The sequence below is a fragment of the Podarcis filfolensis genome, assembly GCF_964270895.1.
Source record: "Podarcis filfolensis genome assembly, chromosome: 17".
Lineage (NCBI taxonomy): Eukaryota > Metazoa > Chordata > Lepidosauria > Squamata > Lacertidae > Podarcis > Podarcis filfolensis.
In genome coordinates this window covers 19056332-19183631 of record NC_139621.1, presented here as the reverse complement: position 1 = coordinate 19183631, position 127300 = coordinate 19056332, and the positions used below count along the sequence as shown (strand labels likewise).

General features: G+C 44.3%; 1 protein-coding gene across 1 annotated transcript; it reads right to left on the bottom strand.

Annotated features, from left to right (window-relative positions):
- Positions 1-5741: 5741 nt before the first annotated feature.
- Positions 5742-103929, bottom strand: LOC310752344 (atrial natriuretic peptide receptor 1-like; the record flags this gene model as incomplete). Its single annotated transcript, XM_083592453.1, has 23 exons — positions 5742-7341; positions 9431-9522; positions 11264-11362; positions 13117-13269; positions 15661-15800; positions 17211-17298; positions 20022-20115; positions 21759-21878; positions 25180-25284; positions 27416-27464; positions 30961-31102; positions 34986-35107; positions 39506-39649; positions 41623-41709; positions 42470-42617; positions 45565-45637; positions 47481-47626; positions 48422-48524; positions 50524-50628; positions 55087-55210; positions 57195-57327; positions 58297-58393; positions 103843-103929. 23 exons carry the CDS (start codon positions 103927-103929, stop codon positions 7207-7209), a joined length of 2586 nt encoding a protein of 861 aa, XP_083448579.1. The 3' UTR covers positions 5742-7206.
- Positions 103930-127300: the final 23371 nt, after the last annotated feature.

Here is a 127300-nt window from a genome sequence, read left to right as displayed (position 1 = left end):
TCCTTTCCCTTCCACCCCCCCCCCAACAAACACTCTGTGAGGTGAGTGAGGCTGAGAGACTTCAGAGAAGTGTGACTGGCCCAAGGTCACCCAGCAGCTGCATGTGGAGGAGCGGAGACGCGAACCAAGTTCACCAGATTACAAGTCTACCGCTCTTAACCACTACACCACACTGGCTCTCAGAAGTGACTGTTCTGTTTGTGAACTATTTTTTGAAGCCAAATTTCTGATGGGACTTTGGTTTCTGAATGTTTTGGAAGTCAAACAGATGAGGTATTATTCAGATGGATGAGGTATTATTATTATTAGTAGTAGTAGTAGTAGAAGAAGAAGAAGAAGAAGAAGAAGAAGAAGAAGAAGGAATAGGACATCCCTATTTTCATCAGAGTAATGTTGGAGGGCGTGGAACACATCTCCTTCACCTCAGAAGACCCCAAACCACCCCAAGCCTGTCCAATCCAGTATTTTCCATTCCAGTTTTTTTCTTCTCACTCTCTTGTCTCTTGCTCCTTCCTTGAATAGAATGAAGGTACAGATGCCCACATTTTAAAAATGCATCCATTACTGCAACACATATGAAGGGTACACACCTATAAAAAGCTCCACCATGGAAACTTGTTGAAGGGTGCTTATAAACCCCCAAAATAACAAACAATTGCAAATTTAAAAATAACAATTTTGTGTTTTAAGATGCATGCAAGCAGAGGCCCAGTCCTTTCCTATTCACTGCTCACAAATATTTTGGACGCATGTTGCACGCTTTCTCTGTCAACTCAGTGTATCAGATAATGTGTATGTTTGGTTATCCAGTACTGGCACCCAAGCATAGCCTACAGAGCAACCCTTTTACCGAGTTTATTAATAAGGTTTAATTCCACATTAACATCAGTAAAAAAAGAACATTTAATATTAATAAGGTTTGGGCTCTCCCTTTATTCTCTCTTTTTCATGTCCCTGGTATGTTCTGGCAGGGTGGGCAGGAGGTTGGGACCATCCAAATCTAGTCCCCTATCCCTCACTGTTGGAAATAGCCAGTCTAGGAAGGTGGCAATTAGCTTTAATTTACAAACTGGGAGCTGATCTGGTCGTGCAAAAATCTATGTATGGGAGTCAGCATTGCCTGTTACAATGAAGAAGAAAGTCATGACAGGCACATTATCTCTCTCTGTGTGTTGCCTGCTGCTTCATCCAGAACAGATCGTTGGAATGGGATGAGCGTTGTTCAAACACGTTGGCTCTTTAATTGGGGAACCCGATGTTACTGAGGATGGCAGGAGCTACAGCCCAAGAACATCGGGTTCCCGAATTAAACACTCTTTGTGTTGGCTGTGGTGTTTCTATGGGTCATTCTGTTCCTAAATGCTTCTGAGGGCAGCCAAGCTACCACTTCAAACAGCAGCAAGTGCATATGCTGTTGTAAGCTAGGGGACTCGTCTAGGTGTCACCTGAGGGGTCCTTCAAAGCCTTGGGACTACTGCAATATGCTCTACGTGGTTCTACCTTTGAAGGTGACCCAGAAACTACAACTAATCCAGAATGTGGCAGCTAGACTGGTGACTGGGAGTGGCCGGAAAGACCATATAACACCGGTCCTGAAAGATCTACATTGGCTCTCCGAGCACAATTCAGAGTGTTGGTGCTTTAAAGCCCTCGGCCCTGTATACCTGAAGGAGTGTCTCCACCCCTATCGTTCAGCCCGGACACTGAGGTCCAGCTCTGAGGGCCTTCTGGTGGTTCCCTCACTGTGAGAAGTGAGGTTACAGGGAACCACGCAGAGGGCCTTCTCGGTAGTGGCGCCTGCCCGGTGGAACGCCCTCCCAGCAGATGGCAAGGAAATAAACAACTATCTGACTTTTAGAAGACATCTGAAGGCAGCTCTGTTTAGGGAAGTTTTTAATGTTTGATGTTTTATCGTGTTTTAATATTCTGTTGGGAGCCACCCAGAGTGACTGGGGAGGCCCGGCCAGATGGGCAGGGTATAAATAATATATTATTATTAATATTATTATTGGTTGAAAAGTGGAGGTTTGGTCGAGAGAGCCTTAATGGACAAATCAGAACTGCCATTACTTCTATGGTCCTGGCAGAGTGGTCATCAAATGTTCTTTAAGGAGCTGTCTTGGTGGATGGGCAATTATGAAAAGAAAGACCCTTTTGGGAATCAAAGCTCAGATTTCCTCCCTACTCCCCAGGCTCAGGATCAGTATGAAGGAAGAATAGCTAGTCTCATCTTGAATTGGCTTGAGAAGAGATGGATGCTTTTGACTTGCTCGTTGGGCTGAACCCAAAGATACGGCTTTGTGGGATGGGCCCTCGAATCCGAATAGGAGACCAAGATCTGTTAAAAGTGACAATTCTGTGAGCAATTGTTAGGGGCTGTGCCACAGCTTGCTCTACTCACCAACCCAGGGGTGGAGAAAGGAGGGTGCAGTGGGGGCGGGCTGCCCTGGGTGTCACCACTGAGGGGGGTAACAAAATACTATACGATCTTTATTGTCATTGTCCCATACAGAACAACGAAATTGAAAAATCTACACCAGACATTCAAAAACCAACAAGCCTGCTATCCCAGCTATCCCAACCTGGTTAGCCCCCTAAAAACTCTGATACCCCATAATTGAAAACAATATCCCACATAGAGACTACCTTACACTACATTTAAAACCAAAATCGCATTTGGATAGATACTGTTTCTCAGGCGGCTAGTCCTAGTCTTTATAACCCTGTACTTTCTTCCAGAAGGCAGAAGCTGAAAAAGATCATTTCCGGGGTGTGCACTATCCTGCGCTATCTCTGCAGCTTTCTAATAATGGCACCTGGAAGCGTAGATTTGATCCAAGGTGGGAAGAGTGCACCCAATCATTCTCTCCTCAGTCTTTACAACCTTGGACAGCATTGTTTTCCCCCTGACCGTGCAGCTCCCAAACCACACACACAGACCATAAGTTAATACACTCTCCACAGCACAATGGTAAAATGCCATCAACAGGTCCTTTGAGAGATGATTTTTCTGGAGGATTCTCAGAAAATATAACCTCTGCTGTGCTCTCTTCATCAGGTCTTTGCCAGGCGGCACTCACCATGGGGCCTGCAGCGCGCCTGAGCCACACGTCTCGCCTGGGAGTGACGCAGTGGCTTGGGTGCCCGCAGGCTCTGTGCTGCCCCAAACGGTCCACCCACTGCCTCCCCCTCAGCTGTAGGGCGTCTGAGTGGGAGGAGGCAGGCAGACTCCTCGGAGGTCCCGCAGAGTGTCTGCCCCGGCTTGCCCCGCTGACCCAGCCCCTAGGCGCAGGGCACACACACCACCCCAAACGCCCTATCGGCTTGCTTTGCCGTTGCAGCAACCCTCTGCCACTTTCCCTTGGTAACCCCCTAGAGCTCCCCCTTCCCACCTCATGCAACCGATAAACTCCCCTTTCACGGTCCCAGCCTAACCATACCCAAGCTGCTAGCTGCATGCCAGTCAGAATCTTGCAGTCTGCCAGTCCCAATTGTTGTCACACTGCTGCTCGCAGGGCTAGCGCCATACGTTGGCAGCCAGGCAAACTGCAAAGTGGCGACATCAATATAGGAATAAATAAAGCCATATATCACAAACACATCACAGTCCAGCCATCATTCTAAGGAGACCAACTCTGGCACCCCCCAAAATCTTAAATCACTCAGAGATTGGGATAATAATAAGTGATGATGATGATGATGATTTTAAAGGCAACACACACACACCTAAAAATTCCTTTAAAAATTCACCCACCCCCTACGAGAAACATTTTTGTTAGGGATTGTAGGACAAGACCTGCCAAGGAAAACAAAGAATTTATTTATATATGCAACAACAGCGGCAAGAGTCTTGATAGCACAAGGATGGAAGAATGAAGAAACCCCAACAAAAGAACAGTGGCAAGAGAAATTGATGAACTACGCAGAATTGGCTAAATTGACATACAAACTGCGAGATAAGGACAACTGTGACTTTAAAGAAGAATGGGAACTTTTCACACATTACTTAAAAAGACAACAAAATGAATTGGACTCCTTGGCAGATTTTGAATAAACGTACACAAATTTATTGATTATATGGTAGACAGATAATGTAAGGATTTGTATAATTTTATAACATGCAGAGAATAATATGTGCTGAGAAATCAGAGAGAGGAGCTGAGGGAAGTCTCTGGGGGAGGGTGGGTTTGAGGGGTGGGGTGGGAGGAAAAGGAAAAAAATTCACCCACTCCCTGAGAATTAATCTGATCTTTTGGGGAAGGATTTTTTGCCCCACCCCAAAATTTACAAAAATTACTGTGACAAACTATTTATTTATTACATTTGTATACTGCCCTTCATCTTAAGATCTCAGGGCCGTTCGCAACATAAAAATACAAAATGAAAACGCAAAATACATAATAAAGCAAAAGAAATCGATAACCTCCCCTCCCACAGATTATTTAAAAGGCCATAGAGTGTTAATCAGTCAAACATTTCAGCTTAAAAGTGCTGCCAATGTCAAATTCTTATTCTTATTTATATTTATTAGTCACCTCACAAAATAATTTCTCTAGCTCAATACACTTCAAATATAAAACAAGGTTAAAATGCAAAAGAAAATAATATTGTCAATTACATGTGAAATAAAAAAAGCAGCAGAAAAATAAATAAAACAAAGACTAGCTATAGCAACAAAACATTTAATACAGAAAAACAGAGATTGCAAAGAAACAACTTATGTAACATGCTCTGAGCTGCATGGGGACTACAGCATAACAGGCAATGGCGTTGTTGTTAATCCTTTCCCTGTGTCTTTTCCTCACTGAAAACCCCCCTCCAAAGTTGCTGTTTGTCCCCAAAGGGAAGCTGCAATGTATCCCCATGGCAGCTTTTCTTTCTGGGCAAATAATAGCTTTGAGATGGTTTTGGATAGAAGGGCCTGGAGAGCCACATGCAGCCCCTGAGTCTGAGATCTCCCACCCACCGCATGGCTTGAAGAATTCATAGATTATTTTTGTATATAAGGAAAAGATTTGTGATGTGGCTGTTGGTCACCAAAGAGGACATTGTGCTATGCATACAGAGGCAGAATACCTCTGAGTATTGAATGAGGAGAGGACCATGTTGGGAAATAGATTGAGGATTAAACCTGTAGATTTAGATCTAAACTTCCTATCCCACATGTGTGGAAGAAATACAAAACAATATGACTGTGGAGCCTTTTTAGCAGATTAAAATACTTTTTAGTTTGGCAGCTTATTAAAGTTTAGTAATAAGGCAGCTATATCTTTTTATCGCCTTCTGTTTGTGGTCTGTTGACCAACTCCTTTTCACCCCTGTTGCAAAGAATGAGCCACGTGTTTTTAGTAAGATCAATGGGGAAAGGGTTTACTTACATTTCAGTGCAAGCAGCAAATAGAGCAAAGTAGCTTGCAGAAAAATACTTCTAAGTTGCAGTGAAATAAAAGTTGGGAGTCGTTGCTAACATGGCTGAAGGCAGGAGTTTTAGTCATGCATGTCTGGTCAGCTTGGAAACATCGTGAAAAGAGAGTTTTCTTACAGGAAGAAGGAAATATAAAGGATTGTCTCCTTTGTTAGAGAGTTCCTGCCCAGAGGAGGCAAAGGAAGTGACCACACACAGAGGGTCTTCTCTAGGATGTTCAAGAACTCTCTATGTACTAGCTCTGTGTTTGTCTAGCAAAACATGCTTTTGTAATTTGGCTGCAAACCCCACAGGCCAGCAGGAGAGAGTTGTCGGGCTCATGTCCCTTACTGGCTTACAACTATTACAAAAAAGAAGTCTCCAAGCAACTTATAAGAGCCAAAACACACAAAACGATACATTTCAATAATAAAACCACTCCAATAACACACAGACATTTTGTGGGGCAGGTATTTGAAACAAAATGCTAGGCTTAAAGGTCAGGTCCAAAAGGACTCTTATCGCCTTGATGTGAGAGAAGGGGAGAGAAATTTACCAGGGCAGGAACTTGAATAAGATCCCAAGGCAGGATTGAATCCATGACAGTTCTGTAACATGAGAGATTATCCAGCATTACAAGCACTTATGAACGGAAGCAAAACAAAACAAAAACTCAGCAACTATGTATGAACGAAAGAGTGCTTGTGGAAAGAAGCCCCACTTTACTTCAGAGACACCACAGCCAGTGTCCTAAATTCCGCGATGAGTCAGAGTGCTTGAGGTTCTCACTAAAAAGAAAACGAAAAGCATTGTGTTCCAAAAAGGGACCCAGCATCACAGAGGTGCTTCTAACAGGCACAGCAAAACAAAGAATGCTGATGGGCACCTAGACAAATGAGACAGCACAGGCTTCCTATTCCCACCCCCATCTATTTTCTCAGTATCCACCTGGCTTACCGTGTTTACACATATCGCTGTAGCAGAGGGTGGACAATGAAAAGCTTATTTCAAACTTGCAAACCTTTCAATCCCCCCTAGAAGGTTCTCGACTCAAGAGCACTGAAGATTATACCATATGTGATTCCTCTCTGAACCATTTCTTAAACAGTGTCAGTAAGAGACATCAAGAATAGTGCCTTGCCGGTTTCTAAGCAAAATGCTGTTTTTCTGCATCATCTCCTGTTTCCACTTTTTGGAAGGGGAATTTTCTCCTTCACTAGATCCCTGTTTGCGTGCTCACATGTGATTACAATCACGTGGAATGGGTGGGTGAGGCTGGCTGACAGCCATGGGTCAGAAGGGTGATCTGAAGAGGGGGACCTGCTCCAGGCACACAATGGTCAAACCATGGTTTTAAACCATTTCCTACCCCCAATTCACTACCATTTGTGCCATCCAAAGAGTGCAGCCCCCTCATTAGGTGACGCAGTGATCCTAATTGTGGTTCGGCAGAGGTCTCTGAATTTAGTAACAACAACAAATAACACTTAGCACAAAGTTTGCTTTGCAGAAAAGATTCAAGCAGGGTTTCCGACCCTGGTTTGTTGGCCCTGAATAAACCATGGTTTGGGGGCAGGCGAAACAAACCATAATTTCACCTAATGTCTGAAAACAGCCAGAGTCAGGGTTTGCAAGCCTACAACGATGTCTATTTTCTTCATATCACTAATGAGGACCTCCCTTTTGGAGAAGAGAACTTAGATGCTTCTTGCTTACAGTTTCATTTGGGGTGTATAAAGACTGTGACCATGGAGAAAGTACCTGGTGGGGTTTTTGTATGGCAGGGTTGAAAGCAGGTCATTTTATATAACACCTGGGATGATACTGCAAGTACTTTGGTTAAGAGTCTGAGAGGTTGTGGAAGGGCTTAGCGTCTTCTTTTGAGTTGCACTAGACTTCTTTCCTTCCAGCCAATATGTTATCATGTCACCTTTCCCCTAGAAAGAAACGTAATAGTACAACTTATCAATGGTGTCAGCAATACTTTTCACCTGAGAGCAAATACCAGCACTAAAATAAAGGCATGGCTAGCCCCCCCCCCCCCGTTGCTTTATTTAAATTGCACTAGAGCAGGGATGTCCAACAGGTCGATCGCAATCTACTGGTAGACCCTGTGAGGTTTTGGTAGATCACGGTCGATCGCTGGGCCCCTTTCCTTACCGCCCCTTGCCCCGCCCTCTATTGTCGCACAATCTACAGAACAGAAGATGGAGTTTACTCAGTGAGGCTGTTTGTCTCCCCAGCAATTTGTTGGTGTGTGGCTGTTCCTCTTTCTCCCCCCAAACCCTTAAAAATTGGGCTTTCCTCCTCCTTAAGAAAGGCTCAACGTCTTTGACCTGAACCCCCCCCCCCCAAAACAGGGCTTTCCTTCCCCAGGAAAGGTTAACAACTTTGACCTGTACTCCATTTTTGATGAGCAGGGCTGCAATTCAAGATCTGTTCTCAAAGTGGGCCAAAATGCCATCCTTTTCAATGGACACCATTGTGTTTTGCTCAGTTTGGAATGGAACCACCCCTCCCCCCCTTTTTAAATTTTGTGTGCTGAAACCAAGTGTTTCTGTTTTGAGGGTACTGTTTTGAGGTTTCTAATTTGGGTGAATACATGCAGTGGTGTAGCATGGCGGGGCGGGGGGAGGCACAGGGTGGTTGCCCCAAGAGAAAAAATTCAGCACCCAATGCTGCCCCAATACAGCTGTGCACTTCCTTCACTGGGCACCATTAAAAATGGCTTCTCCATGTGAACCAGGAAGTGACCTCTCCAAACAACGGAACAACTCTTCTTTTATTATCTCTGCAGCTACAATGTCCTGGGTGACGCAGATGCTATTATGTAGTTGAATGCGCATGCGCATCTCTCCATCCATTTCCCTCCCTCCCCCCGGGACCGCAGATGCTGGCAACCCACGCTATGCCACTGTCCTTCTGTCTAATAATGGCCTGGTTCATGCAAAGCACTAAACTAAAGTATGGCATAGCATGGACCAGGGATGTAAGAATGCATCTTTTTTTCCGTTCCACCTCGTATCCATCTCATACAGAACTGTTTCTGTTCCACTGCAGTTTATCTTCTGTCAAAAGCAACTTCATTCATCTTGCTGTCTGCTATGATGAAATCATGTAACCGAAGGTCATCGCTTGTCTCACCTAAGCAAACCACCAGCCAAAACCCGACATTGATTTCAGCTTGTGGTTTGTCTGGAATGGCATAATGCTAATCCAAACCATGGCTTAGTTCCCATTACAGTTTTCCCACAGTGTGTCAGCACAAACCATAGTTCAGCCTAGCGTTACATGCAAACCAGGCCCATAAGTGGCAGCTTTTGTTTACTAAATGGACTGTTACCTTATACCAGGCATAGGCAAACTCGGTCCTCCAGATGTCTTGGGACTACAACTCCCATGATTCCTAGCTAACAGGACCAGTGGCCAGGGATGATAGGAATCGTAGTCCCAAAACATCTGGAGGGCCGAGTTTGCCTATGCCTGCCTTATACTTTCTTCAGTACCTCAGAAACACAGAACCTCAGAAATGTATATGTACACTTAATCAAACTGCAAAAAGGCCAGTGGTTAATTACTAAAAATGCAAAGCTGGAGGCGCTCCTAACAGAAATATGTTTGCACTTTCCATCTGCACTGGAATAAGCATAGATGTTCTAGTTACCCACTGTTGAGGTGAAACTCTGCTCAAACCCACTTTCCTCTATGTTACAGCTTTGCATCTTCTGGGACTTCAAGTCTTCAGGATAAAAATAGGTCCTGGAGAACTTAGGCAGAAATTAGGCCCTAGGCTGGTAACTTTCAATATCACGGCTGTTCCCAGGGTTTCTTGGGAGAGGCATTAAGACTTGAGTCACTTTACACAGTGCAAATGTGCCCTAAGGAGCAGACCAGAAACGAATGATGCTCAAGATTCAGAGCAGACTCGAGGCCAGCCAATCCAAAGGGGTTAAAGGAAAAGCTTTCCAAAGGACTGCCACTCATTTCCCCTTTGGGAAAGCCTGAACACAAACGTTTCCTATTTACCTTGACTTGCAAATTCCCCCGGCACACCAATATGTACTCTCCAATCTGTTCCAACAGCTGGTATGTATTTGAACTGCACTGTATTTTGAGAGCTAGAAGGAAAAGAGACATTCAGCTACACCACTGTTATCAGCCCTGCTTCCCTTTTCAAAGAAAAACTCGCTGTAGAAACTGAGCAATGGCCTCTTAGACGTAGATATCTCTCCCCCAATCTCGTTTCTGCCATTTGCTGCTACAGTCCTGCCAGTGGACTCACAGGGGAACCCTGAGGTCTGTGGCTTCTGCCTGAGGCATTTGGGAATGTGTCCATGACTGTGTCAACTAAGAATTAATGATAGTATTTCCCATCTCCTTATAGCTGTTGACAAGTTCAGACTCTCCAAGTATCCCTATTTTTCAAGTACAGTCCGTTGACAAGTAGAGAAGTTGTCCCTATTTCTGATGGGATCCCTGGAATGTCCTGCTTTTCCTTAGGATGTGCCTATTTTCATCGGAGAAATGTTGGAGAGTATGAAATACCCCCCCCCCCCCGGGCTTTTTTTCCAGCCAGAACTTACTGGAATTCAGTTCTGGCACCTCTCAGGTGGGCATCATTCTAAGAGAACAAGGGAGGTGCCAGAGGTGAGTTCTGGCCAGTGCTGGATTTATGTATAAGCTAAACAAGCTCTAGCTTAGGGACCCACTCTCTTGGGGCTGCCAAAAAAAATTAAATAAAAAACACCTGGATGTACATTTCCAAAATATAAGATAAAAAACAAATAAAATAAAAACTACTAACAACAACAGTGTTTTGTGTTGTGTAGGCTCCTATTTGTCATGTGCAAGCGGCTTTAGATACCTATTAGGTCCATAAATTACCATATAGCATATATTTAACACAAAAAACAGCGGCAATTTGTTGTTGACAAAGGACAGCTGGACATCAAAAGGGCCCCATTATCTTCAGTAGCTTAGGGCCTCATCAAACCTAAATCCGGCCCTGGTTCCGGCACCTCTTTTTCTAGAAAAAATAGCACTGGGCATCCCTATTTTCACTGGAGAAATGTTGGAAGAACTTGACCCTTCTACTCCACAAAGACAATTCCATGCAATCTTGGTTAGGAGAGTGACAAAGATGGTCAGTGCTAGAAAGAACTAGGCAGAAAGATTGGATGAACTTGGTATGTTTAGGCTGGAGAACAGAAAGGCGAGGGGCTATCATATTGAAGAGGGCAAAGGCTTGGGTTGAGTACACACCATGCCTGTAAACTCCACCCCAAGGAATCTTGAGAAGTGTTTAAAAAAAGAGGGAGAGGGAAAGGAGTGGCAGAAAGAGGGGAAACTAATCCACCTGTTTTGGTCTCACCCACCCAACCCCAATCAACACAAAAACATAAGTATCTCTACAGTAGTAAAGGTAAAGGGACCCCTGACCATTAGGTCCAGTCGCGGACGACTCTGGGGTTGCGGCGCTCATCTCGTTTTACTGGCCGAGGGAGCCGGCGTACAGCTTCCGGGTCATGTGGCCAGCATGACTAAGCCACTTCTGGCAGAACCAGAGCAGCACACAGAAACGCCGTTTACCTTCCAGCCGGAGCGGTACCTATTTATCTACTTGCACTTTGACGTGCTTTCGAACTGCTAGGTTGGCAGGAGCTGGGACAGAGCAACGGGAGCTCACCCCATCGCGGAGATTCGAACCGCCGGCTTTCTGATCGTCAAGTCCTAGGCTCTGTGGTTTAACCCACAGCGCCATCTGTGTCCTAGATCTCTGCAGTGGCCCACCTGAAATGTCATCAGCTCATCTTTCATTCATTCTCACAGAGATTTGCCGGTTGCTGATGTTTTAGCTACCTTCACTGGTGGACTCCATCCTGGAGGCTGTGTTGACGGTGTCCCCAAATAAGCAGTACCGGGGCATTTTTGTTCCCACAACTCCTGCCACAACTGGCCCTAGAGAAAGGGGAAAAACAACAACCCCAAACCAATCCAAGGATCCTTTCTGACTTGAGTTTATTTGCAGTTCACCCCAGTATCAGAGATAACAGTCAGGGCTTACCGTTTCTGTGTGGGTTCACTCTATTAAAATATAAAAGCAGTACAACATTTGCAAAAAAAGAACAAGGAACAGCACAGGGAGGAAAGTGGCAGGGATGTGCATTTGGTACGGAGGAAAGTCTTCTGTGTGAAGAAAGGCAATGTTGGTCACATCAACACCATATATCTGAAGCACTCTTATGTCACTCAGGGAGAAGCTGAGGAGCTGTTGTTTGTTAAGGGTTCTGGGAATTACAGGTCTTGCAGGGTCAGCAGCCTAGCAAACTACAGTATCCAGGATTCTTTTGGGGAAACTCTAGCTGTCAAAGTGACATACGAGTGCTTTAAATGTCTGATGTGACTTGGAGATGAAGTGGGGAGGAGCTTAGCTGATGGAGCTGCAGATAGCTGCCATTGAGATTTGTAGGCTATCATAATGAGAGGCTTCTTCCACAGAAGTGCATTTGTTCATGATGGCGGCTCTAAGTTAAGAGCACGAGATACGTGCAAATCGTTCTGTTATGTACTGAGTTGAATAGGGTCCAAAATGCAGCAGGATGATTGGTCCTAGAACAATAGGATTCAGAATGCAGCAGTCTGACTGGTCCTAGAACAATGCAGCAGTATGATTGGTCCGCAGGAGCCACCCAATCCAGCTCCAGGTGGAAGTGAATCCACAACCTGATTGGCCCAAAGGAGAATCCCGGAATTAGCCAATCACGTGCAGCCCATTGTGTAAATAATGTATATAAAACTTCCATTCCTCCTCACCACTATGAGCTGAATAAAGAGCATGAAATCCACTCTCGACTCTGAGTATATTTCACGTTCCTTCATTCCCGGGAAGAGGGAGGACCAATTGCTGTTCGCACATCCATTTCAACTGGTTATTGACCGAAATAAATAAATATATACCGTACTTTTCCGTCTATAAGACGCCCCCTATTTTGGGGGACTGAAATTTCAGAAAATAGGGGGAGATGCCAAAAAGTTGTTGAGTTTTTTTGGGGAGGATTGGGGAGGATTGCCCAGAGTTGTTGAGCTTTTATGGGGGTGGATTACTGAGGATTGTTGAGCTTTTTTTAGGGGGGGGGTGATGCCGAAAATCGCTCACCCACATGCATTGCAAAATCCGCCTTCCCATCTCTCCCCTCACCTGCCAATCGCCCGCCCTATTGCCACAGCATCAGCCAATCAACAACACCCATTCCCATTGATGCAGCAACCAATAACACGCACGATAGCCACTGACAGCCACAGCAGCAATCAATCAGACGTATACGCTATGCACATCCCATGTATAAGATGACCCCCACTTTTTTGCATTATTTTAAAGGGGAAAAAAACTAGTCTTATACATGGAAAAGTACGGTATATTTCCATCAATTACTTCTACCCTGTTTAGATTAGCTCAGAAAGTGAGTCAGAACTACCACTTCAAAAAGCAGTCTCCTTCCCACAATGGGATGTAGTTCTGCACTCCTTTCTAGTCTGTCTCCATCACAACCTGGCCATAGCCAACAAGAGCCATGAGTGGACACAGCCCTAAGAGGGCAAGTTTCACACCTTCCCCGGTCCTGAATGAGGGAAACCTACTTTAATTCTCCCTTATACCCACATCCCACTGTTGCAGAGTCGACATTTCTCTGTGGCACAGTGCACCCTCATACCTGAGTGGATCCCTGCTCGAATCTTTAGCTGGGTGTTGGGCTTGTGTGGGATCCTAAATGTTTTGCACACCGAGACCAGGTCCAGAGCCATACTCGCAATCTCGCTGGCGTGGCAAATGCCATTCTCTCTGGGCACTCCTGACACCACCATGTCTAGGAAAAAAATAAATGGGAATATTCACCGAGGTCGGCATAGGCTCAATATCGCTATTACCAATGCTCGTGTAGGAACTTTGGAAGAAGAAACGGCAACAGCTCACCTGAAGATGGTTGAACTGGAATGGCTGGGCCACATGTACATGCCATGCTAAGCCAAGCCATGGCTTAATGCAAATGTGCAAACATGCCGAGCCTCAAGCAGATGATCACAGCTATTTTACTTTTCCCTAGGCTGTTTAGAGCCGAGGCATTGACCTCTCATATATGAGAGTCTTTGCCTGGCTGGATTTTGTATTATTTTGTGTTCTGTTTACAAATTCCCGAGTTACACCTGTTCCTATCTTCTGCATCGCTTGACCTTTTGGCTTCAATTTGTAAAAGAAAAATCTACTTCTCTCTACACCAAGCTGTCTAGGTTTCCAATTTGTGCACCTGATGAGGTAGGTTCTCACCCACAAAAGCTTCTGTCACAGATTCTGAAAAATAAAGGTTTCATTTTTAAAGTGCCACAAATCTTTCTTGTTTTTGTTCTTTAATGGTGGGGGAGGGGACTTGCAGAAAGTAAACGTGGCACAGCATCTTCTTCTCCTACCCCCCCCTGAAGATACCCCTTCACCCACCAAATCTGCTCTGGAGGCTGAGAAGAAACCCATAACAGATTTGGGAGATGTCCCATTGCAAGTCTACACACTAACAGGACAACTTCCTTGGGGCACAGGAAATAATTTATGGGAAACCTATTCATGAAGGGATATTTTAGTGCAGGAAAAATAACCACAAACTTTTATTAAATGTTTAAAGCACTCTGCATACATTACTTCAGCAAGTGTTACAGCATCTCTGTAAGGTTGGCCATGACGATCAACTCTTATTATGCAGATATGGGCAAATGTAAAGAAACATTGCTTTTCCTGGTGAGCTTGGGCTGAGGTCAAATTTGGACTGAGAACAGGCACTTTTTTCCATATGTGGTGGAACTGCAAATTGATTAAGAAGTATTGGGATACGATTTATAATGAAGTTAAGAAAATGTTTAAATTGACTTTTATTAAAAGACCAGAAGCTTTTTTTAAAGGCATTATGGGTCAAAATTTACCAAGAGAACAGAAGAAACTATGTATGCTACAACTGCGGCCAGGATGTTATTATCCCAAAGATGGAAAAGTAAAGAAATACCAACCAAGGAAGAATGGCTACAAAAATTGATGGAATATGCAGAAATGGCGAAGCTAACAGAAAGACTCAGAGGCAAAGACAATAGATAATTTAAGAAAGATTGGGAACTATTTATGTTGTATTTACAGAAACAATGTAAAGATCTAAACTCACCAGCAGGGTTTGAGTAAACATTTACAATTAACAACAGAGATAATAACTATCAATATGGAGATAACATGTAAAATATTTGAAAGCAGGCAGGGGTTAATTTGGGGGAGAAAAACCAGAAAAGGAAGATTATGGGATAATGCACACAGTGACTTGCGATCTCGATCACACGCAGTCTGTAGTCCGCTGGCAGTAGGAGTACAACATGGGCATGTCTTTAAGTTAACATCTTACATTAAAAACCTGACAGTACCAAACTATCGAAGACTTTTCACCAAAACCAGACTAAACGTCTTTCCTTCTGCAGTGTTGGATGGCAGGTTGAGAGGAGTTCCCTACCAGGACAGACTTTGCTCGTGTGCTCAAGACATCGATTCCATAAAACATATTTTGTTGCACTGTGCAAAATATGAGCAAGCCAGGTCTGAACTGATATTACCCTTGCTGGTACCTTTCCCGGGAAATCAGAGGCTCACTATGTCAGGTTCCTATTGGAAGACCGGACAAACGCTAGAACATTAGCAGTGGCAAAGTTTTTATCGGTGGTTGCAAGAACCAATGATCCCTATATTCTGAACAAAATGCTTGTTTAACCTGGAGGTAAGGTAAAGGTAAAGGGACCCCTGACCATTAGGTCCAGTCGTGGCCGACTCTGGGGTTGCGGCGCTCATCTCGCTTTATTGGCTTTATTATACAGCTTCTGGGTCATGTCGCCAGCATGACTAAGCCGCTTCTGGCAAACCAGAGCAGCACACGGAAACGACGTTTACCTTCCCGCCACAGCGGTACCTATTTATCTACTTGCACTTTGACATGCTTTCGAACTGCTAGGTTGGCAGGAGCAGGAACCGAGCAACGGGAGCTCACCCCATCGCGGGGATTCGAACCGCCGACCTTCTGATCGGCAAGCCCTAGGCTCTGTGGTTTAGGCCACAGTGCCACCCATGTCCCTTAACCTGCAGGTAGGCTGTATGAATTGTGTATTGCTTTGTAACGATTTCTTGGCTCTCTGGACCATAATAAAGATTGATGATGACAATGTTGTTTTGAAGCACTCACAGGCATCTCCGATAGTTTCCACCTTGTAGACGTCGTAATTGTCTATGATTTCGTCAAAGGTCGTGTAGAGCTTGTTTAGGAAGTCAACCACTTGGTAAGGCGTGCTGGTGCTGGAGAGCTGAGTGAAGCCAACGATGTCGCTGGCAAGGAAGAACAAGCCTTAAATGTGAGTCGAAGGATTTTGGAAAACATTTTGATGCTGACACATTTTGATGGCACATTACATTTTGAATTCTGCATATTTGAGCAGCGCTCTCCTCCTCCACCTTCTCTACTCTGCTGATTCCCTACAATAATTATTTTTGCAGTTTTCAATTGCACCATGTCAATTTAGCAGGTTGGGGGAGTGGAAGATAGCATTCCTTTATAAAGCGCTGGTGGAAAAAATATTTGAATTATGTTTCCCCAGTCTGCTGCAGCTGAAAGGGCTTCATATGGGCCTCCCCTGCCAATAAGACCTTCCCATTAATTTTAATGGTCGAAGCAATAATCATTTACTGGACTTGCAATTGGGGAGGGGAATCCATGCAAGGATCTTGATATTTCTTTAAAGTATATTCATTGGGACCAAAGAGCTGCCTCATACCCTCACAAAATCTGCTCTGATACCAATCAAACTTCATTTACAAGAGGAGTACATAATCTCTTATCTATACGTTAGAGTTACATCTGTTGGGCAAATAAATCTCTGTGTTGTCCATCCTGTCGTGTATAAATCTTGTCCATCTGCAGACAAGCAGATGTAAGCATAAATCAGTAGACATTAATCTGCAGAATTTTAATGGGCTCGCTTGCTGAATGCTTGAAGCATTTCAGGCAAATCCTAAACGATGATGACTCTCTCAAAGGCAGAAAGAAAAAAAGAGGAACAAAAATTCTTTCATAAAAAGCAGTGTACAGGTTATTAGTTCTCTAGCATAATTAGAGCAACTTTCCCTGCACTGCTAACATGGCACTAAACTCTTGATACGGCAACAATAGCTTTATCAACACACGTGTAATGGGAAGGGAAGTTTTGCTACCAAGTGGGGGGCAAGTTCCTTATTGCAGCCACTTCTCCTAGATTCAAAAAACACAATGCAGTGTTGACATTGCTTAGAAGAGATGACATGAATGTTTACGTCTAGCTAATTTAATTCCTAAATGCATCTACAATTTATTTTTTAAAAAATCTTTTCAGAGGCCTACACAGAATGCATATGTGAATGAATCAATCATCATCATGAATATGGTCATGTAAATAAATCATCATCATATCAGATACGCGCTAAATGTTAGAGATGGGGAAGGAGTGTGTTGCTCTTCACAAGCACCCATGGCAGTCACACCAAAATGCACATGTCTTTTGCAGAACAGCTGCAGGCTGTGCTCCCTGAGAGTTTCACCTTTCCTCAACACTCAGCTTCGATATATCTGCAGAGACAGTTGTGGAAGGACACAAAGAATAAAAACGTATCTCTCCATGGTATCGACCGCACCTTGACGTCTCTGAAAAAGCTATTCACACAAAGGCTAAGTAACGGTTTGCTGCTGGGTTCAGTCCTACTTACCTGAAAAATACAGTGGAGTTTATGTAACTTTGGGCCTGTGATGCCTTTCCTTGTCTTAAATCATCAGCTACCTGTTTTGGCAACATGCCTGTTTCGTATAACAAACAAAAGCCATTATTACTAACGCAAAGTACCCACTAAAACTCAACCTGTATTAATAAATACAAAGTGATTTCACAGTGGAATCCTATACCTGGCCAATACATGCATTTGCAGTAACTGCAAGATAAAATGCATCCACTGACCAGAAAGCAGCGGATATATATTGACATCAGGCTCTTTGAACTGGTCTTCTCAATTTAGTTTGATTCCACTGGTATGAAATCTCCCACAGTAAGCAGATACCTAACCAAACTCTCAGTTGATTCAGGGCACAGAAATGTAATGTCCCTATTCAGACATTCACATCATTCCTCTTCCCACCCCAACCTGGTTCTTTTCTATGTATTTCTTTGGCTCTTACTTATGTATTTTATTTAGATTTTTATTTTTAACAGTGCACTTCATCGGGTTCTCTCTATCTTTATCTTTTCCTTCATACTATCCACTCTCATCTGTTGGGATTCTTTTCTCAAAATCCTCTGCTTTTAAAACTGTGGTCAAATGGGTAGCCTGAGGTCCCCGGAACCACTCTGAAAAGAATCATGGCAGGGGGAAATGCTCTACTGCTTTGAGCGGTGGTTGCCAAACTCTCCCCACCCTCCCAATGGGACCACTTGAAAAATGCTAATAGTCTTAGCGGATCACTTAATTGTTATTTTTCGGTCTGGTGTAGCAATTGTAGCAATTGTTGTTCCCTGCCCTTGGTGTGGTACGGTTTTCTATTATATTTCTATTGCTGCTTTAATTCCTTACATTGTATTTTGTTGCATTGCGATTTGAATTCCATATAGAATATATAAGAGATACAAGAAACACTAGGTAAAGGGACCCCTGACCATTAGGTCCAGTTACGGCTGACTCTGGGGTTGCGGTGCTCATCTAGCTTTACTGGCCAACGGAGCCGGCATACAGCTTCCGGGTCATGTGGCCAGCATGACTAAGCTTCTTCTGGCGAACCAGAGCAGTGCACGGAAACGCCATTTACCTTCCCACCGGAGCGGTACCTATTTATCTACTTGCACTTTGAGGTGCCTTTGAACTGCTAGGTTGGCAGGAGTAGGGACCGAAAAACGGGAGCTCACCCTGTCGCGGGGATTCGAACCGCCGACCTTCTGATCGGCAAGTCCTAGGCTCTGTGGTTTAGACCACAGCACCACCCGTGTCCTTACACTAAAAGACTGTTGAAAACCAACATGTAATTTAATATGAAAGTTTCACGGACCACCTGAGTGAAGCTTGTAGATCACTTGTGCTCCCCACTCCTCAGTTTGGGATCTACTGCACTAGAGGTTTCCTTGATGTGCTCATCACACGCTGAAGATGCAACCCAATTTTCGTTTTGACACTTGCACATTGCGAGCAGCTGAAGCGGAATTGTAAGAGAACCACAACATCTTTCCTTGTATGTACACTTGGCTTTGGGAGATGTGGCCACCAGCACTTAAATTTGAGTTCGGAAGCCTTTTTAGGCACCACCCCACAACTGGAGCTATATGTGAGGGATGGGGAACCTGTGGCCTTCCAGATTTTGTGGACTCCACTTCCCATCAGCCCCAGCCAACATGGTCAACGGCCAAGGATGATGGAGTCCAGCAGCATCTGGAGATCCACAGGTTCCCCATTTCTGCTATTGGGTGAGGAAATATGGAAATGATCCCCAATGAACAAGCACATTTGAAGAAGGGTCCACAATACCACAAAGTCTAAGAGCCACTTAATGCATACTGAATGTCATGACCTGCAACCTGGGGGCTGTGCACCATCAGATGGAGGAACAAGAGGAAGACCAGGCTCCATCTCCATCCTTGGGAGAAGAACTGCCAAGTACCCAGCACCACACAAGCCAAAGACTGGGAAAATAGGGAGAAGACCCTTTTAACAATCAGCCAGCATCTCTGTGGAGGTGGGATTTACTATCCTATAGGACCAATGAACATATATAAGCCCACACATAGTGCCTGGAGAGAGACAGCTGGCAGGTGCCAATGAATGAGTCCCACTAGCAGAAGCTCTGGGCTGGCTTCCCCCTGCCGCCTGTCACCAACCACTTGCTCCTCCCAGAAGGTATCCCCCAAAATTGGCTCTGAGGAGGAGAGGAAGGGTTGTTCTCTCTGACAAGCTGAAATGCTTGTGGCAATGTTGAATTCCTCCTTATAGCTTGCATAGCTTCCTCAGCCAGACCGTTGGAGCTCTCCAAGGTCCTGAAGGTACTTTGAGTGCCTTGGACCTCTGCCCTGGATTTTTGCCTTGAATTCCTTACTCGGGCTATTGACAGGACCATGATGGGAGCACTCACAAAACTGAAGTCCCTTTAGCAAAGCCATATATCAGAATATGGGACGCAGGTGGCGCTGTGGTCTAAACCACAGAGCCTAGGGCTTGCCGATTGGAAGGTCGGCGGTTCGAATCCCTACAACGGGGTGAGCTCCTGCCAACCTAGCAGTTCGAAAGCACGTCAGAGTGCAAGTAGATAAATAGGTACCGCTTCGGCGGGAAGGTAAATAGCGTTTCCATGCACTGCTCTGGTTTGCCAGAAGCAGCTTAGTCATGCTGGCCACATGACCTGGAAGCTGTACACTGGCTCCCTCGGCCAATAGAGCAAGATGAGTGCCACAACCCCAGAGTTGTCCGCGACTGGACCTAACGGTCAGGGGTCCCTTTACCTTTATATCAGAATAAGCTGTATTCCCACTGGTGCGAATCACTCACTGTACAACAAGCGGTCCGTCTTCTGCTTCTCATGTGTCAAGTCCTGAGTCCTTTCTGCTACTAACACCTCCAGGTGTTTGCTGTATTTCTCCATCTAGGTAGGCAGAACAAAAATGTATTCAACACAAGCAACCCCGTCAGACATTCTGTGTTAGATAATGGACTCTGTATTTACCAGCCACTGATGTTACTACCAGACTTCTGCACAAAGGCCTGTGAGTCAACCTTGGATAGCTAGGCCCACAAGCCGTCAGCAATAAAACAGAACGAACTTGGAGTTATCCTAATGTCACGATTCAAAGACGCCTGAGAGCATTTGCAAATTGAAAGCCAATAAATTGCTTTTAGACACAACCACCCCGTGCACACCAGTGTTTCCCCAGCTGTACATGTAATGTGAAGGGACGGTTACTGATTTTATTTATATTTCACATGTTTATGTTAGCTCATTTTCAATGTATGCTTTTACTAGCATTTTTAAAATAAATATTTTAATTAATATTTGTAAACCACACAGAAGTCTTCCGTGGAGTATACAGTTAACTCGATCTATCCAGGATCTACCCCATAGGAAATGTCTTTAAATTCCTTTACTATTTCTAATAAATGTAATCTATGATTGAGTGGTAGCCAATAGCATTTACGATAAAATTACTGTTTCTTGCAGCAGAATTAACCTATTTTACAAGGAACTGTTTTGGATCTCAGACATTTACATTTGTAAATCTATTTTAAATGTCTGTGCATGTGTGTATAATTCCATGGGCTTTTTCTGTATTAAAACTAATAATAAGAAAACACCATTGTTGTAGTATTATCATATCATGACTGATCACCAGATTTTCACCAGACAATTAATTCCCTTAAATCAGAAAACCACAGTTATCCAGAAACCTCCGAAACTGAGCCTACAGGAATGATGAAAAAAAAGGAAATTTTAAAATAAAGAGGTATAATCCTCCTTTACTTATCAGATTCCCCTTCCCCCCCATGTATCTGTAACCAATGCTCACTCTTTCTTTGAGAAATGCATGCCCCTAAGCATGTTTGCTGAATGTAGGTCCATTTCCTGAAGAGGACCAGCAAACAGGAGAGAGGAATGCTGAACCTCTCCAATGCTTAGCAGTTATCTCCCACAAATGCAACCTCCACCAGTCTGCCAGAGGTAGACTTACTTCCAGTTCACAGACAAGCAGGGATGGAGTGGGGAACTATTAAAATAGCCCGGAATTAATAATAATAATAATAATAATAATAATAATAATAATAATAATAATAATAATTTATTTGTACCCCGCCCATCTGGCTGGGTTTCCCCAGCAACTCTGGGTGGCTCACAACAGAATGATTAAAAACATGATAAGACATCAAACATTAAAAACTCCCCTAAACATATATAGAGGAGTATCAGTGGGTAGAGAAATGGTTAAGCAACCTCTTTCCTGTCCATTGGATCCCCCTTGCAAGAAGTAGCCGCCCTTCACATCCTCATTAGTTTTATGAGCATAATGCTTCTGCACAATGTCTGTTGTACAGAGATAACGATGAGGAACTATGCCTTGGTATTGGCAGGTGTGAATCTTTGCTAATTCATAAAATCATATGCCCTCTTTCCTTACTGCCACCTTACTGTCTTCAAACAAGTGACACAGAATACGAATTCCTAAATAACGTTTTCATGTGCTTCAAGCACATCCAAGAGTTGTCCTCTCTGGTCCAACTAAGAACGATTCTTACCAAAGTCATCATCATGTCAACTGGGCTAACTTTGTTTGGGTTCATCTTCTGCAGCAACTTCCTGACTTGCTCAAAGGTAAGCCTTTGCACTGGATTGCTCTTCCTACACCTCCTGATCAGCTGCAAGAAGGAAAGAAGATTTAGGACATAACATAGAAGGGGATGCATGGGAAAAGCTGAAATGGAAAGCTGATATGAAAGCTAATGCTCGCTATATTTTGAAAGAAAATTATATGGCAATGATATATAGATGGTATCTAACGCCTAACAAATTGCCTAATGTGTATAAGAAAGTTTCTAATGATTTCTGGAAGTGTAAACAGGTAGCTGAATCTTTTTTCATATGTAGTGGACTTGTAAGAAAGCAAGGGTATTTTGGGAAATGATATATGATGAGATAAAAAAGATGTTCAAAGTGATTATAACAAAAAACAAAAACAACCCTGAAGCTTTTCTCTTAGGGATTCTGGGGACAGAAGTTCCAAAAAAGATGTTTAAGCTGTTTATGTATGCAGTGCTTTTTTCTAAAAAAAATATGTTTAGGGGTACTCTCATTTTCCTACTTATATTGAAATACTATCCCTCAATGAGGCCAAACTTAGATTCACAAAATGCGCACCCCTGCGTACCCCCCAGAAAAAAAGCACTGTATGTATGTAACAGCAGCAGCTAGGATTTTTTTATGCACAAAAAATGGAAGAAATAAGTTCCCACCAAACATGAATAGATAAGTAAGAAAATGGACAATGCAGAACTGGCGAAGCTAACAGTTAAATAAGAGAACGTAATGATGATTGCTTTATGGAAGAACGGAAGACTTTTTCGGACTATTTAAAGAACTATTATAGTATGAACTCGCAAGCAGGGTTTGCACTATGAGCAACAGAAGGAATTAGAGATTATAGTATTGTTGTTATGATATAAGAGATAGAAAGTAGGGTTCAGCAGAGGGGAAGAAATAAAAGGGGGTGGGAAGTTGACAAAAGAAAAGAAAAATTTACTACGTATTGAAGTGCATATGTGAAACTTTGGAAATTTGATAAAATATAATTTAGAAAAAGAAAAAGATACAGGATAGTATGTCACTCCTTCCAGTTCAAATGAGGTTCTGGCTTCCGGCAGTCAGCATCTCTTAATCACCGCCAGTTGCCAGAATAGGCTCAACACTTTATCAAAATGTATTATTACTGTTTATTAATTTATATACCACTTGTATGTCCAAGTGGCTCCCAAGTGGTCTTGCAGCTATAAAATCAATACATAATTAAAATGCACAGCAACAGGTCCATGGGGACATTAAAACAGCCTTAATTCAAATATACAGTAATGACCGCTCCCCACATCAAATGGGGGCGCATTTTGCGTGGTCACGCGCAGCCCCCCCCCCCCCGGATCCCAGTGCGGCTCCTGGTAGTTTGGGTTGCCTTCATCCTCCCCAGGCTGGAAACCTGGAGGTCTCCACCTACCTCAGCCAATCGCCCAATCCCGCCTGGGGAGGCGTTGCCAGGGGATCGGCCAGGTAAGGGGAGGGACCGTCCTGCCCACACAACAGAAGGTGAATCCTACCTGCGAAGCGTCAGTCGGCTCCAGAGCTTCTCCCACCCTCCCCTCCCTCAGTTAAGTCTTCTTTTGCAGGTTAACCTCTTCTCCACAGGTACGCAGGCGCTGTTACATCAAGGTTGCTGTTGAAGGGCCGGAAAGGAATTTTCCTGCATTGACAGGTTTTGCTTTTCCCATAGCAAAACATCACAACTTTGGCGGTTTCAGGCCTTGGGCGGAATCCTTTAGGTCAATCTTCCTAAATGGGGGGGCGTGAAGTGGTGACCCCCCCCTTGGGGCGGTGATCTCAGGGTTCCCCTTAAAGGGGTCTTGGGGGGAGGCATTGGCCATACGCTGAGAGGTTGTCATTGCTCTCTCCTTCAACGGCAGCGAAACGGGGGCGGGGGGGGCGGGGCCCTCTCTGCTTGAATATATGTTCTCCAGAGCCAGCCCAGTCCCCACACGTTCTGGATAGCCCTGAAGTCTCCCAGATCCCTGGCTGGGGACTGGGAAAGATAAACACCCAATGCATGAGCCAAGGTCTCCCTGCATCTGAAACTTAATAAAGTTGTGGATAATTTTAATCCCATAGCACGTTGTCTTGAGTCATTATTCCGCTCAGGGGTCGCTTGGGGTTGGGGGGGACTCCTGTCCATGCAAAACAAACCATTCAAAAGTGCAACAATGAAAATGACAGAATCAGAAGTTAAGTTCAGGGGAATGCTTGTCTTCAGAATGCCAACACTGACGGCGTCGCTCTTACTTTAGCAGGGAGGGCATCCCACAACCCTGGCACCACCAGATGAAAAAGCCCACCTCTGTGTTGCCACAAGCCAATAATCATCAAACTTTGGGGGAAAAAAGTGAGTTCAATTAGCTAGTTGTTGTGCCCTCTATAGGAGAAGATATACAGATACAATGTAGCTAGATCTTTCAAAGTCATTACTCTAGAGCAGGATTCCCCAAACTTGGGTCTCCAGCTGTTTTTGGACTGCAACTCTCAGCATTCCTAGCTAGCAGGACCAGTGGCCAAGGATGATGGGAATTGTAGTCTTAAACAGCTAAAAAAAGTCTTAAAAAGTTGGAGACCCTGCTCTAGAGTAATCTGAAGGAAACAAGGAAGAGGGGGAAGTGGTCCTGGCTTTCCCGAATCTATTTTTTCCCAGGCAGACAAACTAAAATGACAAGGTGACGCTTGAATTCTTTTAAACTAGACAGACTTTCCCCCCTCCAGACACATATTTTGGCTCATTGACAGCCACCTTTCAAATGTAGAAGCTAGATCATAACGACGATTAAATACGATCATGGATCTGACAGTTTATAACCACAGGAAGTCATAAAACTCCAGTAGCTGCATATTAAAAGCATCATTTACTGCATTCTGTTTTTGTGAGACAAGCTGACATTTCAGTTTGTCAGAATAATACTATTTTTAAGGAATATTAAAGCCACACATTGTCTTGGAGGAGGAATTGGAAACTTCCCTCTTTCTCCTCCTCTCCTCCTCTCCTCCTCCTCCTCCTCCTCCTCCTCCTCCTCCTCCTTCTTCTTCTTCCATCTGTGTGTTTTGTTTTTAAGCGAAAAAGAAACCTTCCCTTTCTTTCAAGGGCAACATGGATCGTGGATCGTGTCTGCTACAATTGCCAAACATTTCACAGACCCCTTGTACTTTTCCCAGCAGCCTGATCCACTAATAGTAGCAGATGATAGTGCTCATCTCTTCATCACAGAACACTTCACCTGCTGGTTTCTGCAGATCAAGCTGCTATTAAATGGATAAGCAGCAGGCCAAGGCAGTTCCCAGCTGGCAATTTCAGTCCACTTCTGCAACAATAATTCCACCATAAAGAAGACAGGAGTATATTAGCATTCGGTTTACCTCTACATATTCTGTAGGGCAGGGACAGGCATGCTCAGATTTTTCTGATATTAATTCTGTCAAAGCGGGGCACAAAGAATATTCCTCTGACTGTGTATCATCTTTCTGGAAAACACAAATAGTGCCTTTATTTATTTATTTATTTATTTTCAAGGCGATTATAATCATAGAACAGAAATCAGCAAGAGTCACATGCTCTACAGACATCAGCTTTCGAATCACATGCTTTGGGGCAAGCCAGTCTGATTGGTGTCATAATAAATTATTATTATTATTATTATTATTATTATTATTATTATTATTATTATATAATACATTTTATGCTGTGAACAGCCCTGACATCTACAGATGAAGGGCAGTCAACAAATTAAACAAATAAAAGGATAGCAGTAATAATATTTTAGAATCGCCAGTTTTGTCATTGGTGCCATTCATTCACAGCAAAATTCCACATATTGCCCCTTTTTGTTCAAGAAAGTGTGTGTGTGTGTGTGTGTGTGTGTGTTGCTTTAAGGCAGGCACATCCAACAGGTAGATCACTGGAACTCTGTGGCAGATCACCGGTAGATCACTGGTTCCCCCCAAAGAAGCTCAACAACTTTGACCTTAACCCCCAAAAAGGGGGTTAGATCACTGCCAGTTTTTAACTCTGAGGAGATCTCAGTCTTTTGGGAGCAGGCCACCCTAAGACATCTATAATCTGCTTTTCAATGAATTCCTACAACCCGTTCTAGCACTTCTCACGACCTTGCAAAAACCCTCACCTCAAATTCAACATAGTTTGAGGTTCTGTTATAGGATCCAGGAGGGCATCCCAAGTTCAGACAAAAGAAGATTCGTTCAACAGCTCTTGACTTGAATGCTGTTCGTTTCAAGGTAAGTGAGCATGTAAACGATTAACACTGTGATGGCCTGGGATTCGGACTCGGAGGCTGAACCTGAGGAAGCCCAGCCTGCACAGGATTCCCGCCTCCAGAACCAGCTGAGCCGGGGCTGGGGCCTGAGCCTGAAGGGTCCTCACCTGTGCTGGCACCAGTTGAGTCTGCTCTGGCTCCTGAGGTGATGGAGGACCCATTGCCTGCAGGTGCTCCACTCTCAGCCCTGTCAGGGGAAGGTGAGGTGGCCTCTGGGTCCGGTAACCCTCCAGCCTCTCCTGAGCTGCAGAGGCTCAGGGCAGAGAGGCGGAGGGAACTAAGTTCCCGCAGGAGGAGTCCTTGCCTCCAGGCCAGGAGAGGCGAGTCACCTGTGGACCGGGGCCACCCTATGCCTTGGGGCAGATAAAAGCCAGTCAGCCCCAGTCCCAGGTTGCGGGAGCAACATTGTTGGTAGCCTGTTCCTGCCTGCACCTTGTCCTGCTCTTCTGTCAGAGTTCCTGACCTCGCCCGACTCCCTGCCTTGGACCCAGCTTCAGCTCTGACGGACAGCCTCCATACTGCACCCTTGACCTCGGATTGGACTTGGACCTCGCCGCACGGTTAACCCTCGGGACCAGCACAAACATGATTGCCTTACCTCGCTGGTAAGGTTTACAGGTCAATAGAGAAGCACTAATCTGTGAGTACAGTGGTACCTTGGTTTAAGAACAGCTTAGTTTACAAACAACTTGGATTAAGAACGCTGCAAACCCGGAAGTAGGTGTTTTGGTTTGTGAACTTTGCTTTGGAAGCGGAACATCTTCCGCTTCCTGTTGAGTGTAAATTGAGTCCTCCGCTGCTATGGGAAAGCATGCTTTGGTTTAAGAATGCTTTGGTTTAAGAACAGACTTCCGGAATGGATTAAGTTCATAAAGCAAGGTACCACTGTATTCTAAAATGACCCAAGCAAGGGTGTGTGACTCAAACATTCTGGCCTTCTCAGCATAACAAAACCAAGATAACACTCTAATTCTCAAGTATTTAAAAGCAGATATTTAATTACCCGAAGAACCAGTCAAGTTAATTTGGAAATTATGCAAGATTTTGCACAAAATATATAAAAATCTAACATTTTTTTGGGGGGGGGACTTGAGGACTCAGTAATAATTAACTGCTTATCTCTGCCCATTTCCCCCAAAAGCAGTCTCCCACAATCCCAACTCCCCCCAAACACCCTGGAATTATTGATTTCTAAGATTTATAAGGTTACAACAATAAAGTATACAATTATAAAAACAAACAAAACCCCTACAATTTTTAAACACACAAAATCATTCCCAAATGGAGCAGAACAGTCAAGTAGCAGACATCATAGATCTTACCAGAGTGGGGTCACTTCTTGTTGCTATTTCTATTAAAATGATGGCATAGCTGCAAAATTGGAGATAAGTCATTGCCAGTGGCAGAACATTGGAAACAGAATGATTAGTTTAGTTTATAAATGCAGGAGCCAATTTTCAAGAGAAAACACTCAACAAAGCAGCATGCGAAGACGAAATTAAGCAACTGTCATGAAATGCAAAACTTATCTAAAAATTTCTAAAACACCCGGAATTCGTAATAATCTTAAAAGCCAGCACAAATCCTCCAGGCTAAACCTGAAGACACAGTAAACTAAGAATAAAAGCTCAGTTTAGATCAGTCTTGAAAAGTGGAAGCAGTTGACCTTCAGAGCCCATTCAAACAATTGACAGGTGGAGCTTGCCTAATCTCAAGCAAAATTTAATTCCACAGATGTGGGGCCACTACCAAGAAGAGGCGACAACTTTGAAAAAGCTCTCATCTGGCTAAACTCAGCCATGATGATTAAGCCCCATTAAAAGCAACAATACTTTGGCTTACAATTGCTTAATTTCAATGGAACTTAAGGCACAACTATATGTATATCAGGGACGCAGGTGGCGCTGTGGGTAAAACCTCAGCGCCCAGGACTTGCCGATCGCATGGTCGGCGGTTCGAATCCCCGCAGCGGGGTGCGCTCCCATTGTTCGGTCCCAGCGCCTGCCAACCTAGCAGTTCGAAAGCACCCCCGGGTGCAAGTAGATAAATAGGGACCGCTTACCAGCGGGAAGGTAAACGGCGTTCCGTGTGCTGCGCTGGCTCGCCAGATGCAGCTTGTCACGCTGGCCACGTGACCCAGAAGTGTCTGCGGACAGTGCTGGCTCCCGGCCTATAGAGTGAGATGAGCGCACAACCCTAGAGTCTGGCAAGACTGGCCCGTACGGGCAGGGGTACCTTTACCTTTATATGTATATCTACCTAGAAATAAGTCCCCCTCTGTTCAGTAGGGCTTACTCCTATGAAAGTATGCACAGGGTTGTAGCTTTAGTAACAGCCAACTTTCAGGTGGATTGGGGCTAGTATCTTTAAATAAGTCATGAAGGAACAGATTAATGAAAGCCAATTATTTAGCATAGTGAGGTGGTTCTGTCTACTTCAGATAGTGTGCCATCTTCCCGCTCAATGAACTCAACCAAGTACAGGTCCCATTCCTTATAAATAACATTGTTATGCCCTATGGCTAATGAAATAAAGTTCCCTTTAACCCCAGTACATTGGTACCTTGGTTCTCAAACTTAATCAGTTCTGGAAGTCCGTTCCAAAACCAAAGCGTTCCAAAACCAAGGCGTGTTTTCCCATTAAAAGTAATGCAAAATGGATTAATCTGTTCCAGACTTTTAAAAACAACCCCTAAAACAGCAATTTAACATGATTTTTACTATCTAATGAGACCATTGATCCATTAAATGAAAGCATTAAACAATGTACTACAGTCACACAATCAATCAATCAATCAATCAATCCTTCAGTTGCTGAACTGGTTTTCACACCATCACAAAAACAAACAAAAAAGAGCCGCAAAAACAAAAATGCAAAATAAATAGCAAAAACAGACAGAGCTCAGTGTAACACTCAAATCAGAAGTGTAACACTCAGAACAGAAGTGTGGCACTCAAAACGGAGCATGTTCAGCTCCTGAAAAAAGTTCTCAAACCGGAACACTTTCTTCCAGGGATGCACTGTTTGGGTTCCAAGTTGTTTGAGTACCAAGGCATTTGAGAACCAAGGTACCACTGTATAAATGTAAAACAAAGCACCACATGCTAGAACTGCCTCCAGGAACCTTCAGAAATTGCCCAGTGGATGTACTCTCCAGCTGACAATCAGAAGACTGATTACTGTCATCACCATGCAGGTGAAAAAAGGACTGCACTTCTAACAGTCATGCATAAGAGGGGATTTTAGTTTGTCATGCAATTTACACCATTAAAGGTGCAGGAGCCCATGTCCTCTTTTGCATCTGGTGACATTAGATCTAAGAAGATGAAACATCTGCGAAACCCCTTTGAAACTTGCTAAATGGGAATTAAGCTTGATGTATTGCTAAAAGAGGATCAAACATTAGAGGACTTGATCCATTACACTCATTTTCACACTTCCAAAGAGGCCAGTCTGATGATATGCTGAAGAAACACATATCAGGCTGTGGTGCAAAACATGCAACAGATGACACCGAGCGCAGGTGTTTTTGTTAAGTTTAAACTCTTCCTCCCCAAAATGGCCTCAGAGGGTTGAAGAACTGCCTGGCATAATGGGGACAAATTATTCATGCTGCCAAGTGATCCCAGATTGTGCCACTTCAGTCTACGTCGTTTAGTTCTTTGAAAAATGAGTATGCTGCTCCTGGGACGATGAATAGCTATTCATAATATTAACAATAAATAAAACAGAACAATAAAAAAACACAGAAGGAGACTCAACGGAATAATAAAAGCAGACCAAGCAGAGAACCCATAAGACTGCTAGTTAAAAACAGCTCGGATACCATGCTTGAAGGCTTAGATGTAAGCTTTTATCTTACAACTTCTAACCCCCTCAACTACAGTCAAATCCTAGGATCTCAAACACCTTGGCCCCTGAACAAATCGGCTCCCCAAAGATCGAAACCCAGAAGTGAGTATTCCGGTTTTTGAACAATTTTCAGAATCTGAACGTCTGGCATGGCTTCTGATTGGTTGCAGGAGCTTCCTGCAATCAGGAATTGGCTTTCTGCAGCCATTCAGAATCCGCGCATTGGTTTCTGAACGTTTTGGAAGTCGAACATACTTCCAGAACAGATTCCATTCGACTTCCAAGGTACGGCTGTATTGGCCATACTGGCTAGAACTGATGGTACTTGATCAGTAACATCATCTGGGGGAAACAGAGTTAGAGAAGGCCTCAAAAACTTGGAAAAGCTCTGCTGTGTGGCCTCGTGAAGTTCTGATGGGGGCACAGAAGTAATGCTTTGAATGAGAGAAAGAGAATGGGACAGTGTGATTATGAAAGAATAATCTGTCATACAGGAGTACAGTAAAGGTAAAGGGACCTCTGACCATTAGGTCCAGTCACGGACGATTCTGGGGTTGTGGTGTTCATCTCGCTTTACCGGCTGAGGGAGCCAGTATACAGCTTCCGGGTCATGTGGCCAGCATGACTAAGCCGCTTCTGGCGAACCAGAGCAGCGCATGGAAACGCCGTTTACCTTCCTGCTGGAGCAGTACCTATTTATCTACTTGCACTTTAATGTGCTTTTGAAATGCTAGGTGGGCAGGAGCAGGGACCGAGCAACGGGAGCTCACCCCTTCATGGGGATTCAAACCACCAACCTTCCGATCAGCAAGCCCTAGGCTCAGTGGTTTAGACCACAGCACCACCCACGTCCCAAAACAGGAGTACAGTAGTCACAGATTATTTGCAAAACAGCGAATAATTCCAGCAACAAAAAAGCAACCCCCCATGTTTGTCCCGTCATATAGTAACACAGTTTACTTCGATTATACATGAAAAAGGGGTGTGGGGGAGATCCATTTATGATCCTCATTACCTGAACACGTCTGCAACTGGAGTTGGTTCAAAGTTTGGTGTGGCGTGAGCCTCAGGTGCCAGATATATTTGTGTGAAGTGCTTATGAGGAACACTGGACTCCATTAAATAATCTTCTTTTCTATAGAACTGCAAGCCATAGTCTGACACAAGGAGAAGCAAAGGAGGGGAAGGGGGGAAAAAAAGGATCAGAAATTTCCCCTGGTTGTTTTGCATTATTTTGAACTGAGTGCCACAGGAGATGTTCATTTCAACACTCTCAGTTGGGAAATGGGCTGATTCAGTTTAGAGCTGAAATGAATTCTCCTCAGCAAATTCCGGACATGAGGATGAGAGCAAATTCCCTGGATGTCAGAATATTAGTCACATTTTAAATATTCAGCATCAGCATTTCACATTCAGAGTTCTCTCAGTAGCAGCCAGCCCTTTCCCGCATCCGACAGCTGTCACTCAGTAAGGATGAACATCTGACTGTCTCGCTTCGCAATGGGCTGTACAGGACAGCTAACATGCTGTCATTCTGAACTAGCTTGGTTTGCCTTCTTGGCTGGTGTCACATAGTTAAATCTGATTGGCTGTCACCGTGGCTAAAAGAAAGGAGGGCTATTCTCCAAACATAACCAAGGGCCCAAATAGATTAAGCTGCAAATGCTGCTATCTGAATTCCGGGTATGGGGAGGCAGAATGAGATTCATCTCCCTGCCTGAATCTCTCTGGGAATGGAGCCAGGGAAGTCTCCCTGGAAAAGCCCTAGCTCATTCCCTTGGAATGCATAACATATAAGGGTCTAATCTATGACAAGGTAAAAGGTAAAGGACCCCTGGACAGTTATGAGCGACTATGGGGTTGTGGCGCTCATCTCGCTTTCAGGCCGAGGGAGCCGGCGTTTGTCCACAGACAGCTTTCCAGGTCATGTGGCCAGAATGACTAAACCACTTGTGGCGCATGGAGCATCGTGACGAAAACCAAAGTGCACGGAAACGCCATTTACCATTCCACCACAGCGGCACTTACTTATCTACTTGCACTGGCGTGCTTTCGAACTGCTAGGTTGGCAGAAGCTGGGACAGAGCAATGGGAGCTCACCCCATTGTGGGGATTTGAACCACCAACCTTCTTGGTACAAATGCACAACATCTAAGGGTCTAATCTATGACAGATCCTACTGAGCAGATCTTAACAGCTGGGGAGCATCACTCGGGGAGCAGAGCTAGTCCTGACGTGATATTTTAATTAATTAATTAGTTTCTTAAGTGCCACTCATTAATTAGCCAAGGGTACATGTGACTAAAGTGGTAAATCAAATGATGTACATGACATGCTGCATACAGCCCAAGGGCTACTGTAATATAGTGGCTAAGCTACAATCCTAAACACACTCACTAGGGAGTAAGATGTATTTGGAATCTGTGCGTCAGGCTGAATGAGAAGGAGCGGCAAACCTGACAGTCCCTGGTTCCAAACCTGTCTGTATCACAAGCTCAGTAGGCAGACGTTAAAACAGGCCAATTGGTGCCAAAGAAGGACAGAACTTTTTTTATGTACGCTACAACAGCAGCAAGAATACTTATTGCAAAGTATTGGAAGACACAAGATTTACCCACTTTGGAAGAATGGCAGATGAAGGTGATGGACTATATGGTATTGGCAGAAATGACTGGCAGAATCCAAGACCAGGGAGAAGAGTCGGTGGAAGAAGATTGGAAGAAATTTAAAGATTATCTATTCGTTAAAGATTATCTATTCTAATATTCATTAATATTGTAAAATTAACGAATGTTAGAATGATGTTGGATAGAAATTAAGTGGTTTCCAGCTGTAATGCTTTAAGAGAATATGAAAAAAGGGTTATAAATAGGTAAAAACATAATGGTAAGGATTTGCTGAACCAACAATTTGAGGTGGAATACAAAAAAGGGAGGTATGAGGAGGTTTGGGAAACAGGCTAAAGGAAAATAAGCAATGGAAAATTTGTGTGTTTTTAATTATTTTTATTTTGTATTTTTGTTATTGGTTTTTTTTTCATTTTATTGTAATACTTTAAAAAATCTTAATAAATATCTTTAAAAAAAATTTTAAAACAGGCTACTGTCTCCCTGCATCAGCCCCCCACATCTGCAATACACAGATAATAGTTCTGATCATCTACCCTATAGCAGTCTTGCAAGGATTATTCGTATATGTGAAGCACTTTGAACATTATTATCTACGCGCATAGTATCTGCCAGTCTGTTCCTTCAGCTCCCTTTGAGTTTGATCTGCCAAACATTTGGGGTTTTGTTTTTTTGTTTTTTTCCGTTATCCAGTGAGTGTTCACAATACGGCTGTGAGAAACAGCAAAGAGAACCTCCTATACAACATGATTGTTGTTTAGTCGTTTAGTCGTGTCCGACTCTTCGTGACCCCATGGACCAGAGCACGCCAGGCACTCCTGTCTTCCACTGCCTCCCGCAGTTTGGTCAGACTCATGTTCGTAGCTTCGAGAACACTGTCTAACCATCTCATCCTCTGTCGTCCCCTTCTCCTTGTGCCCTCCATCTTTCCCAACATCAGGGTCTTTTCCAGGGAGTCTTCTCTTCTCATGAGGTGGCCAAAGTATTGGAGCCTCAGCTTCAGGATCTGTCCTTCCAGTGAGCACTCAGGGCTGATTTCCTTAAGAATGGATACATTTGATCTTCTTGCAGTCCATGGGACTCTCAAGAGTCTCCTCCAGCACCTTAATTCAAAAGCATCAATTCTTCGGCGATCAGCCTTCTTTATGGTCCAGCTCTCGCTTCCATACATCACTACTGGGAAAACCATGGCTTTTACAATACGGACCTTTGTTGGCAAGGTGATGTCTCTGCTTTTTAAGATGTTGTCTAGGTTTGCCATCGCCTTTCTCCCAAGGAGCAGGCGTCTTTTAATTTCGTGGCTGCTGTCACCATCTGCAGTGATCATGGAGCCCAAGAAAGTAAAATCTCTCACTGCCTCCATTTCTTCCCCTTCTATTTGCCAGGAGGTGATGGGACCAGTGGCCATGATCTTCGTTTTTTTGATGTTGAGCTTCAGACCATATTTTGCGCTCTCCTCTTTCACCCTCATTAAAAGGTTCTTTAATTCCTCCTCACTTTCTGCCATCAAGGTTGTGTCATCTGCATATCTGAGGTTGTTGATATTTCTTCCAGCGATCTTAATTCCGGCTTGGGATTCATCCAACCCAGCCTTTCGCATGATGAATTCTGCATATAAGTTAAATAAGCAGGGAGACAATATACAGCCTTGCCGTACTCCTTTCCCAATTTTGAACCAATCAGTTGTTCCATATCCAGTTCTAACTGTAGCTTCTTGTCCCACATAGAGATTTCTCAGGAGACAGATGAGGTGATCAGGCACTCCCATTTCTTTAAGAACTTGCCATAGTTTGCTGTGGTCGACACAGTCAAAGGCTTTTGCATAGTCAATGAAGCAGAAGTAGATGTCTTTCTGGAACTCTCTAGCTTTCTCCATAATCCAGCGCATGTTTGCAATTTGGTCTCTGGTTCCTCTGCCCCTTCGAAATCCAGCTTGCACTTCTGGGAGTTCTCGGTCCACATACTGCTTAAGCCTGCCTTGTAGAATTTTAAGCATAACCTTGCTAGCGTGTGAAATGAGTGCAATTGTGCGGTAGTTGGAGCATTCTTTGGCACTGCCCTTCTTTGGGATTGGGATGTAGACTGATCTTCTCCAATCCTCTGGCCACTGCTGAGTTTTCCAAATTTGCTGGCATATTGAGTGTAGCACTTAAGGTGCTACACTCAATATGATAAACATTACGTGCATTATAAAACAACAACCCCTCTCTATAATCACCCTGAAGACATGTTTGTTGCTAGTGGGTCTAAGTTGAGCCATTTGACATTTGCAATGTAACGTCACATAGATTCGTCGTTTTCAGGAGATGTGGGGATGGCGACCGCGAGGACATCAGCAGCACTATCCTATAATAAGGCAATAGCCACTCGTACTTTTCCATAGCACAGAGAGAACTGCTCCTGTTATGCTTACCTGAAATCTTACAAACCCAGCGGTCATCAATGACGCAGTTGGTGGACTTTAATCGCCCATGATAGATCCTGTGCTGATGAAGATACGCCATTCCCTGAGCAATGTCTGTGGCGAAAGAAAGCCTAAGGTGGTGGAGATAATAATCGGTGTTAATATGGCCTACTAAACCACAGGGCTAGACTTACACTTCAAGAGCTCCGTGAAACAAATGGGCAAAGATTGCAGTGATGTTTTGACTTGCATCTGTTGTAAACAAAAATTGCCCTTTTCCCTTATGGGGTATCCAAGAGCCCATATAGAGTCCTTACATAGGTTCCCTATTGGTAGGAGAGAATAACAGAGGCCAACCAGAGAATATTGAGAAGCAAAGCAACTAGTAAGCTTGATCTTTATTGATCTGTTGCAACAGGGTGCTCCCCTCACCCGCAGGAGAGAGGAGGGACCCAGAAAAATGGCATGCAAGGCTTTATAAAGACTTTTGAAATTGCCACCCTGTAGATCAAGACCACCCCCAGAAACATCATACATACATCACAGAAGAGGCGGTCTTAAAACAGAAATTTGAATGTTGTTTTTCTCCTGTCATTGTTTATCTCCTGTCTGGCAGGTTACTTGATTGGATTGCCTGGGGAGCCTGGCCAGTCTTTTGTAATGATAAATACTTAGTTCCTGGGCCAGGTCACAGGCTCACACCCTATTCAAACACAGACATACCCTTAAGACAGGATTTGTGAAGGAAAAGACAATGGGGAGGCTTTTCCATTTTCCTTTGACCTTGCAGAGAAAACATTTGGTCAGTTTGGGACAGTTTGGGAATCAAAATGGTTCCAGGTCGGTCTTGCTGTGCTGATCTATGTATGTGCTTGGTTGGTACACTTATGAACATTTAATATATATCTAAGACCTCAAAATTCCTATCGCATATCCAATAGGGCCTGCCAGTATGGCTTCCACGAAACATCTCAATAATTATGCCCCCTCAAATCCACAGATGGTTTGCTCTTCTTGTTCACTTCCTGCTTGCACCAGGTCAGCCCCTTCTTACATTTCGGGGATCGTTTCTATGGTGCCAAACTAGAAAAGTGTACTTGAAAATGATCCCTTACACATGCCTCCTGATAACTTAGGCTTGCATTGTTCCATGTGCAATGCTATCTGGAGGAGTAATCTAGAGTATTTGTGGGGGACCGATCTGTCGGGTCAGCTGGGGGCATGGACGACCCCCAGGCAAACAACAGGAACGTTTCCAGCCTGTTCCTCCCATCAGCGTACAGCTCTAGGGAGTTCCGACAGCCTTCCCCGACGATTTATAGTGACTCACGCCTTGGACACACTGAGCACACATCCAGAGTCCAGCAGAGATGAAACGCAGTCAGAGCTAGGCTGGGTTGTAAGCACTAAGCTACATTATTAAGCATAAAGGTAAAGGGACCCCTGACTGTTAGGTCCAGTTGTGGCTGACTCTGGGGTTGCGGCGCTCATCTCGCTTTATTGGCCGCGGGAGCCGGCGTACAGCTTCCAGGTCATGTGGCTAGCATGACTAAGCTGCTTCTGGCGAACCAGAGCAGTGCACAGAAACGCCATTTACCTTCCCGCCGGAGTGGTACCCATTTATCTACTTGCACTTTGACATGCTTTCAAACTGCTAGGTTGGCAGGAGCAGGGACTGAGCCACAGGAGCTCACCCCGTCGCGAGGATTCGAACCGCCGACCTTCCGATCGGCAAATCCTAGGCTCTGTGGTTTAACCCACAGTGCCACCTGCGTCCCTTTGTTAAGCATAAGGCAGAGCAAAAGAAAACATGTCTCCTCTCTCTGGTCTTCCTCGGAGGGAAGTCAGAAGTGAAAGCAAAAACAAACAGAAACAGAGTACAGTAAACATCTGCTTCCATGATTCCAGCAGTCGGTGCTGGAATGCATAACACCGACATGTGATGAACCAATCCTACACAATATGTGCACAGTGAGAGGAATAGAAACCCAACTCTCATCAGCCCCCACAAGATTTTCTTTGCCGTTCTTTGCCCCTCACAAGCCGTAGACAAAGAAGTAGTGAGAGAATACCAAGGGGGGTGGCATCATTGGCCTTTCTCAACCTGTGGGTCCCCAGATGTTGTTGAACTACAACTCCCATCACCCCTAGCTAGCAAGGCCAGAGCTCAGGGATGATGGAAGTTGTAGTCCAACAACATCTGGGGATCCACAGGTTGAGAACTGCTGGACTAGACGGTCCTCAGGGTCCCTTCCTACTCTACAATTCTATGATTTCTGTGAGTTCTTATGATCATACCATGCATCTTCTTTCACTAGACATTACTGTTGAGATGCAGAGAAGAAAAGACATTAGCTGATGGCACCTCTTGGAACTTGTGGCTGGAGCCTTTAGTCCCTAAACCAGGGGTTGTCCACCTGTCCCTATCACCCACTAGTGGGCATTTCAGGATTCTAGGTGGGCGGTAGGGGGTTCTACGGCACAAGCTGAATCCTCCTTCCATCAAGCACTGGTGGGTGGTAAGGAAATTTTACCATCAAGAAAGATACATTAGTGGGCGGTAGGTATAAAAAGGTTGACTACCCCTGCCCTAAACAACGCACAGCAGTTGTTGTTTTTTTGTTGTTGTTTTGAAAAAAAGTTGTACTATGGCCCTAAGGTAAAGGTAAAGGGGCCCCTGACCATTAGGTCCAGTCGTGACCGACTCTGGGGTTGCGGAGCTCATCTCGCTTTATTGGCCAAGGAAGCCAGTGTACAGCTTCTGGGTAATGTGGCCAGCATGACTAAGCCACTTCTGGCAAACCAGAGCAGCGCACGGAAACACCATTTACCTTCCCGCCAGAGCAGTACCTATTTATCTACTTGCACTTTGAAGTGCTTTCGAACTGCTAGGTTGGCAGGAGCAGGGACTGAGCAACGGGAGCTCACCCCGTCACGGGGATTCGAACCGCTAACCTTCTGATCGGCAAGTCCTAGGCTCTGTGGTTTAACCCACAGCGCCACCCGCGTCCCTATGGCCCTACCCACACGCAAAAAATCTAATCAGCAATTTGATCCCAAAGTAAGGTTCTCTCTGTCAGTCACTCTTAAAAGATCACTTCAGGCTCAGCATCACACTGGCATCTTATCTACCTAATGATGCCTCGCTGTAATTAAAATCCCATATTCTATCAAAAACACCATCTGGTGAAATGATTACACATACCTTCTTATCAGTCTGAAAGTCAGTGAGGGCTTTGTTGTTATTTCATCTATATATAATCTTATCTCATATCAATATAGCAGCTACATTTTTTTTCTTGTCGAGAATTTGTCCATGAAGGGAATGATGCAAATCACACCAGCAAGACAACCTCTGCCCCGCCAAATACTGTCTTCTGTTATTAACACTTTAATATAATGGATTCTAAAAATATATAAAAAACTCTCATTCTATAAATGCTGTTGTAATACATTATAGCTTCTCTTTTCCCTCATGCGATATAAAGAACTGATTTGAATTGGAGAGAGAAAGAGAGGAAGGAAGGAAGGAAGGAAGGAAGGAAGGAAGGAAGGAAGGAAGGAAGGAAGAAATTTTGCTGTGAGTACTGCAAGACCTGCTCCCTGTTTTGCTCACCTATTTCTACCTGCCTTGGGATGCAGGAACTCTGATGGATTCTTTTCTCCTTTTTTAATCTACAAAAGCTGATGCTACTTCTGTTGGGAACAGAAACCATCTTACTGTTAGCCTATAAAGACCAGCCACTCAGGATGCTGAGAGAATATTGGGGTGAGGTATGACATGGTTTGCATTTTTTTGGTACCGACTCTCTTCTGCGGCACTGGAAGTTGCTTCTGCACCTACCCAGATGCTGAAAATTTCTTCTGCACAGGTGTGATTTTGGGCATCTGGGCATGCGCAGAAGCAATTTCCGGCGCCACAGACATGCACATATGCGATTGCTGCTGTCGCGCTGCACTGGCCTGGCCCATGGAGGATCTCTGCGGGAGTGATCCGGCCCATGCCCGGCAAGCCTTGCTGACCCCTGATATATATCAACAGGATGGCCGGTGGGTCGCCAGGTGATTCTTCCTCAGTACTGTTCCCTCGTGCACACGCCCCTCTCTCCAGGTATTCTGAACATGCCGGCTTTGGCCCTTTCAATGGGTGGGGTGTCCCCAGTTCTCCTTCATACAACTTTGGCTCAACAACCTTGGTTAAAAAAAAGCTCCACAATTTAGGTGACTTCCTTAAAAGAGCTCACCAATTTTGGGGGTGTCAGGAACGCAAACCCTTACAAGGCAGCTTCCACAATAAACAATCACATATCAGAATAAATTTGGACTAAAATGTGGGTGAACTTCCATGAGAATTAAAACAAACAAACAAATAAACTGAGGTGCAGAACTAAATTTAAGATGGAGGGGGTAGAGAGAGAGAGAGAGAGAGAGAGAAGGAGAACCCAAAATTGACAGATTTCACTCATCCCAAGTAGTAACTGTGAGGAAAATGCCAGCATTGACATCCACCTTTGTCACCTTTCTCTCACCTGAAACCCCAGTTTAAAGGGATGTCTTCATTGAGCAGCACATCAGTCAAACTTCCTTTAGGGCAGTATTCCGTGATTATGGCAATATCTGGCGCTTCAATACAGCCTCCAATGAATTTGCAGAGGTTTGGGTGGTCCAGTTCTCTGTGAGAAGCAGGCAGGAATTGGGTTGTGCCATATACTTTCTAAGAACACAACATTGCATTTTGAACACTTTCCCTTGCAGGAGAAGCCTCTCCTTGAGAAGGGACTTTGGGCTTGAGCCCCAGAACAACTCCATAGCCACTGTGAAGTAGTCGCTTTGGGAGTCGAAACCATATGTAAGCCTGTAACCCACTTACTGGGAGTAAGTTCCATTGGACTCAGCAGGACTTACTTTTGAGTAGATATGCATAGGATTGGTCTGTAAATTTGTGTGTGTGTGTGTCCTAGCTCCCAAAAGCTGCTATAGATGGACACAGTGCTTTTTTTCTGGGGGGACGCAGGGGTACACATATTTTTCACTCCATAAAACGCACCTGACCATAAGACACACCTAGTTTTTAGAGGAGGAAAGCAAGAAAAAAGCTCCCCGTCTCAATTTGACAGAGCGTGTGAGGGAGAAAGATCCCCCTCTGAGCTGGCTCCTGGCTGCTCTCATGCAAGTCACAGAGCCCCTCAGATGGAGGGAACTCTAAAGAGTGTTCTAAAGCCCTCTTTCCCCGCCTCGCCTCTCCCCACCCCCTCGCGCGGGTGCCACCATTAGGATGCTCACACGGGCGATGTGCCACACCCCCGCCGCTCCGGTAACCAAAGTCCTCAGCTCCGCCACTGCCAGGGACAACACATTCGCTCCATAAGATGCACAGACATTTCCCCTTACTTTTTAGGAGGAAAAAAGTGTGTCTTATGGAGCGAAAAATACGGTAAGTTTGGCCCCATTGAGGGGCAGTATTTCAATATGAGTAGGAAAATGAGAGTACCCCTAAACATTTTTTTTTTAAAAGCACTGGACACAGGTGCAGCCAACGTGAGGTCCCCCAGAAGCTTCTGGACTGCAGCTTCCATCAACGCCAGCCAACGTTGCCAACGGTAATGGATGATAGGAGTTGTAGTCTAACATCATCAAGAGAGAACCATGTTGGCCACTCCTGGATCATTAGAGGGCCCACAGAACTTCTGAGCAGTTGTGACTGAGCAGCAGAGAGAGGAATGGGATATGTGAGGAGTGAGAGAGATAGAGATGGAGACAAAAAGAATTGAGCCAAAATGGGAAACCGATTGTGGGAGGTTCCACTGGTAGTGAAGTCTTTCCTTTTTCTCATTTATTAGAAGGGACTCTTATTTGACCACATGGCTCAAGATCACGCCATGGACTCTTGGCTTCTGTCACATGGGTTCATTTCCTGAGAATTTAAGTATTTATTTTTGTCTCTCCCCCGCTCCCCGCTCCATAAAAAAGGCCCACATTTCTATACCTGAAGGAGCGTCTCCACCCCCATTGTTCAGCCCAGACATGGAGGTCCAGCACCGAGGGCCTTCTGGCGGTTCCCTCACTGCGAGAAGTGAAGCTACAGGGAACCAGGCACAGGGCCTTCTCGGTAGCAGCACCTGCCCTGTGGAACGCCCTCCCATCAGATGCCAAGGAAATAAACAACTATCTGACTTTTAGAAGACATCTGAAGGCAGCCCTGTTTAGGGAAGTTTTTAAGGTTTGATGTTTTATCATGTTTTTAATATTCTGTTGGGAGGCACCCAGAGTGGCTGGGGAAATAAATTCCTCAAACCCAGATTAAGCTGGTGCTGTGAGGGGTGGGGAAAGGGTGTCAAATGGCCTCAATGGGGCAGCATATTACCAAGGTCCACCCCTGTTTCTCTCAGCCATTCAGAGACTGCTGCTGGCTTTGAAACAATAAGGGATGTGGGAAGGACTTCTTAGCATGCCTTCAGCACATACAAGATATCATAGGACAGGTTGTCTAGTTGATCCTGAAACACACAGTTAAACATGCCAGTAAAGGCAATATAGGTCTCAGTTCACTTTTTGAAACAAGTGGATAGTGAATTCAAATTTAAGGAGCGCACACTTGTGTGCATTATCTATAAAGGCACCCATAACGCTTTTAAAAGTAGCTTACCTTACTTGTTTGACTTCTTTACGGATGGTCCTAGTGAGAGTAAACGTCTTGTTCATTATTTTCTTGATGGCCACTGTTCTACCATCACTGGAAGAAGGCAAAGACAGTTGTTTAGCAACCAGAAGTAAATAAAAAACCCACAACCCCTCCGTATATTTATCTATTACAGTTATATTATCTGTGGTGCAAAAAAACCCACACAATACATTGTTCTTCTCCTTTTCCCTTTTATCCTCACAAGAGCCCTGTGAGGTAGGCTGAGAGGTGGCAACAAGCCATAGTTCACCTAGGGTGGATCGACACAGAGGAAAAAAACCACTATAAGTAAGTTAGGAAAAAAAAACGCTATGGAAAATCGCATAGAATTTTTTTTTTACTCTCCAGTGACATCTGGTGTTGCATGTTTATAATGCATTCAAAACACCGTTTTTTGACTAATGTAGTTGAGTCACTAGTGAGCTTAACGGCGGCTGGCCAAACCACGTTGGACATCATGTGCCTTTGTATTTAATATGCAAATAGCAGCAGCTGTGGGGGAACAAAAATTACCAGGGTCACTGCAGCGGGGAGAATTTGATGCTTTCCTCCCCTGAGGAAAATCCCATTGCTGGAAGCATTATTTGCATTGGGAGGAGATCTCCCATTGGCACCAGGGAGAAATTATGAACTTCTCATGACAGCAATTGCTCGGCCACTGTGGGAAACAGGAAGCTGAACTGGGGAGGCCTTTGGTCTGACGCAGCAGCCTCATTATGGAGCTTGACGGAGCCTAGGCTTGACTCAGCATAAGACAGTTTCCCATGTTGCAGTAATAGAATAGAGCGAAAGGACTGCAAAATACACCTACTAGATCCCCGTCTGCGTAAAATAGTTCATCTTGGAAGCGTTGGCAGCTGCTGTACAGGAGCTCAGTGTCGTGAGGCAGCTGGTACTGGAGGCGCTGGGTCGAAGTGGCACACTCAGGTTGCTCCCCATTGCAGTCCTTGCCATGTATTCTGATGAAACAGGAAATTAGATGTAGGTTGGTTGAATGCACATTGGTGAGAATACTTGAACATTATTATGATCCCAGGATTAAATCTGCAAATTGTTTGCTCTGCTGGTACCTTTCTAGTACCATTTGAGGAGAGGTCAACAAAAGTGGTTCAAAGACTCTCTCAAGGCAAATCACAAAAGATCACCAGTGTCGAAGCAATGGTTCTTCAACATCAACTTTATTGAATTGGTCATGTTGTTTGGATGTCTGATCATCTTCCAAAGCAACTACTCTGTTCCCAACTTAAGGATGGAAGGTGTAATGCCAGTGGACAACAAAAGAGGTTTAAAGATACTCTCAAGGCAAACCTTAAAAACTGTAGCATAAACACTGACTACTGGGAAATTCTGACCTGCGAGTGCTCCAACTGGAGAACAGCCTTTACCAAAGGTGCCATGGGTTTTGAAGACGCTCGAACTCAGGACGCAAGGGAGAAACGCGCTAAGAGGAAGGCATATTTGGCAAACCCTCACCGTGATCAACTCCCACCTGGAAACCTATGTCCCCACTGTGCAAGGACATGTGGATCCAGAATTGGCCTGCACAGTCACTTACGGACTCACGTTTGAGACTGTGATTATGGAAGACAATCTTACTCGGCTACGAGTGATCGCCAAGGAAGAGTACCATTTGAGTGTTTGTTCACTGCTAGCAGTGTGCCGAAGATTGATGGTGAGCTGACCCATCGTATAGAAGGGTTTGCATAGTTTTCTGAAACTTTTAAAAGGTTGGCTTACATACACAGTTAACATTCTGAATCATTTGGCTGTCATGCTTTTAATACAGTGAAGATAAGGTATCAGAATTTATTTTATTGCAGCCATCTGGGTTATTTGACACACACACTTTTCAGACTCAATATAATGATGAAACACTTGGCTTTGCATAATTATTTTTTTATAAAAGCCAAGATTAGCTTCCTAATTTCTTTACTGTTTCATCTTTTCGTCTTTCTGCACAGCTCTGTCCGTCGCTACTTCTTCCCTGTCAGATTTGCATATTTATGTCTACGTTTCCAGATATTTTAATTAACAGTGTTATCATCTCTTTTGCCTGTTTATCCTTTCTGAATGCTAAATTTATGCCTCCCAATTTGGGGTGTTTTTTTTTGCTAGATCCATGCTGACAGTAGCACTAACAGTTTTGTCTGGTCTTGTTAGCTTTCAGCAGAACAAGTTCGTTAGCTGGGTCTCTGATGTGTGGAGGGCAGCAAAGTCTCATCAAAACCAAAAAACAAATCCACAAATAATTGAAAAAAGAGGAATCAAATCACGAACGGAAAGTGCTGTTAATATATTACATTAAAACCATAAACTCTTGTATGAAGTACTCATACTCAAAATGATATATTATGTTTAAAGTTGACATCCCCCCCCCCTCCATCAACTTAAGAAAGGCAGGCTACATAGTGGGTTTCAGAGGGCTTCCCAGATGGTATCGAATGCCACTTCTGGCTTAATAAACTAGCAGCTGCTGAAATTTCTTCTCCTGCAAAGGTTTAGGAGCAGGTGATAACTGAAAGCCATCCAAACAGGGGCAGACCTTGGTAATATTTGATGCTCCCCACAGCCCAAAGCTGTTAAGTATAGTAATTTAATTCACCGAAATTGTAAATGCTTGCATGCTTTACTATGTATTTAAATTTGATTGGTTGGTAACTGAATTCTAGAGAGTTCTGAAGTAGCTCTCGTGTGATTGGCTAGCGTTGGTCACATGGAGGTATCTAGTGAAAGAGAAACTCCATTTTATGTAAAACAAGATGAATGTGTTATAGAATCCACTGTGGACACTGCTAAGTTAAATGGAGTATTGGAGTGCTTCTCCTCTGCTTGAAGGAAAGAGAGCAAAGCTGCAGGAGAAGGTAAAAGTGGAAATCTCCCATAGGAGCTGCAAGGTATGGCCTAACTGAGATGCAGATGGCTGAGTGCTGAGCTCTGGAAAGGGAGGAAAATACAGTTGTTTGGAAGGTAAAAGAAAAGACTGTAAGCCCATGCTTGGAGAAGCATGCAACTATAAATATTATGTTTTAATTCATCTATAAGTTACTGCAAGTAAAGTTGAAGTGTGGACATTGGTTTAATTTCCAAAGAAGGGTGTCAGTCATATATATGATTTGAGCTTCTTAGCTGAGATTTCGCTACCCTCACTTCAGTAAAAGCCACCTTCCCAAAACCGGGTAAGGGAGACACCAGGCTTTGGGAAAGAGGCCTGAGGCTCTGGCACGTTCCTAGAGCCCACCAGCCTCCTTCCCAAAGTTGGGCAAGTGCTAACAAGGCTTTGGGAAGGAGGAAGGAGGGCTCCAGGACCTGTCAGATCCCTCACACCTCCTTCCTGAAGCCCAGCACTTACTAGGCTTGGAAAGGAGGCCCCTGTGCCCTGTGCGAGGGAATGGGCCCTTTGTCTGATCTCGTAGGGCTTTTCCCTATGTCATTTTCTTACAGTATAGGGTTAAATTTTACACACTCCATTTCAGTTTGCATTTCTTAGCGCAGAAAGTATTGCTCTCATGTGTAAAGATCTTTCCTATTCTAATTAATACAAGAAACTATTAGGTTTTTATTCATAGCACCATATTTTTCCGTGTAAAAGATGCCTCCATGTATAAGATGCCTCCTATTTTTTTGGTGGGGGGGCTAAATTTAAAGAAAATGAGGGGAGATGGCCCAATGTTGTTGAGCTTCCTAGAGCGCATGCCTACCACAGCTTTCCCCCCACCCACTATTCATGTATAGGACGACCCCAGTTTTTTGACATGATTTTTGAGTCAAAAAACCTCTTCTAATGCATGGAAAAATACAGTATTTATTGTAACTGGCTTTAGTATTTCTGCTGTGTGTGTTTAAGTTGCTTTGAGTCATTTCTATGAGATGATAATGATGATACTAATGATATTAATACTTACAGACCTTGTTTGATGCAGCTGAAGTCTATGATCCAGCTTTCATCCCAAAACATTTTTTGCTTTTGGTACTGGAACCACTAAAGAAAGCATGAAAGGGCAAATTCATCCCTAGGCTCTTCATCATAAGATCTTCATCATATGATCTCAGGGCGGTTCACAGAATAAAATACAGGATAAAAACATGAAAACAGCAAAACAACCCCCCTCCACCTTCCCACAGACACATTTAAAAGGCTGTACAATATTAATCAGCCCAAGACCTGGTTGAAGAGGAATGTTTTCACCTGGCGACTAAAGATGTGTAATGAAGGCGCCAGGTGAACCTCCCTGGGGAGAGCATTCAGAAAAAGGGGGGCCACCACAGAAAAGGCCCATTCTCATGTTGACACCCTTTGGACCTCACATGAAGGAGGAACACAAAGAAGGGCCTCAGAGCATGAAGGCAGAGTCTGTGACAGTTTACTGTTGGGAAACTGTGTATGTGCAGCTACTCACACAGAGTCAATTAAGGTTTGGCAGACAGCCAGAAGGCAATCTGAAGGAGTAAGTCTGCCTGGTGATAACAGAGGCATGGAGACAGCTCCCTGATTGGTCAAGCGCTCTCAAGGGAGTGACAATTAATGGTCTACTAACTGGAATGTGTTAGTTCAGAGTTCAGAGTTTCAGAGTTCTGTGTGTCAGTGTAGGAGTTGTGAGTCGTGTATGAGAGAGCAAGCTAAAGATCCATGTTCTGTTCCTGTAAATAGTCCACTGTATATAATTAACACCTAACTACAAGTTCCTGGTTCCTGCTTCGTCTATCCTGTCTGCAGCCAAGTCGCCAATTGCTTCCGTGGATTCTGCGTTTACTCTGCTAGGTCTGGCTAAGGTCCTGCAACTAGTCAGAAAGTTGTGAAACACCAAATAGGTTTTACCAATATTTACATGGGGAGAGGCGGTCCTTAATGGCTTGAAGGATACCTGAAGGAGCGTCTCCACCCATATCGTTCAGCCCAGACACTGAGTTCCAGCTCCGAGGGACTTCTGGTGGTTCCCTCCCTGCGGTAAGTGAAGCTACAGGGAACCAGGCAGTGGGCCTTCTTGGTAGTGGCACCCGCCCTGTGGAACGCCCTCGCATCAGATGTCAAGGAAATAAACAACTATCTGACATCTGAAGGCAGCCCTGTTTAGGGAAGTTTTTAATGCTTGGTGTTTTATCGTGTTTTTAATATTCTGTTGGGAGCTGCCCAGAGTGGCTGAGGAAACCCAGCCAGATGGGCGAGGTATAACTAAATAAGTTGCTGCTGTTGTTGTTGTTGTACATACTACTTAATGTTTCAGAAATCTATAAGCAGAGATTTAGACTGGTTTCTCTTGAATTCCTGACACTGGTAAAATTCACATGACAGGTTATTGCACCATCGGTGCTTCACATAATCATCATCATCATCATCATTTTGAGTGGGGGGCAAAAGAAACATTTACTTTTTCTCCCCCCCCCCAATAGTGTTTATCTGAAAGACTGAGAGTCAGATTTCTTCAGTTATCTCCTACCAGCTAGAAAAAAATGCCTACAGACAGAATCTGAGGCAAACATTATCCATTGCCGAGTCCCCTTCTGCAACTTCACAAAGCAGAGAGACAGTTTGCGTTGCAAACACAACAGAGAAGGAAGTGTCCTCAGCTGTCAGACAATCTCCTAGGAGGCACACTCAAGAGGTAACAACTGCCTATTTTGGAATGCGTCTCCCCCGGTGAGGCAGAGCCAGCGATGGCTGCTTCTCATCCAGGTACACCCAAGAGGGCAGCAAAGAAGTAGAACTTGTGTTTATGCTGCGTTGCATTATAAAATGAAGATTAAGTAAGAGGGACCAGACGAGGAAAGGGGGAAAGCATGGAGGAGAGCAGTTGAGCGACGGTGAAGTTCTACTTAACACGTACCACGACTGTCAGAATAAAGCCGGTGCAGACCAGACATATTGGTAAGGCAATTGCGATCCTGATGTCTGTTGCCAACGGACATTCACCACAGTCAGCCGGGCACGTGGAGCAGCCCTCGTCATCCTCACAGATGTCATCCCCACAGACTGAGCACAAAGAGAAAGAGATTTCGGAATTAATAATACATTAGCACGGCACCAGGATATTCCTTTGTGGCTGAGCCTGATCAAAGGGAAGAGGGTCCCTCCTCGGCCCAGTATACCTGAAGGAGCGTCTCCACCCACATCGTTCAGCCTGGACTCTGAGGTCCAGCTCCAAGGGCCTTCTGGGGGTTCCCTCACTGCGAGAAGTGAAGCTACAGGGAACTAGGCAGAGGGTCTTCTCTGTAGTGGCGCCTGCCTTGTGGAACGCCCTCCCATCAGATGTCAAGGAAATAAACAACTATCTGACTTTTAGAAGACATCTGAAGGCAGCCCTGTTTAGGGAAGTTTTTTTAATGTTTGATGTTTTATAGTGGTTTTAATATTCTGTTGGGAGCTGCCTAGAGTGGCTGGGAAAACCCAGCCAGATGGGTGGGGTATAAATAATAAATTATTCTTTATTACCCTCCTTAAAAACAGGACTTCTATCAAAATATGTCTTTACTGACAGATGTCCGAGGCTCTTCAGTCAAGAGGGGAAGTTGACATCCCAACACCCAGCATGACTTGCGCTGCCTGAAACCAATGGTTCTGGCATTGGCGATCAAGCCCATGACACAATGAATCTTTTGTACAATTGTCATTCTTTGCACAAGCAAGGACAAAGAAGATTCCCAGTGATGTGGGAAATGATACATTAAGTTCTAATGAATCTTCAGGTCCCTCCGGTCTTCCTAGCAGCAGAAGCGCAAGCATTCTCTGAACGCTTTCACTCACCACCTCCACTGTTTTGTAGCATACCTACTGCCGGGAGGACCATGGTTTGGGCTTCCAAAGCAGCCTGCATTCTCCCAACCCTGATGTGTGCAATGAGAGAGGTCATGCCCACATGCACCAGGACTACCTGCAAGACAAGCAAGATGGAGCAAGAGAAAGAGAAGAACGGCAACCCAATGAGATCAGCGAGAACCATTCTAGTCCAGATTGCCATTGGCCACCCAGATGCCTCTGCAGTCTCCCGAGGAGGGCTGTGGAGATGGTCACCTTCCCCCTGTTAGTCCCCAGCATTTGTTATCTGCAGGGATAGCGTTTCACTCATAGAATCAAAGAATTGTAGGGTTGGAAGGGACCATATGGGTTATCGAGTCCAACCCCTGGCAATACAGGGATCTCAGCTAAAGCATCCATTACAGATGGCTATCCAACCTCTGCTTCAAAACATTGACTCTTCTTTCTTGGAGGTTTTTAAGAGAGGTTGGGTGGCCACAACCTCTCAAGAGAGACTGTTCGCTGTCAAACAGCTCCTACTGTCAGACAGTCCTTCCTGATGTTTAGTCGGAATCTCCTTTCTGGAAACTTGAAGCCGTTGTGACAAACTCCATGTGACAACCCTTTAGATATTTGAAGATGACTATCATATCTCATGGGCCGTGGGTGGCACTGTGGGTTAAACCACAGAGCCTAGGACTTGCCGATCAGAAGGTCGGCGGTTCGAATCCCTGTGACAGGGTGAGCTCCCATTGTTCGGTCCCTGTTCCTGCCAACCTAGCAGTTTGAAAGCACATCAAAGTGCAAGTAGATAAATAGGTACCGCTCCATTGGGAAGGTAAATGGCGTTTCTGTGCGCTGCTCTGGTTCGCCAGAAGCGGCTTAGTCATGTTGGCCACATGACCTGGAAGCTGTACATCAGCTTCCTCGGCCAATAAAGGCGAGATGAGTGCCGCAACCCCAGAGTCGGTCACAACTGGACCTAATGCTCAGGGGTCCCTTTACCTTTACCTATCATATCTCATCTCATCTCAGTCTCTCTTTTCCAGGCTAAACATACCAAACTTCTTCAACTTATGTTCCTCATAAGGCTTGGTTTCCAGAACCTTGATCATCTCCTTCTGCACACAACCAGCTTATCAATTTCCTTCCTAAATTGCAGCACCCAGAACTGGACACAGTATTCCAGACACACTATGTAGATTCGACTGATCTATCATAGCTAATAGCCTACTCTCTTTGAATTTGTCGAATTTCCTTTTAAGCTAGAGGCTATCACCACATCTTGAGTCGTGTATTCTGAATGCTGTGTGAAGAAATATTGAATAACTAAATGAACCTGGATCTAGCTAAGTGAAAGGGGGAGCCCTTTTCTTGAACATTTTCAGCAACATCACAGTGCCCTATTCCACTGTGCGTTTTAATAATTCCTGTGAAAGGACTTTAAAGAGTTTGCTAATTCAGAAAGCCAGTGCCCACATTAAGTCAAGCTGCCCTAATAGCTGCATGATGTACACTGAGGATGGGGAATTTGTGACCCTACAGATGTTTTTGGACTCCATATCCCATCATACCAAACCACTGACCGTGCTAACTAGAGATGATGGGATTTGGAGTCCAACAACATCTGGAAATCTTCAGGTTCTCCATTATATATATATATATATATATATATATATATATATATATATATATAAATTGCTACATCAAACCCAGAGTCAACTTAGGTGGGGGGTTTTTAACCCCATGTTGTTCCATAATCACAATACTAGGCTGATACTTGGCCATTTTTACTTTAGATGTAATGAATATTCATTCAATGCAACAATTGCTTAAAGGTAGCCTGGAGCTCTTGAGACATAAATGTGGTCAGTTCTTCTTGGTGCAACGATTAAAAAACAGAGGGTATAATGTCCCGAGCAGCTGCTAAGCTAGCCAAATTCCCACTGTGGCCTACCGAGGCCAGATGTTTTTGACTACAACTTCCATCAGCTGCAACCAGCACAGGAGTTGTAGTCCAAGCTATCTGGAGGGCACCAGGCTGGCAAAGGGGAATAATAGATAATTCAGGCTTTTGCCCAGCAGTCCAAAAGAGAGTGAAACAGAGTCCGTGAGGAGGATTAAACCTTATTTACCTTGGCAGTCCAGTTTCTCTGTGTCATTTTGCCCGCAGTAGACTTGGTGTGGGTGAATATTTGGCCATCGTCTGGGATCCATGGTCCACAAATGCCACCTTTCCCCTTTTGTCAAGCAGATTAAATTAAACAATACAGCTTCAGAGTCATGTAAATATTCTTTTAGAAGTTCATGTAACAGTAAACTTTAGTTGGAAACGAATTTAAATGTCACATTCTCTGCTTAAGAAAGGGGAATATATAATCAGCCTTAGTGCAATTCTGGATAACGCCCCGATAACTTAAAGTGAATTATGCAGTTAGGCTTCATTTTTTCAGCCCTTTTGGGTACATTTAGTATTCTTGCATGTCAGATGAAATGTTTTAAGTACCTGCCATTTTTATTTGTAATTTCCTGTGATTTCCAATTTTGCATCTCACTTAACCTCCAGGACCATGAGTTTCAGTGCTCTTGAAAGCTTAAATTATTTTAGTTTTAGTATTGCCAGTTGATGTATATCTCAACTTTACAGAATGCAGAAAGCTGTTTACAAAATACGAAAACATCATACCAAGACATAAGAATACTTCATAAGAGGAGTAGCCAAGGGGTATTCTCCAGATGTTTTGGACTACAATTCCCATCATCCCCTGTCAGTATGGCCAATGGACAGAGATGATGGGAGCTGTTGTCCTCAATATCTCTAGAGGGTACCATATTGGCTATCCCTGATTTAAAACACAGTACAATAATATCAAACATCAACTAGCCCCATAGCCCTCTAGAATAAAAACACTTCAGCTAGCCTCCTGAAGGATAAAGGAGAAGAGACATAGCAAGCTTCCCTTAGGAGAAGTTCTAGACAGTGGGTACCACTACACAGAAAGTCCTTCTCCTCAAAACCACCAGCCTAAGTTTGGATAAGCCATGGCAATGTCTCCCAGCATGAGCAAATCATATGGAAAAGGTGGCAAATAGGGATCTACTGTACAGTTGTTATTACAAAGGCTATCCTACACCCAGGTCATTTTGGGCTTTAAAGGTTACTGAAGTTAGACCACATGGTTGCAAAATCAAGTTATCGTAGAATTCCCCATTCAAATTGCCCATGAATATTTCAAAGTTTCAAATTCAAAATCCAACCCCCCCCCCCTGCGGATGGCTCAATGGAAAAGTTAAAATGTCATGGTCAGAACTAAATTTTTGGTAAGCTTCTGTTCCGCCCTGACATTTTAAACATGACATTGACATTTTAGCTCAATGGTGAGAGACCCTTTTATCCCCCAGAAAGCTCTCTATGGGTCATCCGTTGACAGCCTTAGATTGTTTTGCTTGCAGAACTGCAACTCCATCAGCCCCAATGGCTAGGGATCATGGGAGTTGTAGTTCAGAAACATCTGGATGGCCAAAGTTTTCCCACCCCTGCTCTGTTTGTAGGGCTGCCTGGTCCAAATCTACAGGGGTGGACCTTGGCAATATGCCACCCTGTGGAAGGCCATTTGATGCCCTCTCCTCAGCCCTCGTGGCTCCAGCTTAAGCCAGGCTTTGGGAAGGTGAAAGGCTCTGGCAGAATCCTAGAGCCCTCCTCCCAAAGTCCAGTAAACACTTGGCCAGCTTTGGGAAGGAGGCAGAAAGACTCTATCACACTGTCAGAGCCCTCACACCTCCTTCCTGAAGCTGAGCAAGTGCTTTGAGAAGGCATCCTCCTTGGCTGTGCACCTGGTGCAACCACACCACTTGCACTGCCTTAAATCTGCCCCTGAAGTCTAATTTAAACATACAGAACCAGAAGAAGAAAGAACAGGGACTTGGACAGCAGACTAAGCAGTTACAGAGGCCACCTCATCTCAGTCTTCATCAATACGATAAGCTGCATTGTATTTTTAAATAATATGCAGTGATTATTTCTGAATTTGCCTCTGCACCTACAAATTAATTTAGCAGATGAAAAATCCATGCAAATCTGCGTTACCCTTTGTTCTCTTTTTTGGTGATGTGTAAATGGCCATCTTTGCGGTGGTAGCTCCTCTAGATTTCCTTCAGTAAAAGGCGTATAAGAAGGGAATTTTGCCCATATACTTCCTTTACAGAGGATTCTCTGCAGCTTATTTTCTTTGATGTTTAACATGTTCTGACAGCTCTTCCACAGATTTTTGTGTGGGGCGGGGACAAAGTCTATTTTGAGTAAGTATTTTCAAAGATTCTCATTTCCCAGCCAGCTGTAACCAACAAGGATTATGTTCACTATATTGTGCTAAAATATACAATACAAAAGACTTAAGGTTTTAGCGGAGGTGGGGGTAGGGGAAGGATGGCTTATTTCTGGTGGCTAATGTCAGCTAGCCCCATGTACTTCTCTCCATTTGTGTTATACCAAAATGCAGATGGCTCCTGCAAGCAAAGGTAAAAGTATGAAAGGAAAGAATCGTGCAAAAGACACCAGGGTGTATAAATAGCTCGTACTTAGCCGAACAGAGTTATCTCAGTATAAGAGTGTTCTGTATCACAAAGCCACATTCCTCTTAGCCTTCATATTCAGTTCCATCTAAGCAGGGAAGCATAAAATATCTGCACCAAAATGAAACTTTAATAACCGATGGCTAGAACGGTGTCCTTTTGGTTAACTCGCAAAAAAACTTCCCATCCTCAGAACGAAAAGCAGGGAGAGCCAGAAAAGCCTGTTCACAAAGAATAACTTCCCCCCTTTTCTTTCTAAAGAAGACGGAGAAAAGGGCTTTGCATTTATATAGCACATTTCAAGTGCTCAAAGTAGCCAGGGATCAGAAGAGTGCAGTGGATCCTCATATTACCATTTCCCTATTGCAGGGAGTAGTCTAGCGTGGAGAGCGTAGTGGGGACATCCCTCAGATCAGCTAGCTGTAAGATCACAAGAACATGAGATGAGTCTGCTATATCTAGTCCAGCACCCTGTTCACAGTGGCCAATAAGATGCTCTTGTGAAGCCCACTGCCAGGGATTGGACTCAAGAAGGTGAGATTGGAGGAGGAATGGTGGGGGTCACCCTCCCCTTCTCCTGATGCTGCAGGAGAAGAGGAATGCAGCCTTGATTTATAGCAGGAGTTTGAGGAAGGTCACAGCTCAGAGATAGATGAACAGAAAAGTTGGGCAGTGTTAGAAGGAGGAGGCGAAGGAGGAGACAGAAGCAGGGCAGCCAGCGGACACGTCATCACTGGAGAGTATTTCTGACCCCCCTTCTCCCAGAACACGGTGCTCATTAAGAGTGCAGGAACAAAGGAATCAGAGACATTTGACCACAAGCGGCCACTGTTAGGGCAGACGCTGTTGCTAGGAAGGAGGGAGGAGGGACTCAGTTGGAGTGACACCATTGTTAGGGCTTGTCGCGTTCTCTTGTCTCTCACTGTTATGATTGAATAAAACTCATTAAAAGAACTCTACCTTGTTTCTCTGCTCTTGCTGCAACTGGGGGAGGAATAGCTTTCCCGAAGCCTTGACACCCGCAAGCAGGACATGAGTGCAACAGCACTCTCTGCACCTGTGATTCCCAGAAACTGGTGTTCAGGGGCACACTGAACTGACAGCGGAGGCAGAACATAGCCATTGTGGTTAGTAACTGTTAGAATTCCTGCTCTATGATTGCAGTCATAAGATTGTTATCTTTCACATGACGGTATATTTTTTGACTCCACAGAGTGGGATGTGATGGAGACAGGATGTTTGTGTTACTGTGTTCCGTGAAATGGGATTATTGTCCTTTGTTCATTTTCTCTTTGCTGTCTGATGCTAGAGAGAGAGGGAGCCGTGTTGCAGTGCTCCGTGTGTGTTTATATGTAAATAAAGTAGATTAGCCAAAAAGCTGAGTTGCTGGGGTTCTGTCACGCAAGCTGCAAAGATTCTGCGAATCCCTAAGTGTGCCGATGTCTGTTGGCATTGGTCGCTGTGATGTTCGGGATGAAGAAAGCTTTTGAAGCTCCCGAACGATCAACCAGCAGGGAGGAACATGCCAGTCGGGCATGTGTCTCTGCCAGGGTCCTACTCGAGTGTAGGCTGAACTCCTGACAGTAACCACTGATGGCATTGCCTGCCATGAATAGGTCCAATCATAGGTGCCAACTCCTAGAGGCCGATGTCCTTTCAGCGCTCCCCCCCAATAAAATATTTGAGGAGGCAAAGGCCCCAAAGTTGATGGGCATTGCCAGTCAAATGGTGTGTCTTGTGATTGATTATATGGGCAGGGCTTACCTTGTGTCCCCCCCATTTTTTATTATTCAAGTTGGCACCCCTGTGTCCAATCTTCTTTTAAAGCCATCCCAGTTGGTGGTCATCACTGCTTCCATAGCTGAGCTGAGATTTGAATTGAGGGGCTTCCTGGCTTACAGCTCCCACTTTTATGACACAGTGCTAGGCATGTTCTCCTCGTTAGAGATGCATGTTCCTGGTGCCTCTCAGCCATAGCCCACAGAGGGGAAAGGAAAGAACCACTGAGCAAATTTCTAGCCCTGCTCTATGCCTCCATTAAACGGTGTTTCCCGGGACCTAATGCCTATCAGTTTCCCCAGGCTAGGCAATGCGGCCATGTCAAAAGCCTTGCCATTTGTACTAACCATGAAGGCCAACGGGCAAGAGTGAATGTTTGCATGATGGACGCAGCAGTTCTCTCCATTTGCATCTTTCCAGTTGGAAGGGCACTCCTGTTCCTCACAGAATGTTTTGGCAGCCATTGCATCACTTAAACAAAAAGAAAAAAAAGAATCCAGAGACAAAACTTACTTTGAAATCAATTTCGATACGATGCGATACGATATGATATGATACGATACGATAATCTTTATTGTCATTGTCCCATACAGAACAACGAAATTGAAAAAATCTACATCAAACATTCAAAAACCAACAAGCCTGCTATCCCAGCTATCCCCACCTGGTTAGCCCCCTAAAAACTCTGATACCCCATTTTTAAATACAATATACTCCCATACAGACTCCTTACAATGCGTTTAAAACCAAAATCGCATTTGGGTAGAAACTGTTTCTCAGGCGGCTAGTCCTAGTCTTTATAACCCTGTACCTTCTTCCAGAAGGAAGAAGCTGAAAGAGATCATTTCCGGGGTGCACACTATCCTGCGCTATCTCTGCAGCTTTCTTATGACACCTGGAAGCGTAGATTTGATCCAAGGTGGGAAGAGTGCACCCAATTTCTCTCCGCAGTCTTTACAACCCTGGACAGCATTGTTTTTCCCCTGACCGTGCAGCTCCCAAACCACACACACAGACCATAAGTTAATACACTCTCAACAGTACAATGGTAAAATGCCATCAACAGGTCCTTTGAGAGATTGTTTTTCCGGAGGATTCGACATGTAGACATCTTGGTAGGGCCGGCCCACTCAGGAGGCAAGGGGAGGAGGTCGCCTCAGGTGGCGGCCTCCCATGCCACAACTCACCACTGTGGCTGCCTCCTCCACACCCGCCCACACCCTTTGCCATCGCCTGCAATTTCCTCCTTTGTGCCCACTGCGAAGGAGGCGGTGGGTGGTGGAAGAGGAAGTGGGCAGGTAGTGAGTTGTGGCAGGGGGCAGCTGCAGAGGCAGAAGTGGGCAGAGGCAGCCAGGCAGGGTGGCAGGCATTTTTGGTTTTGCCCGAAGCAGTACAACGTCCTGGGCCGGCCCTGCATCTTGGTGTTAGTATAGTAAGGAGGACCATAATTTCCAAATCCCCCTAAAGACTAGCAAATCCAGAGCAGTCAAATCTGGTCTCTGTCACTTTCACACAGCTTCACCCACAAACCTGCCGTTTCTGCATCAATCCTGTGATTTCTTGGGGGAATCTGTGCCAAAAAAATCTGCATATTATTTAAAGACCATTTAAAATATATTCTCTCTCCAAATCCACATTCCTATAGGATTTTGATATTTAATTATTTCGTGCTGAGAACTGTAGTGGAATATTCAGGAGGTGTGAAAGCCAGTGGCTACCTGAGACCTCGGCCCCTTGTCTCTTGTCTCGGCCCTGACTTACGAGCCAAAAGAGGGAAGAAGCATGCTAGGAAGTAATATCAACCAGATGTTCTTTAAGGGATAAGAAGGATGCCTACCTATCACGGTGAAAGGAGATTAAGACAATATTTCTTTGATCATAACAGGGAAGAGTCTCCCCAATTTTAATCAAGTTAAAAACAACAACTGTGATTTAAGTATTAAATTTTGGGGGAAATGTCATTCCAATCTAATTCACACCAGATTGCGATATTGCCCAATCCTTTATTTGGAGGTGAAAAAAATAATTCAATAACTTCTGTTTTTATATATCTTGGGGGGGGGGACGACTCCTGAATTAATCTGAGGGGAGCTTCTCTTTCTAGCACCTGCTATGGCAGAATATTGGAGAAAAGCTTACTAGTACTTGTGTTCAGCTACAGGTGAAGTTCAAGAAGATAAATTTTCAGAGGTGTGCTTTTGTCCCCTCATGTATGTGAACTATAATGAAAGCATACTGTGTCCCCCAGTGACCCAGATGTCTCACTGGGTGGTTGCATTTACAAAAAGTGCAGATGTTAACAGTTTTCTGGTATAGTCTGCAACAATTTTAGGTTGCTGTGCTTGTATGAAAGAACTGCAGGTGTGTCAAGGCTGCTTTGTTGTATAGGTTTATCAATGTTTGTCAAACCTTGAAGAGGAGTACAGCTAGGACCACTTTGCATTCAATGACTCACCTGTGGGAAAGGATCCCATTTTCCACAGAATAGTGGTAAAAGTTGTCGGAAGCAATGACTGCGTAGATTACATCAAAGGATTCCCCGCTTATGACCTTTTCTGGGGGCCTCTGAACCCAAGCCATCTCCAGGCCTGAAGAAATAAAACCCAGCTCAACACTTCACAGCCAAAGCCAACCAACCAACCAAACAGCACTATGCAAATGATATTGGCCTAAACAGGTTATTTTGTGCATGTAACTAATAAAGCAGGATTTGAAGGTCTGTCACATAGATGATGGAGCATTTTTTTAAATCTGTTGCTCCAGAGCTCGGATACAGAACCAATGGTCTTCCAGAATTTTCCGGCCAAACTCCCATCATCCCTGATCAGTGGCTGTACTGGTTGGGGCTTCTGGGAGTTGGCACGGAGCTGGTCTGATTTTGTCCAATGGCTTCAAGACAAAAGGCATTTCACATGCAAGCTCCTGTACATTTAGTTACACATAATAAATAGATCATAACCATGCTGTAAATCAGGGGTCACCAACCTACGGCCTGGGGGCCAGATAAGGCCCAGGGGACTTGTTTATCCGGCCTGCGGTGATCCCCGCTGCCTCTTACTGGCCACTCTTACTGGCTCAGCACAGCACGGGGACCCACTTCCAGGTTGGAGGCGCACCGGAAATAGCTTGTGTGCATGCGCACAGGCTCCTCCGACCCGGATGTGCACTGGAAATCGCATGTGCATGCGCATACGGGTGGGTGTTCCCCTGCCCTCCGGCCTGCCATGCAATCATTGCTTGAGACACCGGCCCGAGGCAAGGGAAACTTGGAGACCCCTGCTGTAAATCTTTTCTTTGTGTTCGGATCACCCTGGCTGAATTTTCCTCGGAATACTTGAACTCCAGGCAAACATTTTCCCCCCTGACGTTCTTGTGAGCGTGCTGGTTACTGTCCTCCATTTAAATTGCCTGGAAATAGATGTTAGTGCTGACTCATGGATTTGCAGTCAGGTACAAGTTTGGAGATGCATTAGGAATCCTCTTGATTACTTCCATTTCTTTCCAGTCTACTGCATTACCAAGAGGCTGTATCCTGCGAAAACAAGAGGTGAACTCACCGCCACAATCCAGCATGTTATACTCATCTGGTTTCTCCAGGGGCCAACAGTCATAATCAGTGTTATCCAAATCATGCCACCCAGCCACAAAAACAACCTGCCACAGAAAAAGACAGAAAGCCACACATAAAGACATGGGACTTCTTTCAATTTCCTATTTGCTGTTTTGGGAAATGAATCCACTAAAGACACAGATAATCAGCTGTCTTTAGAGAATCAGTGTCAGGATGCTGTCAGTGGCTCCTGGCTGGTTGCCCAGGAAAGTATAAAGACAAGGAAAAGTTTCTTACCGTCTTTTTTTATTTCAATATTTACAAAGAGAGGCTATAGAACCCAGCCTCTTGGATAAAGGCATTGTCCCGAGTCAATCTTCACCCCCTGTCTTTCTCACTTCTTCTTTCATCATTCTCATCATCTCTTCTACGGGTGCTGCTACGTGCCCTCTGTCTTTGAGCTCTTTGCTCTCCTACTTTTAAGGCTTGCTGGGTTCTGGGAGATGGAGGGTCTGGAATGCTTTCTAATGACAATGTGTCAGCCAGGTGTTGTTCTGGCTTTCTCATGATTTCCCAACTTTCCCCCTCATCTGCCTCTGAGCTACAACTTCCCTCAAAGCCCTGTTGTAAATCTATACTGTCTTCCTCTTCCTCCTTCCTGGAAGGGTCAGGATGGGGAGGTGGTCTCCACCATTCAGCTCAACTTATCTCCACAAGCTACGTGGTCTTCAGGTACAAGCCAGGCTAATTCCCTGGTAGCAACAAGGTAGACAGGGAGAGAACCATGGGGTGAATAGTGGGCAAATACTTCACACAGGAGAAAGGCAGACAAAACACACAATGTGATTTTTACAACAACAAAGTTTCTGCTGCTGTTGATGATGCCCATATTTTCGGTTCACACCTAAGTGCCAAACTGTGAATGTGAGAAGATCCTGTGGAGATATGGTCTCAGTGCAGTAGCAACCCATTCTCCTTTGACTCCATCTATTTTTGTTGACATTGTCTGTGGGGGATACTGAATGAATCTCTCCACAGTTTTCCTCCTCTACTTTTTTTGGGCAGCCCTGAGCTGAATGTGAGAGATGAAGAACCACCAGCACAAGAGGTGGGGCAATGTCAGGGATCGTGCTGAGGAGGGCTGCACTGAGGAGGAATGGTGGGAGACTTCCCTTTTCCCTGCTTCTAAGCAGGATCCTGAATCTTCCCAGGAGCAGTGGGACAGTATAGCTTTGGAACAGTGGTTTGCAGAGGGACATAGTTCAGAAGACAGAAGTTGGGAAATACTGGTTGGGGAACAGCTAGAAGAAGATGCACTGGGAGAGAGAGAGTTAACAAATTCACTATCTCTAGGATTGGAACTGCCCAAAAAGGATGTTAGACTGTTTTTGTATGCCACTACAGCGGCAAGACTTTTATTAACCAAAAACTGGAAATTGCAAGAAATACCAACAATAGAAGAATGGCAGATGAAGATGTTGGACTTTTTGGAGCTGGCCGACCTGACTGGAAGAATCTGTGACCAGAAAGAGGAGAAGATACAAGAGGACTGGAAGAAATTTAAAGAATATTTAGCTAAATATTGTGATATAAGATAAATATAAAATTCTTGGAACTAATAAATAGGCTTACAGGTAGAATAAGAAGATGTTAGAGTAAATATTAAGGATTAAAATATTAATAAAGGGGAAGAGGCTAGTAAATGAAAGGAGTCAATATTATTAGAAATATGAATTTGGAGAACTGTTATACAAGTGACATAATGAAATTCAGTTAGAGGGGATTTGAGGAAGTCAGTTATCAATGTAATGAGAATTAGGAAGAAACAATTTTTTGTGTGTTTAGTTTATTGTAGTGTGATGTGTTTTTCCTTATTGTGTGTTTTGTTATGTTTATTCACTGTCTCTGGAAAGCATTCATCCACTCAGCCCAAGGTCAAGAAGAGCTGATAAGGTGGCAGCACAGAAAGCACAGTGGTTACAGGACAAGGTTACAAGATGCGGTAGTGACGTGAGTGATTAGGTAGGAAGTGGGTGGAACCCTGAATTGGGAGCACCGCCATTCCTAGGAAAGAGATTCTTTGTTCTCTCGCTGTGATCATTAAAATCTCTAACTGGTAAGAGACTCCTTCGCTTTGTTCTGTTTATCTACTGCCAGCTGTGTGTGTGTGTGTGGAACTGAGTCCATGAAGCCTGACAGGCAAGACCAGATCAGCACCCAGAGTGTCTTAAGCACCCATGCATACTCTGTGTCCTGGACCTCCCCAGCTAAGGAAGGCACGCATCTGAGAGTTAAGTCTTTATGGACCAAAGAAGCGTGTACAGCAACTCCCACGGTGTTCTGGATGCACACGCATCTAGCCACTCGGCAGCTGTCCCCTCAGATTTGCACCCTGCAAGGTAGTTGCAGCAACAGTGAGACCTCACTGCAGGCTTCTATAACCTCCCCTGGTGAGTTGCATGAGTGCAACCTCTCCTGCATGGAGATCATCACTACACTTCCCGCTTCAAGCCCCTACTAATTCTAGGAGACAGCAGGGCAAGGGAAGGTGGAGAGTTTACTGACTCGTCTGTCGCCCACACAGCTTCTTCTTCATCTGCCACATCCTGTGTGCCTCTCTTCTGTCCTGGACTCCCCTGACTCTTCCTCCTCTCACTGCCCTGGCTCCTGCTTCGTGGGTAGTGTAACTCATGCAACACGTTTTTTATTAATATACACAGAACAAAAATTATACATACTTCATCAACCTTCTGAGAAAAATACAAAACATTAAGCAAAGCCACAAAGACTTGTGAACTACCCAGCCTAAAATGAACTTATAATGTCTGGTTTCAATAGATTTTTCAAATGCTTCACTCAGTCTTTTAGATAAATTCATGAAGGTACCAACAAAAGGTAAGTTCAGTGATATTCACAATACCGAGAGATGCTAGTAGAGTTGTAGATCGATGCTAATAGACAGGGTGCCGGTGTTTTGCACCTGTTTTGCCCTGGCAGTCCAAGTAATCAAAAGGTTGCTGTTCGCCCCCGATGAGGCCCTTTAACTGGGGATTGCAGGTAGCACACTCCCAAGATAGTTTTCCGCGCTTCTTCAATGGTCTAATCTCAAAGTCTTGATACGTATATTGATATTCAGTCTTATAGAGGTCAGTGGTACAGTGTTACAGTGGTACCTCGGGTTAAGTACTTAATTTGTTCCGGAGGTCCGTTCTTAACCTGAAGCACCACTTTAGCTAATGGGGCCTCCTGCTGCTGCCACGCCTTCGGAGCACAATTTCTGTTCTCATCCTGAAGCAAAGTTCTTAACCCGAGGTACTATTTCTGGGTTAGTGGAGTATGTAACCTGAAGCGTATGTAACCCGAGGTACCACTGTACTCTTTCTTGGTTTAATCTTAAGAGACTGATCTGCTTTGTGGGTGGCACCAAACCCCATGAATCACTAGTCTCTTGGGTCGCTCCCCTGCCTCCATCCCACCCTCTTTGGAGTCTTGCTAGTCCCTGACACCCTATGGACCTCTGTGCAAAGATATCAACATGGCCCTTGAATGCATAACACTGGTATTAACTGCCTTGAGTTCGTCATGTCGATGAATGAACCAATTGCAACAAATATTAACAGAATTTCAGCCAAAGGGATTCCCTGATCATTTTTTCATGAAAAGAGCTCTTTGCTCAGCCCACCATTGTTAAACTTGTATTTTTCTCATCGGTCACACAATACAGCTGCCTTTTCTGTAAATAGGCTATGGGTTTTTCTGTCTTTGCCCTTAATTAAACGCCACCTCCATTTCACACAGCGTAAGGTTGTTCTGCAAATATGTCTGAATATTAAGAATGGTAGACTCCCAAGATCTGTTCCTCTCTTCAGACATGAGCATTTATATGCTGCAGAAGAGCATCAAAAGTAGAAGGGGACATTATTAGAGGATTCTCTAATGTGAGGGGAGGAAAGTTGTGAAAATGCAGAAGAAGATATGCAAAGAATAAGAAACATTGAAGATATGTACAAACTCACTTCACATCAACAAGTTGTCTTCAATTGTAGACTTCCCATGGACAAATTTAATGATATTTGGAATTCATTTTTAGAAACACCATATTAGGTGCTAGCTGCCCTATTTACCAGCATAGATCAATCGGCCACTTTCCCTGAGGACTGGGGACTAGCAATCATCATCCCTTTATTTAAGAAAGGGAGCCGATCAGATCCGGCTAATTACAGGCCAATCAGCCTCCTAAGTATCATTAGCAAATTGTACGCTGCCCACCTATGCGACAAATTAGTGAACTGGTTGGAACAAGACCACATTCTTTCAGAAGCGCAGGCTGGTTTTAGGGCAAATCGGTCAACTTTAGACCAGGGCCTTGTTCTCCAACATCTTGTGGAGAAATATACATCAAGAAAAGGAGGTTCCCTATACGTGGCCTTTATAGATTTCAAATCTGCTTTTGATTTAATACCGAGGGACAGGCTTTGGGGAAAGCTAAGCGCCGCAAATATAAACAAACGCCTACTGTTTCTCATCCACAGTCTATATGAAAATACACGGATCCGGGTAAGGTGTGAACGACAGGGCCAACTATCCAAGGAAATCCAAATCCACCAGGGGGTCAGGCAAGGGTGTGTCCTTGCGCCTACTCTGTTTAACTTCTATATCAACTCGCTAGTAGGAAATATGGAGAAAGAAAATGCCCATCCCCCCAAATTGGCTGGTACGCCCCTCCCGGTCCTTTTATATGCGGATGACACAGTCTTAATGTCTTTTTCTTGTGTTGGATTAAGAAAACTTTTGAGATCTCTTACCAAATATTGCAGCATCGAACAACTAACAATTAACTACAACAAATCCAAAGTTATGGTGTTCTCTAAAAAAAGGAGGAGGCATAAATGGAGAATAGACAATCGCTTAATAGAACAGGTAGCAACCTTTAAATACCTGGGTGTAACCTTCCAGGAAAGGGGCTCCTGGCGCTTTCAGATTAATAATACTATTGCAAATGCAGAAAGATCTACCAAAGCGTTAATAAGATTCTTCTATGGGAAAGGGGGCCAACACATACCGGCAGCCTCCCAGGTCTTTGCTGCCAAAATACTATCACAATTGTTATATGGATCCCAGATCTGCAGCTTTAAAAACCTTACTCTCTTAGAGGCATTCCAAACTAAGTTTTTCCGCTGCCTGCTGGGGATCCCCTCTTGTGTATCCAACATAGCGGTCCGTATGGAGGTTGGGCAAATTCCTATCAGTACTCGGATATGGATATTGAAGATCCACTATTGGCTAAAGCTTATTTTCTTCCCAGTTGGGCTGGCACCTTTAACCTTACTAGATACCTACCAATCCAAATGGAAAGCTACACTGCTGGAAAAGCTTAAAGGCTTGGGGATCCCACAGCAGACCCTGATAGCGACAGGCTTCGAGAAAGCTAGGACTACAATTCGCCAGCGTATCTGGGACGTAGAATTACAATGCCACATGAGCGAAATGATTAAGCATCCAGCAATAAGGGACCATGGGAGAGGTTTCTCTCCAGCTAACTATCTGTCAGGTCTTCAGGTACCCAAATACAGACGGTCTTTTACCCTCGCCAGATTCAATGTTCTCCCTTCTGCCTTACTTCAGGGCAGATTTGAGGGTAAACCATACACAGCACGGGTCTGCCCTTGTGGCTCGTTGGAAGTTGAAACTGCTTCACATGTACTATTACGTTGTCGTTTCTATGAGGATATACGTTTGTCTTTTATTACACCTGTTTTGCAAAAGTCCAGGAAAGAATCGGAACACCATAGTTTAAAACTACTGCTAGAGGACAAGAATCCCAAGACTACATTAAATGTAGCTAAATTCTGTGCGTCTGCATTCAATCGCAGGAAGCAAGTGGTATTCCATAGTGACTAAACCCCTAAATGTTATTTACAGGGGGCACGCTAATAATTAATTTTAATTTTTATATTTAAATCCTTGTTATATTCATATTGTCTTTTGTATTTATGATATATATTTTTATGATCTGTGATATTGTGTGTGTTGACGCTGGTCTGTGACCGTATTAATAAATTCATTCATATTAGGTTAAGTACGGCTGCCATATTTCAGAAAGGAAAATCCAGACAAAAGCTTTGTGTGTGTGTGTGTGTGTGTGTGTGTGTGTGCAAAATCTCAAAAAAAAAGAAGTTTTTGAGTTTTTTTGTTTTTAAGGTAATTCGCAACAACAATGCCATACTTGCCATATGCCTGGGTTTCCACAGACATTTTAACCGATTCTCAGGATGCTATTTTCAGCAGATGAATCCAGGATATGGCAGCCCTAGGATAAGGTCTGGTTAACTACAATACCCCCCCCCCCTTTATTCTGCTTTGTTTTCTACATGGGTACTATTTATTTTGCTTCTTTTTTGTGTCCTATTTTACTCTGTGCACTTGTAATTTTATACTTTATATTACACACACACACACACACACACACGAATAAAAGAGATTCTTACATTGCAATATCTTCACTTCAATGGAAGGACCCAAATTATATATGGGTAACAGTTTTCTGTTATCTACTGAGACTGTTGCTGCCACTATCACCCCCCCCATACAAACAGACCTAGAGATACTTTGGGTTTGTTCACGGTTTATTAGCTTATTGCTGTTTCATTTTTTAAATTGACTATTATTTTTTATTCCATCTATTAAGCAACCTTTTTAATGTAAGAAAGCCCTTCTTTACTATCACCTGTACTGCAATCCAACCAAAATTACATCCCTCCCTTACCCCTCCAGGCCCATTTATTTCAGATGGAGAGAATTCGTTGAGTGCTTAACTCTCATCGCAGCCAGCGAGACTTATCAGGGTTTCAGCTGGCTCGCACCCATAAATCATTTTTACTGCTGTCATTCTCATAGTTACTTCTGTTTCACCTTTCCGCCTGCAAAGCAGCTTGTACAACCTGGATAAAGTTTGTCATTGGTACATTATCCGTATTACGGATGCACGTTGTGTGTCTCGGCCGCAATAAACCTTCTGCTTTTGCAATTATCCTCAGCGACCCATAACAAGATCTAAAATAATGTTTACCTACCAGTAAGCTGAGGAGGATTTGCAGCTCAGGGCCGAAGGATGTGACTGCACTCATAGTCTCTCTAAACAGGTATTGAAGCAAGCAGATGTCTGGCGCTGAATGAATTGTGTTTCCTCGTACAGGTGCTCTACAGTTGCCAGGGCTCCATCTCCTCCTCCCAGCCCCCCATCACCACGCAGTAGATCCCCTTGCACGCAGTGACAACATTATGGAAAGTGTCCCAGGTACATGACTCATGCAAGGAAACACAGAGGCTTGCCTAGGGTCTCCCCCCTGTGATCACACACACAAACACACAGTTTCCTGCTAATTGCAGAGGGAAGAGTAATGATAAGGTGAGCCACACACACACACACTGCCCATAACTCTTAGTCCACAGGGTTCCCCTTTTTGATTTCTTTGAAATAGTGTTTCTTGCTCCAACAAGGTGAGGAAATTAGGTGAGGAAATTAGGGGTCATACACTGTTGTTGTTGTTGTTCGTTTTTTGGGTTGCTTGATGCCAAAAAGAAATCTCAGAGCGACTTAACAATGCAATAAATTGCCAACAAGCAATAAGTTTAAAGCAGGCAGAGAGAGAGAGAGATAGAGAGAGAGAGATGCAAAATACAAAAATGAAACTCCGAAGTAGAGTCAACAACATTTCAATTCCCACGCATATATTAAGAGACTAGCAATTTTCAGGCTGTAGGACAGATATTAATTAGCAAATAGAGTTATGCCAGTTTAAGCCCCTGGGACTAATTTAGGGCTTGGTTAAAATGCCAGATATGACTGAAATTAGAGATGGCTGGATCAGTCTATTTCTGTCTGTGTCAGTTTTGCATTTGTTCATTCGTAAGTCAGTTCTGCCCTGTTTCTGCATTAATCTGCAATTATAGATTTTTTTTTTAAAAAAAAGCCACATGGAAATATGTAATTAAATGCATAAAAAGCACAAACATTTTCTTTCGGAACATGTATTTCTAAATGATTTTATCCTAAAATATACATTGGTTATAGGGCAGTATATAAATTCAATAAATAAATGAAGTATTTGGGCGTGTTTTTGGAGCTCTGAAGGCACATTTGTTCTGAAGATGCAGATCAGGTGAGTTCGCAGAGCAACCAGCAAAGAATGATTTCCTTGAGCATCTCTAGTGTTTCTGCTCCAGCCTATGCAGCGTTCATTCACAAGATACCCACCATCCACGTGCTAAAAAGGTAAAGGTAAAGGACCCCTGACAGTTAAGTCCAGTCGCAGACGACTCTGGGGTTGTGGCGCTCATCTTGCTTTACAGGCCGAGGGAGCCCTCGTTTGTCCGCAGACAGTTTTTCCGGGTCATGTGGCCAGCATGACTAAGCCGCTTCTGGTGAAACCAGAGCAGCGCACGGAAATGCCGTTTACCTTCTCACTGCAGTGGTACCTATTTATCTACTTACACTGGCATGCTTTCGAACTGCTAGGTTGGCAGGAGCTAGGGCAGAGCAATGGGAGCTCATCCCGTCACGCAGATTTGAACCGCCAACCTTCTGATAGGCAAGCCCAAGAGGCTCAGTGGTTTAGACCACAGCGCCACCTGCGGCCCTGGTGCTACCTGCTTCAAATTACTTAAGTGGTGGCCATGAGGATGATAGCTCCTTTGTGCACCCCAGAAAGTGTCATTTCTATGCTACAGTAAAATTCCACCTAGTTCTACTTCCCTAGAACCTTGGCTACAGCTGCTACTCAAACACAGGTCTGAGGACACTTAAGTTTTCTAGGCCAAAGCAAGGACACAGTGTAGCCTTGGAGAGATGCTGGGAACATTGCATTCATCATCACTCTTTGATGTGCATCGGCATGAAGTGGCACCTCCTGATCTTCTCAAACTCATTTATCAAAATGGGAGACAGGAAACAGGCTTGGAGAATCAGAATCCAGGCAGATTAAGTTGATGGATTATGCCGAAATGGCAAAAAAATGACCAGAAGAATCAGAAATCAGGAAGGCCAATTTTTTAATAAGGAACGGGGAAGATTTATAATTTATCTTAAGAACCATTGTAAACAGTTAAAATCATTAGTAGGATTGGAATAACACTTGTAGTTTAATGTTGAATTTTGGATATAATGGAGATGTAAAAGATCTGGATTATTATAAAAGATGCAGGAGGAAATGGTTAACAATGGGACCCACAAAGGGAAGGAGGGAAGTTCGGGAGATCCTTTGGAATCTTGTTTTTATGTTGGTTGTTGGATAATTGACTGTAAAACTCTAAACTGAAAACTAAATAAATTATAAAAAACTAATTTGGTGCTTTTGCAAGCAGGTATCTAGATCCCTGTGATGTCTAATAACTGAGTTTAGATCAGAAATGCCCAGCTTCTGTATCCACAGGAATCACTTTATTATTCATACATTCACATAGGCGAGAACATTGTATCTCTCTCACAAATTGAGAGCCTTTACAACAATGGTGGCCTTGTAGATATGGAGCATATACACTCAGGTGCATGTGATTACTGACTGGAAGGAACTACAGAATCAGTGGGATGTGCGTGGCACTGTGGTCTAAACCACTGAGCCTCTTGGAATTGCTGATCAGAAGGTTGGCGGTTCGAATCCATGCGGCAGGGTGAGCTCCTGTTGCTCTGTCCCAGCTCCTGCCAACCTAACAGTTCGAAAGCACACCAGTGCAAGTAGATAAATAGGCACCACTGTGGCGGGAAGGTAAACAGCATTTCTGTGTGCTCTGGTTTCTGTCACGGTGTCCCGTTGTGCCAGAAGCGGTTTAGTCCTGCTGGCCACATGACCTGGAAAACTGTCTGTGGACAAATGCTGGCTCTTCGGCCTGAAAGCAAGATGAGTGTCACAACCCTACAGTCACCTTTGACTGGACTTAACCATCCTTTACCACATTTATTTTACAGAATCAGTGCAATACCTGAAACATTTCCTCAAGGGGAAGATTGGCAGCTGTGTGGTTTATTAAGCCCAGAACAAGCATTGTGATCGAGAATTCCCCACTGCCTTCCCTCATAGCTGTCAACTTTCAGATTTGAAAATAAGGGATCAGCAGCCTCACCTGTCCTGGGAACAGTCTACGGGATATCTAACAATCTGGGATAGCAGCGGGAAACAGCGGGAAACGGCGCTGGAATAAGGGAATTTCCCGCAAAAAAAGGGAAGGTCGACAGCTATGCCTTCCCTCCTTCTGCCACATGCCAATTCCAGTGCTGAGACAGGCTTGTTTACGCCACAGTTTTCTGTTACATCCAAACCAGGAAACTATGGTTCAATCTTGGACTATTAAACCAGGTTCTGAAACCAGGACCTGATTTTATAGCAACTTCTCTCTCTTTCTCTTCCCTTTCTCCTCTCACTAGATTATTTGTTTAATATACTATTAAAACTGTTATTTAAAAAAATAAAAGAAATCCAGGACCACAGTTTGCAGCAATAAATTATGCATGCAATAAAACCAAATCCTTGCGTGCTCTGGTCCATGGGGTCACGAAGAGTCAGACACGACTAAACGACTAAACAACAAAACAACAACAAAACCAAATCCACAGAACGCATGAGGAAATACCAACATAGGGGGGACGGGGGACAGACAAATTGGGAAAGTGGCGTAAGGGGAAATCAAACATCCCTCTGTCCCAAATCTGCAACTCTAGTCCAACTGGAGCTTCCCCACAGCTGCTTGTGGTTTTGGAAAAAGATCCCCTCCCTTCTCTTTTCTGAAGCTCCTTCCTGAAGCTCAAAACATAAATGGCTAAGCAGACCAGGATGCTTGTTATCTCACCATGCACATCACCTACTCATTCCTCTTTCTACCCCAACCCTTTATCGTTTTCATCCAGCTTTTTTAAAAAATCCAACCTCTGCTCACCTACTTTGTAGCTACTCGAGGGTACAAAAAGCTGCTGGGTCAAGAGGATGCTTAGCAAAACCTATTTGTCAAGAATTTTCAGCCCTCACATCACATACTGTGTTGCTATAAAATATTTATTTTAGCAGTTTCGCTTTGCACATCAAGCACTGTCTTCGCTGTACATTCAGATATGGGAATCTTTGTTGCCTTACTGCCTAACTCAGGAAAAGCTGAGTGTCTGACAAATGCATTGTTCTTTTGCTTCCATCTAGTGGTCTGGACCAAAACAGCACAATCCTGTTTTAAAGAATGAAATCCAAACATCAGTGCTGTATTAGAAGCTGTAAACCCAGCCTGGCAATGAGCAGTAGCCAAGAAGCAGATGGAACACAGGGGAAATGAATGTGATCTTAAAGGGATCTCTGTCTTCAGACTGTCTGCATTTAGAATTTACTACCCTAAAGAGAGAGAGAGGGAGGGAGTGTGTGTGTGTGTGTGTGTGTGTGTGTTTAGTACAGTCATACCTTAGGATCAGGAACGCCTTGCAAGATGAATATTTTCGCTCCCAAACACCGCAAACCCAGAAGTGAGTGTTCCGGTTTGCTAATGTTCTTTGGGACCCAAACATCCGGTGGGGCTTCCGATTGGCTTCCGGAGCTTCCTGCAGCCAATGGGAAGCCATGCCTTGGTTTCCAAACATTTTGGAAGTCGAACGGACTTCTGGAACGGATTTCGTTCGACTTCCGAGGTACCACTGTATACGGTATACAGTAACTGCAGAAGACATACAAGACACATACTAAGAAACGAAAAAGAAGGAAAGGGGAAAAAAAACCCTGGCCCCAGTATCAGTTCAGAGTCACAGAGGTGCTTCCGCCATTCTTCAACCTGGATGGAATATCATGTCAAAGATGATTGTGACTGGAAAATAGTTGGCATGTGCTTTTTGTTAAATGTTCCTGCATTTTCCCTAATGCCAGTTCAGTGCCTGGTAAGCTTCAGAGCTGGCTTGTTGGGCACAGGGATGTCAGAACCTGCGCTCGGCCGAGCTGATAAAGCTCATCCTCCTCCGGCCGATTCCTCCGGAATCGCCCTCTGACATGATTAACGACCTGAGCTTTTGATAAGGCTCTAGGCACATTCCCATTCAGCAGAAAATCAAAGCAGCACACGGAAGTGATGAGATTTATGGCTACATCGCTATGCTTTATTTCTTACTACGCAGACAGAAAACACAACCTCTCTCTGTGAAGGCAGAGAGCAACTGAAGCAAAGGAACAGGAAACCAGTAACGTCACATCCGTCTCCCATCTCCCTTCTCCCGTGAGACTTCCAGCAGCCTGGAATGTCTCTGGAATGTAAACAGAGTCTTGTGACTCTAAGCAGCTGCACAGTGACAAACAAAAACTAACAAGGAAAACTTGGTTTCAGAAGAGTAGAAGGCTCTGAACCATCTCACCAACCTGCTTTAGCCTTCTGCTCCTACTTCTGTACACTAGCCTTCAAATCCTGGGGGAGAAAGAAAGAGAGAGGGGGGGTCCTTATGCTGGGGTGAAACGAGGCGTTATTTCACCTGGGGTTCTCTCACCAAAGACTACGTGCCCCAAACTCAGATTTTGGCATCCAGACATTCTCTTTTGTATATACTTTTCCCCACCAAAAAATAGTACATGCTTTACGCAAAGGATCAGGGATGATGGGCACTTAGCCAGTCCCACCCCCCAAAAAAAATCTTGCAAAAGAATAATTTCGGCTACAAACCTTTTCTTAACATGGTTTAAACTCCATTGAGCGCACTGTGATCAATTTATGAGTAGACATGCATGGGATTGTGAGGGATAGTTTAAGGTTAGAACAGGTTTCGTTTAGTTTTTGTGAAGGACGAGATTAAACTTTCAAAAGGCCCCTAGAAAACTGCACCAATGATTCAGTATATATCTATAATTTTTAGGCTACAAGACAATTAAAAAACTCTTAATTCACTAATACGTGAAGCAGATTAAATGACACAGATGGTATGATTATATCTGGAGAGATCAACAGGCTTGCCTTGTTTTGACGCTTTGCAGTTGTTGCTATTTTGTCAAGGTTGTGCTTAAAACCCCCAGGCTTCATTACCTAAATATCTTATCATATGAAGACACAGTACAAAATTGTGCCTCCCATGAGGAGTTTGGCATCCCTAATGAGAGGTGCTCATCGGCATCCTGCCTGGAGGTTAAATCAGGTTTCCCGTTCACAATTTTCTCCTGGAGTCCATTACTTGCAGTTCTTCCTCTTCCTAATTGCTGTCCTGAGGCAAAATTGCCAAGGAGTGCCCTGGGCTCTGAGAACGTACTGAGCTGATTGTACTAAAGGAGAGCAGTATACCTTCATTATACAGCTTTCAGGGAATGCTACCTCGTTGCTCTGACTTTTGACACTGGAGATGTTTGTTATAGGACCCACCTCATTTCTGTGATTATGAGTTGTTTTAGACTGTTTTCAATTTTGTTGTAATCTTCCCAAGAGCCTCAGGGGCGAGGGCAGGTAAAGGTAAAAAGGTAAAGGACCCCTGGACAGTTATGTCCAGGCAAAGGCAACTATGGGGTTGCAAAGCTCATCTTGCCTTCAGGCCGAGGGAGCCGGTGTTTGTCCATAGACAGCTTTCTGGGTCATGTGGCCAGCAGGACTAAACCGCTTTTGGTGCAACGGGACACCGTGGCGAAAACCAGAGCTCACGGAAACGCCATTTACCTTCCCACTGCAGCGGTACCTATTTATCTAATTGCACTGGTGTGCTTTTGAACTGCTAGGTTGGCAGAAGCTGGGACTGAGCAACAGGAGCTCACTCCGTTGCAGGGATTCAAACCGCCAACCTTCTGATCGGGAAGCCCAAGAGGCTCAGTGGTTTAGACCACAGCACCACCTGCATTCCTAATAACAATAACAATCTCCAACTAGTTATTTCCAGTACAAGGAAAGACCTGCTTTGCTGTCTATATGTATAAAAAAATGAGCAGCCTTTGTGAAAACTCTTATCTCTCTCTAGATTTATCAGCTTTTTAGGATCAGACCTGATGTTACCATGATTTCTTGGCCAATGTCCAAAATGGTCGCAATGCGTCTAGCTTAGCGGTAGGGGAAATTCAGACACCTCCCCCCAGGAATTCTGCAACACTCACTGTCCTTGTTTTACATCCTCTCCTGGTTTTTTGTCCAACTGGAATGTATTCTAGAACCATGGTTATACCTCTGGCTTCCTCGGATGGTGCATGCTAGTGGCCATAATAGCATCTTTGCATACACACACACACACACACACACACACACACACACACAATTAAAGATAATTATTAAATATTATTAAAGATTTTCTTGGGTTACAAAAGGATGTACATTGTCTATTTTTTCAGGTCATAGAATCATTTCTACTGATCAGTTGCATTCAGTGTAAGACATTTGTATTGTTGGGTCAAGTAAGCCATATTGATTCGCATCAGTGGGTTCTTGTTGTTGTCTTGTTGTTGTCCCTACCTGCCCACAGACTGTCTCACCAGAGTGGTGCATGCTCTAGTTATCTCCCGCTTGGACTACTGCAATGCGCTCTATGTGGGGCTACCTTTGAAGATGACCTGGAAACTACAACTAATTCAGAATGCTAGACCGGTGACTGGCAGCAGCTGCCAAGACCACATAACACCGGTCTTGAAAGACCTACATTGGCTCCCAGTATGTTTCCGGCCACAATTCAAAGTGTTGGTGCTGACCTTTAAAGCCCGAAACAGCCTTGGTCCAGTATACCTGAAGGAGCATCTCCACCCCCATCATTCTGTCCGGACACAGAGGTACAGCGCCGAGGGCCTTCTGGTGGTTCCCTCACTGCGAGAAGTGAAGTTACAGGGACAGTGGCGTAGCGTGGGTTGTGAGCACCTGGGGCAAGGCAAGTAATTTGCGCCCCCAACCCATGGATTTGCGCCCCCTAACCCGTGGATTTGCCCTAGCCCCAGATGTTGCGCCCGGTGCGGCCGGCCCCCCCTGCACCCCCCACACTACGCCACTGTACAGGGAACCAGGCAGAGGACCTTCTTGGTAGTGGCGCCCGCCCTGTGGAACACCCTCCCACCAGATGTCAAAGGAAAAAAAACAACTACTGTACCAGACTTTTAGGAGACATCTGAAGGCAGGCCTGTTTAGGGAAGCTTTTAATAACTGAAGGACTATTGTATTTTAGTATTTTGTTTGAAGCTGCCCAGAATGGCTGGGGATACCCAGCCAGAAGAGTAGAGTATAAGTAAATAATAATAATAATAATAATAATAATAATAATAATAATAATAATAATTATGTTGTGGATGTGATAAAGGGGAGCCTACGGCAGCAAAAGATAGAACAAGACAACAGCAGTAACAAGATGAACAAAAGACTTGGCTGCGTGACTTGGCTCCTTTATGGAGTCAGCCAGAGCCACGTCCATCTCCCAGGTCACATGCAGGGGGAAGATGCTCCAGACCAGTGGAACAGGAAGTTACACTGACCGGATGTCCCCCTGCCTGTGCCCACTCTAGGGAAATAAGGAATGCTGCATTTGACTGTACCAATAGATTACATCCCACAATAAATAAGACATCGTAAAAGCTGTGCTGAAATTCTCGGAGGAAAGGCAAGATGGAGGGGAGGGGAAGAACTCTTTCAAAAATGAAATCTCCCTCTCCCCCTGAAGCCTTTGTTGAAAAAAGAGGCATCAAAACTTCAAATATCATCCCTGGGCATGCTTTCTAGTGAGACTTGATTCCGACGTGAAAACACTGAGTACATAAATAGCCATTTTAAAAGAAGGCTAGGCTACCCCTTTGCTAGAAGTCAGCTTAGGACATACTTATTTTCCACCTTCCCAAATCTGTATTAGACTTGTAAATTTAAAAAAAGAGTTCATAAGAGTTGGATTTTCTTTTCTTTTTTTAATGAGCTCTCCTAAAAACTGTGCTAAATTATGAAGTGCAGGTGGCACATATTTTCTGTCACTACATCTACCTCAAAGTTTATCGCAGCAGGGCCTGTTAGATTTGGTAGAATTGGGGGCTAAGATTATTTGTTAAATGAATTATTCATCGACAAAGTAGTCATCTGTAATTTTAATGCCTTTTCTATGCAGGACATTCATGCATTTTTAAAACAACCTTGGTTTGCAGTCTCGTTTCAGGGGAAGTGTGTTTTTATTTTTGGTTCCTCTTTCTAACTGCTCCTGTTGTGAATGAGAGATTTTGTGAGAGAGACTCGCACCCAAATCCCAGGGGGTTGCCATGTAAAGTGGAGCAGAGTAGGAGAGTGCCCATCCATGTTTCACACCATGTCTCTCTCGCAGTGGCGTAGCGTGGGTTGTCAGCACCCGGGGCAAGGCAAGTAATTTGCACCCCCTAACCCGTGGATTTGCGCCCCCTAACCCTAAGCCCCAGATGTTGCGCCCGGTGCGGTCGGCCCCCCCCCTGCACCCCCACGCTACGCCACTGCTCTCTCGCCTCCACATTCACTCCATGAATGCCCCCAGCTCCTCAATTCATTATCTAAAACAGTACCTCCTGCCTAAACCTAAATATTAATATTGTTTATCTGTCCACAGCACTCTTGTGCACAGATTATGTTGCTTATAAAACAACACTTAGCAAGAAGCACATAATTGTTAAGCCTTTAAGAAACTGTTTTGCCATGGGTACCATTTTAGGGTGAAAGGTGTGTTTCAAACCACACATGAGTATTCCTCCATTGGGCTATCCAGTTCACTACTGTCAAACCTGACTGGTTGTCTTTTCCAGCCCTACCTGTGTCAGAAAGTCACCAAAATTACTCAGGTGGAGTCGAAAGAGAACAGAAATCCTGATAACTGAGGAAACCGAACAAAACCAGAGTAGAATTTCAGGAGAAAGGAATAGAGAGGTGGCCAAGGAAGTATGGAGAAATGAGATGAACAAAGAGAATTCAAAGGGGTATGTATTAAATTTTGGGAAATACATTTTTAAAAAAGGAGGGTTGTTTTCCCCCATTCTTACTTCAGGCCTTCTCCATAGCAAGGAGACATTCAACCGCATATACAGAGGAAAAACTCTTTCAGGATCACACAGCCAATCAGAGCGCATGCTACCTCAGAAAACAATGTGCCTTTTTCCTAGTTCCTAAACACACACCCATTGCTTGGTTAGTGGACTTACTGATAACAGAATTAGCCCTCCAGCTAGAGACTGAATGGTCCCTGTCGCTGTGCTTCCAAAAACTCAGAGTTGCCAGGTACCTGAGGCTTTTTTTGCATGAAAAGCATGTGCTCTTCTGCTGAGCTGAGGCCCTTTGCGACAAACACTCTTAAAATCCACTGCTTGTTTTGGTTCTTCTTCAATTTCAGTCTGAATATAGTCAAAGCTGGGACCCTGAGTCTTGCTATTAGGGTTTGCCCAAAATCTCTTGCTGCCTGCACTGGTAGCTCAGTGTTACTTTACTGATCCAAACTAAGACTTTGATCTAAAAAACAATAAAAACATTGTGTGTTGGGGGGGGGGGAGAGAAAGGAATAAAGAAAGATGTGATGCCAATAAAGGTTACTTGACTTGACTTTATGGGCGATGGGTTCATTTACCTCCTCACAAATGTCTTTTGTAGCATTTCCAGGCTGCTTACCACCAGATGGCAGAAGAACACAAAGTACAGGATCAGAGCCCTGCATATTCTTCAAATTTAAACATACAATATATATGCATTATATTCACATTGTGCCTTCTTTCTGAGGAGCTCAAAATCCACACCTCCTTTCAACATCTTTGCTTATTTACTAAAGACCCTCCAAATGTCCCTATTTTCCAGGGAAGTCCCTGATTTAGAGAAGCCGTCCCGATTTCTAATTTGATCCCGAAATGTCCCAGTTTCCCTTAGGGTGTCCCTATTTTCTTTTAAAAAATATTTTATTTTCATTTTTTAACCTTTTTTTATACATTCACATCATTTTCAAATTTTGCACTCCTGGGATTACTTAAATCCCTCAGACTCCCCCACCCCCACCCTGAATTCCAAATTTTCCCCTATATTCTTTGCATCTAATCACATTTTTCTAATCCATTTTATCTCTCTCTCCCCCCAGCTAATATTACATTATACATGTTACATTATACGTGTTACAACAATCCTGCTAAAAAATTTAAGTCTATGCAGTGGTTTTTAAGATTTCATTGGAGAACTGTTGGAGGGTATGGAGTTATCCAGCCCCCGAGCCGTCTGAAGGCAATCCTGTATAGGGAAGTGTTTTTTAAAATGTTTAATGTTTTATTATGTTTCTATATACCATATTTTTCCGTGTATAAGACTAGGTTTTTCCCTAATAAATAATGTCAAAAATTAGGGGGCATCTTATACACGGATAGTATATCCCCCCATTTTCTTAAATCTGAGTCCCCCAAAACTGGGGGTGTCTTATACATGGAAAAATATGGTATGTTGGAAGTTGCCCAGAATGGCTGAGGTAACTCAGTAAGATGAATGGGGTATAAATGGTAAAATTATCATTACGGAATAGGATGTCCCTATTTTCATTGGAGAAATGCTGGAGGGTATGTTGCTAGCGGATGCCAGCAGAGCAGACCATATCTCCCAACACCGATATTTAAGGGATGAAGTATCAGCCAAGCTATATGTGATGGTCATGCAATGTTCTGTCTCCAGAAGTCTGCTTGTCTTTGTTTTTAACAAAAGAGAGTTGTGGGGAGGGGCAAGGGGGCTGAAAAGAGGAGTGCCAGTCTTCAGCCCTACCTGGACCTCAAATCTGAGGTCTCCTTTGAGGAGGAACAAGGTGTGAAGGCCTGGGATTCAGACTCGGAGGCTGAACCTGAGGAATCCCAGCCTGCACAGGAGTCCCCGCCTCCAGAACCAGCTGAGCTGGAGCTGGGGCTTGAGCCTGAAGGGTCCTCACCTGTGCTGGATCCTCAGGTGCAGGCACCAGCTGAGTCTGCTCTGGCTCCTGAGGTGATGGAGGACCCACTGCCTGCAGGTGCTCCACTCTCAGCCCCGTCAGGGGAAGCTGAGGTTGCCCCTGGGTCTGGTAACCCTCCAGCCTCTCCTGAGCTGCAGAGGCCCAGGGCAGAGAGGCTGAGGGAACTAAGTTCCCGCAGGAGGAGTGCTCGCCTCCAGGCCAGGAGAGGCGAGTCACCTGTGGACCGGGGCCGCCCTATGCCTTGGGGCAGATAAAAGCCAGCCAGCCCCAGGCCCAGGTTGCGGGAGCAACATTGTTGGTAGCCTGTTTCTGCCTGCACCCTGTCCTGCTCTTCTGCCAGAGTTCCTGACCTCACCTGACTCCCTGCCTTGGAGCCCGCTTCAGCTTTGACGGACAGCCTCCATACCGCACCCTTGACCTTGGACTGGCCTTGGACCTCACCGCACGGTTAACCCTCAGGACCAGCACACAGGGTGAGCTATTAAGATACACACGTACCCCAGCTGATCTGTGAACCCTGAAGAGCTGTTGGATCTGGACCTCCTTGCCCCAGGACTGGGCCTTCTCTGTGGTGGCACCCCATTTGGGAAACTCTCTACACCCCCTACTAGATCAGAATAGCACCCTCTCTGGGAATATTTCAGCAACCCCTGAAGACTTCCTTGTTCTTGTAAGCGTTTTCAAAACGCTGTGTTTAGTGCAGTTTTTCTCATCTTCCATTATTTTGAACTGTTTGTTATTTCAATGACTATATTTTAACCACCAGGAGTTTTTAAATTGTATGTTTCTGTTCTTTGGCTGCCTTTGGCACCACCAAACAGAAAGGAGGATATTAATAGATTGGAACAAACAATGGAGCGAATGGAACACCAAACAACCTATTATTTTGGGAGTAGCTTTCAAGTACAGTGGTACCTCAGGTTACATATGCTTCAGGTTACACACTCCGCTAACCCGAAATAGTGCTTCAGGTTAAGAACTTTGCTTCAGGATGAGAACAGAAATCATGCTCCGGCGGCATGGCAGCAGCAGGAGGCCCCATTAGCTAAAGTGGTGCTTCAGGTTAAGAACAGTTTCAGGTTAAGAACGGACCTCCGGAACAAATTAAGTACTTAACCAGAGGTACCACTGTATTGGAACCTTGTTATTCTTAACGTTAGATGATACAGCTAAAGTCTGCCACTTTTAAATGTCAGTGGCTTTGATGGGAGTTAAGCACAAAAATTTAAAAGTGCTCAACTTTGGCTGACCGTGCCTGCTATCCAAGAGAGATTACAGCAGCCACCTTTCATATAGTCACGATAAAACTGAAAAATACAAAATATAGGCAATTTTAGTGGACCATTACGTGGACTGTGAATGCCAGACATAAGCAAAAATTGCAGTTTGTCATGTTAATGGTTTGGAAAAAAATTGGATCGCTGGCAGACTTTGGGTTTGTCTGTTTTCAAAGGAGAAACTCCATCTAAGCCACTAGAAGGAACTGAGCAACAATTTCAGACAGAAAGGGAGCAGGTGGGCAGGAGAGAGAAGAGAGGGAGAAATCCAACATCTCGAACAATATAACCTTTGCCACCTCACATTACATGCCAAGAGTTGGTAAGGAAAAACACAAAGCTACATACCGTGGATTATTTTTTCCCCTTCTGGAAAATGGTCTCATAGTGATTTACATGGCAATCCCTGGAGTTTTATCAAACGCTGGTACAGTGGTACCTCGGGTTACATACGCTTCAGGTTACAGACTCCGCTAACCCAGAAATAGTACCTCGGGTTAAGAACTTTGCTTCAGGATGAGGACAGAAATCATGCTCCGGCAGCACGGCAGCAGCAGGAGGCCCCATTAGCTAAAGTGGTGCTTCAGGTTAAGAACAGTTTCAGGTTAAGAACGGACCTCCAGAACGAATTAAGTACTTAACCTGAGGTACCACTGTATTTAAGGATACCGAAGCAAGCAAATAAAATAAAATAAAATAAAAACCAGCAACACACAAGGCACAATGTGGAACATGGATAGGCAAACTAAGGCCCGGGGGCCGGATCTGGCCCAATCACCTTCTAAATCTGGCCCGCGGATGGTCCGGGAATCAGCGTGTTTTTACATGAGTAGTAGAATGTGTCCTTTGATTTAAAGTGCATCTCTGGGTTATTTGTGGGGCATAGGAATCTGTTCATTCCCCCCACCCCCCAAAAAAATACAGTCCGGCCCCCCACAAGGTCTGAGGGACAGTGGACTGGCCCCCTGCTGAAAAAGTTTGCTGACCCCTGAATAGATGTTTCTCAGTGGAAACTTGGGAGTGTTGTTTTAGGCTAAATATCTTTCAGTTTCAGCACCTGTGATGAAAGACAAAGGGCTTAGTTTTGCTCTTCACTCTGATGCTGATAGTTAGTGGTCTTCTGTGGCAGCAGGAGTGGTAGAAAGCGGAGGTCGGGTTTTTCACCTTTCCATCATGCTCTGCCCATCATTTCTCATATGCAAAAGTGGTGTTCCCCCTGAACTCACCCCTTCTCTCCTGCAAATGGCAACAGCAAGCCTGGGGACCTCAGAATCACACCTTTGCTGCTGAATGTCTTGTTCCAACCTGTCTTCCAGCCACACACTTAACTTCTGCAATGCGGGGGGTTGGAATGGATGACTCTTGGTGTCTCTTCCAACTGTACAATTCTATGATTCATATATATATGAGTAGAATGTACCCTTTTATTTAAAATGCATCTCTGGGTTATTTGTGGGGCATAGGAATTCGTTCATCCCCCCCCCCAATGTAGTCCGCCCCCAAGGTGTGAGGGACAGTGGACCAGCCCCCTGCTGAAAGTTTGCTGACCCCTTGGGATTTGTGGCATACTTCATATTTCATATTCATATTTCTGGCCCAATGGTTGCCATTGGTTTGATTTGAATTAATTTTATAATGAATGATTTTAGAGTGTTGTGTTGTGTTGTACTGTTGTACTGTTTTATTGAGCCTGGCTTTGGCTGGGGAGGGTGGGATATAAATAAAATTTATTATTATTATTATTATTATTATTATTATTATTATTATTATTATTAATACATCTTTCTTTGGTACCAAATGCAAGATAAATGATCCCAGGTGGTTACAGTGAGAAACAGGACATGATGAAACGAGTACCGGGTGTATCAAACTCGACAACAGCATTTTAATCTCCCCTCCTTTGCCCCCAGCAAGCTCCGGGTCCCTCCTCCCTCTGGCGCCATTGATTTAGTTATCGTGCAAAACCTGGCAACGTCTTCCCAGACAAGATAAGACTCATAAAAGCTACTTTGGTGCAAAACCTTTCCCCTCAGAATTAGTCCAAAGGTCCCCATGCCTGTTAAACTGTGGAGTGCAAAGGTGGAAAGGCAGATATCTTTCAAAGCCTAGCCCTTCAAGTATGAGGACAGTTTGCTTTGTGTAAAATTTGAACCTTTTCTTGCATGTGTGCGTAAGGACTGCAATACAGACAGCTGGGGTTAGTGTTATGCTGTTTCTCCATCTCCAACGACTGGTTTTTGTCACTGTGGTGCAAATATCTATCCCTCCTTGCATTGCTACACCCATTTATTGCTGTTTCCTGGTTCCATGTTTACAGAAGTAGCTGATTTATTCTGTTTGGGCTGAATTAACTTATACTGATAACACTGTTTGTCTTGCGGGGGTGTTTGTGTGTGTACACATTCTTCAGCAAAACAGTATCCTGACTTTCGTTTTCTCAGAGGAAATCATACTTTTCAAATACAGTGGTACCTCAGGCTACATACGCTTCAGGTTACATACGCTTCAGGTTACACACTCCGCTAACCCAGAAATAGTACCTCAGGTTAAGAACTTTGCTTCAGGATAAGAACAGAAATCTGGCTCTGGCGGCGCGGCAGCAGCAGGAGGCCCCATTAGCTAAAGTGGTGCTTCAGGTTAAGAACAGTTTCAGGTTAAGAACGGACCTCTGGAACGAATTTAGTACTTAACCCGAGGTACCACTGTAATGCCCTGGGGTTGAGTTATGGAATAAACCTTCAGAAGCCTCCTATGGGGAGAACAGGACGACTGAGAGGGATTTTGTTGCTTTTACAGGGGGATGTTTGGTTGAGAGAGGTTTGTCTGTTTGAATGAGAGCATTTCCTACTTTTGCTGTCTGTGTTTTAGTTTTTAGGGAGTGTAGGTGTGCAGTATATTTTTTGAGATGTGGAGTGGGATACTGAGCACCCCCAACTTGTGAAATGGGTATCTTGTGGTGCTTGCAACAGTTTATTAGATTTCCAAATATGTCCCCAGGCCCCAAAAGCTTAGAGAATGTGCATATTGTCAGAATATACTGGTAGTACAAAAAAAAAAAAAAAAATCTGCTGAGACGTACACATTCCCCAAAGCCTGTTGGGATTTTGCATAAATAAATAATGTTGGCTAGAAAATTCAAATAATAATAATAATTCAGCTGATACGTGCACATTGCCCAAAGCCTGTTGGAGATTATGCATAATGACTGGAGAACATATAGAATATCTGCACATTTCCCTAGACCTGTTGGAGACAATGTACCTTGACTTGGAAATGTGCATAATTCCCTCTTAATGGATGGATTATATGCACATTCTCCATAACACCTGGTGAATGTGCACAATGGCCAGTTCTTGCTCAACTTACATTCCTCTCAACACATCCTTGCAGCAGTTAAGAAAGTTTAGACTCTTCTGAGTGCCATTCCATATCAAGTGATCCAATTTTTAATGTGGTTGGTTTTTTTGCCTCATGTCATCCAATTTTGTGCACTTGTTGAATGATCAAAACCAAGTTTAAATCTAAAATTTTAATTTTTTTAAATCTCAGCCCGTTTTGAGTTATGAGGATTTGAAATTTTGTAACTTGACTTTAGAATCTGAAGCTAAGTCCATCATGTGCCATATCATATTAAAGCCCACCAAGTTCTGAAGAGATTAGCATTTTTAGTTTTGAAATATCTCAATTCTGGGCTGAGCTTTAAAGGTTTAAAGCTTTAAAGAGCTGAGCTTTAAAGGCCAACATTGTCAATTTATTTGAAATGTCAAACTCTCACGACACAGAAACGAGCTGAGATAAAATAAAAATAAAAACTGAGATCAGGGATGTTCTCTTATACTGCACTATACTATTCTGGGATGTTCTCTTATACTACTTTCAGGAAACTGAAAGCAATATAAAATTGTCACTTGACCCCTGAACTTAATCTTATGGAAGTCCTTCTCTTTATATGTTAATGTGTATTGTTATTTAATTTACATCAGAATATGGAAAGCCAGTCCTGTTGCTTTTGGGGGTCTTTCTGAGTGGAGCCCTGGCCTCCTTCTGACAGCATCACTGCTTCCTATACATTTTTAGGAATGTCAGCCTTTTAATATAGGATAATAAAGTGATATTTCTTCATCAGTATGGGTTGCTTAAGCCTATTTGCCTCTGGAAGGAGTTCAAGACACACTGTGCATAAACCCCCGGCTCTGAAATCACATGCAAAGAAATTGTTCATAACGCTGCGTCAAGGTTTCCTAATGTACCCTCTTAAGAAAATCAGCCCAAAATCTATTGAGTCAAGTTTTCCCCGAGGCTAAATAAACCTCTTCAAATGTCTCTGGATGCCTGTTACAAAAGGACACATCACAGGGGTTAATTTTAATATGGCTTTTCTTTTTTATTATTTGATTTTGGTTTTAAATTAGTGTCTAGACAACATAAAGTGAAGCCATGCTTGGCAGTAATGAAAGACAGAGCGACTCAGAAAGAGAAAAAAGGACTTTGTTCTTATCAAGTACATTTGATGGCCCAGGGCAGGATCCAGTTTCTTCCCTTGCTGATCCCTTAAGAGGACAATAATACGAAGGCTCCCTCAAAAGGAGGACCTATTGAATGCAACAGGCTTTATTCTCAAGGATGCAATTCTATTTACGGAACAAAATTTACGCAGTGCTCGATTATAAGAAAACCTCTAAGCAATTTACAAAAGTAGGAAAAACAGCATGGCAACCATGAATTGAAAACAAGCATTTAAAAATACTCAAAAGGTTATTGAAACCAGCAATAGCTTAAAAAGAAGTAAAGCACACACAACTTGGACAAGTCTGGGAGAAAATTAGGTAGGCATCTAAAAGAGTATGGCAATGTCTGTGGGAAGCACAATGTCCAGACTGTCAGGCAGGCAGGATAATCCACAGGTGAGAATGAAGACTCAGGACTCAGTGTGAAGTCATCTTTGTTATTCAGAAAAGGAAAACACAGCAGAGTTCAGCTAGGCTCAACTACCCTGGTTGAAGACATTGCTGGGACTTGCATCTGGCCCCTACTTCCTTCTCTAGCTCTCTCCCTCTGGACTCCTCCCAACAGCTGTAAACTACAGCGAGGAGGAGAGACCCCCATTCTGGACCTGTGTGGTACATTCCTTGGGGCGGAGGAAGGGGGTGGTGGGGGTGGTCCTCCCCAGGTGTCACCACTGAGGGGGGTGGCAAAATGGTGGGTGGCACTCACCACAGGGCCTGCAGCGTGCCCGAGCCACGCGTCTCCCCTGGGAGTGAGCGGGGGGCTTGGGCACCCGCAGGCTCTGCGCTGCCCCAAACAGTCTGCCTGCTGCCTTATGATGCCAGGACAGTCCCTGGAAAATCGAGACCCTTGGAAAAGGTCTCGGTCTACACAGACTGGCAGAGCCTCTCCAGGGTTTCGGATTATTTCCCAGTCCGAACTGCAGGTGTAGATAGATGCCTCACATTCAGCTGTAGGGGGGCTGAGCGGGAGGAGGCAGGCAGACTCCCCAGAGCCCCCGCTGAGTGACCTGCCCCGGTTCGCCCCACCCATCTCTGAGGGGGTGGTGACACCCCACGGGGGGCTCACCCCACCGCCATTGCACTGCTGCAGCCGCGAGCGCAGGACCGTGCTGCCGTCGCTGCAGCTGCGAGCGGAAGCTTCCGCTGAGGCCGTGAACGGAGGATCCTGCCACCGTCCGTACGGTGCTCATCAGCATCGTCAGTAGCAGCGCAGTACATGAGCCGCTGGGCTGTTTGCCCCGCCCCTGTGGGCGGTCTGCCCCGCCCCTCAACACTGGGTGCCGGAGAGCCTTCCTTTGCCTCTGGTTCCCCCCACAAAAAAATAATTCACCACACACCACTGGCACCATCACAGCAGATGGAGAGAGATTACTTTATATATCTATAGTATAGTGTATTTTATAGTGTATTTTATAGTATAGTATAGTGTATTTTAAAATTGGGGTTTCAGAGTTTTTAGGGGTTTTTATAGTATAGTATAGTATAGTATAGTATAGTATAGTATAGTATAGTGCATTTTAAAATGGGGTTTCAGAGTTTTTAGGGGGTTTTGAATGTTTTATGTAGTTTTTCAATTTCATTGTTCTGTATGGGACAATAACAAAAAAGATATCTATCTATCTATCATCTATCTATCTATATCTATCATCTATCTATCATCTCTCTCTCTCTCTCTCTCTCTCTCTCTCTCTCTCTCTATCTATCTATCTATGTAATCTATCTATCTATCTATCATCTATCTATCTACTTTCCTCCCCACCTATTTCTACTACATCCAGAGCTGTATTTACAACTTAATGTCAGCAAAAGAAACAGCCCTTTAGCCAGTTTTTTAAATTAAAAAAAAAACCCGTCACACAAAACTCAAGGCTTCCTAGGAAAAGGCGCAAAACAAAACACAAACCACAGATGTATTTGCATCAGAGAAGAATGCTTTTATCCTCCCAACCAGATTTTAGGACCCCCACACCAAAGCATTTGTGGGCACAGCTGGAGGCTTAGCTGTGGCACCATTTGCAAGCAGGGGCAGCTAGATCCAGAACTTGCTTTGAATAGCAAGACTCGATCCAGGAGCAATAATGATGAAGTATGAATAATGAGAAGGGTAACTCTGAGCACGTACAGAATTCATTTATCTTATTATTGTGGAGAAACAGCAAGCCTTCCAACATCTGGGATTTGAGGAACACTGGGCCACCTCTCCTAACTTTGGCCACAGTACTTCTGTTTTTAGAAACAAAGTCCTGTTTGCTTTTGATATCATGACAACTCCCATTCCTGCCTGCAGATAAAGCCAATGTTTCTTTTAAAGGCAGGGATGGCTGCTGTGGGTGTGTATGGAAACAGGCTGTGCTGCTGCACACTTCCGAAATTTCCATTCCCAAGTGAAGGAGTTGATTCAGATCTTTAATAGGATGCATTGTCTCTGGTCTTCTGGTAACAAGACCCTGCTCTATGTTCTCTCATCATTGAGTAAATCAGATGAATTCAGGTAGGACAGGGCAGTTTTAGCTCTGGCAAAGAGCAGTTGGCAAAGTCAATGGAAAAATTGGGTCCTCCCTTAAAGAGGGCACATATTGTGGTGAGACCTGGAAAACCGACACCCTGTGTTGTGGGTGGGTACAATTGGTCAGCCACAACACCCGATCGGTAGGTCCCTCGAAGCTGGGTACAATCTGGCCAATGGGACGCAGTCCAAATGGTTCGAGGGACCTATTTATGCCCATGCACGTGACCCAGAGTTTCCTCTTTCAGCGTGTGCATTCGGAACACCCGCCCACCTCTCCCTACTTTTAGGGCTTGTTGCGCTTGACCTTGCTATGCCGTCGTGTGTCGCCTGTCATTGGGACAGGGGCACAGCAGGAATTTTCCCCACTTGGCTGTTGCCATTTGGGTTTCACCTGCTGTGTAGCAAATCTTGCAAGGTTGCGGATAGGCTCTGGTTCAGGAGATAGGGATGGGAGAACGCTCTCACCATCCCTATGTGAAGGGTATTCCGTTAAAGGAATCCAGGGACTCGATGGTTTGGTCAACCCCTGAGAGGAGGTTGTGCCCATGCCTGAGTCCAGAGGGACATTTGGGTGGCGGAGATCCCGGCTTTCCACTTATCCAGGTGTTCACCCTTGGCTGACCTATGCTGGAACCCTGGGTCAGCGCTACCTGCAACGGTGCAGGGAGCTAGTCGAACCAGAGCCTATGCAACCAGTCACTTTCTGTAATCAATAAAGCTGTGGCCTAAATTCTGCCAAAACACAAACCAAAAATTTGAGTCAAGTGTGAATTTATTTAGGGGGGAGGTTTCTGGGTTTGAACACGGAAAAAAGAAAAAAGAATGCAGTGGAAGCTGTTTGACTTCTGAGGTGCTTTCGAAAATGGAAGCAATTACTTCTGGGTTTTCAGCGTTTGGGTTCTGAAACCTTTGGCTTCCGAGATACTCAAAAACCAAGGTACCACTGTACATACCTCCCAACATTCCTCAGATGAAAATAGACACATTTCTCACTCCCCCACAATGGACTCTCTTCAACACCCCATTTTTTGGGGTCCCCCTACCCCATCAATTATACTGAGAGCCAGTGTGGTGTAGTGGTTAAGAGTGGTGGACTCGTAATCTGGTGAACCAGGTTCGCGTCTCTGCTCCTCCACATGCAGCTGCTGGGTGACCTTGGGCCAGTCACACTTCTATGAAGTCTCTGAGCCCCACTCACCTCACAGAGTGTTTGTTGTGGGGGAGGAAGGGAAAGGAGAATGTTAGCCGCTTTGAGACGCCTTCGGGTAGTGATAAAGCGGGATATCAAATCCAAACTCTTCTCTTCTTCTATTTCCTATCAGATACAGCATAGGCACTCTCCACCATCCTGAGATCCCGATGTCATTTTATCCTTTGGTAGATTTACAGAAAGGAAAATGCACATTGATAAATTAACTTTAGAAAGGGGCCAGATTAGATGCAGATGCACAAAGCATTTTAAACAACAACACCACTCCTTGCATTCCGCTCCCCCCTGAGTCCATGGAGAGGCAATGGGGGATGCTCTCAGGACAAGAGCTGGCTCATCCTCCTCCCCCCTGAGCTTGGCAGCAGTGGCATTGGCAGGGGAAATAGGGATATTCAGAGAATAAATAAGGAGTTTTCATAATTCCAGGACAGTCCCTGGAAAGTCAGGACATTTGGAAGAGATGGAAGTCTACACCGACTGGCAGAGCCTCTCCAGGGTTTCGGAGTATTTCCCAGTCTGAACTGCAGGTGCAGATGCCTCACATTCAGATATGATGCTTCCTAGGATTGCCATACATCCAGGGAAACCAGGACATGTCCTCTTTTAGGGGGCCAACATGCCCATCCAGTCAGATTTTGACATTTTAAAGGAAATGTCCGGGTTTTTTGGGCTCGGGGCAGCTGCTGCCAGCCCGAGTGGGCTCTTCAAGATAAGGTGACCCTTCCCTGAAGTAAGACCCATTTTATTTTTTTTTTTTTTTTTTATAGTATTTTTTATTGCGTTTCTTTCCAAATTTTGTACATTGCAAGCAAATGAGGAGTTTACAAGAAACCAATTTTTTTTTTTTTTTTTTTATAACAAAACAATAAAAATCAAAACAAAAATAATCCCAACTTGGACTTCCCCACCCCTTCCGATTCTGCGTTCTTTATATTAACCTTGTCAGCAATTTATTACCTTATGTCCTACCTTATTGTAACTTTTGCATGTTATGTATCTAAATTCAATATATTATATCACAATTTTTATACCTTTAAAATAAACGTAACATGTTCAATTCATATTATCTCCTTTTCTCTTTTATCACTTGATTTACTATTTACTTAATCATGATTGCTAAAGCGTATCATTTCCAAATCATGCACAATCTTAAGATTCATACAGTTTATAATACTTTTGCAAGTAGTCTTTAAACTTTTTCCAGTCCGCCTCAATTGTTTCTACATCCAAATCTCGGATTCTGCCGGTCAGTTCAGCTATCTCCATATAGTCCATCAACTGCGTCTGCCATTCCTCCAGCGTGGGTAAATCTTGTGTCTTCCAGTTCTTTGCAATGAGTATTCTTGCTGCTGTACTAGCATACATAAACAAAGCTCTGTCCTTCTTTAACACTTTCTGGTCCACCATGCCCAACAGGAAGGCCTCTGGTTTCTTGGGAAAGGTATACCTAAATACCTTTTTCAACTCATTATAAATCATTTCCCAGAAAGCCTTAACCTTTGGGCATGTCCACCAGAGGTGAAAGAAGGTCCCCTCTGCTTCCTTACACTTCCAACATTTATTGTCAGACAGGTGATGTATCTTAGCTAACTTGACTGGGGTCATGTACCACCGGTATATCATTTTCATAATGTTTTCCTTCAAGGCAGTACTTGCCGTGAATTTCATTCCGGTGTTCCATAACCTTTCCCAGTCTTCAAACATAATGTTGTGTCCAACATCCTGTGCCCATTTAATCATAGCAGATTTAACTGTCTCATCCTGTAAATTCCACATAAGCAGCAAGTTATACATTCTAGATAACAGCTTTGTCTTTGGTTCTAACAATTCTGTCTCTAGTTTCGACTTTTCCACCTGGAAACCAACTTTTTTATCCATTTTGAAAACCTCTTGAATTTGAGCATAATGTAGCCAATCTCGCACCTTATTTTTTAGTTTATCCTGGCTCTGCAACTTCCAATTGTCTCCAATTTTTTCAGTTAGTTCCCAATATTTCGGCCAGTAGGCCTCCATATTGGGTCTTTTTCGGGCCTTGGCCTCCACTGGTGATAACCACCTCGGAGTTTTACTCTCTAGTAAGTCTTTATATTTCATCCAGACTGCAAAAATTGCTTTTCTGACAATGTGGCTTTTAAACAATTTATGTGCTTTAACCTTGTCGTACCATAAGTATGCGTGCCAACCAAAAGCATTATTAAAACCTTCCAGATCTAGGACATCAGTGTTTTCCAACAAGAACCAATCTTTCAACCAGCAGAAGGCTGCAGCTTCATAGTACAACCTCAGGTCCGGCAGGGCAAACCCCCCTCTTTCTTTTAAATCTGTTAATATTTTGAACTTTATTCGGGGCTTTTTGCCCTGCCAGATAAATCTAGATATATCCTTCTGCCATTTTCCAAAGCAATCCACTCTGTCCACGATCTGTAAGGTTTGAAACAAAAATAACATTTTCGGCAACACATTCATTTTTATAGCTGCGATTCTTCCCAACAAGGAAAGTTTCAATCTTGACCAAATTTCTAAATCCTTTTTAACTTCCAACCAACATTTCTCATAATTATCCTTAAATAAATTCAAATTCTTGGAGGACAAATAGATCCCAAGGTATTTCACTTTTTTAACCACATTCAGCTCTGTTTCTCTCTGAAACCCCTCTATTTCTGTAATTGTTAAATTTTTGGTCAGAACCTTAGTTTTTTGTTTATTCAACCTAAATCCCGCCACCCGACCAAATTCAGATATAAGTTCAAGAACTTTTTTTGTACTGGATTCTGGCTCCTGCAGTGTCAAAACTAGGTCATCTGCAAAAGCTTTCAGTTTATATTGTTTCACTCCGACCTCTATCCCTTGTACCAACCGGTCCTCTCTGATCATATTCAGTAGCACCTCCAGGACTGAAATAAATAACAGAGGGGATAGAGGGCACCCTTGTCGTGTCCCTTTTTCAATTTTAAATTCCTCCGTCACCACATTGTTCACTATTAATTTAGCTTTTTGTTCTGAGTAGATTGCATGTAATCCATTCTCAAACCCCCGCCCTACTCCCATCCCTTCCAAGTTCTTCTTCATAAACATCCAAGATATGTTGTCAAAAGCTTTCTCCGCATCAATAAAAATTAACACCGCCCTTGTGTTCCTGTTAGTCTGCAAAAGTTCTAAAATGTCAATGATGTTTCTAGTATTCTCATATAAATGTCTACCAGGGAGAAAGCCTGCTTGGTCTTTATGAATTACTTCATTTAAAACTTTTTTAAGTCTATTTGCCAAAATGTCTGCAAATATTTTGTAATCCACATTTAGGAGTGAGATGGGACGGTAGTTTTTAAGCTGAGTCTTTTCAGATTCTGACTTAGGTATCAATGTGATGAAGGCTTCTTTCCACGTTTCTGGTGCCCTCTTCCCATCCATGATCTGGTTGCATACCTCCAACAAAGGTTGTATCAAATAGTCCTTCAGAACCTTATAATATTTGGAGGTAAGCCCATCCGGGCCTGGAGATTTGCCTAGTTGCATGTTCTGAATGGCACCTTCAATTTCCTGTGAGGTTATTGTAGAGTTCAAGATTGATCTTTTATCTTGAGTTATTTTTGATAGTCCATTTGTCTTTAAAAATTGATCTATCTCTGATTCTTTCTGGGGCCCCTGTGCATACAGTTCTTTGAAGTATCTGTGGAAACACTTCCTAATTTCTTCTGGTTTCTGTACTATCCTTCCATCAATCTCTAGATTTGTTATCGTATTTAGCTTTTGTCTTTTTTTCAGCTGCCAAGCTAGCAGCTTTCCACATTTATTTGCTGATTCAAAGGATCTTTGCTTCATCTGTTTTATTTTCCATTCAATCTCCTGATTGATCAATTTTGAGTATTCTGCTTGGTGGAATTTAATTTCTCTCAGCACCTCCTTGGACTTTGGTTTGGTTCTCAGTTTTTTCTCTCCTTGGTGTATTTTCTCCAGTATTTTGTCCTTCTTTCCATTCCAGAGTTTTTTCTTAATTATATTCTGTTGTATCAGAAACCCTCTCATAACAGCTTTGCTTGCATCCCAAATCGTTCTTTTTTCAACTGTAGTATTCAGATTTATCTCAAAATAATCCTTTAATGTTTTTTGGGCCTTTTTCACAATCTCTTGATCTCTTAGTAGTGTGTCATTCATTCTCCATCTGAAGGAACCGGGTTGAGTTAATCTAAGTTCTATTTTCAAGGCGTTGTGGTCGGAGCATGTTTTTGGGCAGATTTCCACCTTTTTAGTCTTAGGTGCCAGCCCCCTGGAAGTCCAGATTTGGTCGATCCTTGACCAGGACAGGTGGGCCTCAGAGAAAAAAGTTCCTTCTTTACCTAGGGGGTTCTTTGTCCTCCATATGTCGATCAAATCCAGATTGTCAGTCAATTCGAAAAAAGTTTTGGGCAGTCTGCCGTCTGATGTTAAATTCTGGTTGTAAGACTTATCCATATGTGTAGACACCACTCCATTCATATCTCCCATCATTATGATGTTAGCATAATCCAGATCGTCCAGCAGCGTCTCATGCAGCTTCTTGAAAAATTCTAATTTCCCGTCATTTGGGGCATAAATTCCTAATATCAATATTTTTTCTCCTTGGGTTTGAATTTCAATTGCCAAAATTCTTCCTTGTTCATCCTTAAATAAAAATTTAGGTGTCAGGCTCTCCTTAGCATAAATCACCACTCCTCTTTTCTTTACTTTGTCAGACGAAATAAATTCTTGGCCTAGTCTTTTATTAACCAAAACCTTCCTATGGAGCCTGGTCACATGGGTTTCTTGTAAGCAAATAATGTCCAATTGTTCTTTCTTCAATATGTGAAATAACCTCCTTCTTTTCTCCGGGGAATTTCCGCCATTTATATTCCAACTAAGTAGCCGCAGAGACATCCTGAACTATTCTGCCACACCTAGAGCGGTGTGTCTTCTTTCTCCTCTGGTTCCGAAGGTGCAGGTGTTGCTCCACCTGGGTTGAGTATAGGCCAATTAGCTGCTGCTTCTTTTTGGAGATCTTCTCCGTGGTCGTGCAGGAACTTTTGTAGGTCCTCTGGTGATCTTATTTTAACCTTCTTCTGTTTGTAGGTAAATGATAGCCCTTGTGGGAACTCCCACCTATAAGGAATTGTGTTGAGTCTCAGCAACTTAGCCAATTCTGAATAGGTGGCTCTCAAGTCCAATAACTGTTTAGGAATATCTCGGTAAATTTCCACCCTTTTCTCTTGTATCACAATTGAGTTTTTGAAATGTAGGCCTAGTATTTTGTCTCTCTCTTCCCTTGATCTCAAAGCTATTAAGCAGTCTCTGGACCTGTCTTTTCTTACTAATCTTCCCAACCGAAAAGCCGATACAATTTTGAAATCACTTTCTTCTTTTAAGTCCCAGAACTTTGTAAACTCTGTTGTCAAAAGTCCAATCAGATCTTCTTGTTCAATTTCTGGGACTGCCCTTAGCCTGAGGTTGGTCTCGCGATTTTTCAATTCCACCAACGAGAGATAGGTTTGTTGGTCCCCTATCTGTTTATAGAGAGGCTTGACTTCCGCTTTAACTTCCTCGACTTCTTTTTTAGCTGATGTTGCAATTTGAGCGGCTTCCCCTGCCAGTTTACGATTCTCTTCTGTTGCTCCTTGCAATTTTTCAATTGCTAGGTTATGTTGGGAAACCTGATCTGTCAATTTCTGGATCGAGGATGTTGCTTGATCAATTTTTATTGATTGGTTATCAATTTTTTGATTTATTGCTGACAATTGTTCCAAAACTTGTTTCAGTATTCCCTCAGCTCCTCCTGCTGCCATATCTTCCTCTTCAGATCTTTCAGGCTTTTCGGTTTCTACTTTTTGTGTCGCAAGCACAGCTGGAACTGATAATCTACGTCCCTGAGTTAAAGTTGTTTGCAAAAGCTGTGCTTGCTTTTTTGCTTTCTCTTTCTCCTTAGCTTCTTTAGCTTTGGCTGCTCTTGTCTTTCCTGTGCCACTCATCAGTCAATGTTCAAGGTCAGATGTTGTAGTCCCATGGGAGAGGCAAGCCCAAAATTAAAAACAGTCTATTGAGAGAAGATAAACAGAAAAACTTTTCCCAGGCCTCTATATTCCCAATGTCCTCTAGGGGGAGTGCCACCAAAGTTTTAGTAAGAAGAGGATAACTTTTCCGCCATTAAAGTCCCTTTGTTCCAACTTTAAAAACAATTTTAAAGGCAAATTAGTTCCAGCACACTAAGAAAAAAGTCCTGCAGAGCACTTTTAAACATGTAACAAAGTTCCAGCAAGGTGCCTGCAATTGTATCCACTTCAGCTAAGTAAGCTCAAAATTACACTCTCCAGTTACAAAAGTATCTGGAAGTTTGCAACAGTTCCGCAGTTTAAACAACTTTACCCGGCCACCCGGGAATTTGGGGTTAGAATCTTCCCTTGCCCCTTGGGGGACCGCTCCAGGTCAAATTTATGCTGTATTTATTCTTTAAAAGGAAAATTCAAGTGTGCACGAAAGTCCCAGTTTAAAGCTTTAAAGCTTCCCTGTTCACAGCGCTTTCCGCTCTTTAGACCGTCTGCTTTGATCTTGAAAGCAGTGCCGGAAGACGGACTTCCTCTTTCTCGTCTCCCGTTTTTAGCCAAATTTTCCAAATTAATTTGTAGGATCTTGGGTCCTTACTCACGGGTTTGATGTTTCAGCCCGATGTTTCTTGGAAGAAAGGTCAGCGCTCATCCGTGACAGCCGCGCGGCTTCGCCTCCGCAGAAAGAGCGATGAACCCACAGCACCGCTCCCCCTCCTTCACTCCGGAGCCCCTTACGGGGTTCCTTTTGTGATTTCGGGGTCGCTCCAGGTGCCCGCCGGGTCCCACGGCCACGGACTCACTCTGCCCGTGGTTTATCTTGATGGGTTGCCGCTGCGCCGTCGCGAACAACCCTTTTCTGCGGTGCCCCTCTTCAGAACTCGAAGAGGTCCGCCATCACGGTTTCGCGCCGCCTCCGGAAGTCGAAGTAAGACCCATTTTAAAGTAAGGCACTGAGCTAAAGTCTATTCTAGAGAAAATGATGTGAGTTTATTCAGTACTGAGAATAAATAATCTATTTCAAGCTGATTGTCTCCTATTCATTTTTGTAGACCTAGCATGTGGCAACCATTTTATTTCAGCTCCCCGTGCATGTGTGTGCACATGTTCGCATGTGTCATACTCTCCAGACAAGTGTGTTATGCCACCTCATGAGCCACTGTGCCCATGACAAATTATTTTTGGATCACAGTGGCTGGTCATCAAATTTCTCCTCTTTGTTCCCGTCTCTGTGTATATGAGTGTTTCACCATAAACAGCACTCATCTTCCCACAGTTGCAAATTATACAGATTTGTTGTCCCCTCTAATGAGAAGCAGGCGAAAACAAAGGAAGAAGGGGGTGCTTCTCTCTGTACCGAACCAAAGTCTGTCTTTCTTTCTTTAATCCATCTGTGGCTCTTTAATGCCAGGAATACTGAGTGAATCTCAGAAGATAAAATGGTTGGTTTTGCTTTTTAAACCCACCCAGAATCAAGTGCTGCCCTCATTTTCAGGTCGATACAATTCAGGAGTTTGGAAATTATAAACGGGGTGGGCTGGCTTCAGTTTCATGCTTCCCTTTGTACAGCAGGAAGGCCTCGAAGGGAAATTTTAAGCACCAAATGTGCTCACTCTCTCTCTCGCTCACTTACCAATTTATTTCGTAAAGCCACTCCCGACATAAGGAGGGGGGGTTGCGGGCTCACGCCCACCGCGCGACCTGGGGAATCCTCGGGCCGCATCAGCCCCGGGGCCAGCCAATTGGCTGGCTGCAGGGGCGGGGCTTGGGCCACTTAAGGTCGGCGCGGCCCGGGATCGCCCCTTTCCTTCCTCACCCCAGCTGCGGTTTGCCACCCACCCACCCTCTAGGTTTTTGATTTGGATTTTGCTATGGACCTTGGTTGGTCGCCACAAGGGGCCTGGTAGGAATTTTTGCACTTGGCTAACTGGCATTGATTTAAAAGCCATTTGGTTTTTTCGCCTACCTCGGAGCAAATCGTCACAACACCTTTGGTTTGGTGGTTAGGCATTGGTAGGGGCATTGTTGTGCAGATGAGTCGGGGGGGAGGAGCGCCATCACCTCCCCCCCCCATCATCACCTATTTAAGGGTAGTCCGATAAAGGATTCCGGGGGCGTTGCCTTGTCCGAAACCTATGGAGGCCAGGGCCTAAAGCACGCCCCTGAGTGGTGACCCCTCGGGGAGTACCTAGGGATGTGCATCTCAGGGGCTCCCCATGCCGGAGTTAACCCTTTCCAGTTCTCATACCGGATAGTCTGATAGGACCAATGCCTAAAGCCAATACCGCTCTTACCTGTAACCAATAAAGTTGTGGCCATTTTTCGCCCATTAACCTAAAATCTTGGTGTCCTGTGTCTTTATCCCAACTGGTGGGGGGCGGGAATCGCCACGCAACATTTATACACCGCTCGATCGCAAACAAACCCCAAAGTCGTTTACGAAAAGATAATACAATAAAATCGAGAGAGATTCACAGCCATGCTTTAAAACATGCAAAAGTTAAAATACTAAAATAGATTTAAATTACCCCAACTTTCTAGGCATCTGGGTAGACTCATCCAAACAGGAATTGCTTTAGTAGACGCTGAACAGGGTACAGTGAAGGCACCCGGTGGATACCAATAGGCAGGAAATTCCAAAGTTCGGGTGCTGCCACACCAAACAAATTGAGTTCTCACAAATGTGGAATGGGCATTATGTGACACCAGTAGATGTAGAGTAGCAGCCATCCCTGGGAACAAGGCTCTGTACAAAAAGGGCTCCCAGTTGTGGGGAGGACTGTCATCACATTTGAATGAACCAGTGTCATGGTCCAGTTCACAAGTGATTGAAGTCCCGGCAGGGGGTGTCAGGACCAGGGGCAAGATGGTGGGGTGGGAGCAGGAACAGGGGTCTAGAAGCCAGGGGTCAGGAAGTCAAGGGTCCGAGGATCAAGAAGCAAGGAGTCACAAAGTCAAGGGTCCGAGAATCAAGAAGCAAGAAGCAAGAAGTCACAAAGCCAAGGGTCCGAGGATCAAGAAGCAGGGAGTCAAGAAGCCGAAGTTCAAGGTTCAAGGATCAGGAAGCAAGAAGCCAAATGCAGCAAGGCAGGAAGCGTGTTGCTGTGGCCAAGAGCTGAAGGGAAATGATGACCTTATACCCCTTCCCAGCTCTTGCCACCAGGTGCTGTGAGTTACCAATTGGCCTCACCTGTGTGGCCATGCCTTGCCTCTTCAGAACAAACTTAGGAAGGCCCCAGTCCTGCAAAGTCCTATTGGTCACAGGGCCTGGCTCCTGCACGCACACCTGACAACTAGCTTAAAATGCCTCTTCTGATTTTCTGAGGCAGGTTGGCAGGGATGGGGGGTGGGAATGTACAGTCCTGTGTTTCCCCCAGACATAGACTACCTGAGCAGGGCTCTTGTTCAGATGTCAGGGACTGGGTAGAGAAGGAGGAATGGTGGAGACCACCTCCCCATCGTAACCCTTCCAGGGAGGAGGAAGAGGAAGACAGTATAGATTTACAACAGGGCTTTGAGGGAAGTTGTAGCTCAGAGGCAGATGAGGGGGAAAGCTGGGAAATCATAGGAAAGCCAGATCAACACCCAGCTGACGCATTGTCATTAGAAAGCATTCCAGACCCCCCCCATCTCCCAGAACCCGGCGAGTCTTAAAAGTAGAAGAGTAAAAAGCTCAAAGACAGAGGGCACGTAGCAGCACCTGTAGAAGAGATGATGAGAATGATGAATGAGAAAGTGGGAGAGATTCACTTGGGACAACGCCATTATCTAAGAGGCCGGGTTCTATAGCCTCTCTCTGTAAAGTTTGAAATAAGAAAGGATGGTAAGAAACTTTTCCTTGTCTTTATGCTTTCCTGGGCAACCAGCCGGGAGCCGCTGACAGCATCCTGACAGTACATGATAATGCCCTTCCAACCAGCACGCATTATCCATCTGCCACAGAAAGCGTTGGCAGATTGTGGACACATTGGCTTCAGTTCATGCTGACCATCTTTTAGGGAATATTGTTGGCATCCATCCGTCTGAGACAATGGATGAGGGTGCCTTTGGAGGTGAAGTCAAACTGTCAGAAGGTTACCTCTCTCTGTAAAGTTTGAAATAATAATAACGAAAGGACTGTAATAAACTTTTCCTTGTCTTTATACTTTCCTGGGCAACCAGCTGCTGACAGCATCTTGACACCAGAGCTTTCCAGACTTTTCATGTTGGTGACACACTTTTTAGGCATGCATCATTTCGCGACACAGTAAGTCAGTTTTACTAGCTAACCCCTTTCCAGTCCTGAGAGGAGCGGGGGGAGTGTTTGCAGAACACACTGCAGCCGACACGCTAATGTGTTGTGACACACAGTTTGGCAAGCTTTGCTCTACTTGTTTAATCACCTGACTTCTAACTGATTGATTGCGTAGTGAAATACCGTAAGTGCATTTAATTAGCATGAGCACATTTGAATTATTTTGTATACTACCAAAACCTCAATATTGGCATAACATGTGTCACTGGCAAGTCTTATAGAATTATAAGTGAAAAGTGAAATTTCTCTCTTCAGTGCTTGGGCCTAGTGAAATACTGCATGGAGACACATTCAACAGAATCCCAATGACCTTGTGTGTGTGTGTGTGTGTGTGTGTGTGTGTGTGTGTGTGTGGCAATCCAATTTAGGAGGAGCAGAGAAACAGAGAGGGGGCTGGGGTGCCCTTTCCTTTTCCCCACTTACCACTGTTGTTGTTGTTGTTTAGTCGTGTCCGACTCTTTGTGACCCCATGGACCAGAGCCCGCCAGGCACTCCTGTCTTCCACAGCCTCCCGCAGTTTGGTCAAACTCATGTTGGTAGCTTCGAGAACACTGTCCAACCATCTCGTCCTCTGCCGTCCCCTTCTCCTTGTGCCCTCCATCTTTCCCAACATCAGGGTCTTTTCCAGGGAGTCTTCTCTTCTCATGAGGTGGCCAAAGTATTGGAGCCTTAGCTTCAGGATCTGTCCTTCCAGTGAGCACTCAGGGCTGATTTCCTTCAGAATGGATAGGTTTGATCTTCTTGCAGTCCATGGGACTCTCAAGAGTCTCTTCCAGCACCATAATTCAAAAGCATCAATTCTTCGGCGATCAGCCTTCTTTATGGTCCAGCTCTCACTTCCATCACTTGCCACTACTCCACTTCAAATTCCCCAAACCAGTTCCCCCTCCCCCCAAATACACAGGGTTACAAATCTGTGTGTTCTGAAGGTAAATATGTGCGGAAGATATATTGGCGCATGAAGACTGATTTGTGTTGAGGAAGCTCTAGCAAAGTCCAGGCTCTGTAGTTCTCCCTTCATCTCCTTGTAGTACTCTGCTCCACATTCATCCCTTTTGGGGTTTCGGAGCATGCATTAGGCCACGTGCACCTCTCACGGAACAAAAACAAAATTGGCGGTTCTAGATGGCTGTATCCTGACAGAATATGCTCTAGCGCTAGTTCCTTCATTATATTACTTTTAAGTATGCTTATGGGACAGCCTAGCATAATGTAATACAACTGGGTTATTGCAACCTGGAGTAATGCTAAGTAGATTATTTAAGGGTCCCAAAGCATAATGAACCAGTGATCATTGAGTATCTTTTGCCATTTCAAAGCACAGTAAATGTACCTTGTCGTAGCCAAGTACACTAGGGGGAACTGTTCAGTCATGGAACATTTGCAGCAGCTTTTCTTTGTGTGTAACTTTCTCAGTTTCCAGCTATGATTCTGCGTGAACATTCCTGTCAGAATTTTAGCATATGGAATTACTGTGATTATAAGAAAAAACAAGTGTGTGTGTGTGTGTGTGTGTATTCCGGAAAGCAATATACACATCTGAAATAAGACACTATTTTTCTCTTCCTGCCAGGCTATGAATAAACCCAGCATTGGCAAGGTCTACCGGGCTTATGTGTTGAGCACACTACTTTATGGTATGCAGTGAGATTTGGGCAGCTTACAACCATCAGGAGAAATGCCTCAATACCTTTCACAAGCGCTGCATCTGGAAGATTTGGGCAGGACAGAGTTTCAAACAAAGATGTGCTCTCCCAAGCCCACGTTTCACAGCCTGTTTGCACTCCTGTCTCGGCGACATCTATGCCGGCTTGGCCATGTCCACAGAATGGACGATGGCAGGATCCCCAAGGATGTTTTCTATGGGGAGCTGGCTTCAGGCACCAGGCCCGTTGACAGACCAACTCCGTGTTACGCAGATGTCTGAAAATGTGACACGAAAGCTGGCAACGTCAGCCACGGGTAGACGGGTTGTGCATCAGAGCGGTCTGCCATTTTGGAAAAGCTAAGGGGTGCAGCCAGTGAAGGTCAAGGACAGGTCGGCAGGGAGGTCATCTTCTTCTCTGAGAAGGCAGAACTATTTATAAAATATTTTTATTCATTTTACAATACAAAATTATAAAAACACATACCAGAATTTATCACAAATACATTCTTTTGGACTTCCCTCAGCTCTTCTGTAAATCCTCCGATTTGATTCTTTCTTACCCATTTCCTAATTTAATATTGCCTTTTGGTGAACCTTCCCCCTCCCTATTCCCTTTTTTACAATATTTCACATATTTTCACAGAGCTTCTTGTAAACCCACGAACGTTATTTGTTCATCGCATATACTTTTCAAATAATCTACAAATTTACTCCAGTCCTCGGTGAATCTATGGTCCCGTAGATTTCGGATCTTTCCTGTTAATTTATCAAGTTCTGCGTAGTCCATTAACTTCATTCTCCATTCTTCCATCGTCGGTAATTCTTCTTGTTTCCATTTTTGAACCAGTAGTATCCTTGCTGCTGTTACTGCATATAGAAAAAGTTTACAATCTTTTCTATTTATTTCATTTGCTACCATTCCTAGCAAAAATGCCTCTGGTTTCTTAACAAATGTATATTTCAACATTTTCTTCAATTCATTATATATCATTTCCCTGAAGCCTTTCACCTTTTTACATTCCCACCACATATGATAGAATGTTCCTTCTTTTTCTTTACATTTCCAACGTTTATTACATACTTTGTACATTCTTGCTAACTTTACTGGAGTAATATACCATCTATATACCATTTTCATAACATTTTCTTTTATCGCAGTACAGGCCGTAAATTTTAACCTTTCATTCCATAATTTTGTCCATTCACTTAATTGTATATTATATCCAAAGTCTCTGGCCCAATGAATCATAACCGATTTTATTTCTTCATCTTTAGGATACCATTCTAGCAGCAGTTTATACATCTTCGATAAAATTTTTAAATCATTATTTAATACTGAGAAGGCAGAACTGGAGAGTATTTTTTATTTATTTTTATTTTTATCCCTCCCCCCATTTCCCCCCCAAAACACCCCCCTCCCCTCTCCCCCTGACTTCCCTCAGTTCCCATCTCTGGTTTCTCTGTAAATGCTATTCTCTGCATGTTACAAAATTGTATAAATCCTTATTTTATCTAACTGATTAATAGCAATAAAAAGTTTGTGAGTGTTTATTCAAAACTTACCAAGGAGTCCAGTTCACTTTGTTGCTTCTTTAAATACTTTGTGAAAGGTTCCCATTCATCTTTAAAGTCACAGTTATCCTTGTCCCGCAGTTTATGTGTCATTTTTGCCAATTTCTTCGTTCTTCCATCCTTGGGCTAGTAAGACTCTCGCCACCATTGTCACATACATGAATATATTTTTCAATAGTATTTTTAGATCCTCCAGCTAGAACTTCCCCTTGCCACAGAATTGTCTGATGTAGCAGGAGAGGGATTTAAAACAAAACAAAACCAGAGGACGCTTTTTTCTGAAAACAAGACGTCTTGTTATGTATGTTGGTTGTATGTCGTGTTTCTAGAGTTGCTTCCTGACTTCCCTATTTTGCGGGAGCAATCCTATCACATATTGGCAAATTCAGGCTGCACAATAATTGTGGATCTGGCCTCTTGTGCAACAAACCCAAGGGTGTTTTTTTTTTTTTTTTGCGGTAATGAAAGTGTCAGGGAAATTGATTCGCACGGCATCATATAAGCTCCCCACATGCGAATCAGAAGGAAAACTCAATAAATAGGTGGACTTCATATAACTTTCCTGTAAATTTTGTGCAAACAAGTAAAGATTGATGATTTAAAAAACAACTACAAATCGTCTGGAATCAAGCTGTATCTCTGTAATGGCATCAAAAAGTTTTTGAGAATATTGGCTATGCTCAAAGGCCTTATACTTCCCTTCCCCAGCCATATATCCCATGTCTATGCGCTGGAGTGTACTTCAGCTACAAGTGAAAGTAGGTGTGCTTGGTCATAGAGCTGTGAGAAAACTACACTGGCAATTTTTGTGTGCCTGTTATGTGTTTTCAGGACATAACATTTGCACCAATATCCTTAATATAATGGTCAAAACAGACCATACGGGTAAGGCCTCCATGCACATCCTGCCACGAGGCGATATACTTACCGTGTGGGTCAGTTTAGCACACCAATGGGAGTGTCCCTGGCATGCTACAGCTGAAAGAAAATGGTCTGGGGCAAATAAGACAGCTTCAAAGGACGTTTGAAAAAGCTAAATGCAGACACCAGTTAAATGAGAAAGCCCTGTTCAATTTAGCATTGAGTTTTTTGCAGAGTATTAAAACAGCCCAATGCTCACTACTGAAATCTGGGATATTATTTGTGTTGGCTTTGGGGCTTTCAAGACAGGGCCTTTTAAGAGATATTTTTCAAGAGAATTGAGAAGTACAAACAAACTCTGAGTTAATGTCCCAAAGAGTCATGTCTGCTCCTTCCCCAGCCCCCATTAAAATGTCTAAGTCTTTAAACACAACAAATAAGATGAGGTCATTTTATTAACGGTGCCAACTTCAGTGTGGTATAACTCCTTCCAGCGTTGCTCATAAAAGAATTTATAACCAGTATGCTTAACATTGATACTTGAAGAGCTGTAATCTTTAGACTGGGTTGCTGCAATGCGTTAAATGTGGGGGCCACCCTAAAATTGGTCTGGAGCTTGCAAGGTTGCCCTTGCTGAGAGATTTACACTGGCTCCCAATACGTTAATTCAAGGTTCTGTTATTTGTTTTAAAGCATTTCTATACCGTTTAATAAGGGATGCGGGTGGCGCTGTGGTCTAAACCACTGAGTCTAGGGCTTGCCGATCAGAAGGTCGGTGGTTCAAATCCCCGCAACGGGGTGAGCTCCCGTTGCTCGGTCCCTGCTCCTGCCCACCTAGCAGTTCAAAAGCACATCAAAGTGCAAGTAGATAAATAGGTATCGCTCCAGCAGGAAGGTAAACGGCGTTTCCGTGCACTGCTCTGGTTCGCCAGAAGCAGCCTAGTCATGCTGGCCACATGACCCGGAAGCTGTAGGCCGGCTCCTTCGGCCAATAAAGCGAGATGAGTGCTGCAACCCAGAGTCAGCCACGACTGGACCTAATGGTCAGGTGTCACTTTACCTTTTGTTTAGTCGTTTAGTCGTGTCCGACTCTTCGTGACCCCATGGACCAGAGCACGCCAGGCACTCCTGTCTTCCACTGCCTCCTGCACTTTACCTTTACCTTTATACTATTTAATATCTGAAGAATCTCTCAGCAGCGGACAATATAAAATCAGTGTCCATTAAAGCAAAAATACAACCTAAATCTAACGAAGATTTCAGCGTTAAAGCATGCACAAACACATGAAAGCAAACAAAACAGTTTCAGGGGATTCAAACACATAATACAGGGTTCAGTCTTATGGGACAGGGAAATCGTGGGCAAATCTTTTCAAGGTGTCTGAAGTAACTGGCTGTTGCGGCTTCATGGTATGGCAGAGGGAAGGTCATTCTACAGAACTGGTGCCTGGGAGTGGCCGCCGAGACCATATAACACCAGTCCTGAAAGACCTACATTGTCTCCCAGTACATTTCTGAGCACAATTCAAAGTGTTGGTGCTGACCTTTAAAGCCCTAAACGGCCTCGGCCCAGTATACCTGAAGGAGCATCTCCACCCACATCATTCAGCCCAGACACTGAGGTCCAGCTCCGAGGGTCTTCTGGCGGTTCCCTCCCTGTGAGAAGTGAGATTACAGGGAACCAGGCAGACGGCCTTCTTCGTAGTGGCTCCCGCTCTGTGGAACACCCTCCCATCATATGTCAAAGAGAAGAACAACTACCAAACTTTTAGAAGACATCTGAAGGCAGCCCTGTTTAGGGAAGCTTTTAATGTTTAACAGACCACTGAATTTTAATCTTTTGTTGGAAGCCGCCCAGAGTGGCTAGGGAAACCCAGCCAGATGGGCAGGGTATAAATAATAAATTATATTATTATTATTATTATTATTATTATTATTATTATTATTATTCTTTGCCAGCTGGAGATTCTTCTTGCTGATTTCAGCAGCCGAACGTCCACTGTAAACATCACAAATGCTTGCTCTTCTCTTAAGGCCCGGGGTAGAATTGAGGACTATTTCCAGGCTGCATGTTTGCATTTGGAAAACAACAAGATGGTTTCTCGCTCGGTCAACGCTGCATGTTCTGAGTGCTGGAAGAAAAGTTGTTCTCAGTATGCCCATAGAAAGTGCTGCTTACTTTAGTGAAGCTCAACCGGCACATAGCAAAATGATCTGCAGAAGTATTTGTTGAACATGTATTCTGACATGTAGAATTACGTCCCCCTTCTTCAGCAGTTGAGAGTGTTACCAACCACTCAGAAGAACAGTAACGTCAATAAATTTTGGCAGGTTGCAGATGACATTTCTTTCAAAGCAGATGCTGGTTGAACAAGCAGAGCCACAGTTGACGTTTCCACTCATTACACTGCCTTTCTTGTTTGCAGGCTTTGCTTTCTATGGGCTTTATTTTCCTTTGGGGAATGTTGTGGCATAATTTAATTAGTTCCTACTAATCCCCAATTTCAATTGCTTGGGGGGCACGTCCCCAGTGCTCCATGCATCATCCGATGGTGGCTGCCTTGTGTGACAGGTCAACAGAGGCTGTCGTGATGCACTCTCAAGAATGGGGATGGATTAAAGGTGCCCACAAAACACTGTGCATGGAGCGCCCGTCATCCGGCTTATTCCAAGGTCTACAAAACTCAAGCATCTTCTGAACACTGAAATCTGCTTCTCTACCAAGGTTTTCAGGGCATACCATAAAACGCTGAAACCAGCAAACCCACATCCTGGGAATGCTGCCGCTTCTTGGACTGCAGCTGTTGGGCCATGTTATTGACCTTCCCATCGACATTTTGCAAGCCCTTATCCATGCATCTGTGTCCCTTTCCTGCAGGACAGAATGACGGGGTTAAAGTTAGCTGTTCGGTCAATGTCAACGGGTGCACTCGGTTCCAGGAGCAAAATTCTGTCCTTCGTCTAGCCTGCCTATTTCCTCTCATTTTCATGCTTTCAGTTGGCACTGGAACCTGCTGAACAAAACACATAAATCAACCTGAACAATGGAGACTGTTGGTAATTCTATGAAATTTGCTGTGTTGCGAATCTTTAGCAGCAGAAGCAACAGAGTCTGTGGTATCTGGCGCCTTCATTATACACCTTTAGGTTCCTGGTTCCTTTTTAACCAGGCCTTTGGTTGATCTATTGACATCCTATGCCCTTTAAAAAAAATGGGGGGGGAGGGGGGCTATTGGGTTGTTGTTTTTATTTTCAGTATGTATTTTGTGGTTTTATATCTAGATTGTATTCTGTGAATTGCCCTGATATCCCTGGGTATAGGGCGGTATATTATTATTATTAATAATAATAATAATGGCCAACAATTTTCCACTGCAATCCTATGCATGCTTTCCTGGGAATAAATCCCATTGAATGGAGAGATACTGAGTGGATGTGCTGTCATTGCGATATCAGACTTTGTAGGCTACGTGGAACGAGTCTGCCCCTGCGGCTTGATGGAGGTAGAAACTGTCTCTCATGTCTTGTTACGCTGCCATACCCTCGGTATTTATCACTCCTGTTATACAAAAATCTCCAAATGGGTCCGAACTCCAATGTTTAAAACTCCTGGTAGAGGACAAGGATCTAGAGATTACGCTAAGGGTGGCCAAATTCTGTGCAACTGCCATAAAACTTAGGGAACAAGCTGTACTACCAAAATGATTAAAGTTTTAAATGATAATTTTAGGTTATATTTTAGTGATCAAGATTTAATATACCTATATTTTTAACTCCCGCTATATTTGAATGGTCTCTGTTATATCCAATTGCAATTCAATGTATTCCTGTTGTGTTTTATGATTTCCCTGATATTGTAAGTGACCTGGAACTGGTATGTGGCCGTAATAATAAAATTCAATTTGTAGGCTAAGCCTCCATCAGTTGTACTCAGTTGGTTAGAGCGTCGTGCCAATAATGCCCAGGTTGCAGGTTTGATCCCTGTATAGGACAACTGCATATTCCTGCATTGCAGGGGGTCTAGACTCAGGGTTCCTTCCAGCTCTGCATTTCGATGACTGACTTGAGTTGTATTGGGAATGAGGGCAAAGATAAAGGGGGATTCTACTCATGGCACAGCACCCACGGGTGGTGACTTGAAAACATATTTTCTGCTGTTGCACCTGTTCTATAACAACAACAACAACAACAACAACAACAACAACAACGAATTTTATTATTTATAGCCCGCCCATCTGGCTGGGTTTCCCCAGCCACTCTGGGCAGCTCCCAACAGAATATTATTATTAATAATAATTAAGCGATAAAACCTCAAACATTAAAAACTTCCCTAAAAAGGGCTGCCTTCAGATGTCTTCTAAAAGTCAGATAGTTGTTTATCTCCTTGACATCTGATGGAGGGCGTTCCACAGTGGTGGTGTTTACAGTGGATGTTCGGCTGCTGAAATCAGCAAGAAGAATCTCCAACTGGCAAAGAATAATAATTTCCCCACCCCACGGGGAATCCCCGGACCCAGGCCTGCCTTCCAAAGGCCAATCTGAACACAAGACCGCAGTCTTCCCCAGCTGACTGGCACATCACTGACCAGGCTTGTGGCCATTTAAGGTAAGTGGACTTGTGCCTTTAAGAAGAGCTTAATGGAAGTGGAAGGAGATCATTGCTCAGAGTACATGCTTTAGATGCAGAAGGTCTCAGGTCCAATCCCTGGTGGACCTAGGAAGATCTGGGAGAATCCCCTGCCCCAAACCCTGTAGCTGCTGCCAGTCAGTCAATCCTGAGATAGATGGGCCCAGGGTCTCCTAAGGCAGATTCCTATGGCCCTATGAAGTTCAGTAGGTGAAGCTTTCCCCCAGCACCGGGTTCCCCACGTGAAAAGCCACCTGCTGATTTTCTGTCCTTAGTTTTGCTTGTTGTGCCGTACACAAGATGCCCTCAGAAAAAGACAGCGTTAAATCTGTGAGCCCTCCTCTTGTCAAAGGAATCCAACTGCAGACGCTCAGTTCCACTGGTTATGGGATTCTGGCTGACTCCCATGTTGGCTTGCCTTCTCCAGGAGAAATGAAATCCAGAGCAGTGACAGGCAAAGTGCTGTCCCTGGCAGATATTATCTCCTGCTGCTTTGCTGCGAATGAAAGTATGTGCGTGTTTTGCGCATGGGAAAGAACACTGGCATTGCCTCATCGTGGGAGGAATAGATTTGCTCCAGAAACAAAGCACAAGAGTTTCTTTCTCCGCTCAGTCGCACGAATGAAGGCCACACAGAGCTATGTTTTCTCCGAGGCAACAATGTGCAAATGCACATTAGGAAGTCATGGTGTATCGGAAGTTTAAGGCCATGCCAGTGGAGAAATTACAATAAATATTATGCCATGCCGAGGCGAATCTGTTGAAATCAAAGTCAGGAGTCAGGAGCAGATGAGCAACAAAGTTGTGTGGGGTCAGGCACAACTTTAGTCTTTCATCAAGAGCCAAGCTACATGTTGAATGTGTGGTAGCTTTTGTCAATAGCAAAGAGCAGGTGTGACTGTGCTCAGGCTCAGACCTGCAGTAAGAGAGGGTGTGTAAATTTAGGGTTGCCATATTCTGAAGAGCAAAAACCCAGACGCATTCGAGTCACACATACCCTACCATCCTGCATGCTCTAGTTATCTCCCACTTGGACTACTGCAATGCGCTCTACATGTGGCTACCTTTGAAGGTGACCCAGAAACTACAACTAATCCAGAACGCAGCAGCTAGACTGGTGACTGGGAGTGGCCGCTGAGCCCATATAACACTTGTCCTGAAAGATCTTCATTGGCTCCCAGTACATTTCCGAGCACAATTCAAAGTGTTGGTGCTGACCTTTAAAGCCCTAAACGGCCTCGGTCCTGTATACCTGAAGGAATGTCTCCACCCCCCATCATCCAGCCCGGACACTGAGATCCAGCGCCGTGGGCCTTCTGGCGGTTCCCTCCCTCCGAGAAGTGAGGTTACAGGGAACCAGGCAGAGGACCTTCTCGGTAGTGATGCCTGTCCTATTGAATGTCCTCCCAGCAGATGTCAAGGCAATAAACAACTATTTTACTTTTAAAAGGCAACTGAAGGCAGCCCTGTTTAGGGCAGTTTTTAATGTCTGATGCTGTATTGTTTTTAATATTCGGTTGGAAGCCGCCCAGAGTGGCTGGGGAAACCCGGCCAGATGGGCAGGGTATAATTAATAAATTATTATTATTATTATATTCTTTTATCTCTGTCGCTTGCCCCCTCCCTGCTGCTGATCCCTTCCTCACCAGCTTGTTCGCCCCCTCCTTCCCTCCCCTCTCTTACATTAGCTGTCTTCGGGCACCAGTTAAGGAGATGCTGTGTCTGCAGACGATGCAAGTCTGACTGGCCCCAGGAAGGCCACACAAAGCCTGGTGGCCACTGGAAACAACACAAGGCCTAGTGTGGCACAATAAAAATCTATTTATATATTTTGAAAAATGAAAAAATAAACCAAAACCTGGACACACATCATGTAAAATGCAAAAGTTTGCCCAGATGGGCCTCCAAAAAGAGAACATGATGACATAATGCAATTCTAGACTGCATAAACAAAAGTCAAGTGTACAGATCAAGGGAAGTAACAATAGCATCCCATTCTGCCTTGGTCAGACCACAGCTGAAATACTGTGTCCAAGTCTGGGCACCACAATTTAAGAAGGATGTTGACAAGCCTGGAAGGTGTGCAGAGGAGGGTCTGGAAACCAAGCCTTATGAGGAACGGTTGAAGGAGCTGGGTATGTTTAGCCTGGAAAAGAGGAGACTGAGAGGAGATAGGATAGGTAAAGGTAAAGGGACCCCTGACCATTAGGTCCAGTCACTGATGACTCTGGGGTTGCGGCACGCATCTTGCTTTATTGGCCAAGGGAGCCAGCGTACAGCTTCCGGGTCATGTGGCCAGCATGACTAAGCCGCTTCTGGTGAACCAGAGCAGCGCATGGAAACACCGTTTACCTTCCCGCTGGGGTGGTACCTATTTATCTACTTGCACTTTGACGTGCTTTCAAACTGCTAGGTTGGCAGGAGCAGGGACCTAGCAATGGGAGCTCACCCCGTCGTGGGGATTCAAACCGCCAACCTTCTGATCGGCAAGCCCAAGAGGCTCTGTGGTTTAACCCACAGTGTCCCTGAGATAGGATAGCCATCTTCAAATATCTCAAGCACTGCCACATGGAAGAAGGAACAAGCTTGCTTTCTCCTGCTCTGGAAGGTAGGACCTGAACCTATGGCTTCAAGTTACAAGAGAGGAGATTCCGACTAAACATCAGGAAGAACTTTATGACAGTAAGAGCTGTTTGACAGTGGAACAGACTCCCTTAGGAGGTGGTGGACTCTCCTTCCTTGGAGATTTTTAAGCAGTGGGTGCATGGCAATCTATCATGGATGCTTTAGCTGAGTTTCCTGCATTGCAAGGGGGTTGGATGAGAAGTTCCTTGGGGTCCCATCCAACTCTACATTTCTATGATTTCCCCAAGGCACAAGGCCAGTTGTATTAAATAATAAATCAGAGATATGGGAAACTCTCCTTAGAATTGTTGATACATGTGGCAAGTGTAACATATAAGGCAGCTTGGGCATAAAAGAATTTCTGTTTGTTCTCTGGAAGAGGGGAATGTGGTGATAATAGATATGCATTATATTCTAGGGAGGCGCTTCTACACATTCCTACGAACAGTGCAAACAGGAATACAGAAGTAATCATATCATTGCAGAAGTACTTCCTCTTACAGGATTGAGGTTTAAACCGCAGTTTCCATTGCTAATACTCCCAGTCAATTTCAGACTAGGAACAGAAGCCAAAATGGGGACTGCAAGTCCAATGAAACACTTAAATTCCAGGTGACCAATGCTGAGGTTCAGTTAATCAATCATCTGCAATCCCACCAAAAAAATATGTTCTCGAATAAGGAACAAAAGTACAGGACTTCAAAGAGCCTTACTTTTAATTTATCTTTGAGTTTATTTCACAAGAAAGAAATTGACAACAGTAAGTGCCCGTATCTTTGAATAATGTACATTGGAATGATGCCTAACAGCACAGTCCTATACCTGTCTTATTCAGAATCAAGTCCCATTGAATTTGTAAAGGCGTATAGAATTGCAATCTAAGAATTACTTTGCCTTTCTGTATCCCATTTCTTTCAAGACTGGCAATCTTCTGTTGTATGACTGTCTCCCTGCCCACTTCTAATCACTGCTCAAGTGATTTCCACATTGAATTCCGTTTTTTCCTGCCCTCAGCAAAGATTGAAGATAAAAGCAGAATCCAGCTAAAAATGTTGCTTGATGAGATTTTTTTTAATAAAAAAAAATCATCTAGGCTTTAGGTAAAAATATAGTTTCTATTTTACCTTAATTTGCATGGAACTCAAATAATACCAAGTGAGTAGGTTCTTTTCTTTGTTTTCAAAGCCCTGGAAAGAAATCAAATACTCCTCTGCACATTTCTTTTCTTCTTCTTCTGGTAACATCATCTCCAGACAAAACATAACAACAAGAGCTGTTTGCTTGGCATCTTCGAGTTTCAGAGCAACACCTGGTTTCTATTTGGAAATGACATGAGAAGTTCTGATTCTGTGCTCAGCGTTTAATGGAAGCCATGTGGCTGTAAATCAGAGCAGGGCTGGGCAGGGGCCTAAGATCTTCCAAATACCCCTAATTAAAGTGAGGAAACTAGTCACCTTCTCCTGCAGCAGTTGAAAAGTATTCAGGTTAATAGTAATAATAAAAAAGCTGGCATGAAGTGAGGACCGATACTCCCTCAAAATAACTTGCCTTGAGATGAAATGGCGTCCTATCGAAAAGAGGGACATTCCGGGATCAAATCAGAAACCGGGACAGCTTCTGTAAATCCAGGACTGTCCCTGGGAAATAGGGACACTTGGAGGGTCTGGTCTGGTATCTACTAATGCAGGCATGTCCAACAGGTAGATCGTGATCTACTGGTAGACCACTGGACATCTGTGGTAGATCACTGGTAGATCACTGGCTGCCCCCAAAGAAGCAACTTTAGCTCCCCTGAAAAACATTGGTTCCCCTAAAGAAAGCTCAACAACTTTGACCTGAACCCCCAAAAGGGGGTAGATCACTGCCAGTTTTTAACTCTGTCCAGTAGCACCTTAGGTAAAGGTAAAGGGACCCCTGACCATTAGGTCCAGTCGTGGCCGACTCTGGGGTTGCGGCGCTCATCTCGCTTTATTGGCCAAGGGAGCCAGCGTACAGCTTCCGGGTCATGTGGCCAGCATGACTAAGCCGCTTCTGGCGAACCAGAGCAGCACACGGAAACGCCGTTTACCTTCCCGCTGGAGAGGTACCTATTTATCTCCTTGCACTTTGACGTGCTTTCGAATTGCTAGGTTGGCAGGAGCAGGGACCGAGCAACGGGAGCTCACCCTGTCGTGGGGATTCGAACTGCCGACCTTCTGATCGGCAAGTCCTAGGCTCTGAGAGACCAACTAAGTTTGTTCTAAGAGTCGGAAGAGGTCACGAAGAGTCAGACACGACTAAATGACTAAACAACAAGAAGTTTGTTCTTGGTATGAGCTTTTGTGTGCCTGAAGAAGTGTGCATGAACACGAAAGCACAAACTTAGTTGGTCTCTAAGGCTCTACTGGACATTTTTTTCCCTACTCCATCAGACCAACATGGCTACCTACCTGAGTTTTTAACTCTGTGAGTAGATCGCAGTCTCTTGGGAGTTGGCCACCCCTGTTAACTAATAGGTTCATCTAGCCTGTCTTTAAGGGGAACCAGACTCAGCCCCCCCCCAATTATCAAAGGGCAGCTCATAACCTTTTGTTGCAGTGCGTTCCAACTCCCCATGGAAGCAGCAAAGCATTCTCATGATCCTCCTTACGGACTTGGCAGCTGTTTCCACTGACTCCACACAGCAAGGATTTTCAGCACTTGATGTGTGGTAATGATGTGCTCAATTGCTATTTGTAACCCTCAGTTGGGGAAAGGGAGTGGGGGAGCCTTCTCTTTGATCTGCAGACCTGCACATCCTTGAAAGCTAGCCTATTGTACAAATTAGAAATGTCTGCAACCTGAAGCCCTGGCTGGTCTTGCCAACTCTGAGCATGCTTGGCACTGGGACAATATTATTTTTTATTTGCAAGGTCTGCCCTTTGGTGACATCCCCTCCTTCCCATCCACCCCCATCTTAACCCCAGTTCCTTCACCCACATAATTTACTAGAGGTTAAAAACTCACCAGGCATGCAGGCAACTTTATACTGAAACACAACTTCTTGGAAAGCTGACTGCGCTGGCAGGGATCCAGCAGGGAAACTCACAAAGCTTCCAGTGTTCCAGGAAAGCTGGAAACGGGTCCTGAATGCTTTGCTGTCCCCCCCCCCAATCTCTTTCAGTGGCATCAAGCTGACATTTATGGTCCTTGGCTGTCTGCTCCGTGGCATGTTGGAACAGGGGAGGGGAAACAGAGGCAACTGGCCTGCGTGTTATTTTCATTTTGGAAAACAAATAGCCCTCTGGATTCAGTAACACCGAGCAGGGATCTTTAACTGTAAAATACACAGTTAATTGTGGGAAATAATTCCTTTGCACAAGGCTAATTTGGGGCAGAGCTCTGAGCAACACTAGGAATGCCCAACTACAGTGATGTGGGTTTTCCTGGAAAACGTGGAATTGGAAAAAAAATGGATATTTTATTTCATTTTATTGCAAATTAAGACTAACATGCACAGGGTGATTTGCATCAGAAAATGTTTGGGAGTCCTAGAAAGTGATCTAGTTTAGCATATTTGTTTTACTTTAAGAAGCAAAACTTAAAATCGTTGAAACTGCCAAGCTCGTATAATGGACACAGTTAGCATCCATTCATGTTACCAATGGAAATGGAAAAAAATGGAAGATTTTTCCACTATCCCGTTGCAGCCAAGCCATATCATAGGTAATGTAGGGGAAGAACTTATATGCACTTTGCATTTAAAGGCAAACATAGATAATCATTTCTTTCCCAAAGCAGCGTGTGAACCTTTGACAATCACATTTCTCCAAACTGTACATATACTAGGGCAAAATGTGAATAAGGATGATTATATTACCGAAAATAACATACAAAAATGTGTTCTGTTTAGGGAAATTGCATTGGGAAAACGTATGCACTGGGCAAAATTGCATACAATAATGTAATTTTAGAAAAATTCAGACAAAAAATGCTGGTGAATTTTCTTCAGGACTTTTTTAAAAAATTGCAAACTGATGTGGAGATTTGGTGAATTTTAAAATGGAAAAAAGAAGAAACAGAGAAACTGAAATTGACTGATTCGCCCATCCCCAAGGCAATCATATCACTTCTCTGTCTTATGCCTAGAGCATCCACACCCATCCTTATTATGGATATTTTAGTTTCTCTATCTTGTTAAAAGGGATGCGGGTGGTGCTGTGGTGTAAACCACTGAACCTTGGGTTTGCTGATTGGAAGGTCAACGGTTTGAATCCCCACGATGGGGTGAGCTCCTGTTGTTCTGTCCCAGCGCTTGCCAACCTAGCAGTTCAAAAGTACACCAGTGCAAGTAGATAAATAGGTACCGCTCCCGTGGGAAGGTAAATGGCATTTCCATGAGCTGCTGTGGTTTCGCCAGAAGCGGCTTAGTCATGTTGGCCACATGACCCGGAAAAACTGTCTGGGGACAAATGCCGGCTCCCTCGGCCAGTAAAGCAAGATGAGCGCCGCAACCCCAGAGTCATTCGCGACTGGACTTAAGTGTCGGGGGTCCTTTACCTTTTTATCTTGTTAAAGGCTGTGCAAATCAGCAATTCTAATTCTAATCGCTAAGATGGCTTCCTCATTGATGGCTAGAGGTTGTCTGCTTAAGAGTGTTAAATATGTTAAATGGTTTGGTGGCTAGTGCCTCGTGCACACATCTAAATTACTTGGCACTAGAAGGAAACCAGCAGATTAAACCAGCAAAGAAGAAGAAATCTGAGTTTTGCAGCAAGATGGCTGAAGGATAAACTCCAGGGATCTGTTGCTTGCATTTGCAGGATATGGGGATGTCTGCCTATGTGCTTGCCTTTTCTCTCTCATTGTCATATTATGCATTTTGCATTGTAGATAAGCGGGCATCTTTTATTGATAATAAAAAACAACAACCCATAATTCCTTGTAAGTTGCTTCACACAGGGAAACTGGCCTTGCAGGGTGGTGATGGAATGAACACCCAGAAGGGAATTATGGACATTGCAGTCACGACGCTCCCATAACACATCTGTGTCTTTAGATAGTATCTCTCCCTCCTTTGTTTTTCCATAATTTTGGCTTCATGAGAGAAGCCCTGCCCTGCCACACTGACTGCAGTCACTAACCAAGCGAAACACAGAATAATTGCCCAGAAATGCAACAATGATGGTTACTTTCATGCTAGAGTAAACTTCAAAGCAAGCTTCCACGTGGCCTTCAGAAAGCTCAAGATCTGCTTTTTGGTGTCCTGGCCCCGTGTCATGCTTTGAAGCTGTGCTTTTCATCATCAAGAGTATTAGGCTCTCTTTTGACCTTCCCACTTGTAACTTACCGGAATTGCCAGATCAGATTAAACCAGAGGTCCACTTTGCAGGACACAATCTCCCTAATACTGGCTCTTTCCATCTGCTTCAACAGATATTTTGACGTTAAAGAAAACTGCCTTGGATTGCCCGTGCAAATTCTGCCTTGTGCATTAGTGCTTATTTAAAATCAGGGAAGAGGTGCATTTCGCAAAATGGTTTTAGCCCCCCACAAAAAACCATCCAGCCCTTTTTGGTGATTTTTCAGAGCTGGGTAATCAATCATTCCACGCAGGCCCAAGAATGTAACGGAGTTGTTTGTTTGTATTTTAAATTTCTATCCTACTCTTTCTCCAGGGAGACAAACATGGAAAAGTTAAAGCGATACTATTAAGTTCTTATTGGCTATACAGTGGTACCTTGGTTCTTGAACTTAATCCATTCTGGGAGTCCATTTGACTCCCGAAACCGTTCGAAAACCAAGGCGCAGCTTCCGATTGGTTGCAAGAGCTTCCTGCACTCAAGCGGAAGCCATGTCAGATATTTGGCTTCCGAAAAACGTTCACAAACCGTAACACTTATTTCCAGGTTTGCAAGATTCGGGAGCCAATTTGTTCAACAACTAAGCAGTTTGGAAACCAAGGTACCACTGTACTTGCATTTATTCCAGATTTTAATAACTGCATTCCGAATTTCATTGTTTGCAGTTTTCTCACTTTTGCTTAACCACATCCAACTTATTCACCCAAAGCTAGCACTTTTTTCTTTTCAGCTGGAGCGTGCTGGAGCAGGTTTCTGGCATCTTCCCAACAGGTGCCATTGCAGGCCAACAGCCCCCCCCCCCTTTGCGTACTTCTGAGAAGCCCAAAATGAACATTTCAAGTTAAAACGGAAGCTGGCCAGTGTGTGCAAGTCAATTTTTTAGATTTTTTTAGATTTTTTAGACTCCACCAAGCTGCTAGCCGTGAATAGTCAACCTACAGGGTGAGGCCAATTAATATTTCCTTTTCTTCAATCCATCTCCCGTCTAGCAGCTTTGAGCTTTCCAGTCAGGCCTCTACCATTGCACATGTGCATGTTTGCGTGTGGCCCCTTCTGAGCTGCACCAGCCATCTGTCAGAATCTAAGAGAAGGTGGGGGGCATTTATTTGACCAGAACCAGTGGTAACCCTCAAATCAGCTAGGAAGACATAGTTTTTAGCATCTCCGCAGGTAGTGAACTTGGCTGTTGCCAAACAGACATCTGTTCAGGGCTGTCCTGAGTCACCCGGTGACTTACTGTAACAGATTCATGGTGAGTTCCGGCACCTATTTTTCTTGGAAAAAATCACTGCCCTTTGCCAATCTCCTGGTGCACACACACACACATCCATGGAGGTATAGCCTTATATGTCTGCTACCGCTGTTTTGTTTTTTTTTTAGCTGTCTGTCATGGTGCCAACTTGCTAAGGTATCAAGATACACACCATCAAGCCAATGTTAATTGCTAAACTTCATCACTTCATTCCGCTTCATGGTTGCCCAGCAAAATAACAGTTCACTACACTGGTTGAGAAACTCAGTCGCTCCTTGGAGGTAGTGAGGTTATTTGACCAAACCGGGAAAAATAACATTTAGAAATAACATTTAAAAGCTCTGTTATTCCATAAGACTTGGGTTCCTAGTAAGGCTGAACATAATGGCACTGTCATCCATCAGGTTTATGTCTCCCCTCAGTAAAAATATAGCTGGGCAGTTGTGTGCTCTACGTGACCTTCACATACCCTTCCTGTATGGCAGCAGAGCAGTGGGGTTTTCAACAAGGGGCTTATTGTTCTCCCTCACTGGACGAACCTCACCCGGTAGGAATATTGAGCCATGCTTCACTGAGTGCCAGACTTTTTTTTTTTTAACAACTCTATTTAAAAGTAAAAGTGCTTCTTTTTGAATTTTCATAACTTTCAAGGCCCGCTTTGCCTTTTTAAAAAAAACAGACTAATTGCAATAAGCTAGTTTCCGCTCATTGCAGGTATTGTTTATAAGACTCTCCTGCTCAGTGAACAATACCGTATTAGCAAGCTTGCAACTTATGCACATTTACGGTAACTTGTGCTTATTCAACTTTACAAACGTGGAAATTTATTTTGAAGGGGTCTGGAAAGGGGGCAGGGTTCAACCGGGTGTTGAAATTTTGTGCCCCCTAACAATTTTGTGCCGGGGACAACTGCCCCTTTGGTCCCTCCCCGCATGCTTTGCCATTGCATCGGTGGAAGTCCTGCGCACAGACTTTTGCCCCTCCTCCTCTTGCACCCCACAAAAAAGGCTCTGGAGAGGGTCCCCCCAGAACAGCATGTGGGGAAAAGAGTGAGGGGGTGTCATTCTATCTGGCAAGCTGCAAAGCGTTTGCAGATAGAACGATTGGAAATTTGTGGTATTGGATTCCATCTCTCAGGTTTGAAAAGAAGAAAAGCAACTATTCAATAAAATATCTCAGCATTTTTGGGGGCGGGGGCGGGAGATTACTAGAGCATGCACCCGTGTCTGCTAATTTTCAGCTTGCGATCCACACACCTCAACCAAATGAAGAAGTTACTTTTCGCCAAGATGAAGAGGAAGATACGACTGGGCAGCTGAAAAACAAAAACAGCATATATCCTGACTGAAAATTTGCCAGACATCTGAGGCTGACCTGAGAAGTTCAGGTTTGTGCTGTTATTCCCACCAGGGAAGCCAGAAACTGCTGTCAAGATTACATGCTACTGTCAAGATGGGATGTCTAGGGACAACTGGCAAATCTAACTTGGCTACTAGCAAATTTATGGATCGCTGGTAACTTTGACTATAAACATATTCTCCGAGACTAGATACACTTTCACAAATACTTTACCTCCAAGTCAGCAACAAGTTAAACCTGCCAGGTCTCAGACTTCCGAGCCCCAAGAAGAGATGCAATTGCATGGCAAGACCCTCAAGCAGACCCCCCGATTAGGGTAAATAAATTCACACAGACAAGGATATTTTGTTTAAGGTTTTTGGGCAAAAATTTGGCCACAACTTTATTGATTACAGGAATGAGTGTGGTATTGGCAAGACTATATCTGACTTCTGCCCCCTTTGCAGGAAGTCTGTAAGGGAAACCACCCAAAGGGAAATTGCTTCGGGGGAACCCGCCTGCATCTCCCCTGGTGTTCCCAGAGGCCTGGCATGGCCCTCACCCTTCAAGTGGACTTCGGACAGGAACCAGGCCCTGGCTTCCTTTAACGGAATACCCTTGAAACTGGAGGGGCAGGTGAGGCCGATCTCCCCTCCCCCATTCACCATAAGTCAATACCTAACCGCCAAACCTTACAAAGTTGTGACGATTGCTAAGAGGTAGGTAAAAACCAAGTGGCCCATGCCAATTTGCCAAATGGAAAAAATTCCTACCTGGTCCCCGACTCAAGATGGGCAACCAACCGAAGTCCAAAGCAAGCCCAAAGGATCTAAATTAAAGGGAGGGTGGGTGGGTGTTCGGCAGCGCAAAGCAGGAGCCTGGCACACGCCGCGCTGCTGCTTTTATACTTCCCCCCACCATTACCCTTTGACATGATTGGGCAATAGCCCTGGGTGATTGTGGTGCCACCCCGGCACGAGGGCGATAGCTCCACCCACACCAGGGTGGGGGGAACCAGGTTGAGAGCCTACCCGCAACCAGAACCATCTATTAAGATGATCCTATTTGTTTTCCTATTCTCTGCTGTTTGGGCAACCTTGCCAAAAGCACAGTTTCAAGGCTCATTCTGTCCCCTGTCTGAGGTCTGCTTTGTATGAAGATTTCACCTTGTCACAGGAGCGATAAAGCACACAACATTGCCACACCAGAGTCGACATTTTAATAAACTGTCCCCCTTTAAGAAAAGAAAAAAGAAGAGGCATCTGTTGCTCCTATTTTTTAAAAGGTTTTATTGTAATATTCATGTGTATAGTGTGTTTTCTTATAGGCTTGCGAACATTTTTCAGTTGTTGCAAGATGGCCTGAGGGTTGCGGCAGTAACAAAAGGATGGGCTATATGGTTTCAAATGAAAAAATAGCTTTTTTAAGGGTTTCTGAGCCCTGGTGACTTTAACCATTTTCACGTGGAAGCAATGTTAGGCAGCGGTTAACCCTATGGCATTAAGGTGGCAAAGACACAGTGAGAGCAACTACCTCGGAAGTCCGTTCGCCCCTTCTTGGGCAGGAAACTTTGTGAGCACTGTCCAGGCCCTCGTCTGTGAACCGGCCTTTTGCAGGCTGGATTGAGGGCTTTCCCCTGCGCATGGGACCAACTTGATCAACAGCAGCGCTTGGCCCTACCAGAAGCATTTTTACTTAGTATTATAGGTCAAGACATTAAAAGGCAAGATGTTAAATTGTTTTTATATGCAACGACTGCGGCAAGAGTATTGTTAGCCTAGAAATGGAAACAAGAAGAAATTCCGACGACAGAAGAATGGCAGATGAAATTAATGGACTATGCAGAATTGGACAAAATGACAGGAAGGATTCGAAACCTGCAGGACCAGAGATTTACAGAAGATTGGAAGAAGTATATGAATTATTTGAAGAGCAACTGTAATCAACAAATTACGCTAGTAGGACTATAAGAAGTTTTGTAAGGAGAAATATACGAAGTGTTACAAAGTAGAAAAAGATAGATATATTGCTTATGAGTTTGAAATGTAATAGGGAAGATAAGAAATGTATACTGAGAGATTAGATTGGAAAATTTTCAGACAGGATTGATGGAAGTCAAAAATTTGAATAAGATGTAAAAGTTTGTTTAATTACTGTTGAAAATGATATGTTAAAAAAACTCTCTCTCTCTCTCTTTCTCTCTCTCTCTATATATGTTGTTGTTTAGTCGTTTAGTCGTGTCCGACTCTTCGTGACCCCATGGACCAGAGCACGCCAGGCACTTCTGTCTTCCACTGCCTCCCGCAGTTTAGTAAATATATATAAAAATAGCAGTGCTTGGCCCCGCGCCCAGGGCAGGGATAAATTCCCAGCTTGCTGGGCCGTTGGCCTCTCACTCGCCGTGCCAGTTCTCTCACCCACCCTCCCCTAGATTAGGGTTTTGCAGATGGTACGATCTTGCTATGGACAATGTCAGTCGCCGGATTCAGGGGCCAGGCAGGATTTTTTCCCATCTGGCAAATTGACACCGCCATTTGGGTTTTTGCCTACCTCGTAGCAATTGTCACAACCTTGTAAGGCGGATAGGCGTTGGGTAAGCCTAGTCTTGCTTGGAGGGGAGGCTGTAACCAATGGGAACCACTTGGGGGATGCCCCGATTTGACATAGGTCATAGACCACCTCCTCCCCGCTGGCTTCACCCTTAGTAACACTCCCAGTGGACAGGTGGGAATGGCATATGTAGTTGCTTACCTCAGTTTCTATGGCAAAACCTTCACATCTGTAACCAATAAAGTTGTGGCATTATTTGATCTCGATCCAATACGTGGTGTCTAGTTATTTGCACCTTAGAGAACAGGGTGGTTGCGGGGCCTCGATACGCAGTTGAATCTAAGGAAGCTAGTCCTGGAGGAAGAACTGTGAGGGGAGAGACTCCATCAGGCAAGGCCTTCTTCCACCTGCCTTGCCCCACCCTCCAGTCTCTGCTTCTCAGTTTGTATTGTATTATTTTGTGCACTGTGGCTTGCTGTTGTTTTATTGATTGTAGTTTCGAAATTACCGTATTTTTTGCTCTATAAGACTCACTTTTTCCCTCCTAAAAAGTAAGGGGAAATGTGTGTGCGTCTTATGGAGCGAATCCAGGCTGCGCAGCTATCACAGAAGCCAGAACAGCAAGAGGGGTTGCTGCTTTCACTGCGCAGCGATCCCTCTTGCTGTTCTGGCTTCTGAGATTCAGAATATTTTTTTTCTTGTTTTCCTCCTCCAAAAACTAGGTACGTCTTGTGGTCTGGTGTGTCTTATAGAGGGGAAAATATGGTATTTATTGTAATTGTTAAGAGTGGGTTTCTGTTTAATTTTTATATGCTGATATTATTATTCTATACTATTCTAATGATTGTTGAATGTTACTTTATCTGATGTAGATTGCTTATTTTTAAGCTGTTTTATTATCACATTGTTGTATTGCATTAGATTGTTGTAAGGTGTACATTCTTTGTTTCGTCAGCTTGTAAACCGCCTTGAGTGTTGTAAAATAGAAAGGCGGTATACAAATTAAAAGTGATGATGATGATGATGATGATGATGATGATGATGATGATGATGAATGCAGGGGTTGGCAGAACTTAACATGATGGTTGCAGACATGTGTCTTCCAAGGCCATTTGCTGTGAATCAGCTGTAAAGTAGATGTGCTGAACCGCCTGCCCTACCTCTCAACATTGTTCTCTTAGAAAGTTTTACTTCCAGCCACTGGAGTTCACTTCGGAAAATGTGAGCAGCTGGCAGGGTGAGGTCTGCAGGGCAGAAGAGTTCAGCACCTCCCACTTTTCTGCTTGAAATCACCCCCCATTTCCCTCCAGCTTTACAGCTGATTGGCAGCCATCTGCATTTAGAGACTGGTCTGGTTCCACCATCTCCAGCTGAGCCATCGGTATACTTCCTCCCAGAGCCAATTCTGGATCTCTGTGTTCCAGCACATTCCATTATGATTCTGTCTGTTCACTTTGCTTCATGTTCTGCTCAGTGTACCTTACAGTTTTACTTTGGGGAATTTCTAGAATTAATTTCGGAGTTAATTGAAAGCTTGATGCTTGACAGGCTGCCAAGGTGAGTACAGATTAAATCGGTGCAATCCAAAATATTGATGCGATCACATCAGGATTCCTTGATGTGCTGTGATTTAATCCATACACACATCCACTATGGCGGTGGGGAGGGGGTGGGGGAGCAGAAAGAAAGAGAAATCTCTGTGGCAAACCGTACATGTACGGCTGAGTGAACAAAGTATGGGATCAAAAGCAGAAAACAGGCAGATCACTAAAATACTGACAGCACTCCCAAAGCAAGATGAGATCACAGAACGCTATAAATCTGGGGAGAAATGGCGGGGAGGATAATTTTGTAAGAGTCTCTTAATTCTGATTTCAGATTCTGTACTTTGATATAGATCCCAAGGCACAACTATCTCGTCAAGATCTGAAGAGGTCCTTATGTCACATCCAGCACATTTCTCCTTTAACATTTTCAACATTCCTATCACCACAAGTCTTCTAAAGATTTTTAAGGGACGCAACTCCAAATTGCTCCCCCATATTTCCTTCGTACTGGATGAGAGGTGTATTTTGCGCTAATGATATGTGAGGAACCACCCCCCAGCCTGGCAGTTCTGAAGAGCATTTTTCAGGGCTTTTGTGATCAATGCCCATCTCAGGCTTCCTTCCATCATTTTTCCTCTCACTGTTTTTCCTCTCACTGACTCACATCTGTCCGCCCTTTGGCTCACCTCACCCATTAGCTTTCATCCTCCCTTTCAGATGAGGCGATTCATGATCTCATTTTTGGAATGTGTCATCTTGCCGTGTGACCTCTGCTCCAATGGCGAGGAGCTTGAAGAAGTTTACATTTCTTCAGGAACTCAGAGGGCCAATCTTGGTGACCCGGAAACTACAACTAATCCAGAATGTGGCAGCTAGACTGGTGACTGGGACCAAGACCATATAACACCGGTTCTGAAAGACCTACATTGGTTCCCAGTACGTTTCCGAGCACATTTCAAAGTGTTGGTGCTGACCTTGAAAGTCTTAAATGGTCTCGGTCCAGTATACCTGAAGGAGCGTCTCCACCCCTATCGTTCTGCCCAGACATTGAGGTCCAGGGCCGAGGGCCTTCTGGTGGTTCCCTCCCTATAAGAAGCGAAGTTACAGGTGAAGTTCTACTTAACGCGTACCACGACTGTCAGAATAAAGCCGGTGCAGACCAGACATATTGGTAAGGCAATTGCGATCCTGATGTCTGTTGCCAAGGGACATTCACCACAGTCAGCCGGGCACGTGGAGCAGCCCTCGTCATCCTCACAGATGTCATCCCCACAGACTGAGCACAAAGAGAAAGAGATTTCGGAATTAATAATACATTAGCACGGCACCAGGATATTCCTTTGTGGCTGAGCCTGATCAAAGGGAAGAGGGTCCCTCCTCGGCCCAGTATACCTGAAGGAGCGTCTCCACCCCCATCGTTCAGCCTGGACTCTGAGGTCCAGCTCCAAGGGCCTTCTGGGGGTTCCCTCACTGCGAGAAGTGAAGCTACAGGGAACTAGGCAGAGGGCCTTCTCTGTAGTGGCGCCTGCCTTGTCGAACGCCCTCCCATCAGATGTCAAGGAGATAAACAACTATCTGACTTTCAGAAGACATCTGAAGGCAGCCCTGTTTAGGGAAGTTTTTAATGTTTGATATTTTATTGTGTTTTTAATATTCTGTTGGAAGCTGCCCAGAGTGGCTGGGGAGGCCCAGCCAGATGGGCGGGGTATAATTAATAACTTATTCTGATGCTTATGCTTATTATCTTTTCCTCTGCAACCTGCCCCCCAAACCAATTTTCTGTTTAAATACTAGCTCTTTTATCATTGACCTGGAAAGGCAAGGGTCAAGCTGGCAGTAAAAACAAACCATCCATAAAGTGTGGTCATCAATACTCCATCCATAGCTGCCTAGACATTACAAAAAAGGTATTAGCTTTCATCTTATGGCCTAATATCAACTAGGTATGAGACGTGAGGGCCCTGGTCTGAAAACAAAATGGCTGCAAAGCCCATATAAAATGAATGGGACTTGTGACGAGAATCTTAACCACAATGGTACATTTTCATTTCCTTTCCCTATTATAAGTGGGAAAGGACTTTGGTGGGCAGTATAACAAACAAAATAAGCATAGTATTTATATTAATAGGATAAAAAAGTATTTTCCAAAATATGAACAGAACTTGAAAGCCTTCCAGTAATACTTCTAACCTGATATATTTCCCCAAAAACCTTTCTTCTCCCTGCAGTTAGTGAGACATCTGAAATATATTGGAAATGACACAGAGCCCAGCAGACAGAGAGATTACTTGTTCTCTTCTGCAAATGCAAGTGTGCTGTGTCAGCTCTGGGATTCCCTACTGTACACATGGATCATTTCCCAATTCAAAAGCCCTTCTGAATTATGGCCGTGAAATCAACAAGACTTTCAAAAATGTGTTTGGGATCAGTATGCAAACCAATTTAGATGCTGACATGCCATCACATGGAATTCAGAAGAGAGCCTCTGTTTCATTAGGTGATAAAAACAGCTGCCTAAGTTGATATATAAGGCCAAGTCAGAGAGTTGGTGTGGTCTAGACTCTAGTGGACAGTGTTTGGCTTGAACAAAGAAGACCTAGATTTACATTCTAGTCTTGAAACTCAATGCATGACCATCATCCCTGTCTTCTGTTCTCCAAAGGATGTGGCATGCCCTCCAACAATTCTCCGATGAAAATAGGGGCATCCTATTCCATTATTATTATTATTATTATTATTATTATTATTATTATTATTATTATATCCCATCCATCTGACTGGCTCGCTCTAGTCACTCTGGGCTGTTTAGGGTTGCCATATCTTGAAGAGCAAAAAAAGAGGGCAGCCCAAGCCTGCTGCCAGCCTGGGCTGGGGAGAGGCGTGTGGGCACAGGCAACTGCACCTGTATGCCTCTTTCCCTGGCTCACACTGGCAGCAGCTGTGGCATGCAGAGCACCCCAAGCTCGAAAAACCTGACATTTCCTTTAAAATGTAAAAATCTGCCCAGATGGGTATGTTGGTCCTCCAAAAGAGGACATGTCCAGGTTTTCCCAGACTTATGGCACCCCTAGGACTGTTTACAACATGGGTAGGCAAACTAAGGCCCGGGGGCCAGATCCGGCCCGCGAATGGTCTGGGAATCAGTGTGTTTTTACATGAGTAGAATGTGTCCTTTTATTTAAAATGCACCTCTGGGTTATTTGTGGGGCCTGCCTGGTGTTTTTACATGAGTAGAATGTGTCCTTTTATTTAAAATGCATCTCTGGGTTATTTGTGGGGCATAGGAATTCGTTCATTTCCCCCCCCAAAAAAGAATCTAGTCTGGCCCCCCACAAGGTCTGAGGGACAGTGGACCAGCCCCCTGCTGAAAAGGTTTGCTGACCCCTGGTTTACAATATCTAAACTCTGCCCCCACCCGCCCCCCACCCCCAATAACCTTAATCTTAGCTGTTCTGGCTCCCAAAGTAGAAATGAAGATGCAGTGAATTAAACAAATGAATACTAAGTGCATATATGACATTTGCAGTGCATTCCTGGTCTGGCATTAATTTCTTTACTACCAACAAACAAAGGAGCCCCAGTAGTCTTAGATCCAGCATTAGAAAGGCATAGCAATTTGCCAAAGGTTTCCCACATTGCTAATGGGTACAACAAAATTTGCGCCATGGAGGAATTTCCTATGTTAAGGGATGGTGATTAACAATAGACAGTCCCGTGTTTGTTGTGTATTGCATGTGAACAATAAAATAATCTATTTCCCAACCGCATGTACTGTATAAATATGCTAATGTTTACAATGAATACAGTGAAACAGAGTCCTACTTCGATGGCCTCCGAAAAGTCAAGGCCAGCTGCTCTGTGACAGCAGGGACCCTGACGGATCCCCTCCACACAAGAAGGTCAGGGAATGCTAATGAGACATTTAGCTACAAGTGCCGCCGACTGACATTTTGTTGAAAGAGGGTCTCAGGAAGAGGGCAATTTAATGATCCTACGAAAATGAGCATCGCAACAGCGATTCCAAAAATGCCTGCCTTTTTTCCCTTCGTTTCCTTCAAGAGAATGATTGCCTTTGTTGGTTCAGGGCAGAGGGCTTCCTGAGCACTCGGTTACTTTCAGATTGTTTTATGCCAAAGGAAAATATATTCCAGGCTCTCCGGCTTCTTTCTGCCAGGCAAGAGAAAACTAAGCAACACACTATTTCAAAAAGGGTGGACAGATGCAAAGGATGTCCAGGCCCCTGGCCCTTTAAATAAGGGGCGTAGAACTATTGAAAGGAGCTGTTTTTTGCATCTTACTTCCAGATAAACTAGGGTCGTCATATTTCAAAAGGTGAAAATCGGGCGGGGGGGGGGGGCGGCAGTAAACTTGTTGAGCTTTTTCTGCAAAATCTAAAAAAATAATAATGAACTTTTAAAGCTACTTTTTAGGGAAATGCACCCCAAAACACCCCAACACTTCCGATATGGGCTGCCATGCACCAGGGTTCCCCTGGACATTTTAACCAATTTTCGAAAATTCTGCCCAAAAGTTATTTTCAACAGACAAACCCTGGATGCTGAGCCCTTGTTCCTTCCTGAACAGCTGCATAGAAAACAGTTTCAACTTCTTTTCTGGGCCTGTAACATTAGCCTGTCACACAGAAATCAAGCTGGTGAAGCTTTCTTCGTCATTTTAAGTGTGCCATGCTGGGCTTAGGTGCCAATGAAGGTGGAATTCCTAGCAAGTTTCATGGCTTACTCATTTACGCCCAGTTTGCCCCAGTGGGGCAAAACTAAGTTATTAGTTAAAAATTTGAAGGAAGAAGAGAAAAAAAAAGTTGATGAAAAGCATTGAGATAGAAATTCATAAAAAAGTAAAATATTTAGGGATATGGTTAACATCAAGAAATATAAATGTGTACAAAGACAATTATGAAAAAGTGTGGTCTGAGATAAAAAGGGATTTCGAAATATGGAGCAGAATGAACCTTTCCCTATTAGGAAAAATAGCAGCGATAAAATGAATGTATTGCCAAAAATGCTCTTCCTTTTTCAGACAGTCCCAGTAATGGTTAAAGATGATTGCCTCAAAAGATGGCAAAAGGATATCTCTAAGTTTGTCTTGGGGGGGGGGGCAAAAGGCCAAAGATGAAACATAAGATACTTACAGATACAAAAGAAAGAGGCGGTTTTGCTCTCCCAGATCTTAAATTGCATGTTTGGTGTGGATTTGGGTTAAACCACAGAGCCTAAGACTTGCCGATCAGAAGGTCGGCGGTTCGAATTCCTGCGACCGGGTGAGCTCCCATTGCTCGGTCCCTGCTCCTGCCAACCTAGCAGTTTGAAAGGTGCAAGTAGATAAATAGGTACCGCTCCAGCGGGAAGGTAAACGGCATTTCCGTGAGCTGCTCTGGTTCGCCAGAAGCGGCTTAGTCATGCTGGCCACATGACCCGGAAGCTGTATGCCGGCTCCCTCGGGCAATAAAGCGAGATGAGCGCCGCAACCCGAGTCATCCGCGACTGGACCTAATGGTCAGGGGCCCCTTTACCTTTAAAACTAGAAAGGGAAGAATGGAAGGGTGCAGATTCCCACCGGGCAGATGCCTCAATACTGAGCTTGGGAGTGCTGTGGTCAGTCCTTATGGGGAGCCCCCTTTATTATGTTTATCCTCCCCAATGCCATTTCCGCACTCATACAAACAATGTTCTTGGCCTAAAAAAGGAAAGGCCATAATTTCACGGAGCGAAAGGTGGGGGGAAACCCAACCAAGTGCCAATCAGGTTGAGAGGATGGGGAAATCCTTTCTGGTCCTGTCAACCAGCGACCCAGATTTGCTCAGCGAAGGCTCTAACCTAGAGGTGGGCGGGTGAGCAGTTCTCAAGGCAAAATGGCGTGAGCTCAAGGGGAAGCAGCCTTAGATAGGTTTTCCTCTCCCCAGGGCCATCTTTAGCAGATGCGGTGCCAGGGTGCAAGTATCAGCCCAGCGCCCCCAAATTACCACAGATAGTGTTGGGGTGGCCGTAGCTACACACTGCCAGCCATTGGGGGCGCACAACTCTCCCCCATGCCACTGCGGGAGAGTGATCCCCGCAGAGGCTTGGGAGTGAAGTTGCGCCCTTCCCAAGCCTCCTGTGAAGGCCTGGGATTCGGTCTCAGAGGCTGAACCTGAAGAATCCCAGCCTGCACAGGATTCCCTGCCTCCAGAACCAGCTGAGCCAGGGCTGGGGCTTGAGCCTGAAGGGTCCTCACCTGTGCTGGATCCTCAGGTGCAGGCACCAGCTGAGTCTGCTCTGGCTCCTGAGGTGATGGAGGACCCATTGCCTGCAGGTACTCCACTCTCAGCCCCGTCAGGGGAAGCTGAGGTTGCCTCTGGGTCCGGTAACCCTCCAGCCTCTCCTGAGCTGCAGAGGCTCAGGGCAGAGAGGCGGAGGGAACTAAGTTCCTGCAGGAGGAGTGCTCGCCTTAAGGCCAGGAGAGGTGAGTCACCTGTGGACTGGGGCCACCCTATGCCTCGGGGCAGATAAAAGCCAGCCAGCCCCAGTCCCAGGTTGCGGGAGCAACATTGTTGGTAGCCAGTTCCTGCCTGCACCCTGTCCTGCTCTTCTGCCGGAGCTCCTAAGCTCACCCGACTCCCTGCCTTGGACCCAGCTTCAGCTTTGACGGACTGCCTCCATCCTGCACCCTCGACCTCGGACTGGACTCAGACCTCGCCTCATGGTTAACCCACGGGACCAGCAAAGCTTCCCTCCCAAGCCTCGGGAGGAGAGCAATCCCTGCAGGATCCCTGCAAGGAGGCTTGGGAGGGAAGCTGCACGCCCTCCAGCCGTATGGTTGGTGGGGTGCAGCTGGCGGGCGTGCAGGGAAAGGGGAGGCCACCGGCAAAGCTATGCAGCTCCCCCACTTGCTGGGGCGTCCCTGAGAGGCCGGCGCCCTGGCATGACGCACCACTAAGCCTTATGGGAAAGACGGCTCTGCCTCTCCCCT